This window comes from Trematomus bernacchii, unplaced genomic scaffold, assembly GCF_902827165.1.
Source record: "Trematomus bernacchii unplaced genomic scaffold, fTreBer1.1, whole genome shotgun sequence".
Classification (NCBI taxonomy): domain Eukaryota; kingdom Metazoa; phylum Chordata; class Actinopteri; order Perciformes; family Nototheniidae; genus Trematomus; species Trematomus bernacchii.
Window position 1 is genome coordinate 2,719,870 of NW_022988043.1, and position 140,691 is coordinate 2,860,560.

At 41.7% G+C, this 140,691-nt stretch overlaps 2 protein-coding genes across 2 annotated transcripts; one reads left to right on the plus strand and one right to left on the minus strand.

Annotated features, from left to right (window-relative positions):
* The first annotated feature begins 11,306 nt into the window (after nucleotides 1-11,306).
* Nucleotides 11,307-20,382, plus strand: rflna (refilin A). Its single transcript, XM_034118308.1, has 4 exons — nucleotides 11,307-11,579; nucleotides 11,696-12,023; nucleotides 16,702-16,811; nucleotides 17,320-20,382. Exons 2-4 carry the CDS (start codon nucleotides 11,805-11,807, stop codon nucleotides 17,651-17,653), a joined length of 663 nt encoding a protein of 220 aa, XP_033974199.1. The 5' UTR covers nucleotides 11,307-11,579; nucleotides 11,696-11,804; the 3' UTR covers nucleotides 17,654-20,382.
* Nucleotides 20,383-21,095: 713 nt separating this feature from the next.
* On the minus strand, nucleotides 21,096-120,464 carry ncor2 (nuclear receptor corepressor 2). Its single transcript, XM_034118309.1, is given in 48 exon segments — nucleotides 21,096-24,105; nucleotides 24,338-24,517; nucleotides 24,823-25,011; nucleotides 25,572-25,625; nucleotides 25,718-25,860; nucleotides 26,360-26,491; nucleotides 27,385-27,557; nucleotides 28,224-28,354; nucleotides 30,355-30,559; nucleotides 30,561-30,846; nucleotides 30,963-31,149; nucleotides 31,486-31,734; nucleotides 31,826-31,978; nucleotides 34,368-34,619; nucleotides 35,908-36,111; nucleotides 36,209-36,554; nucleotides 36,642-36,841; nucleotides 37,510-37,602; nucleotides 37,745-37,894; nucleotides 38,697-38,847; nucleotides 42,824-42,927; nucleotides 43,761-43,871; nucleotides 44,002-44,101; nucleotides 44,264-44,400; nucleotides 46,151-46,315; nucleotides 46,652-46,699; nucleotides 48,450-48,708; nucleotides 49,135-49,255; nucleotides 50,697-51,117; nucleotides 51,783-51,921; nucleotides 52,074-52,216; nucleotides 60,251-60,313; nucleotides 61,521-61,681; nucleotides 64,120-64,295; nucleotides 66,166-66,264; nucleotides 66,355-66,409; nucleotides 67,095-67,273; nucleotides 68,986-69,079; nucleotides 69,482-69,654; nucleotides 70,735-70,801; nucleotides 73,535-73,587; nucleotides 74,952-75,008; nucleotides 81,549-81,662; nucleotides 85,183-85,365; nucleotides 90,628-90,805; nucleotides 96,406-96,521; nucleotides 97,332-97,527; nucleotides 120,233-120,464. Coding segments are annotated over 47 exon segments (7,290 nt in total). The 5' UTR covers nucleotides 97,437-97,527; nucleotides 120,233-120,464; the 3' UTR covers nucleotides 21,096-23,914.
* Between the last annotated feature and the right edge of the window lie 20,227 nt (nucleotides 120,465-140,691).

The window sequence follows — 140,691 nt, forward strand, 5'->3', positions numbered from 1 at the left end:
TGAGCACACTCGCTGCCAAAACCTGTCTGAAGCTCAAGTTTAAACCCTCATATCCTGCGCACAAAAATGAGCCTCAGTAGCATCTCCCTTCATCACAATTGGATAATATTCTGAAACTAAATGCAGTGGTTTGTCTAGACGGGACAGCAGAGGATCAAGTTTCAACCAGGTTTAATACAATTTCCAGAATATTCTTTTTAAGTTACCAGATGTTTTTACTGTGGTGTGTGTGTACTAGATATAAGTTCCAGGAAGGAGCAAATATAGCGCACTTGTCAGCAGTGGTGTAAAGTAATTTAATCAAGTACATTGCTAAAGTACAATTTCACTACATTTGGTTGATAAATGTAGTAACTAATTACTTTACATATTCAAGTTAAGGATACAAATCCTTTCAGTGACTTTTTTGTAGTCGATACTTGCTGACCTAACTCCACCTATCTGGTTTCACAAACAGATTAAAGATAACCAGTGGCGGCTCCAGAGTATTTGTGTTGGGTAATCTATGGTAGGGCTAACCCATACAGTGGTGGGGCTCAAGTCAGTATTTGCAATGTAATTACATACACGCTATATCGCCCCCCTTGACAGTGAAACGCCACGCGTGAGGTTTAGATTATTTCCCTGTCTCAATCCAAATTGAACTGTATGAAATAAAAAGGCACATTTGTCTTGTAGTAAATAAAAAGGGCGACCTGGAGCCAATCCTGCAATTTCCCCACAGGTGAAAGAGTTGACATGCTGAAAACCCAACCCCTGTGCAGGGGGGTCTGGGGGGATTCTCCCCCAGGAGATTTTTTGAAATACTAACATAAAATACACATTCTGGTACTCTCTTGAGAAGAAAATAAATAAATCTATTACTACACGACATATTTAAAAAAATGAATGCCATTTTTGTTTTTTGTTACTTTGTTCTGAAAGCTGAACCTGCTGCTCCTCACAGAGAGAAGAGGAAAGAGGCTGTCTGAATTATGTGAAGTATGGCTGTAGCCTACCTCAGCCATATCCTGGAGCCGCCCCTGAAGATAACATGAGTCACGCTACATGTGATACTGAGCTCAAGTCAGTAGTTGTGACCTGCAGCACATGACTGACCTGCAGTTAAGAAAAAACACCCGGGAATTTAGCAGCCACGCTGTCAAAGTGTCCTTTCCTCCCAGCAAAGTATCCCTTACAGAGATCACAAAGCCTCCATGTGCAGTTACTGTTAGTGTGGGATCATCAGTCAGGAGAAATTGTGAGATGCTGAAATGATGTTGGTAAAAAGTCAACATCAAAACAGTTGTTTCCTCATCCTTAAATAGCAACATTTTTATAAAGTTTCTCTGTTGTTAAACGCACTGCTGTAAATTAATTTAACACATTATTGTACTAATGTAAAACATTCAGCAGGATTAGCAATACATTTTCAGCCTTGTTAAATGCAAAAATAAATCATATTTTTGATGAGATTGCATTTATCCGAATCTTCTGATTCTGAGATTGCATCAATTGAAATAACAAATGAACCAATATCACCCTACTGCCACACCACTGTCAGCAATAAGCCCAGTGGTAAAGAGGTGCATATCATTATGTCCTATGTGTAAAAACTTCAATTGTATTCAGTCTAACAAGTTGTGACAAGAGCGTTTGGTGTGGCACTGCAACTACGCCCACACTGTTTTTCCCGGTTTGTTGCCTTTCTAATGTGTGTGCGTGTGCGTGTGTGTGTGTGAGTGTGTGTACAAGTTGAGACATGGGCATCTAAACACAGCCTGTTTACCCACAGCTGTGTTGAGCAACACTTCAGAGATGTGTGTGCGTGTGTGTGTGTGTGTGTGTGTGTGTGTGTGTGTGTGTGTGTGTGTGTGTGTGTGTGTGTGTGTGTGTGTGTGTGTGTGTGTGTGTGTGTGTGTGTGTGTGTGTGTGTGTGTTGCGTAGAGTATCCTCCCAGAGGCCCGGGGCCAGACAGCGGCTGCAGAAAACAAGAGCCTCTGTCAGCGTGTGTCACGGCAGACAAGTCTGATTCACAAGTCTACCATCATCAAGAGCCTTAAGGCACTTTCAGTGATGATCAATTCTCTAATTATTTTACAGTCAGTCTCAAAAGATTTCCATCAACGACATTAAGTGATTCCGGATGAGATAGTGAAAATGACCGTTAAGCTCTCCAGCAGGGTGAAGAGGTTTTCACTTTAGATCCCTGAGCTAAAAAAGTGATGGGAAAAAATGTGAGGAATTTGCTTTCCTTTCATGTTGTTACTTGGTGGGGCTTTTTACCAGACACCTCCAGTCCTACTTGCAACTGTAAAGCAGGGTTTTAGAAACGGTCTCTGCACCCTTCCACTGTCAGATTACAAACAAGAGGTATGAAGTTTGACAAGTGGAAACCACAGAAGGACATACGGACGTTAACTTGTCTCCTAATATGGCCACCCACTTCACATGACATGACTGGGCAGAGAGCAAGGAAGGAAGCGTCGATCAGTGGAAAGAGGTCAAGCTCCGAGCGTTCAAAGGTCAGCACTTCATTGAAGAGGCAATGTCAGACTGAAGATGGAAAAAAAAAAGTGTAGGGGGCATGGACAGACAGAAAAAAGTGTGAGTAATTGAATGAGAGACAGGGTGAAACTGAGTGACTGTGTGATAAAGAAAGAAACTGAGACAGAAGAGAAAGTATGACACTGAAGGGTGACAACTCAACAAAAAGAAAATCTCAATATCTCTTTTTGTGTGAGGAAATATAGTCCTACTGTACCATGGCTATTGTTCATTGTTTTTATCTGTTTACAATGCCAATACATGCCAGCGTTTTCAGAAATGTAGACCACATTTCCCATAAATCCAGCTTCCTGAGTTTCTATGCAACATCAAGAGTGAACCTCCCCACACAAAAGGCTTCCTCAACGTCTCACCCAAGATACTCAGCAAGTTGGAAACACATGTGCGGAGTTGACAGTGCAGAAAGAAACACATGGACGGCAGTTTGTAGCCGTGGAAACCAGCCGAGCCAGGAAGTGCGTGGTCGTCGCAGGGTGCAGATCTCCTGACCTCTGGGGAGTGGGACGCTCCTGGAAACCAGCACTTGTTCATGCAGCACCTCCTCTCACTGGGTTTGTCTTTCAACACGCTGCACAGAGAAAGAGAAATCAGGATCAGAAGGCATGATAATGTTGATTGCTTCTGACAGAGGCACTGAGAATGATTATAGATCTACATAGCTGCATGCAGCATGTTGTACCCAGTGAGTGAGGAGAATTTGGCAATACCTTTACTCATACTGTTTTAGTTATTCCACCTTGTGTAAGCTGCATCTCTTTTAAAACTAAAGTAAACATCCAAACAGGATTTATTTGTATCCAAGCTTTATTTAGCCTTTAAAGCTGGTATATAAACAATTAATTCAAGGCCTATAATGGAAAAGTAAGCATAAATAAGAGCATGTCATTGTCATTTGATGTATTTATATAAATGTAACTCCTCTTGTGATTGAAGTGTTCACTTAGTTTATACCCCCGTCAACAGTTGTTACTTTTACTGAACAGCTCTCACTGCGGCTACACATTGCAATTACGACATAATGCTAAATGCTTAAGAAACGTTTAGCAGTACAACAAGTGAAGACGTGTGCACTAAGCAAGCAATCGGATTTAGAAATGTCTAATTCAACGCAACCTTGAATTACATTGGCTTTGCTTAGCCACTACTAGACAATATAACTCGTTTTAAATGCCTATATTACAGTTCAAACCAGCCTGTTCATAATTTGTACATTAAATAAACTGTTGATATTGTCTTTATTACACACTTCAAAATGGTATGCATGCAGTATTCAATTATGGTATAGAGTATTTATATATTTAATAAAAAGGTTTACCTTTCAAAAAGGGCATTACATCAATTTAACCTACACATGATTTGTATATGTGTACAATCACTTAATAAATAGATATTCACATTATTAAAATAACTGCTTATAAAGCTTTAGTAAATTATGCATGGACATTTTCTACACACTTTATTGAAATTATAATCAAACATAATATCATGATGATGATTCATATTATTATTATTGTTATTATCATTATTGCTGTAAATATTATTTGTTATTATTATTACAATATTATTATATAATATTATCATCAACTTTTGAATAAATGACTTTTGGACATACACATTAATAAATCATCAGTTAAAGTATAATCACCTTAAGTCTGTCTGTCAACCTAAACTGGAGCACACACACACACACACACACACACACACACACACACACACACACACACACACACACACACACACACACACACACACACACACACACACACACACACACACACACACACACACACACACACACACACACACACACACACACACACACACACACACACACACACACACACACACACACACACACACACACACACACACACACACACACACACACACACTGAAGCTGGGGGAATTCCTTAAATAACATTCAGGCCAAAGCAGACATGGGTGGTCCACGCTTGTCATTACACCCCTGCAGGCATGAAGGCAAACACAAAGCACCATGGGAAACACAACCTTAGTCGATGGCAGAGAGCTGCTCTCCATCAGAATTCATGACTGTGAGTGAAACACAAATCACTTTGAGATGCAGGTTTGGTGAATCAACCAGCCAAAGATGTTAATAATCCCACAGGGAAGAGGAGACTCCACAGAGAGGAAGTTAGATGGTGAAACAAATATTGTTGAGAATAAATCCCTTTGACTCTGAAGAGGAAGTCACAGCTTGTTTGTTTTTCCTACAACGTGGACTGAATCACTTTGGTGTAATGACAGGGTAATACATATCATGTTACTGTGGTGAGCTGCCGTCACGTTGACATTGATCTCAAATTTGATTTTGTGCCTTGAACTACCTGTGTAGCTTTAACACTCCAACCCAAACCACAAACCTGAGCAAACACTCTGAGCAAACAGGCAGGGCTGTTGGGAGTGGGACTTGTTTATGCTTTAAAGGCAGGGAGAGCAGGGCAAAGGGCACGGCCTTTTGTCTCTACGTAAAGAGATGAATGCCTCTCAATGGAGATGAATGGGACAAGAAACATAAACAGCTCTTATCTCTTGGTCCTCTACCCCTGCCGTGACCCTTTCTTGTCTTCATTGACTCGCTCACATGGCTGTGTTTGCTCCCCTGCTGAGCCTGGCTCTCCCTTTGACCACCTTGTTTAGTCAATAAATAACGCAGAGAATCGACACGAAACACAAAGCACAGATTGTACCTCTGTCCACATTTCATTTTTCTCAGGGTGGATACTGTTGACACTCCCACTCCCTGGTATTTGTCTGACAGATCTGTGAGTCATATGCACCAAATGTACCCAAACCAACAACCCACTATTGACTGTCTGCACTCTGCACACAAAGTCCCTTTTTTGGTGACGCTTCATGCGTTTTTCATTATCTCTGTATATTTACTTAAGCAGAATATAGATCCACATATATATATATATATATTTAGATCCATAAACTGAATGTGCATCACTGACTGTCGGTAGTCAGTCAGATAGCTGTTACACATTAAACAAAACCCATTTTCGTGTTTACCTATTGACTGTTCACACAAAGCTGTGAGGAAGTGAAAATGTGAGAGGAAGCGTGTGCAGGTGAATCACTGATTACAGCTGAGAGTGGATGAGCTGCTAGCATGCAAGGCCAACAGCTGTGGAGCCTCGGGGGGGATTCACAAAGTGTGCAGGCTGCACGGAGCTACACAACAACTGATCAGTGGCAATGAAACAGTGGAAAACATGCAAACAACAACTTTGTCACCTCAAGACTCTCACGCTTACTCTTACAAACTTGTACAAATTAAACTGGAACACAGTGAAATAAAATACTGCAAAACAGGCAGAGGAGAAATTATGACACTGACATGTTGGTAGTTTAAAGCCCTAGCTTTAAAAGGGAACATATCATACTCATTTGTGATCTCAGGTTCAAAACACATTCTTATTTGTCGTACTTTCCATCATTCTATACCTTTTACATTAAACACTCAGTTTAAGCGCCTGTCTCTTTAAGCCCCCCTCTTGAAAAAGCCTGGTCTCCTCTGATTGACTGGCAAGTCAAATTGAAAAGGTAGTTGTCAATTATGGGTGGACATACTTAGATGTGATGCAACATGTTCTAATGAGCCTGCATGTAAAGGCCCTGACACACCAGGCAGTCACCAGAGAACTCGCCGACATCCGACACCGACAGATCCATCGACGAGTTCTCCTGCGTATTGGCCGTGTGTCGCACTGAAATACACCGCTTTACTACAGCCGAGCACGTACGTAAATTTACGATGAGATGAAAAACCGGACTTGACCAAACAAATCACGGAGCTCTCAGCAGAGGACAGCCGGGGACGCTCCCGCCGATATCAGAGATGTCCCTGCTATGTGTGGGAGGTAAGAGAGGACATTTAAATCGTTTGTTTACGTCCCTCACTTCCGTTTCGCTTCTCATTTGCTAGCTGAACAGCTGATCAGAGTGGTTTCTTGGCCCGATAGCTTGTGTCCAACACCCGGCCGATTCAACATGTTGAATCGGCGGGGTGTCGATCGTGAAAGGCCAAATAAGGCGTGTCACGGCCGAGGGTTCGGGGGACACCAAATTGACTTTGGGCGACAAGGAACCCGTTTTCGCCCAACAACGCAAGACGGCCGATATCGGCCTGGTGTGTAGGGGCCTTACCCAAACACGTGTGGGTTGTTGTATGTGCACAGTAATGTGCTTAGAATTTCAGTTTTTCATTGAATAGAACAACTGGATTGACATAAAACTAAATGTTTTTACTTTATACTTAGAAATACTTTATCAGTTAAACATATTGCATTTTTTTTTTAAAGTTTTTACAAATGATCACTCCCAAGCTTTTGCTTTTTACTTAAGCAATGTTAGGCTTGACCCAAGGTAAGGAGCCAAGTAAATAATCTAATGAGCATGGTGACTAAATGTACTTGACTTTATAAGAGTAATAATCAGCATTTTATCCCAGTGATTATTTTAAGGCAGCCATTTAGAAATGTTTTTAGGTCTAACATGGTCTGGTGAAGCTGGGATTGGGGTGGGCTTTGGACCATCTATCTTCATAGTAAAATAGATTGTGAGGGAAGGGAGGAAAAACGTCTTGGTGGTGATAGAGGGGGAGCTGCAGGGTGAGGACTGTCTTCTTCAGCCAGGCAAGGGTCTCCACACATTAAAACCAGATGCAACCAGGCTCCAAAGACGTGAGGTGCATTATGGATTGAACTCTAGGATCCAAATGGTATATTTAGAAATATGCCAGGCTCATCCGTCATAGAGTCAAAGTAATTTTAAAAACAGGCCAAGAGGAACTGACCAGAGGTGTTTGGGGTCTCGTGTGAACGCTGAACAAGAGACTAGTGTTTACGTGTACATTGTGTGAAAAGCAAACTGGAGAAAGGTCACCTATCTGTGAGATGGAGACGGTTCCTGGCTGGGAGTCTGAAGAAGAGCGTTGTGTGTGGAAACCACAGTGACGTCCCAGCGGCTCAAAACAAGCTCACTGCCAGGGCTGGCCTCTCTGTGGTTTGTTTACATTGAGAGCTATTCCAGACGGCTCATGCACACGCCAACGTGCACGACACACTGCACACCTCCAGAAAATATGTGTACCTCACACTGAAAAAACACACTTGAAAAATTGCTCCTAAGGTGAGTGTATTTCTATTTCTTACTGTGTGCCTTTTTGTTTCACTTGCTCTCTTGCATGCAAACAAACACATACACACACACACAAAAACACACACACACACACACACCTGTATTATCCCCCCTCCCCTCTTTTCCAGACCCACTCCGCACAGCTGGCTTGGCAACGTTTTCTGAATGCAATGAAACTGAGCCAGAGAGTTCTGCAGATCAGGAATGTGTGTGTCTTTATTTCTCTGGGTATGTGTGTGAATTTCTTCCATGCACACAAACATGTTTGTGTCCTCAGGTTTTGTGTGTGTGCAACAGGATGTGTGTGATTGCTCTATGAGGGGGGAAGGATGATGGAGCACTACAAAATGAATCATCAGCAGACGGCTTGGCTGTCCTCCCCCCTCTGTGTCTGCCTCAAAGCCTCATGGGATCTCAAAGCTCTCAGGAACCGAATCCTGATTGCAGAACTCTTCAATCAACCCCCACATAATAGGGATGGCTACTTCAACAAATGGTAAAGATGTCTGTTCAATAACATCCCAGGTATTGCATCTACAAAGGACAGTTCATAGGTTTGATATACAGTGTCATTGAAACTTTACTTGAATGAGAATGATAAAACAGGTATGCAGACAGCCATCGCAGTTTGCTAAAAATAATAATGAATCTCCTGGAACCTGTGATGGATTACAGCACATGGAGAAAACATTAAGCTAGTCTGGGCAAAATAAGACTGTTTCGTTTGTTGGTTTAAACTGTGACCAGCTGAGAGCTAAATTGACTATGCTGCTAATTGAGTGAAACCAAGGTGATGCGCACTGACACATAGAACATTTAAACCAGACGATAGACGTAAAATATGTCCCAGGTGAATATTTGTTTCAAACGTTTTCTTTCTAGGTGTGATATGAAGTTGTCCCATGTGGGAATGTCAACATGAAAAAGAGTCTTTGTGTTGGAAGATAATTGTAGTCCAGCACATGCTTTGAAAAGAAGGTTAAAACGTGTTTTTTGAAACACGTTTTGAAAAGGTGAGCAGTTTTCTTAAATGGAAAGACATTGGTGTTGGGTAACAACATAACAGGCATCTACATCTAACACTGTTCCTAAACAATATATGTGATCATCCAAGTTACAAACAGATGTGTAGCCTGTTTTGAGGTATCTAGACATGCCCTTAGTTTTGATATATCTACATATGGTTGAATGTAATTTGAGTTTGTGGTCGTCATAACATCAATCTAGATTTTTACTTAAGCACAGTGGTGCAACAACAGAAGGCTAACAAACTCACAACGACAACAAGTTTAGTAAATACTGTATAATAATGGCTACACTAGTTTAGCATGCTAATATTTACAATTTAGCCTGATAGACAAATGTCCCTTTTGCAGGTATTTGGTCATTAACCGTTAACCTATACGTATGTATCAAATACCAAATCTAAATGTCAGAATAGCCACTTAAATCATGTTGAGAACTCCCTTGGTTCCCTCCTCAATGAGGCTGCAGTTGAGCAACTCTTCCCATCGGCATGCTCACAGACATGCCTACAACCACAAACACGCTCATCATCTGTGTCCCACTATTTTATGGCTAATCTGTACCAGATCTCAACACTAATCCCTTGATTGCCCTGAGGATCAACATGACGGGCCCTTAAAGATGGACATGATGACACAAAAACACACCTGACACGGGAAATGCCAGTAAAACTCCCAGCGCCGCTCCACAGCTTCCTGCCGCGGCTTTGAAACAATAACACAGAGGAGGGAAAACAATTCTCTGCAAACAAGATTACAGCTGCACAAGCTTAACGGCCATGCAATTAAATATATCTTCCAGACAACAAAGGCAAACACAGAGTTATCTTAGTTTTTATACGAACTGAAAAAACATCACGCATGATTTCCTGGCAATCTGTGGTAATCACCATGGAGAGCTGGTGGACCATCAAAGATACAATCAACCACTTAAGACACACAGTCTGCTCTGTGCTGCTCTGCACTGGCTCTTATTTATGCTCTGATTTCCCTTTTGGCAGGGCTGCTGTTGGTAAGAGTAACCGTATGAACAGAGAGCACAGACATTATGTGGAGAGAGCCATCAGCAAGGATTCAATCTCTCCTCTGCATGCTGTTCACTCAGGTCTTGTGTGTGTGTGTGTGTGTGTGTGTGTGTGTGTGTGTGTGTGTGTGTGTGTGTGTGTGTGTGTGTGTGTGTGTGTGAATGCACACAGCGTTCCCACCCAACTCCACCCAGTCCTGAAATACACCAGGCAAGATGGTTACAGACACATATACACCCAGGCCTTATGAAAAATAACTTCAGTGATCCTTTAATAATCCTTTGACAAGATATTTTCTGGAACAAAACAAACTGCTCCACAAAGGCAGCCGACTGATCATTTCTGGAAATAGCTAAAACTATACAAGGATTGACATCAGGGGAGTTTCTCAGGATAACAACGCTTAAATAACTTTGTGATCATTTCGGATAACTTTAGCTGAACAACATTCAAATTGGAAAAGGTTAAGGGTTTTACTCATTGCAGATACCCAGCTAATTTGTTCTGCTATGTTGGCAATGAGATGAGCTCCAGGCTTTAAAAAAAAAAGTAATGGGTAAGCTTAAAAAATATGCGAATGTGCAGTTACGCAGATGATATACTTTCTTGTTTAGCTGTGGAGTTCATCTCTCAGACTTGATAAGCATTGAGCTGTTTCAGATTGTTCAACTCAGGAAGACTAGTTGCTATTCGCATGAGTGTCATTCATTTTGTCAAAAAAGAATTTACCTTTTTTAACATTTCACAATGTGTATAGTCTAATACAAATTAACCCAGTATACACAAATGTTGGACAACCCCTTCCCATTTCTTTTGTTTAAAAGGCTGTAAACAGAAAGTATGACTCGTAGGTAACGTGAGATAAAAGGCAATATTTACTGGCAGAAAATTAGATTATATTGACATAGAATTTACCAATATTGTCCCATAAATACACAAAAAGAGGAATAGAGGTGCCACTAATCAGAAACGTAATGCTAATTATGAATAGTAATAGTTATTGGTTATTGGAAGTATTCAACAGTGATTACTAATTTCTACCGATTAACAAATAGGTAGAGTTCTCTGATGAAGTGACATATTATCAAATATAAATATCTAAATGTGGATAGTTTCTCATTATAAATGCTAATCAATGTAATTTAGTGATGTATAATTAATACTGCTTATTGTGAGAAATGCAAGATGAAATGCTTACTAACTGGTTTATAAGAAACCTTTATATAAACCTGTTATTATGTAGCCAACTAGAAAATCACTACAGTTGTGCCAATGACTTACTACTTATGAATAACTAACTGTTAATTATAGTTATCAAGATAAACCAAACCCTAGCTCCAGAAGGGATTGGTATAACTTGCTCAAAGGCACTTCGATTATAACCACACTCAGTCAGTCACCGTGCAGCAGGAGAAGGGAGGACGTGCTCGCCCCTGTCGGTTGTTCATGGAAGTGATCCAGATCATGAGGGCTGGACTGGATCCAGGTGCAAAAAAAGCCTGGCAGGATCATTAAGAAGGAGCTCTCCGCTGCAGAGCGCACACACACATGCGCACACACACACTCACTCACACACTCTCACACACACTCAGCAGAGCAGAGGAGCTCTCATCCTGATCGGTGCCAGACGCACGGTCGACTTTTTGTTTTTGCGCGAGATTTATTACGTTTTTGTTCAGTTGTGATATATATAAATAGTGTAAACTACACTTTGGTGTGAAGGTTGAAGTTAGTATTTAAGATTGTGGTTGGTTTTTCCCGCAAATTGGAATATATTTCGGAATTAAAAGTGGACAGACTACTTCACGACGCGCAGGTACAGTAACGTTTTGGAGAAATAAGGGCTGGATCCATATCACTGTGGGGAGTTTTTTTTCCTAGTGTATGGGCTTTGATTAAATCCATATTTCCCCCCTTTTACTCCGGTTGCAGGAGTCCTCCTAAAAGAAGTGCACCCAGGATTGTCTTTCCGAGGCAGGAGCGCTCAACTTGTCAGTGCAACTTGGTCCGGGGTGTTTTTTTGACTTGAGTCGTCCCAGAAATGGTGGGGCACCTACATTTACAAGCGATGGATGATAGCCTGAAAGGAAAGAACCGGGAAGGGCTGCTCGACAGTCCGGATTCGGGGTTGCCCCCCAGCCCCAGTCCGCCCTTCTGCTCCCTCTCCCCGGGTCTGATCGACTCGCGCTCCGGCAGCTGCACGACGCCCGTCGAAAGCCATCATGGATATTACAAAAAGGAAAGCAGAGAAGGCAAACTGGTAAGAAACATATCGCTGTAGTTACTGTGTTATTTGCAGCAATTTTGTAATCTGAAAGCTGTGATCTGGGTCTGTTTTGTGTCTTCATTGACTCACTGAATTAAAGGATAAAAGACCTAATGGATAAATAATGACGCTGCTGCGAGAGAAACTGAATTTCTGAGAGCTTTTTAGTTTTTGGCAAGAAACAGATTTCACTTCAGTCCTTTACTCACATAACATCTGGAAGCTCTCTTTCTCTCTCTTTCTCTCTCTTTCTCTCTCCGTCTCTCTCTCTTTCTCTCTCTCGCTCTCTCTCTCTCTCTCTGTCAGAAATTCCTCAGTTGCAAACTTCTGATCTTGTACTTGTGCTGAAGGTGTCACTGCCCCTCAATAAGCCAGTCAAAAATGGGCCCTTACTACAAGGTGTCATTAGGGGTCTGTGTGGGAGTTCATTATAGGCCCACTTGGGTTTCCAATCTGGGGTCCAGGGACTCCCGGGGGTCCTTGCCAGGATTTCAGGGGCTCCCGGTGTGATGACAGAAAGCTTTATCACTTTAATTGCTTCACTCATCTCAGTGAAGGTGTGTGGCCTACACTAAAACCATGACTCGTGAAATCAGGTTTCTGTCTCTCGCCTTACATGACAAGACAGTAAAAATGTTATTATGCGAATGCTCTGTGACGGATTTACATCGGGACTGTCTATTTCTACTATAAGGTCCTTTAAAACTGACAGCCATGTGCATGCTAAAACAGAATAATCTAAATGAAACACATACAAAGTCAGAAACTAGCTTTATAAAACGTTTCAATAACCACAAGAACTTTTAATTGAAACCACTTAAAATAAACAGAAATTGGCAAATTGGTTGATTATTGGATACGTTCTGCCCAACCGAGTGATTTAGAGAAGCTAAGTCCAATAGAAACTTCTACAAATGTGTTAGAAAATAATGTAGAATAATGTCTTTAAATGTTTAGTTTAGTTTGGTCAGAACAAAACCCAGAGATATTCATTTTAATGTGATATAATACAGAGAAAGGCATGAAATATCGATATTTAAGAGGCCTAAAGCAGCTTTTTATGCCATTTCTGTGTGGATAATAAAATAGTGGGCGATTATTTTCTGTCAAACTAATCTTTGCAGCACTGCTCGCAAATGTTTTCACATGTTGCATATGTTTTTGATTGCCTGGCTATTTTAACAAGAGAAGGATATTCCATTCAACGGTTTTTACAGTCCTTTCCCTCGTACACATTATGATCCTTCTTATTTCTATACTTATTTATCATGTCTGGTTGAATGACACAACCCAAGTTGGGAGCCATTAGAAAACTTCAGTTTTGCACTTTAGAAATGTGAGTCTAGTCTAACCCATAGTTACCTGAGTGTTAAGTGTCATGCTCAGTCTGTGAACACCAACATCAGTCACAAAATGAAAAGCTGAAAACAGGAGTTCAAGTTGAAGGAAGCACAAAGGATTATCTAAAGTTGATCAGAGCTGCACATATAAGTCGACTAAATGAGTAGTCGAACGGTAGAAAAGTAATCGGCAAATGTTTTTATTGTTACTAAACATATCTTTGGGTTTTGGATTGACAAATCAAACATTTAAAGACTGAGAAACTGGAATGGATATGTTTCAGTATTCTCCGACCAAGCAATGAATCCAAAAAGCTAGAAAACTATTAGCATTTTAATGAAAACAATGTAGTTGCAGTAGATTATTTTGGATTCATCTGGAAAATGAATAATAACTTTTTATGTGTGTGGATTCATTGGACCTGTTTGATGCCTCAGTCTCAGCTCAAATCTCACCATGGACATCAGCAAGTCCATGTATAAAGCTGAAATATTTAGAAAAACGTATTACTTAACAGTCAACCATTATTAACGTCTTGAACTCACAAGTTGTGCACTTTTTTGTTTCAGTTATTATCTGAAAAACACAAAGAGCTTTGGAGCCATAGGGAATCTATTTTCTGTTTATAATGACATCTGATCGGGAAACTGCAAATACTGGTCTTTACATGGAACCATCAAACAGTAACCCTGAGGCAACATTAGTACTTATTCATCTGAGGACAGACATGTCACTACACATAATAGATTATGTTCCATGGAAAGATTTAAAATAATTAAAATGGCTACTAATGACTCAGTGGTTTTCTGTGACACATGACAAGGTTGATTTGATTGAAAATGATTTCCAGGTCACTCCCATTCTCAAACGTTTTCAGAACATGTCTGCACAGGTCGGGGTGGCTTTTAAAGAGTCTGAGGGAGGCCTCAGAAATGCAGCGCTGCATCCTGGGAGTTGCGTGACATTGGTTTGCTGAAGCCTGAAACAGAGAAAGAGAAAGATCCTCTAATCCTCTGGAGGTTCAGATTAGCAGGACTTCTCTGCTTTGTGTTTTTCTTCTAAAGATCCGTCCTGATAGAGGCTGCTTGTGTTGCTAATCCCATCAGTGTAGCTGTGTATGGAAACAACCAACACTCTTCATCAGACATTATACAAGTTGTCAAGTTACATGACTGTGAGGACATGAGGATGCATACATTTGTTTCTCTTTTCCAAATCTATTTATGTGTTGTTTTTGTACGCCACCTACCAACAATCCTCCAGTTCTATTCTGGGGTGCAGGGTCTTGTTAGAGCGGCTGCAGGCCATTGCGTAAGAGCTGGATGACCTCTCACTTCTAAATGAAACGTGAAGCACCCCTGTTTTCAAATGTATACAGATGTGGGATACATATTTGTATACTGTGTCTTTACGAAGGTCTTAACTAACAAAAGGGACTAGAGGCATGCAACAAATGAGTGTGGCCATGTTATCTGTCGTGTGTCAGACCTGCAGAAGGTTGTGTTCATGTCCTCAAGGATTCAAGGATACCGGTCAAGTGTCGGTGGATTAAAATCGAGGACGGACAGGAGACATATCTCATGACAATTTTCTAAATCTGCCTCGCTGTGTGGTACCGATGCTCTTACATTAACGTCCTTGCAAACACCAGGATGCAAAGTCAGATCACTTCCCCAAACAGCAGGCAGTTGGAGAAGTGTGTTTGAGTTGGCGTTTCTCTCTGCAGATCTGCATTGTGCATTGTACATTGTGTGGGTGGCTCAGCTGCACAGTGTTTTTCCTGGGCAGAAATGTGCTTCCAGTGGGGTTTATGCTCTGCGAGCATTCTGGGGGATCCACTGTCTGGAGGTGACCTCTCCTCTATTCACCAATGTTTGCTTTGCAGAAGTTGCCAGAACACACTGTGGTGAAATACTTGGGATGCTCTCCATGCCGGAGCAGTGGAGGTAAAGACAATCCCAAGTCCTACCATTTTTTTAGGCCATGAAGTACCAGCAGCAGAAAGAGAAGAGGCCGCAGATTAACTTTTTTTCAGTCTGGTGGTAAAACTAGCAGCTGTGCAAGTCCAGCTCCAGCGCTCAGATAGTGTGTGGGTGATGATGGTAGGTAAGAGGAGCCTCTCTCAGCGATGTGCCGTGCCCTTGGCCTGTTCTCGCTCGTCCCCTGCAGAGGCATGTACGCTCTGCTGTGGCCAAACCACAGCATGTGACAGCCTCTCGTGTGCAACGTGAGAGGTGTCGGAGTTGTGGTTGGGGTGCCATTTGATTCAGATTGGTCAGAGACACACATGCAAAGAAAACGGTCAGTGTGTGACAGTATCTGTGATTGTGATTGGTGCAGATCTGTTTGTCCCCCTGTGGCCCCAGAGGGGACACTCAGGGGTAAAAGGTCAGTGCTAAAACAGACCTTGTTCATACTGTACAGTTAGTTGAGTACAGTGTATCTGTATCCCATCTGGTGTGGCACACTGTGCAAAGCAGACACTCTGAATGTATCCCATGACCTGAATGAGTAGTATGATTGTAACAGGAGCTTAGGTATGTTTGTTGTACTCATTATTGGTTTATTGGATTTTTAGAAGATTATTCTTATTCATACGGGAAAGCATTATCCCCATTTAAGGGTTAAGGGGTTTAAGGGTTTTAAAACAATATGCTAAATACAAATAGTGTGGATAATTTGCGATATTGGCCATTTAAGATGTACATGAGTATTAGAGGGTCTCCATCACACACATGCATGCTTGCTAATGTGAACCCATTTTCTTCAGGCTGGCCAGACTAAATGAGAATCTTTAATATCATCCCCTTACTTCTGAGAGCATCATCTCCACCAGAGTCATTTTAGTTTTGCATTCTGTAACATCTGAAGGCCTCAACATCTGTTAGCCTATTTTCAGTCCAAACACACACACACACACACAGACACTCACACAGTCTATGTCAGAGCCACACGTCTCTAGACAGCCAGAAAAAAAACGTTTTTACCTCCAACACTTCATTGGGCCGGACCCACACAGTGTAATTATCTGATTAAAATGGAAGTGTTGCCCAAACTGCTGTGCTTCTTGTCTAATTATTGTTGTAGTATTAGCTGTTCCACGGACACGGCGAGTTCTCATGAGGGCGTATCAAGGAGCATGTTTTCCTGGAGAGGGTGGGGACTGAAGTGGTTTTAATTTGGGTTTCTGGCTCGGCTGAAACCCCCAACCACGCTGGCATTTTTTTAACAAGAATTCCTCGAATGGACACGTTGGCAGGCTTGTTACCAACAGTTCAGCAGTTCATGGATGTGTTTGTGCGATTGTGACTCTTGTGTTTCCTCTGCCCAGCTGCCCTACCTGCTGCTGAACTCCACGGGCACAGACCCAAAGACCCGCATGCATCCTGTGTTCTTCGGAGAAAGCATCGAGGTCAACCCCAAACCGGAGCAGGAAATCAAGTAAGGGAACTTTGAAGCATAACGACAGAGGTTGATATTTGGAGCCTAATTGTCTTATTTTTGATAAATAACACATTCACACAAATATATACCTTTATTTATTCAAAGATATGTAATATTACATCTCTGTGACTTTTTTAAAACTTTGCCAATATTGCTCTCAAAATCACGTGCAAAACGTGCATTTTAGTATACTTATCTTACTGAAATAGTATTAGCATAACATACATTTTGTACCCTTGATGTTATTCTCATGTTGTCATAATATTGTAAGAAAAAAAGGGTCTTACTCTTTTCTACGCTTTTTCTATTTTTCGCTTGTGTTTTTATAACTTCCTATACACTTCATATTTTTACCCATATTTTTTTATTCTTGTATTAATCTGGCACAAGAATTTTCTTCGGGATTATTAAAGTAACATTTGATCTTCTCTCTTAACAACACTGCCACCTAGCGGTCAACTTTAGCTGCCTATCTAAAAACGTGTCCCCCTCTTTTTCCTTACAGATGCAACTCCGAGGTCAAGTACGACTCGGACAAGCACTACCAGGACCAGGTGTACTGCACCCCGGTTCCCACGCCAACCTCCTTCAGCGAGACGGTGGTGGCAGTGAGGAACTGCACCTGGAGGAGCTACAAGTCCCAAGTTTACCTGGAGCCGCGGCAGAAACCCATCAGCTACCGAAGCACCACCATCATCTACCCGAAGCACGCCAAGAACACTTACCGCACCACGCTCAACTACAACGCCACGGGGTCCCGCCGCTGGTTCGTCTCCACGGTGAAGCTGGAGTCCAGTGAGGATACTAGTCCCTGCATCATCTACACAGAGGACCTGTAGGGCCCACAATGCACTGGGAGAGGGCTACCTGGTGATTGTATCATTTGTTTTTGAGGACAAGGAACTTGGGGAGGCCTATATTGAAAGGGAAATACTTCAAGTAATACCTGAAAAACCCTGCTGTGTTCATCTTTACTCGCCATGGAGGAGACTGTTTATCGACATTTCACCTGAGTTTTTTTAGACTTTCTACTGATGCAGTCTTTAAAAAGAGTCTGTCCTATGGCAGTTTATCAATGGTTAATGTCTTATTTAATACAAGAGCTGACAAATTGGCGGCCTTTCCGGTTGGATGTAACCTCAGTGAAGGTGACGGACTGTGTTAGTAGAGAAAAGTCGAGATGTGGTGGATTTCAGCTCCGAGCCAACCGAGACACGCCAATGCAAAGCTTTCTAATATGGCTTTATTGCACTTGTTTTCTATATCAAAGTCCTCCCAGTGGACTTGAATTGCGGGGGTGGGGGGATTTCAGCATGTGAAAAAAATTGGACCAAAGTTTATCTCTTTGTATGACCTCCACACTCTGAGACAAAACGCTTGCTTTTGTTGTACAGCGTAAATTAACACACATTAAAACAGCAGCCTGTCTAGATTAATTAATAATTGAATTAAACTCAACTGCACATTGCAAAGTCTTGTTAAGTTCCCAGAGCTGACTGTATAATTCAAACTAAAGTCTAATTAAAAGACAGCACAATAACATCTGATGCCTTGAGAATATTTGAAAAAAGGGAGATATTTAAATCCTCTGAAAACTTGGTTTCAGATCTTTGTAACTTCACAGCCACGGTGGATCACTTATTGTCATAGATTAAACATCTGTTAAACGTAATGTTTGTTAACATTTGATTTGAACACTTTAATTAAGATAGTGAAAGGGTGAAGGGTTTTGGTAAAGAGGTTCTTGTTAGCTGGTTCAGCTGCAGATCAAAAATCAATGAAGTTTGGAATTAAAGAAGCAGCGTTAGACATTATTTATTAAAAGTTGAACACTTAAAAACTCAGTGAATCTGCTTCATCAGGAACACACATGATCAATGGTTACAAGGTTATTGAGAACATACAGGTGTATTTCAATGCCAAAGACTGTGCATGTTTTTTAGTTGTTTCAGTCAGTGTAACTGCTTTGGTTTCAGATGGTTTGAATATTTAAAACACTTCTCTGTCACAACACAAAAACAAGAACTATTTCCAGCTGTAATTGACTGCTTTTAATGCTTCAAGGGTTCAGCTTCAAAAAAGACAAACACAATTGTGATTATTTGGCACCAGCTATTTGTAAATACATCAGTTTATGAAAAGTTGTTAGTGATTTACTTAATTATTTTTGCATAATTAAAACTTAAGGAGTGTCTTAGCTTTTAAGTCATTTTCCAGAAATCATCTGGAAATGTCACTGTAGGGTCATACAATAATACATTGTTAATGTAGGTGATACTCTTTTATTTATCAGTGTAAACATGGATAAATATGTGTTTTCAGTGTCATGAAATATCCAACTATGCAAACCTAGCTAATGGTATTAGGCGTTTTAGACATTGTTAACAGCACGTCAAGTAATTTTAGCCATGTTGTTATTTATAAAAAATGATTTAAATATTTCAGGATAGATGTTATCTTTTATCTTGGTCATATTTAAGCAAGCTTTGTCAGTGAGCTAACGTTATGTAGCCTACAGCAGCTACAGCTGACAGTCACTGGGCGAACATATCTATTAACCCATTTCTACTTAAAAACGACTTTATTGTCAAAGAACCCTTCATAATTTAGTGATGTTTACATCTACACCTAGTCCGAACTTCCTTTGTAGGGTTGAATTTACAAATAGCTGGTGCAGACGAGCGTTTAATGCTGTTTTACAGATATCAACACATTGTCATATTGAAACCACATCAGATCATCCTGTTGAAGATGTAAAATATAAGTTTATTGAGCATTTTTTGTGACTTTTTTGTGTCTGTCTTATATATATATTTAGATTATTGAACAAGGACAATATTGAAACATCAGACTTTACCTCAAATTTTCCTAGGTATCCATTTTACTTCATTGCAAATGTGTTTTTCCGAATTTCAGTTGAGGTATTGATCGCAGTCTTGGTTATGTTATTGTTTGAACAACCCTCTAGGAAAGTGTAAGGGTAGGAGATACATGGAGGCTTTATGGGGAGGGGGTGCATCAGTACTGTGAGATGGGTACTGGGTTTTAATGAGGGAACAGTAAGTAATAAGCAAAGAGGGGAACATCAGATCTGCTCTTTCAAAAGGAAAACTGTAGATGAGATGATAAAATATTCTGAAGATGGCTTTTTAAACTAAACAGTAAAGTTATTGAAAGATGACGGAGAGTTTTGCTATGTGTAGATGGTCTGTGAAATGTCAGAAAGTCGGTGGGTGTCAAGTTTAATACGTTGGTGTTTTTATGTGAGATACTTGTGTTTCCTAACACTTGATTTTGTTACTGTACATTTTTTTCCTGTTGTATATGTGGCATCAAGGCACTTCATATTTCTCTTTATATTTTTGTACGTCAATCGATCGTTCTAGTTCTGATTAAAGAAAATTATTTAAAAAGATGTATATCCTAAATGAATAAACATTGCGATTCCTAAAACCTACTTCTGTTGTGTTGAATACATTTGTTGCTAAACAGTACATTGTATTTGCCTGCTTAGCAATGCTGTGATGTCGTCCATCTCGGGGTGGAAGAAATAAATGGTGTGAATGAGTTCATTATTCAGTCATTAAGCTTTTTCTCTTCTTTACATCACAGAGAAGTCCCCACAACATGGTGTTTCCTCTCATGTCCAAACACAAGGTAGGAAGGTAGGAATCACTTACCTAAGAGATGCTTTACTTTCGGAGGTCTTTACTCAGGACAAAGCACTGCTGCAGAAATAAAAAAGCTGATTATTAGCAAACAAAGACACTTTTTGTTTTGAGGTAACACAACTTCAATGGTTTAGACTGAATATAAGGACGCTGTTCGATGATGTAAATTGGGAAAAGAAGGCTGATTACATCTTATTACACCTTCACTGATGAGATACATTAAAATGGCAGAATTAAGATGGATAAGGAATGTATTTTGTCCTTTTAATATTACTCAATTCATACAAACGTATCAGTGTTTAAGTTCAGAATTCTGTGTCAAACACATTCAACATATAACCGTTACAAAAAACTATGCTTGTGCTGCCCCCTTGTGGTACCTGACCTGTCCTGCAGGGCTAAGACAGACAGACAAACAAATCAAAAACAATAAACAGCAGCAAGTCTAAATATCGACATCGTAAAGGACACGAACCACAAGAATACTCAATATAAAATGTTTATTTAGACTGTTCCACAATATATGACTAAGTGGACAAAGTAAAAGTGTGACTCTGCAGAAATCCAATAGAAAACACAGAGCATTAAATAACATGACGCCGAGACCATGAATGGCAATAAGCTTTTTATTTAAACATTAAGGCAGTGTCTTTTTTGTTTTTCATTTTTACACTGCTATCCACAAAGCTTGCTGGTGGGCATGTAGAATTTAACCATGTGAATATTTATTTTATTTTTTTATTTTTTGTAATACCAACCTTGAAGCAAGCCACATAAATATTTACATCTCTTCAGTTTTATATACAATCCTTGCTATTATACAGTGGGTTATAATAAAAAAAAATCATTATGCACAGAATGGTTGAACAATGTACTGTTTATGTCGATCCCCCCCAACCCCCCCTTGACAGTCCAGGGAACACATCATGAATTGAACTCCGTCTCTTCACGTTTTGAATGATTACTTGAGATTTGTGACGTGACGGAAATTGATACAAACTGTAAGAACAATGAACCAAATGGATGCATGTTAAAATTTGTTTCAGTATACTTTTAAAAACAATGTTTTAGTCCGACATCAGTTTAGGGAACAGCTGGATATGGCTTAGTCTGTTTACCGTCACATTCTTCAATTTCATCAGTGGATATATACGAGCAGAAACCAATGTACAAAGCCTGGCTGTTTTTCTGCCATGCCTGCTGAAATTTAAAACCCTCCTTCAGTCTTGATAGAAAATGAAAACAGGCCGAAAAGATGGCTGAGCTTTCTGCAGGTGTGGCAGGTGGGATGAAGGAGGAAGAGGAGGTAGTCCTTTAACAGTCCTGTTTGTGAGAATCAACGGTGACCAAATGAGCGAGAGATGGAGAGGTAAATCTTCCTAAACCCACTGACCGAGCTCACTGTCATCGCCGCAGTTTTTCAGTCAGAGGACAGAGTTCGTCCCTGGTTGCGCAAAGTCACAAGCCGAAAACATTTCACACATCATTTGCACAGAGGGCGACCTTTACAATGCTGCAGTAAACTGTGACAACATGTCAACTCGTGTTACATAAAACAACCAGAATGCTTTTGAATGCCTCCCCCCCACTTCTTCTGAACAGTACAAACACAGCAGATGCAATGAAGTACACTTGAAGCATGACATGGCCCGGTTAGCTGTGACACAGCATCAGTTTGAAGATGAATCCAATAAGTGAAACAGTTAAAAGCTAAGGCTGTGATGGATTTTGAAGTAAAGAAAAAATGCACACAAAAAGTTTTTTTTTTTTCGTTTTTTTTTTTTAAAAGAGGACATTTTTCCTTTTGCGGTTTTGCTTTATCATAATTCCCTGCTTGGACAGTATTAACTGTCATGGGGGGTTAAAAGAAAAATTGTGCGTCACTTGGTAACTTCAGTACTGTATATGTAAAATAAATGGCACTTAACACTAGGAATATCTCATAACTGTACAAAATCTGCCAGGGTGAGGAGTCGGGTCTCAGCTCCCCCTCTAGGCAGTAAAAGGTCAGAGGTCAGACCGTCACAACAGCTCCTAGACAGGATGGCAGCAGGCCAGCTGAAGCTGACACCGCCATGGACCAAGGGTTGTAGAAAGATGGCTTTTTCACCTCTCTTTAATGCAGGCAAACTCCAAAGTGATGCTGAGGAGCTCGCCTTTAAGCAGCTTTAAGGTCGGTCTGCACCTGCTCGCAGCGGCTTAGTCCTCGTTCACTAAAATGTGATTGTCGCTTTGAGTGTGGGAGCGATAAAGAATATCGGTAGCAAGACCAAAATAAACAGATTAAAGGATACAGTGGGATTTATACGCTGTTCTTGAGTCCATTTTGCACCTGTCCCAGGAAACAGAATCTTAAAAATGCCATTGTGAACAGACTGACTACTAAGTGCTTAATATCCAAAAAACTTTCAACAAACACAGACATGATTAATATAAAAACAGTGAGAAAGTGTCACTTGTTTCAGTGCCATCCGTCTGGCAAATCATCTCTCCCCTAGCCTGAGATCAACAGGCCTTTGCTGTTCCTCAGGATCCCCCCCCCCCCCCCCAATATATGACGACATCAGCAATGAACAGCATGTTTACCCTGTAAACCAATGATATGACCCTCCCCGCATAACAATCTCTGTCCCCCCCCCCCCCCGGCCCCAAAAAAGATACATCATTGCAGATAATAGACAACAAAATGACACCATCAAAAGTTCACCATCAAAATGTACTAAAGGTCTCAGCTCACGTTCCAAACACAGGACTGGACTGACTGAATTTAAAGAAGCAAAAGAAAGAACCGAAACAAGAAAAACGAGATGTTGATTCTCCTCCCGTCGCCTCGCACGTGTTCTTGTAGTGGCAGCACAGGCCGCCTGCACCGTGAGAACTCCAGAGGGTCCTCAATGCGGGGGCCGCTGCTCTCAGGTCAGATCTGCGCCACAGGGGCCGTCGACAGACCAACAACACGACCCCGGGGTCTCTTCCACACAAGTGTCAGCACATCCGAGCGGAACACCCAGAAGGTGCAGGTTCATGTGTCTATATCGATAAGGCCAGTGAGGAAAAGTAGTAAAGTAAAGTCAAAACAAAAAAGAGAAAACAAAAAATAAGTGATTTGTCCTTTAGGGTAGTCCTGGAGTGAATGCATAACACGTAAGTGCAAACCCACACACACATAAACACACACACACACACACACACACACACACACAAACACACGGAGCAGCAGTGTCTCGGCTCATCGCTGCTTTGCATCTCGTTGTGTGTTAGGAGAAGGACATGATCCGACGGAGGAGGAGGAAATGCAGAGTGGAATGGTGTTGGTAGGTTTGCAGGTGTGTGTGGGTGTGTGTGTGTGTGTGTGTGTGTGTGTGTGTGTGTGTGTGTCTGCAGCAGCAGAGCGTTGGTTGACTGTTAGAAGATTCTTGTGGTTCGCGGTCACTCGCTGTCAGACAGGGTCTCGTACTGAGACATGAGCAGAGGCTTGGGCTCCTCCTCCCAGGAGCGGCCCTGTCCAGGCCCCGGTACCGGGCCCCCCAGCTGACCAGAGGAGGGGGAGGGGGCGGACACTGTCCCGCTGGGGAAACGCATTATCAACGGATTACAGGGGAAGGGAGTTGGAGTCGAACCTGCAAAAGGCAGAAGGACAGAATTGTTATGCTGAGTTAAGCACACTTTCCTCTTTCCAAGCAACCTTACAACATATAACTGAGGTTAGAATAGTTTACAATGTTTTCTTAGTTTTCATTTTGAAATCTAAAACCTCAATTTTAGATTTGACTTTTCAAGTGTTACAAAAATAACCTTGCAAATATTTGTCAATGAGTTAATAGTGAGTCTTCAGAGGGGGGGGTTTGCTACCTGTGGATGAAGGCCGATCCTCCCACACGCGGTTGGTTAGAGGAGTCCTTCGGTTGCAGTCTCCCTCAGAGTGGACTGAGGACACGGAGGAGGGTCTCTCCCCCCCCGACAGACCCGGTCCTGGAGATTTAGCCTTGCGCCCATTAGAGCGCCCGCTGCCCTTTGAGGACTTTCCACCACCTGCACACAAAGATCACAACAGCTTGAACCCTCAGTGTTACAATCCAGTGCAAACTATTTCTGTTTTGAGCTATGTTATGTTGCTTTAAGAGAAAAGACACAGTTGCGATGCGGTCCTTTAACAGCCAATAGGTCACTGACTAAAGATCTCAGCTTGGTTGTAAGAAACTAAAATATGTGATACAAAGCTGGGGCAAACACAGAAACAATTGAAAGCCTTCAATTGCACCTTGGAGAACAACACATGCAAGAATATATTGGCGTGAAGGAGACATTAAAATACAAAATGTCTGAGGGGGTTGCACCTTGTGAGAAGAAGTCTTCACCACGTCCGTCGGCTGCAGGCACCCCCCCCGAGCCCATCAGGTTGGAGGGAGAGCGTTCCTCAGGCTGATCGTCATATTTGCCCATTAAGGCCTTTCTTATAATGGCCTCCAGGCCTATGGAGTTACCGGGTTGCTCTGAAGCTGGATGGGGGCGGGGAGCCACAGGTCCTGTGGAGGAGGAAGTGTTACACAGGTTAGAGGGAGAGAGGGACTGAAGCACAGAGTGGTAACTGCTCAGGCGTCGGTGCAGGGGTATAAACCAAGGGGTGAATGTCTCTCGGAAGTCTTGCAAGTATCAGATGTCACAAGTGCCCAGGCAATGAACTCATCTGTGTCATCTGATAACGCAGGTCAAGTTCATTTCCTGTGTAAACGCCACCTTTCACACAACCTTAGAACCTCAAATTATTTCTGTACAAAAGCTCTACTGTAAACACAAGCAGTCGGGTAGGTTATTAAGCTAAACAATGTTCAGGATAAGGGCGGGGATGTGGAAAACTGCTACCTTTTTGGGGTAATTTAGCTTGCTCCTTGTGTTAAAAGTACTTTTGCAGTAGTAAGCAGTTTTTCTTTCAAGCAAGTAAAGCTCTGCAACTAAACAACTCATGCGGTAAAGTCCAGGTTGTTAGGCTACAGATTATGCTGCATACATCCACTGTTGTGCGTCATAAAAGGCAATTCTCTCACTATAAATCAATATAATAGTAGATGAGGTTTAAAAACATTACCTGCATTTGTTGACGCTGGCATATTGAAGATTTCTGTTCCTGGTTGACCAGCATCTGAAAGTGCCAACAGGTTTTTTTAATTAAAAGTCCATTATTTGTTCATATTTTGAATTGTGCACTGTTGCCTGTGCCGAGGTCAGACTTACTGAAATCACCGTCATTTCCCACCACCGTCATCTTCTTAATCATCTCCTGTTTCTTTGACCTCACAATATCCGAGGTGCTCTCGGTCAACTTGCTGAAGAAAGCCGGAGGCTGCGAGGTGTTCGGAGGGGAGCGGGAGCCCATTCTACAAGAGAGGAGAGACACAATGAGATAAAGATTTGATGCTTTGGGATTGTCGAGGCTTCCTTCATTGAAAAAAAAAAGCAGCGATGGAACTAAACAGGAAACTTCCTCAGTTTCAAGCCCCTCCCATAAGCTTTCCAAGAGAGGCTTAGCAAAACAAAACACGATAAATAGAGCCCTTTAAAAAAAAAAAATGAAATCAGCATCCTTCTCTGAAAGCCCATTAGGTCCATCTTTAACCTCAATGCAACATAGAGACATCTGAGCGATATGACTGAATTGAAAAAGGTAGTGATGTCCATGTATAAAAGCTTGCATGTTGTTGAAATAGATGTTCCCTGTCTTGTAGCATTAAAAAACTATTCGAACACTTATCTATGTAAAGATCCTACATTTCAGCCCTGCTAATCGAAATACCATACAAGCTAAGTCCATTATAAACTGAACATGTTGAAAGATAGTTTTGTAGCCGTTTGTGTGTAAATCCACAGCGCTGTTACCCTTGCTCCCCCTGCTCGCTGGAGTACGACGCCCCTCCCTGGACTTCAGGTTCAGAGCTGGCTCCAGCAGGAGACACCGGCTCGATGCCATCGTTACAAACACTGATGGGGGAAGTCTTGGGCTGAGGAGACCTGCAGAGAAAACAAAAACAGATACATTACATTAAGGATTACAATAAGACAAACAGATGAATCAGTTGTTTCAACAATGGACATTCAGGTTCATGTTCTGCTAAAATCTTAATATTTGAAACACTTCTGCATAAACAGTCTTGACCTTGAGCAGGCGTGCTACTCTAATAGTGAGCATTGTTTAATGGAAGGATTGTAAATAGCATTTGTTCTTGCCAAGATGCATGTTTCAGAAGTAGTGAGCAAAGACACATGCATTATTCTGCACGAGTTGTGTGAGAGTTTGTAAAAAGGCTTTTCCCTTTTTGTTCTCCTTCTTAAAGGTAGGGTAGGTAAGTTTGAGAAACCGGCTCGAGATCGCTAGAATTTGAAAATACACAACCGGAGAAAATCTGCCACTTCCTTATAGAGCCCCTCCTCCAACACACACGAACGCGCACATGACCAATGAGGGCACGAGATAAGTGTGTGCACAGATGGAAGGCTGACAGGCAGGTAGGCCATCCAGTTATTTTAGCCGGGCCGGCTAAAATGATTGGTCGTACTTTTTACAGTATCACAGCTTCCACAGATGACATTTTTTTATGGATTTTTGTCAAAGCACTTAAGATATTCATTGCTATCGGGATGTTAAGAGCATTCCATGGAATATAACAAAAAGTGTATCTCGAGCCGGTTTCTCAAACTGGAACTTACTTACCCTACCTTTAATTCACCATGGAAGCAAGTTTTCATCAAGAATTCAAGGTAACACAGGGCGACTATTTGATATACAAAGTGTTATATTCGAGGGAAGTAATCAGATAAGGAACATGTAGAAGAATTGCCCATCCCATACATTTAACAGTTATTTCTATTGTTCCAAAATGATTATGTTTCGCATTGATTCCTACCTGTCTCTGTTGCGTTCTCCACAGTGGGCCTCTTGATATCGGGACCCTTGGGCCGACTCTTGTGAGGTGGGGGGGAGCTGGGAGGCACTGGGGGGGCGGGTGAGGTCCAGGACAGGAGAGCCGTGGTAGCTCTGCTGCTGGCTCTGCCTGGTGTAGTCTTTAGTTATCACCTCCTGTTGGAGTCAACACATCCACATCACAAATGGGACAACGTTGGATTGCATCATTGCTTTAGTGAAGTACAAATAGCAATACCAGTGTAGAAATACTCTGTTATAGGTTAAAACAATGTTGGCATCAAATACACTACTTTACAAACAGTAATAGTACTAATTCCGCAGAATTACCCACTCTGCGTAATACAAAAAAAACTATAATTGGATTTCATTTTGGAACCCTCATTCCTCATTTTGGCTTGTGAATTTCACTGAGATCAATAAAGCTTTCTCTTCACCTTTAATACAATTATTAACCTATTTGTTGATTATATTTTTGAATTATTAATCTGAATAAGAATTTTCAAAGTGATTTAAGCTATAAAATAAATGTAGTAGAGTGAGTACAATATTTCCCAGTTGTATTGTAGTGAAGAACCATCAAGTAGCAAGGAACTAAAAACTGTTAAATAAACTAAAAGTTCCTCAAAATTGTACTTTTCAAGGTTCTTGAGAAAATATAATGGCCACCACCGTCTTTCACACATTAAGCATCATAAGGACTTGAAACTACCATCACGTTTCAACACGTCAAGCCACTTACGAAACCTGCTACATACATATTAGGATCTAAATATTGTTATTGTGTATTTTGTGCCATTTGTATTGCAGTGGGGAACTTACACTGATGTGCTGTGCCAGGGTGACCACCCGCTGGCTGCCTTTAACACTGGGGGAGGAGGGCTGCTGGCCCGGAGACAGTCTCTCCTCAGACGGGGGACGGTACAGACCGTGTGTCTCCATATTCTGTTGAGCTGTTGAACAGACACCCATACACCAATGCAGACACACGCACACACACACACACCAGAAATCACATTCAGACATTGGTAAAAGTTAGTTTTCTCTTGAATCCGTGGTGACACAATTCAAGTTCTTGAGCCAATGAGAAACATGCTTGATTCAAAAAGTGTTTGTCCACACATTAGGATTAAATGGTGGGTTGTGCAATTAAACATTTCATGTAGCATCTGCACACGATAGCTCTAAGGGACAAGCTTTCACAGAAACATACTATATGACAATGTGTGTGACAAGCTACTTCAGATATTTGAAATATTCAAAAATGAACTCTTTGCATGCAGACCAAAAAAAGACTAGCTTTGACCAGAAATGATGCTAAAATAGACTGGTTTTGCATCAGTGACTCGTAAATGAAGAAGTCGATTTATAATAGTTCCTCAATCAAGATAAGTTTAAAAAAAAAAAAGGTCACGCCTTAGAGACCAGAAGAATATAAATATATGTACTGTATCCTAAGATAAAATAAACTATACATACTAACTTAACTCAAGATACACCCATTCATGTTTACCCATACATATGTGAAATTGCTGTTGAACCTGTGTGCCTATTTCAAGACTATTCTTTCTTCCTTGTTTTCTTACACAACTCTTGCACTACAGTATTCATCTCAGGAGAGGATGATGTAAGTGGAGCAGAGCAGACTGTATGGGCCCCAGGCGAGTCCCCTAAAGGGACAGCATGATGTGGTTTCTGTTGTTAGCTAGCAATGACAAAAAGACTCCGAGTTCATTTCAACTAAAAGCTTTAAGTAATCTGCATTTCCCTCGGGCCCTGTCTACTAGTTTTTGAATAGAGGGCCACATTAATAAGTCTGTGCGGCAGTCTTGTCTGTTTTCAAAGGTATGCTTCCCATCAGCATGCAGTCTCACTTTCCCTACAGGCCCGTCATACACATTTCTTTATAACATAAAATAATCACATTCCACATGACGGACAAACTCCCAGAGGTTTGATTGAGAGAGATGTGTTGAGTGTGTGGCATGTGTGAAAAACAAAAAGCATAAATTACAGTGAACCATAAAAAGGAACATGCTGAGATTTGGGGGGCAGAAGCTGCAGTACCCCCCTTCCCTTGGATGGCTGAAAGACTTTTCCACGTCCCTCCCCTTTCCCATCCTCTTCATCACCGCCGCGCTGGGACCCCAGGGAGAGTCAGTTTGGTGGTTGGTAAGGCTTCAACGCTTCTAATGTACGGGACTGTCACTATGATTCTCTTTTTCAATTTAGTCACCTGGGTTACATGTGGTCATTGTCCAAAGTAGTGCCCAGCGAAATGTATTTCATATAGAAGTATCTACAGGACAGAGGTGCAGTAGTGAAGTACAGACACTGCATGTATAAAGTGTTTGAATTACAGGCAGTCTCATTTAACATGGGATATAAAAGCCTCCTGCCGTGAAATGCCTTTTTAAGTGCCTTAAATATTTTGGTCATGCCCACTTGAATGTGGTGAAATATTCAGTTTAAAGTAAGCAGCCGAATGGGAGGGAGGAGGGGCGCCACATGTTAAATTCGAGTCACATCCTGTGACAAAGACATCCTGTACGAAAAGAAAATGAAAATAAGCAGCAAAGGATGTTCTGCTTCAATGTCCCAACATCTTTCTTAAAATTAAACCTTAAAGGACACCTAGGATCTTCTTCATGGAAAATTAAACATGTTGTGATGTTAGTCATTATTAAATAATCAATAAACTGCCTTTATTAAATCTCAGCCCGTCAGGTCCAATTAGGACAGGCTTATTTTCCAGAGGGCACCCTCGGTGGCCTTTAAGTTTGTGAAGAAGAACTAATAAAAAAAAAGCCAAAAAGTATAGCATTGAAGGAAAAATAATGTAAATGAATTGGGCTGATTTGATAATGCCGACCACCACAGCGTGCAATAGGCCACAGACTGACGGGGGAGGGTCTGGGTGATGAGGGGGACCCTGGGATCCAGAGCGTCTTACCATCAGTGGCGCTGCTGGCAACAAGGGAGCCCGTCTCTGCCATCCCCGTTTCACAAGAAATTTGACGCATAATAACCGCGTTTATGAAGTTGGCTGCAGTCATGGTGGTCTTACCGAGTGCTCGGAGCTCTTGTTCCTGAATGGACATCGCTTTGTTTTGAGTCTTTTCCCTACTAGGTGTACCACTTTCTCCGCGGCCGGGGGGGGTTATCCGACTGGTGAGGCAGCAGGTGCTGGGGCCGGCCTGAAGGCGAGCTGTAGGACCCGGGGTACATCCCTCCTGGGCTGGACAGTTTGGGGTCAGATTTACTGGAGGGCCCGTGCTGGTCCTGCATGTGCTTGGGTAGACCACCCCTGTTTTTGCCTCCATCGCGACTCTGCTCTTTGGCTACACCCGAGTCCATGGCAGGTTGGTAGGCCTCAGGGGGGACACCTGTCCTCTGGAGGTGGCCAGGGTAACCTTGGTAGCGGGCCGACCCGGAGGACATGGACCTGGCAGGCCACAAAAAAACATGCTTAGTAAACAAGAAAATCAAAATCCTTTTTAAAAGAGAAATTAGCTCAGGCAAATATCAGTATTTTGTCAGCAGAACTGAAATGTAGTTTACCGAAACACAGAGGAGCCGGAGTGGTCGCTGACAGAAAGACTCTTGCCCCCGGTGTTGTGCAGGACGCTCGGCCTCTGCTGCACGTTGTCCTGGGTGCGAGGGGACACGGGGGAGTGCTGGTGGCTGTACGGTTGGGAGGAGGGTCTCACACTGCAGCTGCTACTGCTGGCCAAGCTGTGCTCTGTACCTGAGGGGAACAAACACATTCATTTTCATTTACCAATGCATCTTTCCCTTATTCCCAACACTTATGTTCATTTGAACTTAGCCCCCGTTTAGTTTAATTCATCAAGAACTCTCAAATGTTGTATTCTTTGTTCACTATTGGGGCATGCAAGAAAAGACAAGATTCCTTCATAATTCAAGGTAACATAAGGGTAAGTTATTGATATACAAATGGTCATTTTGCAAGTAAAGTCATCCTTCTACAGTTTGATTAATGTCCATAATAAAAACTTAATTGATTTGTATTCATATTAATGTAATGTTATCTTTCTTTGTAAGCATAAAAATAAAAGCACACCTGGTCTCCAGATGGGCGCGTGCTCCACATTCCCCATAGACCCGCCCTTCTCTCGGTCCCGGTCTCTGTCCCTTTCTCTCTCCCGGTCCCTTTCCCTCTCTCGGTCTCTCTCCCGCTCTCTTTCCCGATCTCTCTCTCGGTCGCGTTCCCGGTCCCTCTCTCTCTCCCTCTCTCTGTCACGCTCACGGTCTCTCTCGCGCTCCCGCTCTGAAGATGCGCCTTGCATCTTGTTCATGTGCACGGAGCCAACTGTACAGAAAAAGGGAAAACAAATTATTGTAAAAACAACACAACTGCAACACATTTATCAGAGACAGCTTTGTTGTGAACAGAATCGTACCAGGTGAGATGGGGGAGGTGGTGTAAGGCCTGCCAGGGAAGGAGGCTGCTCCCCCGGGGATGTAGGTGATGCGATCCATTGGGCCGCCGGCGGCCCCTGCAGAGGGAGGGACCAGGACAGGTAAGTGTGGCACCTGAGAAAGATCGATGATTCCTAGGGGACACACATTTAAGAAAGTTATAGAAGGATCTGGATGTGTTGTGGTAACGGATAAATAAAGTTCCCATATTGATCCACATCACAATATTTTATTTCAATTGGTTGGAGGTTTTTCTTATATTATGAGGGAAACAAAAATATGGTTTGAGTTTAACACCAAAAAGATTGATAATAATGGATTGACTAGAAGGCGAGACTCTTGTCCTCTTCTTTACTGAGCATTTCAAGTCTCTGATGAATGATGCAAGTCATGTTCCTATAAATACTTGCTATTGTTGTCCATGTTATTTGTATATATTAATCTTTCAATTAAATTGTTTACTTATTAAAAGGACAAATGGATGATAACTGCTGTTGCAAGTTGATTTATTTGGCGCTTAGCCCGATAAATATGGGCTCAGAACAGTCTCATAATACACACATGCACACAGAAGGATTCACACTTGTATTTCATGATCCGCAAAAGGATTCACACTTGTATTTCCGGATCCACACTTGTGTTTTTCAATGCACACACAAATGTGTTCCGTTTCATATACATTTTATATATGTATTTTTGATCCTCACATATTTGTTTTCCGTTTAAATCCCCTGAACCTACAAACACAAACCGCTTTCTGTGCATGGATCGCTGTGCATTCGTGTGTGGCTTTTTTGAGACTCCCCTGACGGTCACCCGATTCGTACTTGTAATTTTTTCTATCTATCGCCAATCAGATGTCTCCTCAATTCTAAGCCAATCACATGAGCGCGCCCCCACGAGGGTATGATTTCTTGCGTTCATGACACTTCATATACGCATTTTGCGCTGTCCGGAGCAGGGTTTCCGCAGACAGAATTGAATTTTGCCGGACAAATTTGAAACTTACCGGTCATGTTTCAATAATAATAAGAATAATAATAAGAATTGTGTAGCAGAGTTTCCGTTAGCAGGTAATTACCGGACTATGACCGGATATGGCTAATAACACGGGAGTAAGGATCATCTCTTTTTTTCCTCTCTCCCTCCCTCTCTCCTGACAGCCCGTCAGTTTCTCATGCTGCTTGCTAAAACTTCACTCACACTTATGTCCATATCGATCAGATCCAGCTCTCCTGATCGGCCTTTATAGAGAGCACCGATCAAACTATTAAGAGTGAATATCGGCCGATAATGACCGGCGGGGCTCCCCCCATTGACAGTTCACTGTTTAGCACTGGCTTCGTAGTGCACTGATCGATTAGGCTAAGCTAACCTGTAGCTGCTCCCTCCACACTCACAACAACTTCATACAGACATAAATAAAGCAGCTGTATTCGCCATACAGGAAACACACATTTAAAACGGTTTTGCCTGCCGTTTTTATGTACACAAGCATTCATTAATGGTTCGGAAAGTGGCACTGTACCTTAACAATATAAAGGCTTGTATCTGCGTGCATTTCCTGTTCGGAAAGTGGCAATGTACTGAGAGTGGAAGTGTCCTGAGATTAGCGCCTGCAGGCAGGCTCCATGGACCTGTCAGCTCCGGACAGCGCAAAATGAAGCGCTACGTCATGAACGCAAGAAATCTACCCCCGTGGGGGCGCGCTCATGTGATTGGCTTAGAATTGAGGAGACATCTGATTGGCTATAGATAGAAAAAATTACAAGTACGAATTGAGTCTCAAAAAAGCCACACACGAATGCACAGCGATCCATGCACAGAAAGCGGTTTGTGTTTGTAGGTGCAGCGGTTTTAAACGGAAAACAAATATGTGAGGATCAAAAATACATATGTAAAACTTTTTTCTGTATTTGGATTTTATTTACATGTATATGAAACGGAACACATTTGTGTGTGCATTGAAAAACATAAGTGTGAATCCTTCTGTGTGCATGTGTGTATTATGAGACTGTTCTGAGCCCATAGATAAATGACTCAGTGAACACTGACGACAACCAACTGTCCCATAATTCACAATGCTCCCTCCTCCAGCATCTTTTAAGTGTTCCCCACAATTGCTTACCAGAAAAAGGCCACCAAAGCTTGGCATAGAACTTGCAGCTAAATAAGAATAGATAAGGTATAAGATGGATATAATACAAAATATATAATAGATATAGAAGTGTGATCTAAAAAAGCAATCTAGTAATCCATTATCCACCAGAATTGCAGAGGTAGATACTTGGTCATGTGGGCCATTCATGTTTCATCCTTTATATTTCATCTTACAGGTGATTCTGTTATTTCAATTATTCAGGCAACATGCTGTTTCTTAACAATGGTTTCAGCTCCCAGCAAACTCCATCTTTATGTTTGTGCTGGGATAGTCTTAAGTTCAACTAAAACAAATAGATTTTGAGAGTGAAGACAACCTAAGACTCAAATGTCAGTAGGTGTTGTCACGTCAGTTATCCTTACCACGTGGGGCTTGAGAGTAGGGCATCTGAAGGGGCTGGTCTCGAGGGGTGAGGCCCCTCAGCAGGTCAGAGCGCTGGGCGGCCATGGCAGCCGCTGCAGGCCACTGGTGCATCTGCTGCGAGGTGATGTAGTCGTTGAGCAGCGTCTGGCGGTTCTCCAGGGCCGTTGTGTCGGGAAAGCCACGGATGAGGTAGGGGTAGGGGTGAGGGTACGCTGGGTTGGGCGCTAGGTGGCGAGGCAAGTAGTAGGCCGCTGTGTATGAAGAGTTAAAAAAAAAAGTCTGTCAGGAAATGTCTGTCATTTGAAATCCAAATGATTACAGGCCATACAGCTATATCCACTTATTTGTATTGAATAGATGTTTTCTCATGAGTGTGTGGCCGTGTACAGACTAGGCCTAAGTAATACCTTTCTTTGTCTACTTTCAAATGTCAGACTGGGAACATTTTTGCAAGAATCTGTTATTTATTTTCCTTTTTTTGACTACGTGGCACGTGCTGTACAACGGTACTCTGACTGCAACAGCACATAGGTCTCAATTAAAGGAGAGATGTTTTTTTATAAACAGGGACAGACAGGGACAAGAAAGCTCAAACTTGTTATAGCAGAAGCCTGATCAGAGGCCTGTACTACGAAGCCGGTTCAACATAACCTGGATATGTTTGAGTTACCCGGCTTACCTAATCCAAAACAAACGCGCTCTCGCTAAACAGTCCTACGACACTGGTTATCAACTTGTTAACTCAAGCCAGCTTTGCCCCATCTAGTTATGTGCGCGTTCACATAAAAGGGGCGGGGTTAGCAACATTTGACCAATCACAAACATGGAGAAGTGCATTGACAGCGCAGCGTCATACTTCCTGAAGAAAAGTGAACTTTAATATTAGTCAAATATGAAGAAGTTAAACTTTAAACATCCATGACTTAAACACTTTATCCAGGATAAAAGCCACATAGCTGCACCTGCAAGGTGAATATAGCTGGTAACAGAAAAAGTGTTTGAATGCATACATTAACAGGTTTATGATATCACTGCCCCGTCCAAGATACGAGTGGATCTGACTTTAATTACATTTGACTCGAGTGTTTCGTCAACTTAATGTGTTGCTTAAAATAATACTTCTGCATACAGTATGTGACACTGTGAGTGTTGCACGGCCAGATACGGCTCAAGAAGCTGACTCAAATAAGGAAATATATGATACATTATGATGTGATATGATATGAATGATAATGGCACACACATCGACGTCTGCACTCAGTGCCGCGGACTGTACGTAATGTTACTCTGATCCGGTTATTATGTTAACTTGTGGCAGATATTTAAGTAAGCTTTCTTAACTCTAATGTTATAATAGTCAGATTGCTCTGAAGATGGGAGGTGATATTCTATTAATTTTCACGTTCACACAGTCAGTTGATTTTTGCCGGCCGTCTTTCCTGCAATGGCAGTTTTTCTGTATTTCCTTTCTCTTGTAATATGACTAGTACAGGCCTCTGGTCACAAGAACATTGTTTTCCATCTAAGTTGTGTCTGTACCTGGGTCAATGGGGATGCCCCGGGGCAGCGATGCAGGGTCGAAGGCTATGGGGATTTGACGGTACACGTCTGCAGCACCTAGACCCTGCAGCAGGCGCTCGTAGGTCTGCTGATCTGGAACACCTTGGAGCGGTGATTTGGTGGCATTCATCTCTCTGGGGGTCGGTGTGGATTTGCGCTCCTGCGTCGGATTCTTACTTGAACCTTAAAGAAAAACAAGGAAAAATAATTAAATCTACAGCTTTGGTGAGGTGAAGGGTGACCTATGTTATTCCAAAGTATTGTGTTGACTTAGACCCACCATCATGTTGCCTTTGGCTTGCCTCCCTGGACAGAGGGGAGCCACGGTGCGAAGGCCCGGGGTAAGGGGCCCTTAAGGCGGCTTTGTCCTCGTAGCCCCCTGGACTATGATGGGACTTGCCTCCCTGCTCTGACCCCAGGGTAAGGGGAGAAGAGCGAGCGATACTGCTAGCTGTACTGACAACGGCGCTGGGCCGGCCTTTTGGCGCCTCTTCGTAGCGGCCCCTTTCAGCCCGCATCTCCAGGTGTGAGGCTGGGTTGTGGTAGGAACGTGGTGAACTGGCTATGATGGAGCGGACATCGTGACGCTTCCCTGAACCGGATGGCTCCTGCTTCATGGGTGTTCCCTGAACCCAACAGGAAATGATCAGTAAAGCATAGAGGATGCCAAACATTAAGGAAAGCCTCTGCATGAGTTATCATAGTGTTTGTACCTGTGCTATGATGCCCTCCTTGCCAGGCTCCCTGGGAATGAGGTGGATGGAGCGCCCTGCCTCCTTCACTGTCGGCACCATGGAGCCCTTCATTGGGTCCGAAAGAGACCCGGGCCCGCGGGGTGGGGAGTTCTCTCTCTTCATCTGCTTAGCTTCTCTCCTCAGGTAGCCATCCTGAGAGTCTAGATGACGAGGTATACCTTAAAAAGATTTTTTTTTAAATCATGTCAATATTTTGTTTTTCTTCAAGCAAGAGTGGGCAGCATTTTCTTTTCTTTTTTGGAAGAGTGGAGTAGAGAAAGACATGAAAGACACGAGAGACATGAAGAAAGATTTTGATTGGGTTATATCAGCTCAGTTGAACCAGCAGGGGTCCTGAGAGCATCTACTTCTATCTCTTGGCAAGATGAGACAAGATGGTTATCCCACTTTACTGGTATCAGATAAACATGAATATCAACATGAAAGTACTCCTGCCAGCGGGTGAGTTCTGGTAAGCTGGCACAATCTGCTTCTTGAAAGCAAACGAGAAAAAAGGCTATCTTTCATTGAAGCTCTGCTGACTGAGCACTGGGAGGGCAGTCTGATGAAGTGGGAGCAAAATAAGCTAGTATGTTCAGGGAAAACACAAATAATGCACACAAAGAAAACAATTCAATCTGCTTTAACATTTGGATAGACTTTTCTCAACCCTTTTGTGTTATTTTGAAAAACAATATTTAGTTGGCGATTACATTTAGACTAGATGATGATTTCTAACAAAAACACAGAGAGGAATTAACTTGAAGAAAAAAAGTCTCCGATCATAAGAAAAAAATATATATATATGGAGGGAGGCAATATGTTTTATATTGAGGAGTCTTCTTACCTTGTGAGATTGAGCCACGGATGTGATGAGCATCTTTGTAATGTTGGTGGTGTGGACTGTCCCTGTCATGAGGCATGGCTCGACCAATCAGACCTGAGCAGGATGAGGAATAGTGAGATGTTAGACTATGGTCAATTAATTCATCAATAATGAGAGTTGTCATTAAACGAAGGGTAGAACCATGGTTTTACTTTCTCTCTGTGGGAGTGACAGAGTGATAAGGTTGGTCTCTCACCTTCACAGGTGGCAGCAGACAGTGAATCCCTCATAGGCAGTCCTCTGGAGATGCCTCCCTCCATAATGTCATAAGGACGCTTCAGACCCAGAAGTTCTGCAGATTGCCCGGGGCCTCTGCCTTCATCTTTAATGCTCTGAGAAGGTGGGCCTGCAAAAGACAGAGATGCAAATAGAATTTGTTTAATGATACCTCTTAGTTAAGGGATAGTACTCACTCAATGACTCAAAGCAGGTTTCCTACACTTTAAAGAATGTTTAAGACTTTTTAAAGCCCACTCAGTATTGAACTTTAGACTAACTTCACAATTATGTGTTTTCTCATACTGATATTCTGCACAAACTGTGCTGCTGTATTTGCTGTAAAGTGTCTTTACTGTAGGGTATTTTTATTATATGTACAGCACTTTGGCTCGACCAAAAATCGTTTAAAAATGTGCTATATAAATAAAACTTGATTTGATTTGAATTATGAAAATCAATTATCTTATAGTTTAAAATCATGTACAAAATACACTGTGACTGGTATGTATTGCCTGGAACCGGTTTCAGCAATGCAGCAAAATATTGTGTGAATAGCCAATTGAATTGTATTTTCACTTCCTCATGTGGAGTGCTGGAAGCATTCTGTCTTCATGTATGCTGTAGAATGCAATTTATTTGAATGTTATTTCAAACATAGATGTTGAGATGTTAAATTGAAAAGTAAGGACATTCTTTTTAAGACTTTTGAAAGATTGATTTAAAACATTTTAACACAAATTCAAGCTTTTTGATAAATAAATAACAGATTATACGGATCCCCTTGATCCCTGCCGAGGTTCAGTTATGATTCAAAGTTAAGGTCAAGTTAGAACTCTGTGATTTGTTGGGCTTGTACCTGATCTTATACAAAATGAAAGTAATGCTTGGCCATGGCATAAAACATACTGCAGCCAAGTTGATGTACTCACGGTCATATGTGAGAATGTGTCCACTGATACCCTCGTAAACCACATGGCCTTTAGATATCGCCTCATCCCGTTCCCTCTCAGCTCGGCAGGCGCTGTCCTCACTGATCAGACGGGTAATGGTTCCCTTATACAGCACATCAGCCGGTGTCCCCTGTTAAGAAAAGAGGACGGCCCTGACAATTAGCCATTTACAGACCTATTTCTGTTGGAACCACCTTTAAAAGTCACACACAATCAAGTCTTATTTTCTGCAAATGCACTTGAACTTGCCTCCTCTGGCAGCATCATGCACAGGCTGGCTGCTAGCAAAGCAAACTCCACAAAATAAATGGTATGAGAACAGTCACTGTTGTATAGCTATTTAATAAAATAAAGATGATATTTCTGTCATAAAGGCCCCTAATAAAATGAGTTAAGATAACAGCTGGAAATAGCTTTGAATAAGTCACAGTGCAGTTTAAATCAACAACACTATTATGGTCTGGATGACCAATGTAGGTGACAGGCAATTATATTTGTTTTCCTTCTTTCAGGAATGTAGACTCGGATGCAATTGGAGCCGACTGTAATGCATCCTGTGTTGCAAAACATGTATTCTGTTTCTTGAATTGTTTGTGCCCCAGAAAGAGTGATGGTACAATGGTGAGAGATTACAGTGATCCAAATAAATAAATAAACAAAAACAAACAGCTGTGAAAAACAAAGTAGTACTCTATGAAGAAGCGGAGGTGTAACAATATACGACAGGAGGCTTTGTTAAAACCTTGAGTCACATCACTCGTACCCCGAGTATGAGTCACATGTCTAAACTGTTAGAGAGCGGTGGGCGGTGAGTGGGAGACACAGTGTGCCTGAGAGACACAGTGTGCCTGAGATCACATTTCTTGTCTTTTGGTTGCAGCTTTTCCAAGAAGACACAGCTGAAGGTTGAAGGCCAGGCCAGTATGGTTATGTTTACAGGATCAGGTAGCACGGACCAGAGCAGTCCTCATGTACTCCCAAAGAAAGTGCAACTTATCTGAGTTATAATCTAGCTGCAAGCTAAACCAAGAAATGAGCTGTCCCTCGACAACGGTAACGATCATGCTTTATCGCTTTCACCTTCTCCATACTAATCCATCATGGTGGATAACAGGCCCCTCAACACTTGTTTTCCCTTGTAGGCCAGTTGGATGTGATATTACAGTGTGCATATCAATGACTTCAGACAAGAGTCTAGAGAAAATAGATACATTAAATAGGGAACAGACGCAGTACAGTGTGTACCAGATGCTAGGGTGTAGGGTTGCAACGGGTCAGAAAATGTTAGCTACATTTCCAGCACAATTAATTAGGAAAATCTCATGATTAAACAGGTTGTTTATTACGGGATTATATGCACTGCGCTCAGCTCTCCCATCACATATAAACATAATTTGCCAGCATCCCATTTAATAGGAATTCAATACATTACAACCCATTGCATTGCACAGTTCATTCTCCCATGTGCAGCTCAAACTAATGCACAGTCTGACCATGCAAGTGTTGATTGGATTATTCAATTGAATATATGGTAATGATTTGTATGATATGACCCACAGTGTTTAATTTGGTAACATCTTCTGCTAGTTTTTTCTAGCTAGCTGTTACCATACAGTGTTTCCCACAGAATTTGATTCTATTTGTGGGGGCACCGCACCCCCCCCTCCCCCCCGGCAAGAAAAGCCAAAGGCCCCTTAACCTATTTGGGTCCACCACCCCCTCAAATAACAAAATACATGCGAGTTCTTGGCTACTGTAGCAGACAACGTTCTTGTTGCTCTGTGTTGCGTTGTTAATGAGTGAGACATACCGGAGTTGAGGATCTGTGGGGTTTATTCTCCCAAAAATATAATGTACAATTTAGGCATTTAGCAGACGCCTTATTCCAAAGCGACTTACAATGACCAATTACAGGGACATTCTCCCTGGAGTAACTGAGGGCTAAGTGCCTTACTCAAGGGCACACTAGTGGTTGTGTTCCAGGCGGGATTTGAACTCGCAACCTTCCGATCATCAGCCCACCTCGCTATCCATTAGACCAAAAAAAAAAAAAAAAAATGCAAAACATTTTTTTTTATGAGATCTATTTGTGGTGGACGATATTTACTTGTGGCGGCCCACCACAAATGAATCAATGTATGGGAAACACTGCCATATAACAGCTATACCATATCGTTTTAAAACTATAACCATTTATTCTTTGTTGAAAAACCTGATTGATAATGGGTTGTTATTTTAAATCTCTGTTTGCAGATCACAACTTGCCATACCACATTTTAAAATAACATGTTTAGTACCTTGCTTAAAAGGCTAGCCAGCTAACTCACCACAGTTCACACTGTATTTGTTTGACAAATCCATCCATTCCTTTTTCAAACACATGGATTATCTCTGCTAATGAAATGTTTAAGGATTAGTTTCTATCTGCATGTGACATGTTTACTACAGCCTGCCTCTAACGAATAACCCTGATATTCACTTCCTGTTAATTTCAATACATTCCTGTTAATTCTAATGGAACGTTTCTTTCTTGCATATTCCTGGAATTTTGCAACCTTGCCAGGGTCATTTCTGCACTGTGGTTCTTATGATAAAAGAGAGAGCAGCTGCTGCTGAGTCATAAGTACACAAATCAAAGCCCAGTAACACAAAGGTGATTGTTTAACAGGTAAGGTTTTAAACGGTGTGGGCAGGGTTCAAGTGACAGAATAGATTTGTTCATGACGAGTTTTAACTATCAGAAAAAGGTGTGGAAGTGAACAACTACGACTGTGGGTTGTCTATGTACCAGCCGTTTAAGCTGCTACTATCATGAACCCTAACACAGTTTAATAGAGTCAGTTTCAGTTCACTATTTACAGCCATCAGCCTTCAGAGATAGAAATACATTTGACCAGAGAAGAAACACTTGGCAATATCATATCATTTGTAATATAACCAAAAGTATCTCCTAAACCTACATAATAGCTCAATTACAGCTGCTCATTTAACAAAACTGACCTATTTCAATCAATTTCAGAGGTTATTTAGGGGTTATTCAAACAAAAGGGGAAGAGAAACGTTTTCTGTCGTAATGCACTACTCAAATGTGAACACTGTCAGCAGAATACTCTTAACAAATGACATTCAAGGATTGCCACACACAACAGAGAGACAAAGAACTTCACATTTGGGAGATTCTGTTACAGTGAGAGTAAAAACCAAGTGTGAGGTATTATGTTTGGATCATGGTTCCCATCATCAAACTAGCAGCCGAGGAATATCTTGAAGGGAAACGTCAAGGACAAACTAACCAAAAAGTACAAAAATGTACTTCTTTACTAGGATTTCATTGAGAGAAACAACTAGACTGGCATATATCCTCACACCTGTTTTGTACTAGGGCTGTACCAACTTTCATTTTGTTCTACATACAAAGCCTTTATTGAGGTTTTTAGATAATGCTTTAACTGTCTGTTATCATGTTTTACACACCATTGCCCTAATGGTTTATCCCTTTCTTGTGCAGCAAGTTTGAGAGAAAACTGCTTTAACACTGCATTGAAAATTTTGTTTTTGTAAGGCTGGATCACAGATTAGTGTAGAATGATGGTGACAACACAGCCCCTAGTTGACCCCCCCCCCCCCCCCCCCCCCACACACACACACACACACACCACAACAGACTATATCACCCCTTGCTGATAAATACCAACAAACTATGTGCTATATGTGCAATATATAAAAGCCGTTAATAACTGTGTAATATATACCTTGCTGCTAAATCCTTAGAACTGTTACAAGGTGTGTATTTTGTAGATTGTGTAACTTGCTGCTGTTAAATACCAACCACCTATGTGCAATATGTGCTAGATGTGCAATATATATAGATGCCGTTAATAACTGTGTAATATATACCTGCTGCTAAATCCTAAGAACTGTTACAGGATGTGTATTTTTTTTAATTATGTAACTTTTTATTTTTTATTATATATTTTATTATATCATAACTTTTGTTAATGCTTAACATGTGGCTCTTTTTCCTGCTGTAACAAATGTCCCCTCCGTGGGACTAATAAAGGTATTCTGATTCTGACAATGAGTACATCTTTTTTCATCAAGCTCACCTGAGTAATGGATCCCCCTCGGTAGGAGATTGGGGAATCCTGATGCATTCTGGTCCCTGGGATGCCCTTAGTGATACTACCACCCTGAACTGCTGGAATAGAACCTGTGAAGAGAGCAAGTCAAAACAAATCATCATTAAAATAAGTTAAAGTGGAGTACAATGTAAACAATTATTGGGAATAGAAGTTGCAAAATGTTCTGCATGTTTGGCCAAAAGCATGCGATCATTGCTGGAATCAAAGCAAATACAACAGCTTGTATCAATCACGTTTCGCAATCTTAAATGAATTTAGAGTATTATTAATGATTCAAATGTTTTGTCCAAACACTATCTATGTATGTAAGAGTGAAAGCGTGGCTAAATTAACTTCTCCAAATGTATCTGGGAAAACTGTGTTGAAGCACCACTGACAGGAATTAAAGCTTTGTATATTCTCTAGTTAGCATTTACTAGTTCTGAACACATGAATCTGGGCAGTTTCTCCCATTCTTCACATCCTCTCAAGCTCTTGCAGATTAGATGAGCTTCACTAAACTCAACTCCCGATTTTCAAGTGAGATTTAACTTCAGCCTGGGCCAGTCAAGTACATTCAGGGACTCTCCCAAAGTCCCTCCCAGTGTGGTCCATGCTGTGTGTGTGCCTCAGGTCACTGTCATGCCGAGGAGGTTAATCTTTTCAGCATGACAGTGCTGAACTAAACATGTGGGAAAACTCATGATTTGACTTTGTTATTCCAGGGCGTATGGCATCTTCCTTGATAGCAAAGATGTAATCCGTTTCAAATAAATCTTTTATGAAGTGATATTTTCCAAGATTCTTTGATAATCTTTACCCACTAAACAGGAAAAGGACAAATGCAGGAGCAACGCCTCAATACCAGTTTACTGTATATAGAAATCAAATAGAACAAGATAAGACAAGGTGAGCCACCCACCACGTCCAGAGGCACCATCGTGAGGCGACCCCTGGGTTGACATGTTGTCAGCTTGAGAGGAAGAGCTGCGAGGAGACAACTGTTCCTGCTTTATCACGGGGAAAGGACCGCCTGGATAGAGAAAGAGTTGGAAACAAGGGACAGTAATGAGGAGACATGTCTATGCTCATCACAAAGTTGATGGCAACTTGCAGGAAATACAAATTAAAATTAATTGTTCCCACTGCACAATTTTACTCACCCACTTTCCTCTGATCCATCCAAGACAACCCCATCTGTGTGGGGGTCATCTTCCCGTGGTCCAGCCCATGAGCAGGGCTGTGCAGCTGCACTGGAGTGCCCTGGAAGACAAGGATTTGGTCATAATGGTGTTTTATTTGTATTGTCTTTTGTATTTTCCATGCCTGTATATTGATTTAAGATTACATGTTTTTTAAGGTAATTGCTGTTTGCCAACTATGACTTTTTCTAAAAGCCTTAGATTAATTTGTGTTGTGCTATACCTGTGTGATGGAGCCTCCTGGCTTGGAGGAGGAAATAAGAGGAGGGGGATCAGGCATCGTGAGGGGTCTCATTGCTGCTAGCCTTCCACTGTCCTGTGGCAGATTAGGCAGTGAGGGGTGGCCTGTTTGCTGGAACGCTGGAGGACAGAAGTGATTATGAGATTTGATTTTAGTTTTGGCAGAGAGAAGTGGAGGCTTTGTTCAAAGTAAAAAAAAATGTTTGTATCAAAGCTGAAGTCTTAATCAATCAACCCCTGTTTTTCGCCTGATAAAATGTTAAAGAAAGTTTTTTAAAGAAAATGTTATGTGAAATAAATTTGACTAAAATTACATTTTCGCTCGACTAGATTGACTGAAAGTTCAATATAATCGGATAACTAAAATAGCAAATTTTTGACAAGATAAAATATGAAACATTTTGACTTAAAGGTAGGTTAGGTAAAAATGGAGAAACCAGCTCGAGTGCGCTAGAATTTGAAACTACGCAGCCGAAAATAATCTGCCCCTTCCTTCAGACTTCCTTACAGAGCCCCTCCTCCAACACATACAAACGCGCACATGACCAATGAGGGCACGAGATAAGTTTGTCCACGAGATGGAAGGCTGACAGGCAGGTAGGCCATCCAGTTATTTTAATTGGTCGTGCTTTTTACAGTACTACGGCTTCCACAGATGAAATGTTGTTATGTATTTATTGTCAAAGCATTTAATGTATTCATTGCTATCGGGAAGTTAAGAGCATTCCATGAAATATAACAAAAAGTGTTTCTGAAGTGAATCTGAACTTGTCCCTACTAAAAATAAAAATAAACAAAAATTCACTTGTTGTAGACTTAATAATAAAAGACGAAGACGAAGACGCAATCTTAGGCCCAGGCCCCACGGGAACGAAAACGGGTTGTATCCGCATATTTCTCTTGCGTATAGCCCTTTAAGCTCGACGACGCCGTAACGGAACGATAGAAACGGACCCTGCAAACGACAACGGGTCCAAAGGTGGATAGATCTGGGAACGGAGCGCTCTGGGGGGTCCAACGGGGCCGTGTGGTAGCCTATACGGTCATCCGTTTCTGATAATGACGACGCAATAGCCCCGCCTCTCCCCGCCTCTGCTGCTCACCCCCGCAAAAGTACACTGCACACTGAATTCAGATTATTTATCTTTATCTCGATATGGACATAAACGCGAGTGAAGTCTAATCTGACAGGACGGAGACACGCAGCTCCTCCCGCTGTGATGCAGCGGGAGCAAAACACACACTTCAAGTCAGATCACCACCCTTAGCTATTTTAATTACCTCTCAAACTACCTAAACTAGTTATAAATATGTTTATTTTTACTGTCGGGTCACTCATTACAGGATCAGCTGCTGCATGAGACAGACACTGACGCTGTGAGAAGAGAGGAAAAAGAGACAGGCTCTGTGTATTTTATTATCATATATCATTATATCGTCGTTATTCATTTGTTTTAAAGCTCAATAAATAACAAAGAAGACCTTTGACCGGCAATTTTATAATTTTGTCCGGAAGATTTAAACTTTAACACACGTTGACCGGTGAAAAACTCTGCCCGGTTCCCTCGGCCCCCACCGCGCAGAATAAACAGAAGTGCAGCCATGACAACCATTCTTCTTCGCTGCTTTTGTGGAGGAAGTTACAGCTCCACGTACAGGCTCGGCATATGTACTGCAGCCTTTCCAGCGGTTGGATCTAAACGGAGCTGTCTCGTGTGGGAAGACACAATCCGGTGTATATTGCGTGTGGACGGAAGCTTTTTGGCGATTGCGTTTGCGTTAATCCTATGCGTTTTGCCGTATGCGTTCCCGTGGAGCCTGGGCCTTAAATAGCTGGAAAAACAAACTGGGGACAGATTAGAGGACTCACAGTTGAAGTGGAGCAGGTGCTGGTCGTGACTGATCTTGACCATGTCTCGTGGGGACATGGGATAGGGGGAGAGAACCGGACGACCCATGTTGGAGGTCCTCAGGTCGTCGGGGCCCATCGCCTGCTTCTTAACTTCACCGTGCGGAGAGAAAGACCGGGATTTTTCTGAAAGAACAACACACAAAGTCAGAACTAAAAGCAACAACATTCAGATAGACCTCCCCTAATCTAATAAGCCGTCCTTCAGCCGCCACTCACTGATGTCAACAACAACAATTGTCATCAACACCAATGTCATTGTTGTCTGTGAGCAAAGAAAACCCCTCAAGCCTCATCCCAGCCAGGGTGATATCAACACTGAATTAACACGCCAGCATACACATCAAGCGTCTGCTTAATTTATTGTACACACAGTAAATCTAACAGAGGAGGTGATCACCCTGCAGTGTGGTTAAGGTGTTATTAAATAAAAGGGAATGGTGTGGCAAGGGGTGAACCTACTTAATCCCTGCAGGAGGGTCAGTAACCACCTCTCGTTGCCTTCCAGCTCTGAAGGGACACAAACACACCACAGATCATCGCACCTCACAGATTGTTCTCTCTCACACAGAAACATGTGCTAACTACATTTGTGACCTGCTCTATCGAAATCAGTCGCATTGACCCGAAGACACATTTTGACTTGGATACACTGTTGGAAAGAGGAGATTCCTAGCTTTCTAATGATATCAAGATTGTTTTTGTACTCCAAATATTAAGCAAAATATGTCACATTATATAATGACTGTCACCGAGTCATCATTTTGAGAAAAAGGCCTTCAAAGTTTCCTCTTCTCTGGAATCCATCGATCTGATTGATTATTAGCGGAGCAAATGATCAAAATAGTCCGGAGGGAAAATATTTCCGTTTGGATTACTGGTCTGGGGGAAGCTCGCGAGTGTGTGTGTATGTGTGTGTGTGTGTTTGTGTATTTTTGCGTTTGTGTATATTGTGTTTGTTTCCCGGGGAAAACACTCAGGAGAAACACCGGCTGTTGTTATGCTTGCTGTGACGTTAAGTTACTCCGTTCTCCACTTGTAAATATGCCGTTACAAGCTTCATAGTTGTATTTATCATCTAAATTTGCCGAAACAAGTTTAATATTCTGAAAGCCAAGACTTTGTTTAATTGAAATCAGATGAAAACAAACTGTAACGGACCCTGCCGTGTTATCTATGATTACTATATGCCTTACATTCATAATTTCAGCCGGAGGGAGGGGGGGCTGCGCTACGGAAGAGCAGATTGCGAGCGAGAGGTGCCGGTCATCTTCCCTTCACAAGCTTCACAAATGTATTTATCGTGTGATTTTGGAAATAAAAGTTTCATATTCTGAAAGCCAAGACTTTGTTTATTTAAAATCAAACAAAACACCCGAACCCCGAAAAAATAGTTTTTTACGCAAATCCACGTTTATTTTGAAATGAGCCGTTGCGACTTCCGACTGATTTCGATAGAGCGGGTCACATTTACACTTTACTGCTATTTCAATATGGTGACTTTAGTCTGAGCTATCAGCCAAATGAGACTAAAAAGTAACTATAATGTAGTTTGTAAATATGTCTACACCTGCCTCTGTGTAAGGCACCCTACAAACAGCTTTTTATGCCCGTTTCCTTTCCAAAAATGCATGAGAAAAGGGTTGCTGTAGTTCACAGCTGCTGTGCCAAGATGGTTATAAAAGACCTGTCTTTGCCGGGACTGTTGCTAAAAGTCTTACACTGTGCTCTCAGAGATTCACATTCCACACGCTCACAGTAAGTGCACTAAACTAGACTATATTCCCTTCTGGGTCAATAGCAATACCAGATCATTTATCAGTTTCCTCTCCACGAGTGTCCCAGAAAAACTTGAATACCCTAAACACTAGAGACCACAGCCTTGAAGGTTATAACTTGTAGCAAGGACCAACTAAGTAAAACTAGATCAAATGCTCCTAAAACCGTATAATATGCAGCACATTCAATAACCTCCATTTTCTTTTTAACATTTCATGGGCCGCATTTAGAGTGCTAATGTTGAATCCATGTATCCTTTGAGACAACTTTAGCAATGTATCATGTTATAAACACACATACAGCCCAAAAACAAGGAATATTAGGGATCACAGATAATGAAATGATGGCTTGGGAAAAAGACAAATGCTGGAAATTGTGTGAGGTGTTCCTACATTTGTAACTTAAGCAGCTTAGAAAACAACATATATGAAAAACCATCTGACTGTGACTGGTATTTCTGTTATGCCGGAGGTGTGCGTACCATCCTTGTCGCTGGTGGAGGGGCTGCGGGGGCGCATGCGAGGACTGATGCTGTGAAGAGCCTCTCTGTCTCTCTCCGACTGCATGGTGTACGGCTGCTGTTTGCCGGGCTGGCCTGAGAGCTGCTGCTGCATTTTGACCTCCTGAGAGGACTCCCCGTGAGCCATGGTGATCTGCTGCTGGTACAATGCCAGGGCGTGGGGGGGCAGCAGTGACTTGCCACCACTCCGCTGAATGGCCTGCAAGGCGGCTTCTGGCAACTACACACAGGATGAGAGGGAAAGAAAAAAGGTTACAATCACACATAACAGAAGCCCACGCCTACCTGGCATTTGACATATGGTTAGCCACATACAGTATGTGATAAACATGATAGCTAATGAACATCTCTTGTTTCTTGGTAAGCTAAAGTTTCCCTAATGGGTGGGATCTCATTTCTTCCCCACAAAGTAATCTACCCATCAGCTTCCATCTGGCTGGCTTATTTTATACAAATATGACTAAACAATTCCACGTTCAACACCATTATCTCTGAGAGCAGAGAGACAGGGATAGCATTGATACTACTGCAATCAAAAAAGTGGGTGTGTGTCAAATCAGATTTGTTACAAAACTCCCTTATGTATGAGGGGGAACATTTTAAATAAATACACAATGAGATCCACAAAGTTTAACTAGTGACTCACAATGGGTGGTATAGCAGCAGCCCTCTGTTTGAGCTGTTTCAGGTCCAAGGGCTTCTGCAGAGGGGACGATATCACTCCATCATGAGAGTAGTTCAGTAGACTTGGCCGTGGAGAAGTGATTCTGCACAACAACAAAAAACAGGAATAAGTCACTCTTATTGGCTGTGCCCACTTTAGCACAAATACATCAACCGTCAATCTAGGCAAGGCAAGGCAATTTTATTTATATAGCACTTTTCAGCACGTGGCGATTCAAAGTGCTTTACAGATTAAAAGCAAAAGACATTTAAGAACAAATACAGCATAAATACATTATTAAAAAGGCATTTAAAAACAGGCATAAAAAGCAAAGATAATGAAATTAAATAAATAAATAAACACAGCAGGTACAGAATACATGACTAAAAAGGCATACTGTAGTGTGAGTTTGGGCAGCTCAATTAAAAGCAAAAAATAAAGACTGTCGTGCCTTTTTTATTTCCTGATTATAGAAACCGAGTTTCTCTTTATATATTTCCAAGTGAACCTGGAGATTTGTTTTTCTCCACCTGTGTTCAGCTTCGTTCAGCTTCTAGAAAATTAACTCAAAACATGGCAGAGGTTCTGATTGCGTTCAAATCCATTCACAGGCACAAAAGTAAGTGTCTAAAGAAGGTGTATTTATAATATATATATATATAAGTATTTAAATGATGGCACAATAAAATAAAAGGAATACATAGGGTGTGTGTGTGTGTGTGTGTGTGTGTGTGTGTGTTATATGTACTATGTGTGCTGTCAGAGAGGCTAGAACCGAATTGCAAGGAAAAATCCATATCCATGTCTCGCACATCTGTCGAAAGCACACAGTATACTCTGAATCACAGACACACACTTTGATGCACAACAACACAAAAGTGTACACACACACACAAAACACACACACTCAGTCCCTTTGTTTGCTTTGGCAGAGAGGGCAGCTTTTCCCCCGGCTCTGCCAGTACATGCAGTCTGCTGTCATGGAAAAAATTGAACAAATACCGTGCAAACAAAACTAATCACTCCTCCCACGCACTTTGACACCCATTTCTTGTGGCCTCATTCACAGACACAATGATATATATGTGTGGGTGTGTGTGGGTGTGTGTGTGTGTGTGTGTGTGTGTGTGTGTGTGTATATATATATATATATATATATATTTAAACAAGGTAAATATATATTCTCATTCAGACAAAGTACAAATAAAATCTCTGGTTGATAGAAAAGAGCAACCTGTGGTGTACACACAAGTGGCTTGCCAAATATGGCTTCCCTGCTGTACAGTGTAGCTAGGCAACTAATAACAGTTCAAAATCCTTGCTGCTTTTTTCTGATGTGGTACAACAGAGAAGTAGGACACCTAGTAAACCGCTGCTGAAAAACCAGAAGCCATTTGAAACCGCCAATCTTAAGCATGCCCAAAGATGTCATTGATAAAAACAAAAACAGGAAAATTATTCCTTTTTCTTTTTTAAACAATGGGCAATTATTTGTAATTGGAAACAATCTATGTTCCACTTCATCTCTTGTTGCAAGCTCTTACCTATTCTTGTCTGGGTTGTCAGTCTCCTCCACTTCATCAGCGCTGCAAGTGGCACTAGAGTCACTGTCCGCATGGGAACCCATTTTAGGCCCATGGTCCTTTTTGGAGCTCTTAGAGGAGCTCTTTCCTTCCTCTGTCTCTGCAGTAGGAGGTTTTTGATCTATGGCATCGCTGGGTGGCGTTGGCTCTTTGTTGGTCTCCCCTGTCTCAGTCTTTATCTCTTGCTTGATGGCTGATTCTGCATCTTCCTTGACCGGAGGTTTCTCATCCCCTGCCTGGCCCATGTCGGACCCGGACGCCTCCTTGTCCTCTGCGTTGGAGCTGGACTTCGACCTGCTCGAGCCTTCCTCTTTAGCCTTGCTGTCCTCTGATGAGTGTGGCGAGGGCAAGCTCTCCGTGTCAGAGCTGTTGTTAGCACCACCTGGCAGAGGACAAAAGGAAACACAGATTATAAGACAAGAACGGGCAAATCATGTTATATCCCCTTGTTCTTATTTCATGTATTTTTCCCCATCTCTTTGTGCTAAAACAGATTCTTCACTGTGCCAGTCTTCTACCTAATCAGGTTTCACTGTACAATAAGGAGCAACACAAAACCAATTGGGATGATGGGTGAAATCCCCCAGGGCTTCAGTGCTCTATTGTGGAAGTGCAGTGTACACAGTCTTCCCTTATCAACAAACTACAGCATATGCTTCAATGCTTGTCATTGCAGAATGTAAATCTTTACTTTTTAACAGTATGCTTCTTACATTACATACTCTGGCTGGCCATTATATTAGGTATACCTTTACGACTAAATGCAATCTGATACAACAGCCCAGCCAAAGATTCTGCCTTTACAAAGATAATAATGTTACGGTTTTTTATAGGATGATTTTTTTTCAGGCTGTTTGCAGTGGGGTTGAACTTGTGCCTTTCATATGTTGCCCATTCCATTTAAAAGTATGACTGAACATATTATATTATATAACCTAACAGCCTTACTCATGTAAAACTAATATGTAATAAGTAAAAATTCATGATGCACACAAATTATAAACCTTTCTTTTGGTAATTAGCAAATAGATCTTTGGGGTGGCGTACCTTCTCCATCTTCAGGGGCCTCCTCTTCATTGCCACTGGCACCTGAGCCCTCCATCTCCTCCTCCTCTGCTGTGTACGGGGCACTGGTCTCCTCATTCTGCAGGGCTTTGCCCCTACGGCGGGCCTTTCGCTCTTTCTCCTGGGTGAAAACAAACACACACTAAATACAAACAGCCGGGTGGATGTAAAAGGAAACCAGAAACCATCTTTACAGCTTGGTTGTGCACAAAAAAGCATGAATGACGTACTTGTGAAGCAAACATGGCCCACAAAAAATGTCCTGGTACTCACCGATTTCATTTTATGCTGCTGCAGAATCTCATCCAGTTTCTGCCTCTTCTTGTAGTTAAAGTAGAAGTTCTTGCACTGTGACACGGTTTTTGACCCCACCATCTTGGCGATGGCGGACCAATTCCTACCATACTGGAGAAGGCCTGGAATCAACAGATGGACATGCAGAGGATTAGGATAGGGCGGGAACAAAGACAGACAACATGGCTGACATATGGCCTAGCACCACTCGGTCTCAAATCCATAATCTGAGCAAAGTACATTTGTTGTTAAGATTGTAAATGCAGCGGTTATTTGGTTAATACCATTATCTATATCAATCATCACAATCTCTATAACTGCATAGTGTGGAAGTCTCTCATGGTAAATCCAAAGCTATAAACACCTGTCTCTATAAACAGGGTATATGCAGGTATCCTGAAGTCAAATGTAATACCTTTTAAGACCTTTTTTAAGACCCTTTGCATACATTTTAAGATCTCATCGCCACTTCGAGTTTGAACCGGTTACATTGGCGACACACTTTACCTCACATTTACTATATACAGTATTGATTGTCCTTCCTCCTTATCTTCCAACCATTTGGACGCAAACTTGCATTTCCCCATAACGATGTTGTTTAACAACCGGCGTAAACGGACCTTCGCGCACTATCAAGCAGTGAGCGTGTGATGTCCTGTTCAGATGGGGTCAAATCCAACGGGATGCCATAAATAAACTACACAGAATCACACTACACACCTACGCAATGATTACATTCAGGCGAACTTTAGAATACAACCTCTTTGGACAATTGATATACTTATTGAAAACAAGCTACAAAATGTAATACCTTGGAAAATGCCGTTTAATACTTTTGAATACTTTTTAATAGCCTTAATTTTCGCTAAATTGATTTATCAACTTTTAATATTAAGACCCCGCGGACACCCTGAGAAAGCTGTCAAAACTGAAGCACAGCCTGGGAATTCAGTTCATAATCTAACAGACACAGCAACAAATACACAGAACAATATTGGATTATTTCACAGATTTACGTTCAAATCTATGACAATAGGTGATTGTTGGTAAACTTCTGTTATCAGGGATTAATTGTGAATATCCTCACACGAGCGACAAAGCTGAGAGAACGTTCCCATCAGCCCAACATGGTCTTGCAGGTCTCCCTTGAAAAAGAGATCTATGATCTCAGTGGGACCAATCTGGTTAAATAAAGGTTTGAAATTAAATTAAATGAAAGGGATCTTTTACATGTAAATGTCTGTCTGTACATACAGGGTTCTTACACCTTTTCCAAAGTCAAATTCAAGCACTTTTCAAGCATTTTCAAGGTGCATTTTCAAGCTTTTCAAGCATCTTACAGCTGTTGTAAATTACATATTTATATACACATACTTAAACTCAAATGATTATTTCCCTACCTCACATTAAATCAGATGTTCTTTATGCTATAAACAACCAAATGTGTGTTTCATAATAGCATTCTACATGAGGATGAAAAATTTAAATTTTTAGTAAGTTTAATATTTCAAAATGAGTGACCCATCTGTACGTAGACTGGGCATCTCATATAACCTGGCTGAGCCAATATAAAACAATCAGCCAAATAACTTTTCAATACATTATTGATTACTATTTTTGAGGTACTTTTAGGTTGGCAGTAAACATAATTCAGAGGTAAATGGTGTACTTTTACTCCACTACATGTATTTAATACCTTTAGTTACTTTACAGATGTGGATGAATGATGTGAAATATAATCAAGTGTTAAATCAGACTTTAGTTCCACCTGGAGTAAATTCACAAGCTACTCTGTAGTATACACAGTCATTCAAACTAGCTGCAACTTTACCAGCTTTGATAACACTTTCATGATCAATCATTATAAAACATATCATATACAATTATTAGGGATGCTCCGATCGCCAATTTTGGGGCCGATTGCCGGAATCAGTATCGGCCGATACCGATCGCCGATCCGATCGAGTGGGCGGGGCCTATGGGGATCTTCCATTTAAAGTGATGTTTAAAACTCAGTTAATGGGGCTCATTCACTGGCGCTTCCACAAGCCAACCAACCAACATAATTATTACATTCAAATTAAGTACATTATTCAAGAGCACATTAACTTGGGATAATAACACGGGAGAAATTAGCGGAAGCGCTCTCTTTTCCTCTCTCCCCCTCTCTCTCCCTCTCTCTCTCTCCTGACAGCCCGTCAGTATCTCCTGCAGCTCACTGATCCAGTAATGAGCGACCCGACAGTGAAGAATAAATATATGTATAACTAGTTTAGCTTGTTCCAGAGGTAGATCAAATAGCTAAGTGTGTTAGGTCTAACTCTTAATGTGTGTTCTGCTCCGCTCACCGGTCCGTCACAGCGGGTGGAGCTGCAGGATTTCTGCTTCACACACACGTTGCATACCGCTATTTTATTGTCATTTTCGGACACTTAAAATACTGCCAGACTAGTGAAGCCATTTTGGCGAGCTTGTTTTGCCGCGCACAGAGAAAAGTGTCATGTATTTTATATGCAACGATAGCCTAATCTAAAATGCTCTACTCTGGCGTACCTTTCGTGTGGTGTGTGGCTCGTCAGCGCAGACTCTCGCATCGTTATTGTTGCACACTTTGCAGGAGGCTACTCTTGGGCTTCGCTTGACCCTCGTCTTAGCCATGGGCTTGTATTTGTCTTCTGCTAGCCAACGCTCGTTGAAACGGCAACCTCCTGGCATACTGTCATCAGAATGCCCAGGTCACACACGTAACAAAAACACTTGCCGGTCACGCGCATTGCGCGGGAAGGCCGGAGCGGAGCTGTTTTATGTAAAAGCGAAGCAATTAAGCGCGCTCCGACTTCTTTATTTTCTTTTAATCTAAAAAGCGAAGTAAAGCATTTACAATTTCAAGCACTTTATCCCAAATTCAAGCACCATTCCCAAAATTCAAGCACTTTTCAAACCTTGAAAACACCTCGTACAATTTCAAGCATTTTCAAGGATTTCCAGCACCCGTACGCACCCTGTACATAGGTCTGTTACCTGTCAGTTTTTACAAAATATGATTGCCTTTATGGAGTGATACAATTGTATTCATTTTAATTGAGTAGCTGGCTATTATGTGGAAAAGTTTAAAAACTGATTTTAAAACATCCCTGAATTATCTTATAAGAAGGAACATAACCACAAAATATTGCTACTCAATTTCCTGTTACCCTTTATGCATGCAGGCTAACCTAATGATTTATGATTATCTTATTAAATAATGTTACAAAAAAACTTAAGATAATATCGTGAATCAATTTTGCTGAGCTAATAGTGACATTACATTTTCATGTTGTCCCATGCACACACACAGTCCCTGCGGCAGCGTGGCCTGACGCCATCTGCCTCCTAAGTAGAGACAGAGTGGAGGAATATGAGAGGGAAGAGGTGGTGCGTTGGCTGAAACGTCAGTCATACCAATGACATCATCAACTCTCCCAACTGGGGTCACTCGGTGTCACATTCTGACTGACTTTGATGCGACCCAGTTCCAAGAAACCCTGGTCCTTTACTCAGTCAACCACATGATTGTGCCTTACACAAGAGTCTACAGGCACCCGCTGGGCCACCGCGTTGATAGATTGACCTGTCATGCAACACACACGTACACACAACTGTTCAGTGCATGTGTGCTAAAAGAAGAGATGTAGAGAGTGTGTAAACGAGAGTGAGTGAGAAAGACAGATCGTGTAGAATTTGCTCTGGTGTCCCCCCCACCAGATTCTGCTGTTAGCTAAAGGCAGCTCATTAACAGTGTGTGTTGTAAGAGGCTTAGCTTACACCACCCACTTGTTTCCTGTGCCAGCCTGACAGGTCCTGGCAACAGGACAGCCTCTCAAAGGGTTGTGAGGAGGGGGGTGGGGGGGGTGTTATTAAGAGGCAAAGAGCCAACACCTCCTGGGATAACCTTGGACATGGGTTCAGAGGTCTCTGCATCTCATCGCTTAATGGAGGCAGTAGGACAACAAGCAATTTCCAGCCAAAGGAGAGGAAAGGACATCTGTTTACAGCCCTGTCATATCAGCTCTCAGATAAATCAGAAAAGACTGATACCAACGCTCTGCTGAGTAATACCATAAATAAGTAATAGCTGCAATAAAAGCTACCACACGAGTTGTTTAAGGGTCTAAAATCCCTGGTATTATTCACAATTATATGTATTAATTCGTACCGGGATACTAAGATACCAATGTGCATATAAACAAATTGCCCAACATATGATACGTTTCCTCTGTCCCTTATCAACTGATGCAAACATGAAAACACTTTTGCCTAAAGGGCTTGCATCGTGCAGCAGATGTGAGAAGAAAAATAATATTCACAGTCATGCTGAGAATGTATTAACGGCAGTATAAAAAGAACTACCATAACAAGTTAGGGTGATCTTCAAGTCTGAGCTGCTGGTGTCTAAAAGCCGCTGCGCACCTACAACCTGTCAAGTGTTAAAGTGGAAGAGGTTTTTCAGCTGAAATATTCATCGCTGCCACTAAAAGGCATGGCTAGGAAAGCTTCTCCAAGGAAGAAAAAGAAAAGCGGCCAACCTGACTCGCTCCAAGAGGACTGAGACACATGACCGACACTTATTAACCTTTTACAGCCGTCTCACGAGAGGGGAGACCGCCCTACAAGTCAGACACCCTCTGGAGTACTCACAAAACATACACAAGCACACGAACAAAGACACAAACAGTAACGTGATCTCACACACACACACACTCACACACACATTAGGACAAGTAAGACAAACACTTTGCTGCACCCACTGAACATGAAGCAATTTCCTGAAAGCCAAAGGTCACTTTGTTACGACCTCTAGCTACATCCAGTTTGTTCCATCAGAGGCAAGCACCTAAAGCACAATCTTAAGCAGCTCTGGTTGACTCGGGCCTTAGTTGCTGGAGCAACACACACACATGGAACAAACATCCAATCAGCAGCAGCGATACTAAAGCAGGTGGTATCCTCACAGCCAATCAGGATACTGTATTCCCATTAGCTCCTCCCAGAGAAAGTCCAATCAACACCTGGTGCAGCCAGAAAGTGGTTGTTCCTGTCTGTCACCTGCCTGTCACTCCAGCCGTTGTCCCGCGGTCCTGCAGTGGATAACAGTATCAGACGGTCTGATCTCTGGAGGGCCCGTTGGGAAGCTCTTCGGGGCTGGGCCTTCCAATCCAGAGCAGAGGAGATGAAAACAGCTCAGACTCGGAGCTCTTCCTGCCAGCTGGCCTGATACTTTAGCCGGTGTAAGGTTGACATGCTCCTAAACAGCACATGCTCCTGGCCTTTCCCCTTCTTTTCCTCTCACTCTTGCCTCCACGAGCTTCGGTGAGTGCTGGTCTGTTCTTCTCCGCCGTGTCTCTCCCCAATGGCGGTCGTCTGGGAAGACTTCCACAGGAAAGTGGGACTGTGGGGCGGTGCTATGTGCTCAGCCTCTCTCTCCCCTCATCTGATCTCTCCTCTATCTCTCTTTTTTTTCTCTCCCTCCCTCTCCCGGTCGGTCCGTCCCTCCCCCTACCTCAGTCTGCCAGCAGGCACCGCCGCACGCACACTCACACAAACGCATGAGTGAGTACACACACTCACTCGAACCCTTTCTCTCTCTCCCTCTCTCTCCCTCTCTTGTTAATACTCTCGCACACAGACGCAAACACACACTCAGGCAGTCCAAGAGTAAACAGAGAGCAGAGAGAGAGAGCAGAGAGAGCAGAGAGAGCAGAGAGAGAGAGAGCAGAGAGAGCAGAGAGAGAGCTGAGCCAGAGAGACAATGGAGAAAAGGAAAGGATACAGAAGTGGAGAGTAAGCAAAGAGAGCAGAGGGGGAGGTTGATGTTGATACCATGAGAAAGCATAAAGGCTTTCACATTTTTCCTGACTGACCTGCTTTTCATCTTGAATGTGACCTCTCTCCAGTCTATAACAACACAGAGTGAGTTGAGAGACAAAGTGAGTGGGGGAATGAGGCGCTTGCCAAATCTTCCACAGCTCTTGCCAATCTGGACCGTTGCCATCTCCCATCCGAGAGAGACGGACAGAACGAGCGGCGGAGATAGAGCAACCGTGGAGGAGGAGAAAAATAATATGCCATTCTCTACCTGCTCCTTTAAATGGGTTCTTCCAGCAAAGCAGAGGCCATTATCCAGCTGCCTGCACCCAAGCAAAGCCTGCCAGATTAGTGCACTTACATAAACGGCAGCCAAGGAGAGAACACACACACACACACACACACACACACACACACACACACACACACACACACACACACACACACACACACACACACACACACACACACACACACACACACACACACACACACACACACACACACACACACACACACACACACACACACACACACACACACACACACACACACACACACACACACACACACACACACACACACACACACACACACACACACACACACACACACACACACACACACACACACACACACACACACACACACACACACACACACACACACACACACACACACACACACACACACACACACAGAAGAAGAAGTGCTGGGTCTGAGAGAGGCTTTACTAGGCTGAATTCTGGCAGACGCTTGTATGAGGTAGCAGTCTTTATGAGCATTGAAGACAAGAGGGATCTATCCATGAGTGTGGCCATGCCATCCTCGAAGGCAGGGCTTGCTGGCGCTGCCATGCTGGAATGCCAATGTCCTGCCAGGCACTATAAATGCCATTATTCAGATCTGTGTAGCTCGAGGGGATAAACACATTAGCATCAGGACACCTAAGTCTCTTTAAAACATATACATGTCAAGCACCTTCAAGGGAGAGCACCTTGACAATCTTATTTAATACTATAAGGAAATGGGAGGGGTGTGGTTGTGATCTTGGAGTGTCAGAGTTCTTGGAAGGGGAATCCCTTTTGGCAGGTGTGGGGGTTGATGTTAGAACTGAGAAAAACGGCAAGAGCAGCTCCTCCTCTTCGGCCCTCAAGTCTGTAGCTCTGTGGTTGTGGTTACATAAGCCCTTCACAGAAGCCCAGCTACCACCAAGCTGCCAGGCTAATCCTCTGGGATGGAGAGCCCCACTAATCCCACTGCAGGAGAATGGAACTGAAGACATTAACCAGGATTACTACACAGGACTGTGTTCAAGCCAGGCCAGCTATCACAAAATAACCCCTCAACACACAAACATGCACGCAAACCCTAAATTGTAGCAGACACACACACAGCTTGAGACGGATGCGATAACTGATGACCAAATGTGGTTTCGATTTCACACTCAAGCTGCTGATCGCTCCTTGCAAGAGGCACTTCATCTACTGTTGATTACAAGGGAGGACAGATTAAGTTAGCAAGAAGCAGAACTGACAGTCACACAAAGCAAGATGACACATCATCTTCAAATGGCCACAAAGCAGCCGCCTTGGCATGAAATTGAGTTGAGTCAAGCACAGAAGGCAAAAACAATGATGGTACAAAGATCTGACATTAAACAATCATCTAGGAAAATATGCATTTAAATACACAGCTGAGCGGACAACTCCCCTTACATGTTCAGGTAAACTATTAAAATATCCACACAGAAGAAAACCAGATTGGACCATATCCAAAGAGTAATACACATTACAAACGACTGAAGGTAAGCAGATCATTATATCAGTAACAGACTCCTGGACTGCCCGCACAAACAGTCAAACACACTCACACAGAGCACCAGTGCTAGGAAAATGGGCAGAATGTCAGTGACCTCTGTGAATAAGCCACAGACCTCTTGGTAATCTTCAGTCAGAGACAATAAACAGGCTGTGTTAATGACTGCTGCATTTGCAGGGGCTAGCTGATAAGAGGCAGACTTTACAGCCTGCTTGATAAAAAGATACGTTGCATTGACCCAGAGAGAAGGGGAAGCGGCTCCAAAGAGCAAGAGACTCAGAACAGGCACTCTGACATATACACGCCAAGACACAACCCAGCAGCACGTGGCAGCGGCTGCCTCACTAACAGGAAGTCACAGCCACATCTCTTCTCTACACTTTCAAAAAAATGAAACCGTACTTGAGCCGCTGCTAGTGTTCCTCATTATAATACACATCAACTGGAATTAAGTTGTACTTAACAGGGCTAAGAAAGGTTTACTGTATTACCTTTTTTGGCAGTTTCCATTTCTTCTTCAGTCCAGCGAGAGCTCTCATTCATTTCCAGATTGGCTGTTAAAAAAAATAGAGAACCACCGAGTTAGAGAAGGCGGGACAATGGTGGGGGGGGGGGGGTTAGGGCTGTGGGCAGTTGTCACAAAGTCAGTTAGGGAGTGACTGACAAGGGTAAAGGAAAGAGAAAGACAAATTAGAGAAGACAGAATAAGAGGGTGGGGGGCAGGGTAGTTTGTACTGCCTGCCAGTGAAGCACTGCAGCGTGGGTCGCTAGGGAGTGTTTGTTTTAGATGGAGGAAGCAGGAAATCCAAGGAGAGCTGTCAGTTAATGATTATAGACATAACAACTGGCTTCTTTCCCTGCACAGGCCGACCCTGGCCCTGCCTGGCAGACAGCGGAGCGCGAGCCAGGGCTTCTGTGTCCTCTAGCTGGACCTGTAAAGGGCACAGGATGGCTAGCACTGCTGCCAGCAAGGGAACACACAGTGGCAGAGGTGGGGGGGGTTGCTGATGAGAGCCCCTAGTGCCTGAATCACCTGGGGATTCCCTGTGACTAAACCTGTGCTGCAGCATTGATACACAAACGCTGAAGCATCAAAATTCCCTGATTGCCTGCAGCAAGAGTGTTAGCGTGTGCACGGCTGACTTACCATCTGCGAGGTAACAAAGAGCTAAGCGGGGGGACACTGCTGACACACTGAATACTTTGTCTTTCCCAAACAGATGGGATTTAATCTCTTGTAGGCACACATTTTCAAAGTTTTTTCTTATAATTTCTTATTATGCAATTATGAGTGGCACTTAAGCAAAAAAAGTAAGTGCAACACTGAATGTGAATAAGTGAAAAGGGACAAAAGGAACAACAGTGCACTCTTGTGGTGTGGGACAGGAAGCAACTAGATCAAAGGTGACAAAGTTAATCTTGAGTGACGCTAGTGAAATGAGCTGTAAACCTTAGCTGTTAGTAACATGATTGTATCCCTCATTATTGCTTCTTGCTATCTTAATGTTTTAAACAAGTTAGCTATCAATTAAGTTTCCCTAATGAGAAGGAAAAAAGGTTTCTAGGCATCTCTGTGTTTAAGAGGAATATTACAATGGTTTGATTGCAAATTGACACAATTAATTTCATAATGTTTCCCCCTATCACCTTCACCTCTATATTTACAGTATGTTTGGTGCCTGCAGCTGCATGCTAAATGGTTCAAATAAAACTGAACAGAGAAGAAAATTGGGACTCATTTGCAATGCTGCAGAGACTGACCCAGCTCACTGTTGAGTGGCGGTGTGGTCGTCTCCTCCACTTCGCTGGTCATGGAGCGGGTGATGCGGCCCTTGCGGCGCCCCTGGCTGTTGGCTGTGCGTCGACCCTTGACAGCCACAGTCGGCTCTTTGTCCTCTGCATCTTCTCCAGAGGTGTCGTCCCTGTGTTTGAGAAATGTCAACACAGGGTCACAAGAGAAAACATGTGCTGTTTGAAAGTGTTCACAACATGGTGGGTCACTGATATAGTTGTCCCCTTATAGAGTGCCACAGTGACGCGTCCTAAAACCCGGAAGTAAGCTTCTTCCGGTTCCCTCGACAAAAAAGCAATTCCATAGGATTTTAGAAAATAGCTCGAAATAAGGTCTTTGGTTGACACAGACGGATCACGTTTTGTTCAGTCGGATAATCTCCACATGTCTACCCTACTTTTATAATTTTCTAATCATAAATCTATCAATCATAATTCTATCGATTACATTTATTATCGAAGAAGCTTACTTCCGGGTTTTAGGACGCGTCACTGTGGCACTCTATATTACAAAGCAATAACATAATTACCACAGAACTGAATGTTTTAATCCAATGAGGATGTTTTTCACCACTGAAGATTAGACAAAGGCAAAAAGCCCTTAACAAACGAGAAGTGAATATGTGTTGCAGTAAAGACAAGGTTAAATACCACCAAGGAAAATGCCAAGTGTCTGCTGATTACAATGTGTCACAACTGTCACTTACTGCACAGAAAGAAACACATTAATGACAATTTGATGTCCAATGTAATGTATGAAAAAAGCTTTGATTCCTGAGTAAACTGATGTCAATGTACACACCATCATTAAATTGAATCGGAGAGTTGACACTTGAACATTTAATTTCAGACCCAATGTGCTGAAGAACAGCCCTAGCAACACAACATGTGCCACAACAATAGTACTTGCAGGCTACAAAATACATTGTAGTTTGAAAAAGAAAAAAAGGTGTGGAGAGACGCACATACGTCCATCAACATCTTGTCCCTTTAGAGGTTTGGTCTCTACTTGGTGACGAGTTCATTCTGAAGACTGAAACAAAAACTTTTGTCTCTAAATGTGTATACAGACACTGATTTCCCTTCCTATTTTTTCTAAGATAATTTATCGAGTGTCAGCACAATGGCATGCCAGGAGACAGCCACTGAGTTTGAACTTACTGCACCTCCATTCATCTTCCCCCAGCTCCATTAATCTTCCTGAGGGGAGCCGGTGGCACTCTAAATATAGGCGAGCCAGCTGTGCCAGGGACAGCAGGGGCTGCTGGGAGTCACAGAGTCCCCTGGCCCTGCCACAGAGCAGGGAGGCAGAAGGCAATGCTTCATCATCATCCTCTAGTCGGACACAACTGCTAATATATATGACCTGCTATTACATGAAACTACTTTAGTGTACAGCCTCAGCTGACATCATAATATAATGCATTAATACAGATATAGAGTGTTGTATTCATCGATTACTCTACAGGCAACAGAAAGCAGTGATATTCCATCTGTTGTTTTGCATCCTTTGCTGGCGCTGTGCCTGAACCCCCCCTCTACCACCGCTGCAACCTTGCCACTCTTTACACACTGACAATTGACATTTACAGTGAGGTTAATCATACTGCTTATTTTCCCAAATTGAAAAAAAAAAAACAGTCTTACAAAATAAGCACAGAATTTTTTTAAATGGCACTTGGCATCCTATTGGGAAGGGAGAAATATAAACAGGAAAACAGCTGTTTTAATAAGGAGAACGAATGGACGCTTGAACTCGCTGTAGGTGGAATGTCTGGCTGGAGGAGGGAGGGAGATTGGGCTCAAGGGTTACAGATTGATTGGATTTCCAGATCTTCCCCCCTTAACCAAAATGTACTCCCACTCGATTTGCTGGAGCCTGACCTGGAAAAATTCTAAAATTGTGTGTTGGAGGAGTGAAAAGTGAGAAGATTGCGAAAATGTTTTCACTGGGCCACTCTGTCAGAGAGCATTTTTATTGAATGGGAAAAAAACCTTTTTACAAATGCAACGCATGAAGAGGTGCTGTTTGTGAGAATGCTAATGTCCGAATCATTCAGAACTGACATCAAACGGGATTCTGAAAAGGCTCTCAAGTAAGGGCCGTGTTAAATCGTGTTTACATTCAGCTGGTGCAAAAATGAAAGCAAACAAATATTTGTGGGTAAGGAAGAATATGCATTAATAGAAGACCCCAACGAAATGATTGACCAGAGAGGAGGACGTTTTAGCATTTCTGTCACTAAGGGTTTATGTCAAAATGGTTCAAAGAACGGAAAGAGACTCTTGTTGTTTATGACAAAATTGCAAACAGGCTACATGATCGCAGTTAAATCTGCTCCATGCCCTGCATCCTGCACACTCTACTAAGCAAACAACCCTGGCCTAAAACAAAAGGTAAGGCATAACTAGTAAGTGAGACTCGGACATCCTCCTGTTCTGTGCTACATATGTGAAAGGGACACTTGGGAAATGTCCAATCCTAATTATACATGCTTCATATTCATCTTTAGACAGTGTTTAGAATTAAGTGTTTGATGCAAATATGATTTAAAAAAAAGTGACTCACTTCATTCCATCCTCCTTGTCTTCAGCTTCATTTTTTTCTTCATCCCTCTCCCCCTCCTTCTCTTTCTCCTCCTTCTCCTTCTCCTTTTCTTCCTGGATGCCCCGGTGCACTTGTTGTTGCTGTTGTTGCTGTTGTTGCAGCTGCTGCTGCTGCTGCTGCTGCTGCTGCTGGCCGTGCTGCGTCGAGGGAGAAGGAAACAACGAGGAACTCAGTTACATAGGTAATCCCAGGTAACTGGACACACACACACACACACACACACACACACACACACACACACACACACACACTTACCAGCAAACTCCCTGACCTCTCCTGACACATGCACTTTAAAGTTAGGACGCATTCACTTGAAAAATGGCAGTGTCACTTGCATCCCTTTTTGTTCCATGTAACTGTTGTTATTATAGAAAGTGACAGTTTCATTTCATATGCCCACATTCATTTTCTGAGTGAGAATGCACTTCCTGTGGCAGGTCTTATATCGCAAACATTATTCAGATAAATGTGCTTTTAAAAACACACAGCCGCAGACGGTGTGATGTCTGGCAGCTTTTCTGGTGAGATAACGCAACAAACCGCACTATTGCATTAGCAAAATCATCAAACATAAAAAAAAAAAAGACATTGACAGGGACTCCTTTTTTTTGTTTCACAGACTTGCTTGACATTTCGACGACTTTGAAACACTTGATTTAACTGAAATGTAGATAATGATTTATAACAATCCTATTCATTTTCTGCATCGACAAAACAAAACAGGATACGAAAGTTCAGAAGATACGCTCTTTAAGCACCCAGAACCACTTCCTCACCAACTTCCTGTCTGTCTAGGCTTTTAAGGTTAGAGTTCAGATTAGTACAGGCATGCAATCTGAGCAAAAAAACACTGCACATTTTCACCAAGCACACATACTTAAACTCATCAGAACTTCTACTCTATTTGATGTGTTTGCAGTTGCTGCCTGTGGGTACAGAAATGATAAAGAAGACAACTGAGCATCAACTCCACTACAGCACTGTGGGGAAAAAACTAAGTAGGCTAGAAACATGAACATTTGCATTAAGCTCTCACTTATCCCCTCTGTCTCTCCACTACCCAAACATAATCTTTATTAGCAGCTGCACACATCTCACTCTGACATATAGCACGGCACATTCTGTCACTCTGCAGCTACCTCTCTGTGTGACTGCCAGCTATTAGTGCTAGCTGCTATTCAAGAGATGTGGAGCAAACCGCTGGGTAATGAGCGAGGTTTCTTTAGGAAAGCTGAGAAGACACCATCCATGTACCCACAGGAAAAGGTCGCAAGTAAATTAATGTACTTCTTTCTTAGGGCCCACCACCATGAAGTTGAACTGCTAGCATGTGACGCTAAGTAATATCAGGGAGCTCATTAGCCATAGAAACGATCTGAATGTGTGGAAATGCCGACATGATGATGTTCAGCAAAGTGTGGCATTTGATCAGCACAACTGTGTGACATTTGGGGTTTTCGGAACTCTTCATCATTCTCTCACGGTTTAGAGACCTCCTCTGTTCTGTAAAGACTAGTGAGATTAAGTGCACACAGGACAGATTTGCAGCACTACCATATCCAATTTCAGTAGCTTTCAAAGAGTTCAATTCTGTTTGCATTTCGTTTTTGCGTGGCAGATACCTGAAGTTCAACTCTGTTGCATGCTCTGGGAAAACATGGTCAACTCTAAATAGAAAAACATATCTGTGCTGACCAACTGGATACAATCAGAGGCAAGTCTTTCTTAAGTTACATCCATTGTATACAAGAACAATATGGGAAAAGTGAGTAGTGGTTGTTCCTGCCAAACGTGTTGGACAACAGAGAATAACATTAGACCTGGAGTGTAATGACTGAATGGAAAACAAATGTTTTCGCCAACTAGCAAATGGTATTGGTTAGCTAAGTGACTGCAGCTGACTTCTTTGTTGCCTAGCAACAGAAAAAACGAGACACTGAAAAATCTAAATATCTTTTAAATAAAACAAATCTGGTTGTTCAGTATAAGTTTGAAAGGTAAGAATACCTGGCTTCTTCCTCGGCGTCTGTAGTTCCTCCGCACTATGTTCTTATAGTTCTCATTCTTTTTGGTCAGGTAGTAAAAGAGCACACACTCCGCCACCGTCTGAAACATGAAAACAAATGTTTTTCAGTCATAACCTGAGAGGACTTGAACACTTCCAAAAAACAGACAAAAAGGAAAATGAACAAATACCTTTCTCTCCAGAAAAGATGCAATCAGACCAAAGTTTTTAGGATGCTGGATGAACCTGCGGGAACATAACAAAGACACTGAGGCAACCTGCTAATTAAATGATTCAAAATCATTGGCAGAAGCACTCTAAAATAAGGGAATAACACACAGAGAATAACAGAGGAGGTGACGTACACACTGACGCAGAAAAGAAAATCTAAATTAAGACTTCAAAACAAAAACATTGATCTCAGCGGAACTCTACCTCTACAAAGGATGTAATACTTGTAAAAAATGTCATACAATAAGATATTCAATGACTAGTGATTACATGTCTTATTGTATGTTTTGGATCAAATTTGATAGAAAGAAGAAATGGAAGCTCTTTGTTTTGCATGTGGGTGAACTTTAAAATCACTGCTTTCAGTGTGTGGGTTTGCTGCGATTTGGCAGTTTGCAACGCCTCCTTTCGATTTTTAGGAAAGGTGACGATTGAGTTCCTCACCAACAACTTACTGACTTTTACCTTTATCAGTTACACATATTTCACATACAGTACAAGACACACTTAATCTTGTTGTAAAAATAAGATCCTGAGCACAAAATGAAAAATGAGCCAAGAGATTATATTGGATTTGAAAAGCCTGAAATAAACTGTATGTTCTTACATTTTATTCTTAGTGCCAAATGCCCCAAAAGTACCGTCCGACACTATTTCAGGCGCATATTTCACCAACTAGGGAATGAAGTGTTGTGCTTACTTCTCTCTGAAAGTGTCCTTCTCCTGCTCGCTCCACATGTTCATAACCTGCCGGTCCTTGTACACCTTCATGGGGTCATCCATCAATCCGTTCATGTTGATGAACTTGATGCGCTGCTGCTCGGCATCAAACAGCATGGGGGGGATCACCGCCAGCTGCCGCATCTGCTTCTCAGTGTTCTGACATACACACAAATGCTGAAGTGAGTGGGTTGGTCTCCAGAGGGAAACTGACTGACAACATGGTGCTTATATTGACGTGCGCTATGGGAAACGTGCCCTTTCTTCAAGTTTTCAGAGGACAGGAGAGGAAGTTTAGGGTGTCGTGTTGGCTCAGCAGCTAATGGCATTTTCCAGGTCAAATGTAACGTGTCACTTTTCTATCGTTTTTCCGTTTACAATAAGATAATGTCTAAGTAAAGGAGGAAAGGGGGGTTGAGAAAAGATGCTGTGTTATCTCGAGTTGGTTTGAAGGTATAAAAGCGTTTCTCGAGATGAGACAAGAGAACCCAATTGGACACACCACTAAGCCTAATGGCAGGCTGACATGAGAGGAACCAGTGTAATGTGTGACTTCTGGATGTCACGGCACTGAGAGCTTAGAGCACAGTCATCCACCACTTATGCATAACATAGAGATCGGTTTCAGACATTGTATGGGACACATTCAACATCTGACTTCTGCATAGACTTTCAAAATCTATGATAAGAAATACATATAATAGGTGGGGTCAGTCAGTGTCTTTATGCAAAATAGAGATAAAGATACACTGTATATTGTTTGTAAAAATAATGTTGAGCCATTAGATGAATATGACTACAATATTTTATTATATATTATATTTCAACTGGACATTAAATGTATGAACTATGAGCTTTTGAAATGTAAATAAAACATTTAAATGAATTTGGCTGGTATGTTTGTATCAAGTCAAGCCCATTTTATTAATATAATTTGCCAGGGGGCTCAAACTGTACCTGAAATTGCCGTCTTAGACAAGATTGACACTATTGATCTTGAAACTTTTTTTAGAGCAGCTAAATGTTGTTTGAGAATGATCATACAATTATTATACAGTTGACAAGAATAGGGACCATTATTACTGTTGCATCAACAGCTGACACCATGTGTGGAGTATGCATGTTGTAAAAGGAGGAAAGAGAAATGAGGGAAGAATCTAAAAAAGTAGACACAGGCAGTAAAAAAAGACCACAAAATATCAAAGTTTTGGCAGCATTTCAATTGAAAGCAGCTGCGCTTGCCTCTGGGCTGTGGTGGCCTTAAAGAGCTAGTATTGAGCTTTGGCTAGAGCTGCTTTTCTACCTACCAGAAATATTCCATTGACATACTTTAGCATCTGTCTAACAGTTGTATTACAGTGTATGCCAATATCGAGTGGCCTATGCCCCTGAAACAAAACCATGTTGCATTTATTTCAGAAGGCTTGAGTAACATTTCTGCAGGCTATATCTTTGGGATGCTGTTTTTTATTAAATTGTACGGCAAGTGAAAATAGATAATAATTCATAAATATGATAAAATAGTGGTAATGTGTATTTGTTTTTGTATGTTTAAGATAAACTTCATGTGGGCCTACTTGATTTCACCTAATCGTCATGCTTTACAGTTAAATATACAATTAATCATAGTGTCTTTGCCTCAATTACAAAAAACTGGCTCCTTCAATTACATTTAAATAAACATATATGTATATTAACAGTATATCAATAATTCCTAGTAGAATTGCCAGCAGTTAGTTGTGACAGTAAACACAACCACACAACCAGATTTCTGGCTACCATAGAAACGTGAACTTCAGAGTGTGAAAACACCCTAAGTGTTGTGAAAGAGGAAGTGGAGGGGGACAACCCTCTTTAACAGAAGAGCTAACCTCATGCTCTGATATTCCATCGATGATCTCGGAGACCTCATGCTCACTGCGAGCTGCAGACGAGGCCAGCCCACCTCCTCTCTGCCCAACACGGCTGCAGAAGGAAAAACACAGAAGCCGTGTCACTCAAAACTACCCACAAGCCCCTGTAACTGAGCCACGGAACCACACAATGAAACAAAGCAAGTGTTTATAATGAGAGCGGTATCTAGCCACCAAATCAGAGTACTTAAGTCATTTCCAGAAATCAAATGTATTTCCCACTGTTGAACCATCACATGTCGAACGTTGTGGAAGTGGTAATGTAATGAAAAACAAAGAAATGGCGTGAACACTGCAGGGCTCCAAATAACTCTGATGAAGAGCAGTTGTGCTCAAAACATGCAATACATAAGTGAACATGTGAGCCCTGCAGTGTAGAGCTATTTATTTATGTTCCCTTGGTTTGGCAGTGAGTGTACATTATGTTTTGAATAAAGTAATCGTATAACCTCACCTCTGCATGCGCTCCTGTAGCTCTCTCTGCTTGCGGATCTCTGGGAACTGTTTCTCGTAGTACTCGCGCACCTTGCCCTCCTTGGCTCGGCGCCGCGGGTTGCTTTCAATGCGATCCACCTTCTTCTCCCAGGCTTCCATCAGCTGGTCATAGCGCTGGCAAAATTTCTGTTCCTAAAGCACCAAAGAAAGAAGATATCAGACCATTGCAGATCAGCTTAAACATCTAAACTATTTTCCTCTGTCTTCCCTTTGATCTTAAAACATGAAATGAATGCACCATTACATCAAATGAATAACAATGAAAGAGTGTTTAGCAGTTACTGATAAAGCAAGATATCCCCCAAAGCGCATAGTGATATTTTAGATAATCTGATATCTTTCAATAATTATTTTTCACTGATCTCCTTTTTTGTTGACACACCGTGAAGCTCTACAAATTCAGAGTGGGCTTTGTGTTATGTTGGTATATTTTGGGGAGTCTGGCGTTGAGCCACGGCGCTGGCAGACAGCAGACCAATGTTTTCCCAGCTTCCTCGTAGGCTGGCTATAAAGCAGACCATTAAACCCGGAGGAGACACGACCCTCAGAGGGCTCATAAAGCACAAGGGGACTCTGCCCATGAGGAGCTCCCTCCCCCACTTATAGACACAAGAGAAGACTGGAAACTCGCCCACAACTCAGGCTTTGATACAGGTGCTGCATTTTAACTGTCCTTTATGTCCTCGTATAAACTTGAAAAACATAATAACTGTAGAACTGCAAAACAGTTATTGCTGGGTTGGAGGTGGTTGGAAAACAATTCCCTACTTGTAGATAGCTGCACATTTTTATAGTAAAACTTGATTTGCAATAACTATTTTCTTTCAAAGCAGTTCATTTTTAAGATGCCTGACTAGCATCACCCCATTGATCTCTGCTTTATTTATAGTCATGCTCTCTGGCTCAGTCTCCCTCGATCACTGGCAGGCAACAGCGCATGCTAATGCTGTACAATGCTCATTATAAGTGGCTGGCAGGGAATGCAACAGATTTGAGTCGGGTTTTTTTTTTTTCTGATGACCGTGTGAGAGAATTTCTTTTGTTTTTCAAAAGCAATGGCTTCCCTTGGGCACAGTGAGAGGACTGACATCCTCTTTGTTTTTTCTTAAAATGGACACTCACTTCAAGGAGCATTTGGCCCAGTTTCACACTAGTCATCCGTCATGGGCCAAGTCCCAACAGAGAGTCAAACATTTTGAGTTCTTTACTTACCCACTGCTTACGAGCATGATTTCTCCTCTTGAAGTACAAGATGAGCTTCTTCCTCATCGCCTGGTTTCTAAGAGGGTTGAAAAGAGGCATGGAGAAAAAGAGAGGGGTGGATGGATGGAAAGGAAAAGAACCAGGTGAGGACATTCATAAAAACGATCAATAACAGTAGTAAGTATATGATGTTCTCAACATTCTCTGTGACACTTTTTTCTACCTTCTGTGCTTTCTCCGCCTCAATGTTATGCCCAATAAACAAACAAAAACCCCACACACACAGACGCTCACACAAACACAAACAATGTCTGTCCTTGTATGCCACCGCTTGATAAACCCAAACTTGCTTCTAGGTGGAAAGGACAGCGAGGTGAGCCAAACTTATAAAACTTGTCTGGGCAGGGAACAGCCAGCCACATTGCCTCAAATAAAGGTCAGGGCCAGTAATCTCCTTAGGCAGCGACTCAGTTTGTCTCTTTCTGTGCGGCAAGACAGAATTGTATTCCTGACACTTAATCTGTCAGTTGTAAGGTCACGTTCCCCACTGATTAATGTAATCATATTCAACATTAGTCACTTCAGCTGAGCTGCTGGGTCCTTCGGGTCACAGGCGAGGACGGGAAAAAAGTGGGTTTCAGATGGTATAATAGTTTTGTAAACATTTTGAAAGATAGCATGGTAAGATTCAGGATCCAAAGTAAGTTTAACTTGGCTTGCCACATGTTTCTAACACAAATGTTCTATTTTCTGTGACCTAGAAAGGGTTTTTAAATGTGCAGGACCGCTTACTATTAATTATTCTAGTATCATTTGCATCTTCATAATAGAGGATACATTGAGTGTTTGCTTCTGGCCTGTGGCCCACCATTACGTTTCAGATTTGGCTCTCCAGGGGGAAAAAGTTTGGGTACTCCTGGTGTAGAAGGATAAACACACAGGATGACCCATTCTCCATTTCCCAAACATGTTATCTGCAATAACAAACCCCAATTCAACGTAAACAGTCCTAACCTCCAACCTACATAAACACTCCCACACAAACAAACACACACACACATTGAGTCAACCCATTGCAGCAGAAAAGATAAATACTGCCAGATCCAGCTAGGTACTGTGGATGTCAACCCTTACTGTGGCATATTATGGGTGAGAATAAACTTAGTATGGCAAAAACCAGGCTGATGGATTAAGCTTTTCAAGACAAAGATGGCATTGTGCTCTGGACACCAGATGGCAAAGGGAAAGATTAGTAACCCTGAACTCTACGAAAAGGTTTGCTTTGTCCTGCTCTAAGCCCGTGCCACTTCTGAGATATCAGAGAACACTGTAATTTGGTATAATATCCCTGGAAGATTAATACATGGACCAGTGACAGATGTTCCCCAGTGGCACATGCACATCAAAAAACAATCTGTATATTTTTTTCTTGATAGCATATGCAAATGATATGTATACAGTGTAATGGTTTATTAACAGCTGAGTGTCAGAGGGGGTGCGTGCAGGAGATGCTGAGAGCCCAGCGGAGAAATTGGTACTCATCTATCCCAGCAGGGATGAGTGCCAAGGTTATCAAAACGGTGTGCGAAACAAAGAAGTCAATTGTGCTTGCTCAAAGCGACGCAGTGGTATTTAATAACACACAAACACACACAGGGAGAGAGGAGAGTTTCCAGTTAATTGCTTTGAGGCAATAATACTGATCAAACGGTGCAGGGATCAAACGTAGTGATGACAGAGCAGTGTGTGGCTAAGAGGTCAGACACATCTTGTGGTATGCTGCTGTGCCAAAACCACAGTGCCAACGGTGGAGACGAGATATTATAACCCTCGTTCAGCCCTTTGATGTGCCTCAGTGAATTATGCTTCTTAAAAAAAGACGGAGCCTAATTGAGAGACATGGCAGAGCCACGCAACGTTTTGTACTCTTCTGACTTTATATATGCTGTAATTGAAAGGCATACTGTTTTTGCTTGGTCATTTCTTTGTTTGACTAATAAACATTTTCTTTCAGTAGGAATGATCTGCTAAATAGTTTTTGGCAAGAATGCATAATCAGAATTAAAAAAAACAGTGCAAGCCCTTTTCCATAACGTTGTGGCATTATCGTTTCACAGTACATTTAGCACAGTAGATGCCCCGGTATGCACTTTGATTCCAGTAAGTCCAAAGTTTACATAATGACACATTTCTGAAATGCCATTCTTTGCAGTCCAAGGGGGAAGGGGAGTTGAGGTGGAGACAAGTGGCAAGTCTCTCTCACAGAAGCATTATACAACCGCTACAGAGAACCAATAGTAGTTTTTGAATTTACAGCGAATTTATAAATGCAAGGATTGGTTTTGGATGGGTTCAGAGTTTGATTAAATTGAAAACAAACAGAAATCCTCTGTAATTACAACCAATAATAGCTCACGTGTGGTACAGGGCCTGTCTCATTACCCAGGAAATTAAAGTTGTTGCGTGAATCAGCTAATTTTCAAGAGCATCAGGACGGCAGTGGGAAGCTGCCTGTGCACTGCGGGCAAACGGTTTGACACAAAACGGTGTCCTTCGGGCACGATTAACAGGCTAACAGGGGTAAACTGACAAGCATGCCACGGCTGACAATAACTGGAGCGCTGCTAAAAGTTGCACTCCTGAGTATCTGTTCCTTGTATGCAAATAGTCGACGTAAACAGTTGTTTGGGTCACACGGCATACCGAGAGGATGTTGCTTACTGAACTTAATGACACGTACACAACAGCCCTAATCACTGGATATTCAATATTTCTTCACGTGTGTAGGCATTGGCAGTGACAGACTTACATTTTGATGTTCTCATGGTACTGCTTGGTATCAGAAGGCTGATTGTACAGAGGCTGCAACACAAGAAAGAATAAAACAGATCAGACCATCAGCCAATTTCAGTTGTGTTACCAGATAATAAATGAACAGACGGTAAAATGATGGCATACATCCTCTGCAATATGATTCTGACCTTGCCCAAGAATATGAATGTTTGCAAAAAATGCTTCACAAATGTCTTGAGTGACTCAAAGTTGTATCTGCCTGAAGCTTAATAACCCTTTCAAATGAAATTCAATTACAATACTCAAAATGAATGTCCTCCAGGATACAGAGCCTGTTTTTGTGTAGCATCTTACATGCTCTCAAACAGTAATTAGTTTCAGAGAACAATCTGATGAAAACCCAATGTTTGTGTGTTTGAGATTAGGATGGATGGACAGATATGTAATATAGTATGTGCGAGCAAGTGGATGACTAAAACCAAGTAGTACAAACTAGGGATGCCAGCGATTATTCGTTACAGTCTCCATAATCGAAGATTATTTTTAAAATTCGATTTTATTTATATATCTTTTTATTAATATTTATGTTTTTCTTTTTTTTCCTGGTTTGGTTTCAACCAAAATATAGACTAATGCTAATAATAGTAATAGTATTAATAATTGTAAATGACCATTGATCACACCACCAGTTTGTTTTACTGTAAACTTGGAGGAAGCCAGCAGCGCAGAGTGCAGACTGCTGCTGTAGCCTGCTACACACCGACCCCGCCCCCCCCCACCTCCCCTCTCCGTCACACGTGCGATTGATTTATTGGCGACAGAACAGTGAGAACACAACTAAAGATGAACAGAGTGGCACGTCCACAGAAGAGTTCCTCGTGGAACTACTTCGAACTGACAAGTGCAAATGAAGTCCAATGCAAGCTCTGCATCCTTTTTTTTTTTTTTCTCCCGTGGGGGTGGGGGGGGGGGGGGGGGGTGGGGGGGGGGGGGGAGGCGGGATGTCGGTGTCGAATAATCGATTAATATTCGCCAGGGCTGTCCGATTTTCGATTTTGATCATGGTCAGTTTCTGGCATCCCTAGTACAAACAAGTAGTTTGGGAATTTGTTTTTAGAGTAATAGTCTCAATTTTGCAAAGTTAATTAAAAAGCGGTCATCGGGGTTACTTGAATGTTCTCTGTGGGTTAGGGTCAAAGCAACATTTAACAGAGCACTCGTAGTAATTGTGTTCCATTGCTTAAGTACTGTAATCATTTTATTTTACTTTATACCCCTTCCCCAAAGCCTTGCATCTAAGAACTTATTCCTGGTTTCTACAAAACATCCTTGCCCTCCTATCTCTCTAGCCTCTCAAGTGTCAACATTGCAAAAACATGAGGGCAGGAAGAAAGATAAATACAAACGACATTAAATCTCCGGTCTCCACTCACCAGTTCTACCCTGGGTCCCAGTCCCTCCAGTACCCTGTGAGCCTCTTCTGCCTTTTTCTGGTAAGGGAACACAAACATAAGTAGTACATTAGCCGGCCGCCTGCAACTCTGCCATCACCACGGCAACGCTGTGATCACCGAGGCTACACCGCTGCTCCCTGGATGGACGAATGGCTGGATGTAAGGATGGACGGAGAGATGGATGCACCGGCTATAATTAGAGCTTTTAACTCAAGCTAAGTTTCTTGCCTCAGCACCCTTTTTTCCTCTCCCAGAAAAAAAAATATATATTACTCACTTCCCCTGAGCAGAACAGAGGAAGGGAGAAATAGCAGGCAGGCAGAAAAGCAAGTGGGAGTGGAATAGAAAGTGAGTGGGAGAGGTAGAGCAAAAAGAAACAGGAAAAGGAGGGAGGGCTAAGGGGCTTTGGTGCTCATCTCATAAGAGAGATCTGATGAAAGACAGGGAAAGATCTCACCTTCAGCTCACTACCTACAACAATCTGCCTCTTAAAACAAAAACTCCTGGCAGGGAACATAAAGCACGAGACGAGAGGCGTTGGGGCATGAAGCCGGGCAGCAGAAAAACTCCCATCTGTGTCTTTGGATGACCTCTCTGCAGCTCTGCACCTCCATACGTTTATATTTAGCTCCAGCAGACAAATGTGTGAGCAGTGTCCCAGACTACCCCTCGCAATGTTCGCTCAACTCTTTTCCTCATTCCACTCGGTACTCCCTCCTCGCTTCATAGATCAAACTGACCCTCCTTGGTGACACGCCACATGCTCTGTTGCTTTCCATCTCACTTCATTTCCTTCAGTGGCCGCGCGGTGAGACTAGCACGACTGACACATTTCTCAGACAGGATGGAAGTACAGTGAGGGAGGGTTGGATGGAGAGGAGGATGTTAGAGGTGATAACAGAGACAGAAGCAGCCTGTGTGTATGTGCATGTCAACCTTTACTCTCCCCCACCCACAATGTCATGCTGCTTCCTTGTCCCTTTCACTCCGTCTTCACTGCCGCGGTGCCACAGGAGGTGTTTGGGATCTACTTCTAAGTTTATACAATACTCACGCTAACGGACTTGGATGTAAGAGGAGCTCACGCATACAGCTTAACTTGACTCAACTTCTAACTCAATAACCTTCGAGTGAAGCCAAATGACGTGGCTCCAGTTTGAAAAGTTTAACAAAAACATCGAAAACATTTTACAGGTGCTGGAGGAAAAATCAAACTGAGGCATGAATCAGAGCACTGTATTTGCAGGCATTGTGAAATCCTCAGTCCTTCAACAGTGCCTGAAAGAGATCCCTGTTAGATCAAAAATGTTGCACAATTAAAAAAGCTGGGAGTTTTTAATACAGTGTGCAGATCTTTGTCTGATTCTTGCTTCAGTTTCAAACCCTGTGCATTTTCGAGGCAAAATGAAGCACTGAGGATTTATATTTGCACGTACTGTATTGACATTCAAATGAAAATACAGTAACATGATGCTATTATCCTTCCTTAACTTATTTTGCATTCATTTCCTCTTCCCTGCTGCTTCCTCACCAGTGAGTAGGTGTAACAGCCTGCACAGTATTGCTTCAGAGAGCTTGCTCACTACAAGAACACTTAATGAACAGCAATTATTAAAACCAGCCTTCCGTCCTCGGGGAGTCGGGAGGCTCAAGGATTTCTCGTCTTTCCTTGGCTGTAATATTGAAAGCAGATATGAAAACAACACTGCATGATACTGACCTCTAAAAGAGAGGGGGGGGGCAGATGAGGTGCATCTATAGTATTACCTTTAACCTGTACGAGTGTGCATAATTACAAAGACAGAGCTTGCATCACACACACAACCTTCGCACAAGACCAAAGCAAGGAGAGGATGGCTCTATTACTTCAATTATGCCCCCCTGTGGTGACAGACAGTAGTGCTACTCTGGCAGTGCCATTATGAACTGTAAAGCTTAGCAAAAGCACTATTGTACATGACGCCTGCAGCCAACAAGACATTTTCCTCAGCGGATCATATGATCTCTGAAAATGTTGGAGAAAACTCAGGGCAGAACTTTGCTTATTCAACTACAATTACAGCATTACAAAACGTCCGTACCGCCCATGAAGCGAATGCAGGGGAGAAAACAAAATAGAAAAAAGGGAAAGTGCTACAGGGCCATGCAAATAGACATGAGGATTTAGCAGAGCTCCACAGAATTATGATAATGCAGTCTCAGAGGGGGCTGTCTTCTCTTGTGATTATATCCATGACAGCTATGTCCCAAATGACAATGGGCTGTCGCTAGAAATGCGACTGTAACCCTGCCTGAGAACGCTGGTGACACTGAGCCCAGAGGGGACAGATGACACCGGAGTGACACCAACTCAAAAAGCCATACTCAGGTTGGAGTAATTACAGCCAGGTGCTATAACACGGATAGATCAAGTTATATAAAAGTACTGTAAATGTGCACAAAAAGAAACACACAAGATTTGACATATAACATTAAGCTTTAAAGTAACAACATTATAGGATTTACACCTTGTGCACCTTGGGTAGATAGATGTCTGAAACTAAAAAGGGATGCTCATCAATTAAATTGATTTTTTTTCAAAATGTGGAACAAATTCTTCTTCTAAGAAATGTCAGGATGCACAGCACGTAATTTGGGAAGGTCTCTGTCTGGGCGAATCGTGGGTTTGTTTGTGAAAACGCACAGATTTTGCTGATGTTTATTATTTGGGTTTTGGATCTCGCAAATGGAGACGCATTTTTGCGAGTGTAAAGAAAAGTGTGTCATGTGTCAAAGAGGGATTGGCATGTCATGATATTAGTTAAGAATACATTCTTAAAGAGCAACTTGCAGGTTAGAACCCCCAGTGAATAAATGTGTAGGAAAATGATGTATACACTAGATTTTCTAAATAATATACATAAATATACACTACAGTGACATCTGGCGTCGTTTTTGTAAGACAGTTTTACTTCCGCATAAAAAAAGACCACCCGCGTGTGACGGTACATGAGGGAGAGCGGCCGGTCTAACGTATTAATAAACATGGATCACAATGCTAGTTTTGACACAGAAGAGGTTGAAAATGTATATTCGTATGCATATGACGGACCACGACCTTATAATTATGAGCCTGCTAGGCGTCCAAGAGACCAGGAGCAGCCAAGGATTAGAAGAAATAACGGCCATCGGAGAGAAATTGAGCTGTGGTGTGAGGAGAACCAGTGGAGTTCTCCCCACACCACAGCTGTCTTGTGAGTGACCGGCGTTATAGCTACAGTTAATGTTAGCTAACGTCAGTCACATCACAACATTGTAAAGTTAGCTATCATATATCAGGCTATATGAAACTAATGCGCAAGTATCAGCCGTATCTCGCGTTACCTAATACAACTCCACACTACGTCTTACGGTGCTGTGTACCGGAGGGGAGAGAGAGAGGAGCGAAGGGGGGGAGAGAGAGAGAGGAGCGAAGGGGGGGAGAGAGAGAGAGAGGAGCGAAGGGGGGGAGAGAGAGAGAGAGCAGCGAAGGGGGGGAGAGAGAGAGAGGAGCGAAGGGGGGGAGAGAGAGAGAGGAGCGAAGGGGGGGAGAGAGAGAGAGGAGCGAAGGGGGGGAGAGAGAGAGAGCAGCGAAGGGGGGGGAGAGAGATGTAATACGGTTTCCTGATAAACGTTTTGTTTGATTTCAAACCTTTATTTAACCAGATTAAATAATAATAGGCCTCAGCTGTGGAGAGTATGTGCTGCAGGGAGGTGGATGCACCTCGCACAACGCACCCAGGAACGAAAGCTAGCTCCGGTCCTTTTCCTGTTAGGGAAACTGTGGACTCGATGTCCTGACAGGCTGGAGTTTGTGCAACCTGCACAAATTCCAGCTCACCATGATTAAAAATGGTGAAATGCAATTTAAAATTACCGAAAAAAATACCAGCTCACTAAATCACAACCGCTCAAACCAACTACCAACTACTACCGCGGATTGGGCAGACAAGGAGTCCGAGAAAGTTGCTCCCCCATGTGACACGTTTGACGTTAAAAAAAACAGTAGCGTTTTAGTAGCAGAGCTCAAAACGGCTCCTTTCCCCTCTGAATTCCTGCCCTTATGTCTCCTAAAACATATCCTAAAACATATCCTGCATTAACTTTTTTAATTTTAAGGCAAGGTTAAGCATAAATCTAGTAACATAAAATGCTACATTGACTAAAAGAATGAATACAAGTGGATTAGTGAATGCTATTGTGTTCGTGTAGCACTGTGCTTAGCCTGGGTGAAACTAGAAAAAAGCTGAACAAACTGGGGGGGGGGGGGGGGGAGAGAGGGAGAGAGAGAGAGAGAGAGAGAGAGAGAGAGAGAGAGAGAGAGAGAGAGAGAGAGAGAGAGAGAGAAATAGAGAAGAGAGAAAGAGAGAAAGAGAGAAAGAGAGAGAGAGAGAGAGAGAGAGAGAGGTCAGGAGGGCAGGCAGTAGGCCAGAGTACATCCTGCCAGTTAGGGGGAAGTGGAAAGTGTAACAGAGGTCAAGCTACATTGTGGCGTAAGCCATGAGTCATTGTAATGACTTGAGTAATGTACAATGTCCTGCTGTTGAATTGAAGTGCTGTGGTATAGCTGAGCCTGAAGGCAGTAGTGTTGAAAGTCATGAGGACACTCCCTGCGCTGCGGTATCTCCTTTACAGAGGTCTTCTCAGGGCATAATGCTGTTTATCTGGGGACATCTGTGCAGCTGTTAAGGATTTAGTCTCTTGCTCAATGACACTTAAGCAGGGTGACTGTTTGCTTGCCAACAGACAAACTAGGTTCTCAATTTTTAGCATATTTTCTCTACACACCACACTTCTGTGGGGAAAAAAAGAGTGCCTTGAATGTGTAACCCCTAGATTCCACCGGGTCCGTCTGCGTCGCGTTACGGCTGCGCCGCGGTTTTGGTCCGGCCTCCTCCGGCGTCATACCCTACCAGGCGCATTTCAAAAGCATTTCAGAAGCGGAGCGTCTTGCCTGCCGGCTCGCAGTTTTTGTTGATTTGGGCATATTTCCTGGACAGGCTACTTTGTACAGACAAAGTTAATAATAACTGTAATATTCCAGTTATAAACAACATGAATCAAAGATGTGTTGCTGTATTTTAGTGGTAAAAAAATGCATTCATCATCATAATTATTCTATATATATATAATTTACACAGTGCCTGTAAACCGGAGGAGAACGCTGGCATTTCTCCTCCTACTTGAAAGACTACGGAGGGATAGGGTCTGCAAAATTAGTTTGTGTGTGTGTATATATATATATATGCTATATATATATGCTCTGAACGCTCCATTTCCTGCCTACCCGACCTTACGGCTGCGCCGCGTCAAAAATAGGATTCATCATAATTTTAGAGGAGCCCTGCGCCGAGCCGCTTCTGGGACGCTTCTGAGCCGTAACGCGCCGCGTGTGGTGGAATAGCACCCATTGACTAGAGTGGCCGCGATCGCTGTGAGCACCGTGGCGCAGCCGTAACGCGCCCGTAACGCGCCCGTAACGCGCCCGTAACGCACCGCAGACGGACCCGGTGGAATCTAGGGGTAAGAGAAGCTGTTCAAAACTTTCAAGAGTTATTTCCTTTGAACTGTGAAGTTGTAACATTACTCCTCGTTTCCCATAGGAAGATTGTTAAAAAAAACGCTGAGTGGAGTTCCCTGCTTTAAATGCTAATTCCTTTCAAAAGGAGACTTTTCACCACTAGGGGGACTGAGAGCACTGAGAATCACTTCATTATAAAAAGTGATCTGTACATAGCATTGCTGCAAATAATGCTGTTGTCAGTAGGACTCAGTCTGCACTTACAAATGATCTCTTGTTTTTCTTTTTTGAAAGAATAATTAAGTTGCTTTACTTGTATAGGTTCTAAAAGACAAAGATGTTTGACACCATGTATGTGTGTTTTTGTGTATACACATGTGATTCATCATGCCAGCTGTGTTGACCTTTAGTAGCTTATTCTGTTAGACAAGAGTCCTGCCTTCCCTGACAGTACAGAGGGGGAGGCTGAGGGAGGAGATGAATCCTCTGTGACACTCTGCTTTTGTTGACAGGGGCTTTTGAGGATTAACAAGGTAAACGTAAATGACAGAACACCAAGAAAAAAACATCCTCTGCAGGAAGACATCAATCTCTCCAGAGCTCAGTTTTTGGCTCAGAATTACATACACCACAAGAGTAATCCAACTGTTGTCACTATTGTCCAAGAAATGCAATGAAAGAAGTGTACGGTTTTACTCACGGTAAAATATCTCTGGTTTATTAAAAGCTGCATTTACCATCCTAATGTACAACTACTAGCATCTCTTTTCTTAAATTTACATCCAATAAATAGCAGGCAACAGAGAAAATTCAGACGACGTCACAGCCTGACTTAGTTTAAATGTTATCTTGCATCATCTAAGTGGAGCAACACTGAAACCAAGCACCTAGCTCTCTCAGTCTGACATTCTCTTGTGGCAATACACTGCATATGTGATGCAAGTGAAACCACATTGAAATGCAAGGGCATTCGGTCTGAAGTGGTGGGCCACAGATTGAGTGTGAGGTGTGTTTGCATGCGTGTGTTTTGTACTGACCCTGTTCTCATCGTAGATGATCTGCACCAGGCTGCGGTGCTTGGCCTCGCTGGGTGGCGGTGAGACCGTCCGCTCTGGCTCGTGTGGCTTTGCAGCCTCCTCCTCCAGCTGGTGCTGTAACACACACACACACACAAACATAGACGACAGTTAACACTTAACAAATCCAAAAAGGGCCCCCATCTTCCAGGAAGACCTGTGGCTCACTAGTTCCTGTTGTGAGGTTAAAGAGTGCGTGTTACATCAACCGTCCCCACCCCCAGCAGGGATGAGACTAACTGTTCTATTAGCCGTAATAGCTATTAACTCCCGAGGGCATAGTTAATCAAAGAGTTACTACAACAGCCGGTAAACAAAGCCAAGGCCCGCTGTGTGGCTGGAACATCCAAAGAGAAATAATGAAGGGAGGGGGACAGAGAGGGAGAAAGTTCAAGAGAAGTAAGGGAGGGAAATGTAGGGAATAAACACCAGACAAATACTGGAAAACAGCAGTGTTGCTCTAATTTACAAACCAGCCTGGCATGCGGACAAACGTTATTTGGAGATTGTAGCCCAGAAACAGTTAATTTGAGTAATTACTGTCTACTGTGAACAAAGCAAAGAGACACTCAGCAAGTAAGAATTAGTTTGGCAGAGCAAGCTGAGAGGAAGTAAAAGAGAAAATCTGGCAGGAGGAGATGCCTTTATGTTCAACTGCCAATCATGTAGAGTTCAGTCATGGCTTCTTTGTCCATCAATCTTCTCTTAAAGGTGTACAGATAGAAGAGAGGAATCGCCATGTTTGAATCTCAAAGCACATTAACACACATCTTTGATAGCAGATTGATGAGGAATTGAAAAGCGTTGATGCAAGTGTCAAAACAACCGAGAAGCAGAGGGGCACTGCTATTAAAAAATACATTTTATCCAGATGTTGAAATGGTGTTAACGGACTAGTCAAGATCATTAAAACTCTCCACTTAAGCACCACCTCAAAAATGAGTTTATGGAGGTAGGCACTTCCTTTGCCTGTGATAATGACAAATATTTAAACATTGTATTTTCAAATGCAACATGGAAATCAGCCGTTTCAAAACATGCTGCCGTTTGTAGCAAAAATGTGAATGTTTAACTTTTAACATGACTTATTTAAGCACTGCTACCGATCATAATAATATGATCAACTTCATGTTTTTGAAAACCACTAGTAAATAAAACAATTTGAATAAGAGGAAGACCAAATTGACCTTTATTAAGTATATTTCTGTCCTGATCTTAAAAAAGAAAAACACAATCATTGAGAATTTAGCATAACTTTGAAAGCTACCACAAAACTACCAGCAAGAAAAAGCAGACAATAATTTGCGACATTGCGAAAAAACAATCTTTGTCATCTCAATTTGATAGAATATGTTTGTAGAAGGTCTCGAAGTTGCGTAGGAGGCAGAAGCTGAGTGTATTCAGCTGTAACTAGCTGCCTGGAGGCCGAGGCCGAGTGTCGCAGAGTGGCGTGCATATAGCTGATTTACAGTTAAGTCAGCCCCTCCCTCTCATCTCCTGTCAGGGGCTTCAGAAGGGGGGAAGGCGGCCTCCAGAGGAACCACATGAGAGCAGAGCAAGATGGATCATCATGTGCCACAAGAGGCCGGGATAAGCATCTGGTGAGGGGAAATGCAGACATTCCCATTGAGACCCCCCTTCCCTCTCCCAACCCACCGCGGAGTAAAATAAAATAAACCAGCCATCATGATTGGCTGACATGACACAGGCTGACAGTAACCTAAGCCCTAACCCCCGCCCTTTCACTAACACAACTCTTTAAATAAAGTTTTACCCTGCGACTTAATTTGTCCAGATGTTTTAATGCTGGAAGTGGGCCGGACTGTAAAAAAAACATTGTGTTAGTATTGAGCAGGGGGGGGGGGGGGGGGGGGGTTTGATTAATGCTTGTAAGCAGCAGAGCTTAGCCTTGCAATAGTTTACAAATTCAACCCGAAGGTTGGAATCAGATACTTCGATTTATTTTGGTTACTAATGCATCTTGGAAAAGTACCCAGATTAATGATATACTAAGTATTCTTCAATGACAAGAAGCAATGTACAAAACAAATTACTGGACAAAAACAATAACCACTTTTGTCTTGTTATTATGTTATTTCTCCAACAAATTGTTAGGTACTTAGAGGAAAAATAACCACTCAAGTGTGTTTTTCTGAAGTTCAACATGGTCAGGCTTTTGTATTTAAACCAATAGTTTTATAAAGAAATGAGAGGGAGGGGAGATGACAATAGCATCATTTAATGATTAAGAATGATATCACTTGTATACTGCGAGATCACTCTGAGAACAAGACACGTAGCTGCCATTTTTACATCAACCTAAAGCTATTTTTGAATGTTTTTTCTAATATTGAGTATGATAAACACAGTGCATGGTGGAGGAGGAAGCCAGGAGGAAAAGAGGAGCTCCAGCGTACAGATTCTCTACTAAACATGGCAGACGGCCAAAGGGAGACAGCAGGGATATGAGTGGTTTGGCAGTCACAAAACCGCAGCCATAATCTTCCTCCTCCAATGGGGAAGCTGTTATTTATAGCCTTATATATTGTAACCTACTTTTTCTCCTAAATAAAAAGCTGAAGAGAAAGGGAATGCAGCTGCTTGGGGGAGTGCGTGAACAGAATTGTGGAACATTGAACAAGAAACCGCTACAGATTTGGAACGAAGCGATTACAACACAGAAAAGAGTGTTTTAGACTTTATTGCACTGGTGCCAACTCGAGCCTGGCAGGGAAAGTCACTTTGGAAAACCACACGTGAACATTTAAAACAAGCCACACAATGCCTGTGAGAAAACTCAACAAAGATGCCAGCACTGGCGAAAGCATCTACAAGCATGACGGATAAAAGGTACCTCATTGTGCTTTTAGGCATGCCTGCCTAGTCAAAATGTGAGCAGAATGCACATAAGAGACATCACAAAGTGGCGTCTACTCAAATGTCTTCAATGTCACAAAGAGTTTTCTACACAGAGGCTTCACTTGGGCCGTCCGTATGTTAACGGTATATTAGCGACGGTATATTAGCGACGGTATATTAGCGGCGGCATACCCCACAGGTATGTTTGGCGAACCATTACAGCTTCTTTTTTTTATAATAATAAGTCAGAGAAACCAAGGCTGCCCCAACACATTATGTTGTTGGTTTTCCTCATTAATGTTACAATATTTAACCTCGACACATTCCTTATTAAATTCATGATCTAGCCTGCAAGACCGTGTGCAAACCGTTCATGACTACTGTGAACACTGCATCAAAGTGTGTGTACTGTACAGTCTATGCCACTACTCCTAAAAACACAAGCACTGTCCTGTGTCTGTCTTGCCATCGGCAGATAAGTGTTAAAGGGGCAAGCCCAAAATGTAGCCGGTAAAACAAGTACAATTTAGGGAAGAAATATACATTTGTCATTTAAATCAATTCCAACGCAAAATGCATGTACAGCTGGCCAACACAGAACTCCTCCACAGAGATACACAAATCCAACTTTAAATGAGGGAAATAAGCAAGGAACACTTGAGATTCTGCAATCCCTCAACAGAGCATATCAATAAAAGACAATATAATGTACGAGCAGATCCATAGGGGTGCTAACCTCTTTCTTGCGAAGCTTGCAGATCTGCTGCTCCACCATGGTGATCTCCCTGTCCACGCGGTCCATATTCTGGATCAGCTCCTCCTTGGAGAACCGAGCTGGCACCAGATCCAAGTCGGGGTCCATATGGACCGGGCTCACAGGGGAGATCGGCTCCAGCTTCCCCATGGAACTCCCACGGTCCTACAGACGCACAGGGGTAAAGGGGACATGATTAGATGTAATAAAATGGATAACATTATGATCCATTTTACACTAAAAAAATGCATCAACCAAACAAAATGAACATGTGTTATTAAAATCAGAAGGGAATGAGGCAAAGGGCAATATGTTCCACGTGGTATGCTATACAATGTTTATTAAAAAACGGATTCTAATTAACTTGTTCATTGCACCCTCCTCTCCTGTCAAATACTTCCCTGTTTATCTCTGATTAAAAAGGCCTAGAGGTTACACTACAAAAATAATAAACACAGTATGTGTATTCCTTGGTAAGGTAACAGACGGCAGTAATTAATTCTACTAGTAAAGTCGTAGTAGTGCCTCAGTGTCACTAGACTAAGGCCCCGCTCACACGGGACCGTTTGCGTTTATGCACAGTATGCGTATTCAAAAAAGTCTTCCGTTCACATGCATTTGTTTCATTTAACGTGTCTGTTCAAACGAGGCCGCTGGAAACGCTGTAGTACATATGCTGGGACTGTAAGTGGCGCTGTAACTTCCGCCAAAATACACCAAAAGCCGCGAAGAAGAGCAACCCGAGCAGCCCCGCTGCAATGTTGCCATGGCTACCCTTCTGTTTAAGCCCCGAAACTGAAACTGAAACTGAAAGAAACCGAATCTGTGGATATTGCATCCCGCCAAGAAGCACGTCTCCGTGGAGAGGACGGCTCAGAAAGAGAGAGATATTCTCTACAAACACCGGGTGAGATCCTCCTTTGTCAATATAATGGATCAATGCATGAAATCTGACTCTGTTTATTTTGTTTAAGGAGTATATTGGGCGTTAACAATTCTGGTTTGCCTTTTATAATATTATTTCATTCAAGAACCCCTTGTGCGTTTAATTAACACAGCTATTTTTGATAGTTGCTACAGCAGTAAGCAGGAGAGGTGGGGAGAGGCGGGGCTATCGCTATTTTTTCAGGAAATATTCGTATAGAGGTGATTACACGGACTCGGTTGACCCCCCAGAGCGTTTCGTTTGCAAATCTATCCACCTTGGGACCCGTTATTGTTTGTGGGGTCAGTTTCTATCGGCCTCGTGTAAATAATAGGGCTATACGCACGCGAAACTATGCAGATACAAGCAGTTTTCTCCTCGTGTAAACGGCGCCTTAACTAATGGATTATGCTCAAGAGCACTGGCAGCTGGCTCTTTTTAAGAGACTTTGTTTAAAATGTGAAATTTGAGGACGTAGGCAAGACTAAAGAATAGTACAGCCATGTCTGGCATAAAAATGTAAAGGTTTGTCGGTCACACAATACACTGCCTTGCTTTTAAACAGAGTAGCGATTTATCAAACCACTGATCCTCCAAGTACTCCAACGTTAAGTACGTTATCTGAGAATACAATCCTAATATCTAAATATCAAAACAATTCAAACTACTTTTTCCAAACTATTTTGAATGCATGTTGTGCTTTAAATCATCTTGGAACGCATTGGATGTACAGACAAATATAATCCACTTTTCTGCATGGTCACATTAGAAAAAAAAAAAAGAGAATAGCTTCTGGCATGGCTCAGTTTTTTATAAAATGACGTCCTTGAATGCAAATAACACCACCTTCCCCCTGCTGTGTCACAGTTCAGCAGGACAGAGTGTTCTCTCAGGGGAAAGAATGGTGGTGATGTTTAACCAAATATCCCTTTATTATTTGTTTGCCTCGAAATCACGATCCATAGGATTTCATGGGCGTCATATGTTTATATGAAATGTAATTATTTCACTAATTCATTAGTTGCCACAGTTTTCTATTGGCAGCGACATCAGTGTTGTTTTTAATTTACTGTTGCTATTTTGTTCTACTGCAAACTCAAGGAAAGTTTAGTGCGTGCTAATGTTTAGAGGGTGTGTTTAACCACGAGGGATTTGATGGTACGTAGTAGTCTGCATTAAGGCTGTTTCGTTTTCCCTCTGGTCTTGTGCCCTACACTGTCCTCTGTACTTGTCAACAGTACAGCAGCACATCAACAGCTACTACACCTGTGACATAGTGTGAAAAGGTCACAGGCCAATCGCTAAGCCCTTGGCCAGGCACAGCTTACATCTTTTAATGCCCTCGGCGACCCTGGTCACATTTAGAACATTGCTCTGAATGATGTCTCGGGCTGTGCATGCATCAGGGTTTTTTTTAAATTACCCCTGGGTGTTGTAGCATGTCTGTGTAAATGTGTTCTGTTTCATAAGCACTAAGTCACGTAGTCTTAAGTGGATGCATTCCAGTCCCCACTTAAATAAAGCCGTAGACATCCTATTTTAATGCTAAGAGGTGCATCTAAGTTCACAATGGTCTCTCTCTTCTGACATCAGTCCCACTCTTATGCAGTACACAACAGCTGGTGCACAAAACCACTCAAACTGAGGTGACTGAGGTAAGATTTGCTAAGGTTTAATGCTGAATATTATCATAAAATGCAATTCATATTAAACTGGGAAGTAAAACTGAAATTAAGAGTGAAACGTGTGTCAGTGGGGATCTATGGTCTAAACAAGATTACTTACTTGAGATTAACCCGTGTAAGTAGAATTGACGGCCTTGATGAAAATGTAAATATTTGTTTTTGCAGACTGATGTTGCTGCTACCTTTTTAAAGAAAAAAAATGTTTAATGTAGTTATTTGAGCCAATGACTGATTGTCAATTCTATGTCAAGTTGACAGATATGGATTACTGCTGTGCATTGGGTTTTGTCTTTTTTTTTGCAACAAGAAGAGTCTTTGAGAGTTGTTTGGTGGCATATGACATGTCACTGCTGTCCTATGCTTTGCTTAACATAGACTCAAAGAAAAACACTACTTGAGATTTTTGTTCAAGCCAAAGCGAGTTGGTTGCTGGCATGTTTCGTCCCTGATCACTCAACATCTAGTGCCAATAAAGGTCATTGATTCAGATACAGAGCTGATTATATTAAGACTGAAAATGACAGCCGTCACAGAGTAATCTCTGGCTGTCAATGTGAGCAGCGACTTTAGTCTCAAGTGTAGGTCCATAGATTTCCATTTTATCACTGAATAAAACAATTGTCTTTGGAATATTTATTTGTCATGTGCTTTTGTTTCACTGGTTCATGCTTTTTCTGAACCATAACATAAAATGTGTACGTGTATAAAGAATCAAAAAACATATTGCCAACGTCAATACACCCTGTCGACCAATCAGAAAAATAATTTTCAGCCCCCTGCGGTAAGACTTATATATGCTTACACTAGTCTGATGTTTTCACTGTAAGACTCAAGTTAAAGTATGTGTCCAGGTCGTTGTTCAGTTATACAATCCTGCCGCAGAGCGTCCCTCCTGCCGGGCTGCTGACAGCGCTTTCAGCAAAACACTCAGTCACGCTGGACAGCAGTAGAGGAGGTTGTACATAAGTCTGGTTCAAAAGTAGTTTATCCGGCTTCATTGACAGTCAGCACTGCTCTCCGCTTTCCATTACCCATCTCCACTTTCATCACAGTTAGTTTTGTGGTTTGTTTGTTTAGAGACAAGGCTCGGTTTGTAAAGTTTAAAGTGCTACTCTTCTCCTGCTCTGTGAAATGAAAAAGTGCAGTTAATCGATTGCGAGTTGACTCAGGGTCATCTCGGCCAATGACTCGATTGATCAACTGATAGAGGGAAGTCCTTTACACCAATGCCGATAAGCTAATACTGACTATATGTCAGCCCTGCCTTTTTATTTGGCTGGGCTTTAATCTTGAGGGAGGGCCAGATATCTTACATAGGGACATTCAGACACAGGGTGTATTACTAGTCTACTTTGCTCACTCATTGAGCAATTTATCGTACCTTAAGGAAACTGTCGCGTGCATGGACAATGTTTACGAGCGCCTGTGTAAACAAGTCTTGAATTCTAACCTGATCTTACTCTCTGTATAACCAACATATCTGGATAACTGTACAATGGTGTACTCGAACAAAATGCTGTTCTTCCCTGATTCACCTTCCAAGTGAGTCATGATACAAGCATCAGCTTTGTTTTAAACAACTGGCCTACTCCCTCTTTTATTGTTGGTCTTTGTCTTACTCCTCCCTTTCCCTTTTCACCTCTTTCTGCGCCTCTCTACACTCGCCCTTTGCCTTATATTCAGCTGGATCTTTCCTTCCATCTCCACTATCATTTGGTAGATTTGTTCCGTGCGGTGATTGCCTCTGACATGACTTATGTAATGGGTTTACGGCTCTCTCTGCTCTGAGGGGAATTACTGGCATTCCTGCTAGCTTAAGGGTCGATGTTTTTGTTCCTGTACCCTCTGTTGTTGGTGTATCTATTTACCATTCCTTGGCTGTCTGCCTCCCCTGGCAGTTGGAAGCACTCTGTGTAATGTCAGGAACGCCTCCCCACCAGCAGCTCTACACTGCAAGCAAGCCTTTTTGATGTGCAGTTTCACACAGTTTCATCCTCGGTCGTTTGAAATCTAGGTCAGCTCAATTACTTATTAATTACTTATTATTCTCCTCACTGCGGCTCACAGAGCTTCAGCTCCTGCAATGCAGAACCTGATTCTAGGACTTCTGCTGGGTTAAATCCAATAAAAGCCTGTGTGGCCTTTCAGGAGAATAGGAGGACTGATCAGAGAACAAAATATATTTTTATAATTAAGTTTGAATATTTTTGAGATAAAAAAAGGGGTAACCATGTATAAGTCATATACATTTTAATCTTTCAAAATCTTCTTGTAGATGTCCAACTTCTAAAAGCCCAAACAATGGTGTCCTAGAATATTGGTACATACTGACAAAAGTATTTCTTTCTATTCCATTTTGTTCTACTAATAATAGGCAACAAATGACATGGAAATCCATTAAGAGACTTAGGAGGCAAATTTGGCTTGACGGATTGATGCAATTCCTGGCTAAAGAGAAACTGTTGATAAGATTTGGGGCTCATTCATAATATTTATAGGAGTAGGATTTGCCTAATGCCTTACAGTGCTTATTTTTTTTCTCTTTAGACTTTAGGGTGATTATTAAGATCCGATTTTGTTCCTCGTCAGCAGGTACGATCATTTGTGAATGCCTTTATGTTTAAATACAATAAACATGTCTGTAAAACAAAAAGTATCAATTCAAATGCTGACACACCCAGTCCTCTATTATCACATTAACCATACATACAATTTCCAAGTCCAGCCAAGTACTTCATGTTCTTCAGAGTCACCATCGAGCTCTGATATACTGCGAACTGTCAATATTATACAGTGTATGTTATAGTGCCTACTGACCTTTGACATATCCTCAGCCCCTCCCATGGGTAATTGTGGGCGATGGGATGAAGGCCTCATCAGAGACTCCGGTCCCATCTCCAAGCGAGGTCGTTTGATCTCTGCATACTCCACCTCTGATTGGTTGCTAGGCTCTGGCAGGTAAATGTGCTCATAGCGAATATGCTGCTCTTGTCCTCTGCAAAATACAAACGTAGGAGATCAGAGAAAAGCATTTAAAGCAACTGAAAGACTAAGATGAACAGTAAGCTCGAGGCAGCCATTATTGAAAGAAAAAGTGATTTGTCTCTAATGTAACAGCTGATAAAAGAAATACAAGTTAGAAATACCTAATGTAAGAAGTGTATTTTCTTCGATTGATGTTTCAAATCAGGTTTTTAGCCACACTAGCATTTTGATGGCAATCTGAATTGCAAAAAGACATTTGTGAAAAATGAACCCTTATGAGTATGAGACCATTTGAACCATTAGTGTTTCACCTGCATCAGTGCACCTCGGGAAACATTGACTGACTACATTCCCATTAGTCTTGGATGTATTATGAAGTTAATTCCAACATGATAATACGTCTAATGTTAGCATACAAAAGTCAGCATAGGGTTTTAGTCAATTTAAACTGATGAAGTCCCAAAGAGGAACAAACAGAAGGACTGTATGTGAAGTTTGACTATCCAATACAAGACCAAACCTCAGCATTGGAACAAATAAAGCCTTCCAAAGTAAAAGCTGGATGCCAATAAACAAAGCAAGTCAAATCAATGGAAAAAAGATACAAATAAACTTTCAAATAATATGTCAAGTCAAAAAGGAGCTGACAGAAGGCAACGATAAGTGAGACAATACTGATCTTCTCAGCGAAAGGCAAGGCTTGGAGCATTTTTTGTTTTAACATGTTGGCATAACCTAATCCCATTAATACAGGTTAACAACACAAAGAACATTTGTATAAAAGCCCAAGATGACAGATACAGGTGGAGATCAGGCAACACTTGGTCTTTACGATTGTTTTCAAGGCACAAACCATCGCCAGCTGGCTTGATTTGGTTCAAAATGTATCATAATAAAGTAATCACTGAAGACTATTTTATTCAAGTAAGCAGGAACATGTAATTGTCCACTCAGTACAGGAAAGTGGAGAGAAAGGGAAGCTAGGAAATGGTGACTCACTGTAACACTACCATCTAATGGTTTTACATGTAGCAGCATATGGTGGAGTATGGGGTTTAGCAGGAATTGCTTAGCAGTATAAACATGGTCATACATGCACACAAAGCCAAAGAAAAGTGCTTTGTTGAGACAGTAGGAGCTATGGCACTCCCTATACTGTACCCCAAAACTAGAAGTGATCTGGATGGCTAGGAATGCTAACAATTACATTACCAGCCGCAGGAGGAGGGGAACGCACCATACTGTAACGTGATCTACTCATGATGTGCTGCATGTGTGGGGCTAGTATAAACCACATTCTGCATGTGTTCGTCATTGGAGGGCGGTGGATAGCATCACGCTAAAGTGCACCAGTAAAAATGGATCCGTGGTGTGCAATCAAATGACAGCTTCTGAATGTTAACTGCACTTAGAAGATTTTATTAGCCCACTTGGCGCTCTGTTCTTTCTTAGGAAACAGTTTTTCAAGTCTGCCCTGGAGGCAGATGCCAGAAAGTCCGTGACTTTGCTGCCAGTGTCAAAATGGAAGTGGCTTCTGAAAAGAAGAGGGGAAACACAACCATAATTGCTGGTCCAGGCCCACAATGGCCCAGTGTGTGGTTTCTTTATGTGCCAAAGAGCATGGGGCCTGTCTCTGCTGAGTTGGGTGCTGGTGGTGGTTTGGTGAAACGATCGCCAACATCCACTAAGAGATTTATATAAGAGAGATATGTCATGCTGTTGTTATGTAATATGATGGGCTAAATATGCATGTTAAAGGTGTCATGGGGTGCTGAGGAAACAAACTCATTGATCAGAGTGATTGCCTTAATAGTACCTCACAAAAATAGGGTGCCAAAATGAATACCCAGATGGCGTGTGACTACTCCCCCCCCGGACACATTTTTCTCACTCATTCAGTCACACACTTCCTCATCTCCATAGAGGGCTGGCACTTACATAATCACATCATCAAGCTGTAGCCCCCCCTGCACTCATCTTCCCCTCCATCCCCCTCTTTCTTTCTCCCTCTCCCTCTTGTGAGCGTGCAGAATAATCTGATCCCTGGGGAGGATTTGTCTGGAGGATGAGAGAAAGAGATGTGTGTAGAGGTGGTGGGTGTGTGTGTGTGTGTGTGTGTGTGTGTGTGTGTGTGTGGGTGTGGGTGTGTGGGGGACAAGGACAGGGGCAACGCAACAGCTCCATTACTTTCTTAGTAGTTTGGAACAGAGATCATGTGTGCTGATAGCAGCCTGTTATTGTGAAAGCACTATGGCGTTTGCGTGGCTTCCAATGTCTTGGCTGTTCCCCGGAGGAATAGCTCCACAGCTGTGCACGGCGCAGGGATGGCGAGCAGAGAGAGGAGCCACCACAGCTGGGATGAATGAAACGGAGAAAGCGCAGAAAAGAGGAGGGACTATGTGTGGCAAAAACTTAAGCTCTCAACTTTTCTCTTCATGTAACTGAACAAAAACTCTTAGTACTCACACAGCAGGGGACGGGGATATTCTCAAATGCTTAATGATGGATACAAATAAAGGTTACTTTCTTTCTAGAAAGATGCATATGTTGGAAAAATCATCAATTCCTAGATGGTTAATCTAATTTTGAGTAATTCAACATTGATTCCTTTTAATTTTTATCAGAATTCAAAAGGCTCTTCTTTAGAAAATACTATTGCAAACCATTGTTGATCATTATTGGCAACAAAATGTCCAGCTATGTCAGTAAACTCGACAAGGATTAATACAATCAACAACACGACAAATAAATGAAGTAAAGGGGAAACCTATTTGTGCAAATATTTTTAAGAACACACAGACTAAGGTCTGAATACTATTTTTGATACCCATTTACTACATTCAAGTGCACAGATACATAACATAATAACAGCTATTGGACAAACTCATTTAGCATTTTTGCACCAGTTTTGTTTACACTGTTCTCTCGGTTCCAGGCAGACATTAAGTGGTTTCTCTGTGTTGTTATTCTTGCCATAAAATGTATTCACTCCCTTTCTCAAGTAGCCTCAGACAGATGGGAAGAGGCGGAGTGACTGAGATATTGCCTGAAGTAAAGAGGAGGATGAAACAAACAACTAGCACAGCGGCTCACCAATGATTATACTGTGGAGGCTTTCCGACCTGTAATTAGGGTACATTTGAGCATTAACTCAATAGTACATTATCACCTCGTCTTCACTCCAGTACAATTCAAGAGGAGAAGATTGCTACATAGATCTATCATACTAAGAAAGTAATAATGCCATCCTTTTAGGAAAATGCAGCTTCTAAGGGCCATGTTGGTGCTTATGTTCTCTGTGGAACACAATGGAAACAAGCCTGGGCTTGCTACAAATGGAGACATGGTTTGCAGAATGACTGAGATGTATTGAAGGACAAGCACACATCTGAGAAGAGGATATATTGAAGTATTGCCAAGGTAAGAATAACTTGATTCAGACTCCGAATGAAAACATAGAATAAATGCCTCAGACTGGACTGTAAGCCCTCTAAAGTAAAGCTGAAAGCCTGATATACTCCACTGAAAGACTTCCTGTCCACAGAGCCTGCCAGCAAGACCAGCAGTTTATTTCTCATCTTCTGAAAAACAGCCTCACTTCTCCACTATCTCACATGGCATCTGTGTTGCACAGACAGCATCATGTACACTGAGAGCGACTGCCAAAGCACCAGGGATTGACCGAAGGGTGTCAGGAAATCAGGAGCTGGTGTGTCACAGGGTGGTGTTTATTTCTCTATCAAACCATTACCCAGTGTCCCCACATTGTGGGTTAGGCTAAGATAACCGTTAAACAGGAACAACACACAGCTCTGGCATATACATGTTGAAAACCCTAATCCCATCTGATTGATACTTAAAGACGCCAACACAGTGTGTGACCGAGTCATTCTACCATCTGCTGTCTGCTGTTACTACTCTGAGGCTAGGGGAACGCAAATTATTTTACATGATAAGAACGACAGCCCCACATTTCACAAAAAACATACTGTTAATGTCACTTATACCTACAGTATAGCAAGATAGCTGTTTTCTAGGGGAAATCAACCCTTTAAAATGGAATGTTGTACTACTAGCCTGTTTCAACACATGCAAGAAAACCGACCATGACAATCAACTGAAGAGAAAAACATTCTTGCGACTTATCCTCTGTGCATCATGCAAAATTCATGGCATGCACATCAATTATTCACAAGTACTCATCCTCAGAAAAGCATGGCTACATAAATAATAAACAACTTTGGTAGGAACAAGACCTAAGTCTCCAGAGGGAAAGTCCTATACATACAATGCTTTGCCTGACTAACTGTTGGTCTATTGAAGATGGCAAAACTCTGCAAGCTCCATTGCCCCCGCACAGCTGTTTAACACAACATTGCATAGGAACGGCTTGTGGATGCCAATTACATTACATTACATTACATTACATGTTAGACGCTTTTATCCAAAGCGACTTACATACTCAATACTGTGGGCAATCCCCACAGGAGCAATTTGGGGTGAAGTGTCTTGCCCAGGGACACAACGACATGCTGACTGCAGTGGGGTTTGAACCTGTGCTCCCCTGATCCGAACACCAACGCACTAGTCCGCTGCGCCACAGCCTACCCGCAATACACAAGGATTACACTGGGGGAGGGTTAACAGGCAGAGGCTTTAGTAGAATAATACTGCATAAAAATGCAGCCTGCAGGACGCTTCCTTTGTCCTTCAGTCATCATGACTACACAAGGACAACCACAGTGAAGGGAGAACATTGCCATTTTTATGTGAATAGTATGTAGAACTAACGTTGACTGACAGATAACACCACAATATACATCTAACATAAAAAAAAAAATATATGAAACTAAATATGTCATGTAATATATATAAGGCTGGAGTGTATTTTTATTGTTTTCTTTCTTTCAGTTTTCCATGTTTTTTCAAAAGATATATATATATATATATATATATATATATATATATATATATATATATATATATATATATATTAAACAGTACTACAATTACACCAATTGCTATCTATGTTCTAGGCTGATCTTAATTGTACCTGCTGATTTCGATGTTGGTTCTTTCTAAGTATTATAACAGCATACACACATTATTGACATTTTCTTTAACCAAATATTAAATATCTTGTCCATACATATTAGAGAAAAATTATAGAAAACTCTATACCATGTATGTAGGCCTGAAATAGAGAGTCAACGATTTATTATTTATAATTATCTAACACTATTATTATTTTTATATAATCTATATCTATATAATCTATTCATGAATCAGTATCAATTTCCAAGAGTGTGAAGGTGTTTGTTTTGTATAATACTAGCTCCCACACTGAGCAGCGTCCTGCTGGCTGCTCACTACTGACAGCGCACGGAGCGAGAGGAGAGGGAGAGACCGCTGCCATTACTCTGTTCAGCATGCATAGGAATGAATAACAATAGAATAAATAAAGTGTTTGTCTATGTAACTTGTTCCAAACGCACAAAATACAGTGTAATTAAAAGGCACAAGGAATCAAAACGATCTGCAAACTTAAAAAATGGCAATTAGATGTTCATTAGTGAGGATAGATCTTATATATGAGCCTGGTGCACTGACCTCTCATTCCCGGGCTGAAACTCAGAGAGTAAGGAGGGCCGGCGGCGATGGGGCTGGGACAGGTGGGAGCTGTAGTCCCTGGCATGATGAGAGTGGTAGTCAACTAGTCCCACTTCCTGCAAGACAAACAACAACAAGTTGTCAGCATGGATCATCCTTCTGAATGATGCAAAGAGCAAAGTGAATAAAAACATTTTGATTTCATGTAATTTCACCCTGCCTTTTTTCTTCTGTAATATCCAACAATTTTCTCTCCAGCGCTCATTAATCGCTCTCCTTCCATTTGTTTCACACACAAGTGGGGTAACCCATGCCGCTACTGTAACATTTCCCCTCTGCCAGTCAGGGATTGTGGGACACAGCCCGTCAACCCTCATCTCACCCTGAATGTGTTGACAAGAGGGAGTGCTAGGATTAACTACAGGTGCAGCTGTGGACTTCCCGGGGGGTAGGCCGGGGCTTCTCCCGCCAAAGAAGAACAAAAAAGGCCTTGCAAACACTGGAGGTCACTGAGTGAACTTGTACATCAGACAGCCGCCTGTTCTTTGAAGCACAGACAGCTTTGCCCCCAATACATAGAAGAACATAATCTTGATAATTAGGACATTTCTATGGAAATAATGGGGAAAGTCTTAATGTGTCTCCATGATGTCAACATGAACTGTCAACTTGTACATCTAATGAGGGAACAGCTCTGTGTGCATAACATTGCAACCTGGGAAAGTTTTTGTTGGAAAAACACCAGTGGGGACCCCTAGGGTCAGGCCTCTTTCCAGTGGTTCAGAGTAATGCCCTGTTTACTAAATATTCAAGCAGGCAGAACCAGAATGACAGATCCAGTCAAATCTTTCAAAGGGTTTCGGGAAAAAGAAAGTTGATGCAGTTCATGTGGAGCCCTGAAACGCATTGTGTGCCAGACCGCTTACCGTGTGTGCCCGTTGCAGCTGTAGTGGTAGACTGGCAGGGTTTGGGAGGTGCCGTGTGTCCACAGTCCTCCGGCCCGGCGGCCCAGACTGGGGATGAGAGGACATGCTGGCACAGCCGCTTCCTCTACAGGCAGGAAGTGGGTATGGCTGCAGAGCGGATGCTGTGCATTATTAGCTGTTTCTCTTAGCCAGCAACCTGCGGAGAAAGAGAAAATTGGCATGAGACTTTATTTGTACTTGAGCAACCCTGGTGGCATGATTTTGGCCACATTCCTAAGTGAAAAGAACAATGCATAAAACATTGTGCAATATGTGTGACGGTTGCTCGTGAACAATTTGATGTTTTCTGGCTCGCACCTCTGAAGTAGCTAGAGGTGAAAGTGTGTGTCTGTCTGCTCCGGATATCAGAATGTCATCACCTCCCTGACACAGATGCTCCCCCCTTCCATTGCTCCTAGTAAAGTAGTGAGAGTCCCTGCACCTGCTAGACTGAACCCCCCCTTCACTGCTTACTGAATAGCTCACTGTCCTCACACACTGAGGACTCACAGACAGACATGTCAAGCAGCCAGCCCGTAAACCAAGAATACTGAATTTAATGGGGCTTTACATGAAACATAAATAACTCCATGCCAGACGGATATGTAGTCCATGAATGTCAGGCACTAGATTTTAACTCCAGATGACATTATGCAAACTATATCGACCTCATTTACAAGGGAGCAACATATTGACCAAGAATGAAAACAAGTCAAAACTGGCACAAACCTGATGTAACACACTGAATGTTTACTTTCTCTGTAAAAGCTAAGGGAATTATGTTTATGGTTTACATATATAGGAAATAAGAAAGGAAGTAAAGTAAGAGTGAAAATAATGAGGCAAAAAACTAAGGGCCATAATCCTTTTACAGTGACCATGCAGATTACATCACACACAACAAAGGGAAATCTATCACAATAGCTTATGGCCTTATTAGATCATATTTAAGGTTCTGAAGTTCAACAAAAATGTAATGTTGACACAAGGATGAGCTCTGGTCAGCTTTTTATAGCACCATTCTCAGACACTTAAAAAGCCTGTGCTAGTAGTAGTAGTAGTAGTAGTAGTACTAGTAATAGACATGTGTCCCTGTGACTCCTGCCAACAAAGAAATTAGGACTCCTGCCATTTCTAGGAGCCTCTGACTGATGACGCCTCTCTCATAGATCACATTTCAGTGTGTACAAGCCACACAACAGGCACTTTGGCAGAAATATGGGCTCACAACATGGCAATGACTGAAATCTTTACAAGCAGTGCTTCAGGTGTACTGCTAAGCCACCACCACTGCGACCACATCCATAAAAAAAAGTAGGGATGGGAATTTGAAAGCAAATGTATATTCGAATATTCGACCCCCAAAAAAACGGTTAACCGATTAACCGAAATGTACATATCCTATAAAAAAAAAAATGAAAAATGTGGAAAAATGTTTTACAAAAAAATAAATAAAACATGTTCAAATAAGTATAGAAACCAAGTCGAATTTGTCAAATGTATTGAAGTGGTGATCACAGTTTGAACAGTTGACAGCTATAGGCCTACAGCTTTCATGCTTAAAACATAACTTGGTTTTTAAATTAAAGAGGGATCATACACGAACAACATAACGGGTTAGGGTAACGTAACCCTATTACAACAGAGATCAACCTATAACAGGGCCTATGCACAAAATGCAGCTATTCAATACTCATTCTTGTTTAAGAATATGAGCATGTCTACATGCTCAGGGGAGAGGCGGGTGCGGAGGCGATTCACAATCAGGCCAGCTGTAGAGAAGACCCTCTCAGCTGGAATTTGGGCATACGATGAGGTTTGAGTCTGCGTGATCTGCGTGTAGGGAGGGGCAGCAGCCATATCATTAGCTAGAACTAGCTAGATCTGATGGATTTGGACATAAACGCGAGTGAAGTATAACCGGACGCGAGAGAGAGATCAGCACCTGCAGCTCTGCCCGCTGTGAGGGACCGGTGAGCGGAGCAAAACACACCTTTAGACCTAACACATTTAGCTATGGCACTGTCGTATACATTGAATTATTCCATTTGATAATATGTAATCAACTTAGGCACCCCTCCCAAAAAAAAAAAAAGGGTATTATGTATGCTAGCAGCAACACACGGAGTTAACTCAATTACACAAACATCACATGGGTTAATGATTAGAGGTAACTGAGTTATTTATTTTGTTAAAGTTTCAGCTATTCTGTTTACAATTCTTTATTTAATACGATTTAATACGATTTGTTCAAACATTGTTGTTTCTTTTGATGTGAAATATTATGTATTTAATTTAAATAAAAAGCAATGTTAGTTTTGTTCACAATTTGTTTAGTTAGTTTACCTTGTTTTTTTCTCCAAAAGAACCGATAAAAGTACCGTTAAAAGACCGGATCGATAAGCGGTATCGATAAAAGTAGTAGTACCGTTAAAACCTTAACGATACCCATCCCTATTCATAACTCATATTCGAATACCTGAATAATTTCGAATATTCGATTAATCGTTCCCATCCCTAAAAAAAAGTAGAACCATTTTGGTTTGACACAAAATGTAATTTCCCACCTCTATCAGTTTGTTTTGTATAAAGAATAATAACAGTAACAAAGCCAATATTACTTAACCATCATTACAAGGAGTGTTGATAACATTTGAGATGTGATTATTTGATATTCAATCTGTAAATGTAAGATTGCTATAAAATAAATTGTCAACACATTTATTGAAAAATCCAAATAAAAGACCTGTCATAGTTGCGGTGTAGGACTGACACAACACTGCTGTTTGTCTGTTTGGAATCTGTGGTAGTGTTTATATAAATGTCAGTGCTGTCACAACCACATGAACATATTTGGAGACAAAGTGAGTTATTGTGGGAAATTACAATTTATGTAACAATTGGTTGAACTTAAATACATTGGTAACCGACAAACTGTAATACTAGCTCACTAGTGCTAACCGCAGGTCAGCTAATACCAGGCCCCTGAAGGTACCATCCTAGATGTAGAGTAATCACTTCTGCAACAAATAGTAAACAAGCATTACTGGATCTATGAACACCACAAGGTTCAGGCCTACATTGTTGGTATAAAAGAACCTATGGTAGAGTGCCAGCGTGCCAGTCTCTGTTGTCTGACTCTTCATAGCTGTACAAAGAGAGGCCTTCTCTATCCTTGCTTCCTGCCCCACTGTCACAAATACAAAGTGTCACTTGATTTCAGTTACGCAGAAGGCTCTTTTACGAGAGGCTGAACACGGCTCTGGCGTTAAGGAACAGAGGCGCTCTGTAAACATCCTCAGAGAGGACAGGAGATAGAAAACACTGCTAAAGTTCTCATATTGGCTCAATAATTTTCATCTGTGTAGGGTAGTTGAAAACTGTGGCTTCAAATATTTTCAAAGAACTGGTGTATACTTGTCTTTATGAGAGACAGACCTAGATAAACCGACCACACAAAGGGAAGTGCTAACGTGATTGAGTAGACTAGTGAAGTTCTAGATGAACAAAACTCATGATATTGACATAGCATGCATATATGCACAACATGGCAGACAAAAAGGCCAGGGAGACAAAGAGAGGGGGAAATGAGCCATCCTCATTGGAAGCCTCTGTTTGATGACTGTCCAGTCCAGAGAGACTCCCCTGAGAACAAGTCAGAATGCAGTCACAAGATCTGCAGACAACATAAAAAACCTGAATCAAGATGAGAGGGCTAACACAATGAGAGAGCTTTGACATAAACTCTGAGGCGAATGGGGCCTTTCCAAGCGAGAGGCTAAACACATGCACTGGCACTGCTACAGACACCCACAGGCAAGTCCATGGCTCACTGCCAACACTGCGAATGAACCCGGTCACCTCCCTCTTTCTCAATCTAGCGTGCTTTCCTTTTCCCCTCTTTTTTGCACAGTGGAGTGGGCCTCAGCCTTCAGCGGTGCAAGCCAATATTTCATCCTCTTACCCCCCACCCTTCCTCTCCATTTTAGGAATGGCTGTGGAAATACTAGCACACAGACGGCTTCAAGCCTGCCAAAGAGAGCAGGGCGCTGACTTCAAACAACAGATTAATTCTACTGACCTCGACAATTTTAGTCCACGGACATAAACAGTTCATCAAATCTCTTGTCTGACTCGGTAGCTTGATAGTTGAGCTCTAAAAAGAAAGTACAAAGGATTGAACAACTCATAACATATTATAGATAAGAGCCTTGATAGCATGGCTTGGATCCAGATAGAACAAGGGTGTGATCAGCCCATTATCGCAACAACAATAATGTACTTTTATTGACATGCCAGTAATATATTATGCCAGTATTTCTAGATGAAAAATAGCACACTAGCGCATTAAGCTGTCAGTAAGGGATTCTACCAATACTGTTACAGATGATGGCTGCAGTCCAATATATGGATCTGTTGTGAAAAGGCAGATGAGTGCACTGTAATGGGCACAAGGCTGGGTCTGGGAACAACATCAGAAGTCTATAAAGCAGTGCCCTAGAGAGCTCGGGGGGGGGGGGGGGGGGGGGGGGGCTGCTAGGACTCTCAGCCTAGGAATGTGGCACCCTGTCAGGTCTCATACGGATTTATCTCCCTGGAGCCTCATTACAAAAGGCCCTGGAGGCTCTCGCTTGCTTACACTTTTCCCTCACTCGCCCTCAACATCAATCTAGAGCGGCTCACAACCACTGTAAATGTAATGTAAATGTACACAAAACACTTTCTGAAGGATTTTCATATACTTTACTTGAGGCATGGGTGGTCAAGTTCCCATGTGAAGTCCCACCTAAGATCCTTTAATTCTACCAAGGACTAAGTCCTTCATTCAGAATACCTACAATACTATGTGTACAACACATATCCTGTACCTTCAATGAAAACATACATGTACATCTTCAGTTGATTCACCTTGGTAGTTCGCCAAAATCTGTTTCTGAATAAAATGGGACTTACAATGATCAGATTCAAATATTCTGCTTTATTGTCATGCACAGTAGCTCCAGTGTAGATATGGCAATGACAATCTTAAGTCCTTGGCTCCGCCAACAATGCAACATAATAATATATATATACCCACACATGAGATAAAACATTAAAAGTCTACGTATATACAGAAAATAGCCAGGTAAAATGACTGCTTTTTTTAAAAAGGAGTGTGGTGGCCTAGAGAGCACAGCAAATGTTTAAGATCTAAACCATTTTGACCAAAAAGAAACTGATGGTGTTAGCAAGGCAAAATGAATCAAGTCTGGCGCCTTTGAGGAAAGCATATACATTTTACGTTAATAACTTATTAGAATTGCCCATTCCCCAGTTGATTATAATGTTTAAAGTCCATAAGGACAGCACACTTTCCTTCAAAACTCATATCAGTAATGGCATTCGGTCTGCTTATTTCCACATAGGTAACATCAAGCTAACAGCACCACCATTGTTGTTCACACCCTGGTCACTTCACACATCGACTACTGCAACTCTCTTCTCTTTGGTCTCCCTCTCAAGTCCATCCACAAACTTCAACTGGTCCAGAACTCTGCTGCCCCCATCATCAATCTTTCATATTGAATATAATCACTATAAGTTAAAAAACTTCTATTTGCATTTATTGGGGACATGGAAACTTATGAGACTTTGTATTTCTAGTGAGAAACTGGTGTTTGACCAACATTGATACAGTCAGCACCTAGCAGTCTTTAAAACTACATATTGAGGAACTTCTGCATTGGCTTTCACATCATCTGCAGCGAGTACTAAAGCATTCCTCACAGCTTTTACTTTCCTCCTCGTCCACACTCATTTAGCATGGAAACAAAGCTCTTGCTATTAATCCCCTGAAGCTTCAGTATTTAGATCCCAAGAGGTTTTTTAATGTCAGGGCGAAGAAACAAGGTCAATCTGAATGGTAAGCACCGTTTCTCAAGAATGACGCCTCTTAAATCCCGTAAGCCTTTTTCCAATTGACCTCACACATTTTTGGTTGAATCAATAATCTATATACTTCTCTACAACACTGTGATTACCAAGTGTAGCAGGTAAAGCATGTTACTCATTTGCATTTGCCTTTCTCAATAATGTTTTGTCTGACTGCTTTCTGTGCAATATAAATCCCATTGTACTTGAACTGGTCTGTTCCTATGTGTCGACAACAGCATGAAAATAAAAAAACTATGCATCAAACTGAAGTGAAGAGGAAGAAGTCGCAGTGCTACAGACATCAAGAGAAATGAGTGATTGCAAACAACTAAATACAAACCCTAATACAAGTCCCTTATCACAGCCAAGCAGTAACATCCAAGACAATGCTGACAAGGTGCAATCAACACTTTACTGGTAGACACTGTCACACTAAGATGAAAATGAAAATGGGCAAGACAACACAACATCAATGTAGTCCACTTCTGACCTCAAACATAGCAGAAAAGAAGAACAATGGCTTAAATGTGTATGCTAAATACGTCATCATATCTAACTTTGCAAACCTAGAAATGTAATATTGCTAGCAGAATCAGAAAACCTTTAATTTCCAAATAATAAGGTCCTCCCACCATTACTTGGAAAGCAACAAAGCAAGAGTTACTTACAGGGAAGTCAACTCTAACGTCAGGTGAGAGGCTATAAAGGCCATCAGGCGATATAATTGTTGCCAGAGTGTGCCAGTTTGATATAAAGTGAAACTCCTGGCAGGCATGTGGCTGGAGTAATGCTACAAGCTCCAAACAGAAAGAACATCCTGACACTGAGCTCATCTTGCCTTACCTCCACTCAACTTTCAGACAGGAAACCAGCGGTCACAACACACAGCAAATAATGACACATGTGAGAAAAGTGTCAACACCAACAGTCAACTTTGACACGGCTGTCATTTGTGCTATGGAAAGAGGTGCAATCATCTCCCTAAACCACAGCCTGTCACACCTTTCATTTGAAATGGGACCGAACGGCACACTTCCTATCATGTTAACGGCAGTTTGTTTACCACCAACAGAACACCTGCAGCTCTGAGCAAGGGGTGAAAAACAATGGAAGTGATTGTGAAACCAAAAAAGGAAGTTGATATGTAAACAATGGTAAAATGCAGCACATAAAACCTCCATTTGGACTAGCTTTGGCTTTAACATCAGACATGATAAGAGTTTAATTGTAACTGAAGTGAAGACAACATTTTCAAAACATAACTGCATATAATTAATGTATAGAACAATCACTAAACGTAGACCAAATGGGCCCAATAAATATATTCCCACTGCTTTGTCTCATTATTTTATGCAACAAAAGATACATAATTTGAGCTTTTGTCTAAAACCTTCCACATAATTTCTAATAGACTAAAGAGATTGTATATTAGAACAATTAGGTGTCGAAATAATGCCACTTTTGTTGTCTTAAAGGTCACCTATAATGTCTTTAATACATGAATATGTGTCCCCTCTGTGTTAAGAGATTCATAAAGTTTCAAGAAAGAGATTCGCTCACTTTTTGTCCTGATCCATTTATATAAAAACCTGTCTGAAAATGAGCTGATCAGATTTTGGCCACTTTGTGATGTCACAATGTTTTTTGGGTTGTGTAACCAGTAGCCAATAACAAACCAAGGTAAAGCATGCCCACCTTATCACCTGAATCTCCTCCTAGAGCACCATTTTCATTTTTGTCAACAAAACATCTCGCAGAGGGGCGTGGGGAGTGGCAGATTCCTTTAAACATAACATACAACATTTATGATGCTGTGGTACCATTTTTACATTGTAGTTTAGAGGTGTGGAAATCACTTTAGCGCTCAAAATTGCAGTTATTTCTTCCTTCTCAACCAAGAGAATGCAACCTTAGAACTTGGTTGAACCTTACGTCTTTTAGGTAAGTATTTATGTATCACAGTTGTGAGGTTGCAGTTTAACAAAACTAAGCCAGAGAGAAAAAAAACTGCCTTTTGGCCTGTTTTACAGTATTAGCTGCAAGTGCAACCTTTATACCACATACGTTTTCTACCCCTAAACATTGATGACTCCAATCACCGTACACCAGGCAGTGTTTCCCCTACCATTGTCTTGGAGGGGCGCTGCGCCCCGCCAACGGAGCCCCCCCCTGAAATTGAAGGTGTTTTTTATTTATTTTTTAAATTGTATATATATATGCACCAAATTGCAACAAATCTCTATCTACTGTCACTTTTCACATTGAACATGTGCTCTTTTATTAAATAAACTAAACGCTTTCATTTTAAGTTATGAGTTTAGTGTTTTTGACCCTTAAAAAACACTGATGCATTAATCAATAACAATAATCCACAGCTCCTCTCTCTGCTCCAGAGGATTTAAAAAATATATATCCCAATGCCCCCCCCCCCCTGCTCAGGCAGCACCCCCCTCAAAAGCAGTAAACCTAGGGGAAACACTGCCACGTATCATTGTACAAACTAGGGCTGTCCCGAATACCATTTTTCGGGCTCCGGATATTCGGTAGTAATCAGCAGCGAATATTCGGCGCGCACGTGCACGTTTTTATCATATATAACGTTAGTGTTTAAACTGCGGATAAAGCACCTTCATCCTGGCAACTGGACAACAACTAAGCTAAGCTACTACTTACAGCATTCAGGTGACCTCACAGTTGTTGTGCCCAGAGTTTCCGTTCCATTTTTTCAACATGTCCGTTAAAGTTTAAATCTTCCGGACAAAATGAGAAAAGTGCCGGTCAAATGTCTTCTTTGTTATTTATTGAGCTTTAAAACAAATTGATATGATTCGATATTAAACAAACTAATTATAGTAGAACTACATTATTCAAAAGTGTACAGTAATTTATAATAACACGCGAATAAACGGAGCGCTCTCTCCCTCTCCTGACAGCCCGTCAGTATCTCATGCAGCTCGCTGATCCAGTAATGAGTGACCCGACAGTAAAAATAAACATATCTATAACTAGTTTAGGTAGTTTGAGAGGTAATTAAAATAGCTAAGTGTGATCTTCTAACCTGAAGTGTGTGTTTTGCTCCGCTCACCGCTGTAGGGGATTATGCAGAGCTGCGTGTCGACTCGTCAGCAGCAGCTGATCTCTGATCTCTCTCTCCTGTCAGATTAGACTTCACTCGCGTTTGTGTCCATATCGATCATATCTAGCTATTGAAAGCGATGTCAAGCTGAGATTGTATACATTTCCGCATTTTAACAGTGCAATTAAAAAGTATAAATATAGTATAAGAATGTGGCAATTCGCCTTTATTGATAGCATACATTTAGGAAAAAATAAATAAAAAACGAATATCCGAATAACGAAATTGAAAACCGAATAGTAGGCCAACGACCGAATATTCGAATATTCGGGTACAGCCCTAGTACAAACTGAAGCTCGTCTTATTAAATTAGTTAAGGGTGATTGGAACTGAGAAAGAGAGCTTATGCGACGGGTTTCCATTCGCTGCTCTGCCGCCCTCTGCTCTGGTGCTGAATGATAGTGTTTTTATGACTTGGATTTAATAACTGAGCTGTGAAAACACTTTTTTTTTATTCCTTTGTGTGGAAATGTGTTACTTTCACATCATAGCGGATGACAAAGTATTCGAGTTGATTATTAGAGCAACAATGAGATGGTAAAATATTAATTATTTAATTGTAAGTCAGGTGTATTGTATAAAAGACTTCAGTGGAGCAATAGAATTCTTACATTTACCCCACAGTAACAAATATATAATAATTTTGAAGTAGGTATAAGTATTGATGTATATCCTTATACCCCTGGTATCCAGTGGATACGTCACTCCAGGAGTGGAGTGCACCAGCTGGGCGTAAGACTGGTCGTAACTCTACGTCCGACGTAGAACCGAAGGTTAAGACCAAACTAAAGTTATGACTAGTGCACCACTTAGACTTAAGCCCTGTAGGCGTTGCGCCTGGGTGTAACTTTTACGCCTAGTATGGAGCAGGCGTAAATCGGAAAGACAGACTAGTATCCATAGTAACGTAAAACAGGCAAGAAGGAAAATAACGATGGCAATGCGTCTTGTTTACATGTTTAACAACGAAAGGGCATTAAGACGAGCGAGTCATCCGTGATCGAACAAACCCACTGGACATCTATTCGGACAGTGAGCTGATAGAGGTTTCGTTTCGGCAGACATGCCCTTTTTGAATTAATCGAGGATATCTCCCCTCAACTACAGCATGGATCAGACAGAAACGCTACGCTCTCCCCAACCTTGCAGGTGCTGATTGCACTCAGATGTTATGCTAACGGGCTGTTTGAATGGAGAAGTTCGAGTGTTCAATTATGTAGACGTGTGTTGCTTGGCAACAATTACTGTTTTGCGTGTGTATTCACGTGGACGCGCATTTTAAGACTAGGCGCCAGAGTTCCCGTTAGCCGGTAATTACCGGACAATGACCGGTAAAATATGCTGAAGTCCGGCAAATCTAAATCTCTCCGGTCAAAATGTCCGGTCAAAATAATTTTCCCTTAGCGCAATACCGCATCAGTTGCGCCACTTATGTGACAGACAAGAATAGTATGTGACAGACAAAAGAGTATGTGACAGACAAAAATTGTCAATTCTAATGTCTAACACTTAATGTGGAGAAAGAGATGTCCTGTATGGGTTGATTGTGCGTTGATCTGTTGGTAATGCCTCGGGGTTCCGGTGGGCATGTAAACAAATGCATAATGCTGCGCTATACTTTGTGGCCTCATCCGGTTGCATAGCGACGCTTATTGTTTAGGTGTCTTTTAACAAGCAGGTAGTCATATCATTAGCTAGAACTAGCTAGATCTGATCGATATGGACATAAATGCGAGTAAAGTCTAATCTGACAGGAGAGAGAGATCGGCTGCTGCTGACGAGTCGACACGCAGCTCTGCATGATCCCCTGCAGCGGCGAGCAGAGCAAAACACACTTCAGGTTAGAAAATCACACGTAGCTATTTTAATTACCTCTCAAACTACCTAAACTAGTTATAGATATGTTTAGTTTTACTGTCGGGTCACTCATTACTGGATCCGCGAGCTGCATGATACTGACGGGCTGTCAGGAGAAGGAGAGAGCGCTCCGTTTATTATTCCCGCGTTTTTGTAAATTACTGTACACTTTTGAATAATGTAGTTAATCTACTATAATTAGTTTGTTTAATGTCGAATCATATCAATTTGTTTTAAAGCTCAATAAATAACAAAGAAGACCTTTAACCGGCACTTATCTAATTTTGTCCGGAAGATTTCAACTTTAACGGACATGTTGACCGGCAAAAAAATATTCTAACGGGAACTCTGCTAGGCGCAGCTACAACTGTGACTAGTCAGACTTGGTGCACTCGGTGTAAATTCGAATCACTAAGTCGGACGTAGCTAAGCCCGACGTTAGAATTAAGACCTACTTTTTTACGCCCAGCTGGTGCACTCCAGAAGACAAGCCTAAGGAAATATTCCTGGCTGTAAATGATTAACTGATGAGTCATATCTATCTAAATATAAATGAAATGTTGTGCAGGCTAAATCACTTTGCGTGGGCTGTTTCTATTTTGGAACAGATTATATCAATCATTACCATTGTCTCAACAAAGAGACTGTAAAAGTGAGTGTCTGACAGGGGAGAGGAGACGGAGGAGGGGGGGGGGGCAGTGATTGGCTGGCCTGGGCCTCCAGATGTGATCATCCAGCTGTATCCAGGCTGGACAGCAGAGCAGCTATTGGATTTCCTGTCTGTTCCCCTGCTGCCGCCCGCCTCAGCGACACTGTGTGAAATTACATAAGGCTCTACCCTCCCCCACCCTGCTGGCCTGGAGTAAAACCGAGGCCTTCACACACTGAAATTCACAGTGTTTGTTCTAGACTCCCGACTTCAAAAACAGATTTTCTACCCACAGACTATTCCTCTGAGATTCTCCCACATACAAAACCCATTAGAGTCAATGCACAGAACAGGAGAGTTATGTTTTTGTTTGGATGGAAGATTAGTTGGCTTTTGATGAAAACATTGTACAACCATTGCCTTAACAATGCAAGAGATCTTCCTTCTGGGTCTGGGTATTTTGCTATTGCTGATTTAAAAACTGTAGTTAAACCTATGCAGCCAAACATATTATATATAGTTGCAAGTGTTTGTCAGGATAAACAGATAATGTTGTATATCTCTGGTATCTTAACTGTAATTTGACTAACACTGCTTAAACTCTCACTATTAATGTTCATCGAAAAAATTCAAATTGACAATTTAATTTAGTCCATTTTACTTTGCAAAAACGTCACGTCGTTATTGCTCTCCTTTAAGAAAATAAACAAGTTTTGATCACAATAAACGGTATGTCATTGTATAATGCAGTACAAAACATATATATATTACATTTCTTAAAGGAGAGGTGTCATGGCCATTTCCACTGATCATAATTCCATTGTTGAGGTCTACTAGAATAGATTTATATTGTGCATTTTTCCAAACTCACATTGGTTTCTCATACAGCATCTCTGTAAACTACGTGTATTCACTGAATTTCACTATCTGCCTTTAACGGCTCGTTGTAGCTCCAATAGCTCCAGCCCCCACCCTCCCTGTGAGCACAGTGTGCTCTGATTGGTCGGGACGTTGTGAATCGCGCTGAGCTCCGTGGAGGTGTTGTTTCCTTGTTTAGGATACATAGCGAAACACATCCAAATTCATCCTGAGCACACACAAACTCACATCCGAAGTAAAAACAATAAGTGTGGCTTGATATTGAGTAAGAAAAAGGTTGATAAACGCTGTGAGAATGGGTCTGCAGAGAGAATTTTGCCGCGATCCCAACTGTCTGTTATCAGCCTGCAGCCAGGGAGGAGAAATCAGCTGAGCTGCCTGCTCCCTGCACACAGATGTGTGTGTGAGGAAGTGCGTGGATCGGTCAATTTGGACCAATCAGCGGGGGCTTAACGTAACGGCTCCGCGGACGTAACGTAACGGCTCTTCGGGATTGGTCCATTTCGTTCCGGGTACCGCTTGACATCATGCCGTACCCGGAACGAAATGGAAGACTCAAATGGGCAGTGACGTATCTCCAACGAGGCGTTTTGGGGAGGTATTTTCTGTGTTAGAGTTTTACTCGCTACAGGGTGTACTTTGAGGGTTTTGACTCTGCACACCGTTTACATGCATAAAAACCTTCATAACACACAAGGGGACGGGTAATAACCGGAAAAGCATGACACCTCTCCTTTAAGTAGCAGGCAGGCAGCTTTATAGCTATATGAATGTATGTAGCAGCTACAAGAACCAAATATTTGAAAAAACATGCCTAGTGACAGAACCTTTTCCTACATGAAGCTTTCCAAGAGCCCTGTAACACACCGACATAAAACACACTGACATAAACTGTGTGAATGTCAATGTCAAAGATGATATGCAAAATAAGACAGTTGGGGTGCATGTATATTCTGTTCATGTGTAAAAGAAAGACAATGAACCCAGAAATCCTTCCCAGAGGCAAAGAAATAAGGTGAGACTGCACTAAAGGGGAAGAAAACCTTGGCTGAAAAGTGAGTAATGGCTTTCTCACACCAATTGACTCCTCCTCTGACTTAATGTGGTCTATTAGACCGTCACAATAGTTTGATGAAAGTCTGGCATACATTTGACCAGGCCGAGTTAAACCTAAAAGCAGATACTTTCCAAACTGAAATCACAGTGTGAAAATCATCTGCTAAATGTAATCTCGGAAGAACCCCAGAACCTTTACTAGAATATTTAGATGTACCTTTTTATGTTGCCTGTTGAGTTAAATATGGTTCACAAGGCAAGGAACTGTGTCCGTTGCAATTGTACACTAACTGGCTGTTGCTATTCAGACATACATAGAGATGAACTAGATGAGTTTGTGATATTTTGTAAAAAAGTTTTCTATAAAAGACAATTCATAATCAAAGTATCAAAAAGCGTATGCAATTGAATTAGTGTTTGTCCTAAATAATGCCAGCACTTCAGTAGCCCCGCCTGATTGACAACTTGGATCAGACCATCTTTTGTGAGTGGTTTATTATTAAATTACCTTTTATTGATTCATCACAAAATGAAATATAGATTGGGGTTGAACGATTCCTGCGACTACTTGTTAATAATGATATGCAAACACTCCTCAGCTCAACAGCACACAATGTGACAGCTTTGCTCTGATGTATGAGGTGTCCACTCACAAATCTCTCTGTATTCTCCGCTGGCTTTGTTCCTAAAGCCCACCTGACATTCAGCTATCCATACTGAGGAGCAGGAAATACAACCGAGGCGTGCATTTGTCTGCTGTGCTGACCTACTTCCTCCCAACTGCTACTTAATTATTCAAGAGCTTTGAAATGTTCTTCTGTATGGCAACATGCAACCCGAGTGCCTGTGTTTGCCCCTCATGACAGAAGCCTCACAGAGCTTCTATTTATGCATGAGGGTTCAAGTGTGTATGTGTGTGTACAGTGTGAGAGTGAGCGTGCACTTCCAAACACTGATAGCTATACATGCTGGTTCTATTTACACACTAAACATACCAAACAAAACATGGCGGCTAGATTTCATACACGAGGTTTGAATTGTGAACAGAGAGATTTAGTGTGGAAAGTACCCAAACATTACAAAACACAGACTAGACATCACACACGCAGCTTGAGGTTTTGATGCATTCTGGGATGTAATTGATTTGAAACTACACTGTCATGGATCAAGCTCACGTGTCTTGACTTGTCAATTCATTTCCCCCAAACTAGAACTTCATAACCCGTAATTACACTCCTATCGGGACTTCATACCTTTCACTGTAACATTTCACTAGTATTTACTCTGTAAGATCATCAACCTTGAGGTGTGTGCCCTTGATAAAAATGCTTTTTCTAAAATTCAAAAAACCTCTAAACTGTAACCCAGTTTCCTGGTAGAGAAGTCAAGGCTAATCAGAGATAAAAACAAGGAGAGATAAATGTAGCGCTACCCACAGCTTGAAGCCTACACCAGAGTTCCCGTTAGCCGGTAATTACCGGACAATGACCGGTAAAATATGCTGAAGTCCGGCAAATCTAAATCTCTCCGGTCAAAATGTCCGGTCAAAATAATTTTCCCTTAGCGCAATACCGCATCAGTTGCGCCACTTATGTGACAGACAAGAATAGTATGTGACAGACAAAAGAGTATGTGACAGACAAAAATTGTCAATTCTAATGTCTAACACTTAATGTGGAGAAAGAGATGTCCTGTATGGGTTGATTGTGCGTTGATCTGTTGGTAATGCCTCGGGGTTCCGGTGGGCATGTAAACAAATGCATAATGCTGCGCTATACTTTGTGGCCTCATCCGGTTGCATAGCGACGCTTATTGTTTAGGTGTCTTTTAACAAGCAGGTAGTCATATCATTAGCTAGAACTAGCTAGATCTGATCGATATGGACATAAATGCGAGTAAAGTCTAATCTGACAGGAGAGAGAGATCGGCTGCTGCTGACGAGTCGACACGCAGCTCTGCATGATCCCCTGCAGCGGCGAGCAGAGCAAAACACACTTCAGGTTAGAAAATCACACGTAGCTATTTTAATTACCTCTCAAACTACCTAAACTAGTTATAGATATGTTTAGTTTTACTGTCGGGTCACTCATTACTGGATCCGCGAGCTGCATGATACTGACGGGCTGTCAGGAGAAGGAGAGAGCGCTCCGTTTATTATTCCCGCGTTTTTGTAAATTACTGTACACTTTTGAATAATGTAGTTAATCTACTATAATTAGTTTGTTTAATGTCGAATCATATCAATTTGTTTTAAAGCTCAATAAATAACAAAGAAGACCTTTAACCGGCACTTATCTAATTTTGTCCGGAAGATTTCAACTTTAACGGACATGTTGACCGGCAAAAAAATATTCTAACGGGAACTCTGGCCTACACATAAACAAGAGGCATGTCCCGTAACATGCTGTCATCTGCGTTGCGTAACAGAGTCAAGTGAATCACTTACAACAGAGCCATTACTAATCTCTGCTAATCCCATGCCTGCATCTCTTTTAGTATGTTTACATATGGGTGACTGTTTTTAATAGAACCAAAAATACGACATGGCTTTAACTTTGAATGAATATCTATTTAAAAGAACATGCAAGTCATATTATATAATGGTCTTTGGCCTCCAGACACAGTATTTATACTATTCAATTATTTCATTGTTGTTATCAATGAATGATTATCACAGAAAATACTGAGTGACAATTTTTTCACATCAATTCATTAAAGTTAGCTCAGCAATTGACAGTAATTTGCAAAAATGCCTTTGAAGCACGTCAATAAAAAGGAACGACTTCAGGCTTCAAGAACATGTTTTAACACATATTCAGAGCACTAAAGACACAGAGCATTACCACACGTTGAGAGCACAGACAGAATAGTGTGTTCAAACATCAAGGCATTGTGTGTGTGTGTGTGTGTGTGTGTGTGTGTGTGTGTGTGTGTGTGTGTGTGTGTGTGTGTGTGTGTGTTCACCAACACATCCAATCACATGTGGAAGTGTTGTGCAATGTCAAAAGGGAATTTTAGTTGCTTGATTTTTCATGATGATTGGTGTCTCCACGGAGATGAATGCAAAAGGGTTAAACCAGTTCTGTTCATTATAGGTGGCATGTCAAGACCTATATAAAATCCTGTAAAAGAGGAAACAACTTTGAATCTAAATCTCAACCTAACTTAATTCTGTACAATTGTAGTCACAGTTAACTGCAGCTTTACAACAGGGCTGACAACTCATTTAGACAGAAGGACAATGGAGGGCCGTGACAAAACAAAATAATGTTTACAGAACACCGATACCAATCATTAATCATAACTTTCTGTACGTTTTAGACCAGCTGGTATTGTTTAGATAATCTAAATATGTAACAAACTCTCATAAAAACGTTCTGTCTGCGGTCAAGGATGTTTTCATTATTTAGAAAATTGGTAACAAAGGCTTGAAAGTGGATTTCATGAAGGAAAGTGTCGCTATTAGTACAAGTCTCTATGCTCTTTTGACACTTGCAAATTTAAAATAGCTGGCTCTTAAAATATTGCAGGTATTCTTTGCATTTGATAATTGCAAGCAGCATCACAAATTCCTGGAGGGACAGATACATCGTGGGGCCCGTTTGAGCGCTACAGAGTGACAGCCCCAGAATCTGTCTGACCTTTAGAGCCCTTTAACCCCCAGGCTAGCAGCTCCAACACTTCCAACACACTCCCTTTGATGACAGCATCCTAAAAGTGAAAGTCGGATGGCATAAGACAGTGGTTCTCAAACTTTTTTCAATAATGTACCCCCTTTGAAAAAATAATTCAGCCAAGTACCCCCTGATCAGCGCAAAATCAATTTGTTAAGGAAAAAATGCCTATATAAAGAGGTACAGTACAGTGCTGCACCATCAGTGTCTGATTTATTCAAACAACAACATTGTAACTGAGAAACACTTAAATGCTACATTTCGAATGTTTACAATCCATCACTAAATTCATGGCAAACCAATTTTAACATCATGCAATAACACTAAGACGACATTAGTTGCATTGAACTGATCTTTTAAATAAGTTGTACTTACAATATAGTGAGAAACATGGGCTTGTGCTTCACTGAGGATCTTTGTCATTCTGACAGGAAGGCAAACTGCAGTTATTACACTTAGCGTTTGGAAATATGTGTAACTCTGTTAATATAAAACCCACACTGCTCAAACTTCGTTACTTTTCCTAAAATTGGTATATTTATTTATTTAGGGGCGTGGGGAATGAAGAGAAAAAAATATATGAGCATTTTATGAGCATGGGATTTTGACCCCTCATATGCATAATGCTGCGCTATACTTTGCGGCCACACGCCGTTGCCATGCAACGCTTATTGTTTAGGTGTCCTTTGATAAGCAGGCAGTCATATCATTAGCTAGAACTAGCTAGATCTGATAGATTTGGACATAAACACGAGTGAAGTATAACCGGACGCGAGAGAGAGATCAGAGATCAGATTAGCTGCTGCTGACGGAGAACACGCAGCTCTGCATGATCACAGCTCCGCCACGGACCGTTGAGTGGAGCAAAATTAAATACACTAAGAGTTAGACCTAACACGCTAGTTTCTACTCTGGAACTAGCTATACTAGTTATAAATATGTGTATTCTTTACTGTCGGGTCACTTATTACAGGTTCAGCGAGCTGCACGAGACTGACGGGCTGTCAGGAGAGGGAGAAGAAAAGAGAGCACCCCGTTTATTTTTCCCATTTTATTATCCAGAATTACTGTAAACCTTTGAATAAAGTAGTTAATCTACTATTAGTAGTTTGTTTAAATGCATTACTTATGGTGTTTTTTCATTAGCATAAAATAAATCTCACGTACCCCCTGCAGTACTCCAACGTACCCCTAGGGGTCCGCGTACCCCCATTTGAGAACCACTGGCATAAGAGGTGGCACGTCACCACAACCATTTTTTCTTCCATTTGGCAATCAGGGCTAATGGTACTGCTCTTCCACTGGAACTGAGGTGGCACTGTGTCCAGTTCAATGGCACTTTGATTGTGGGTAATTTGGGGCACCGCACTGCAACAGACCGGCTGTGGATGATCATAACAGCATAACGTTCTCCACACACGGAACCCACCAGATGCAGCCCACTAGTGAGCAAGAGGAGCTAGACAGCTGCTGTTACTCATTCAGTGAGCAGAGAGGAAACTGGGCAGGAGGAGGGAATGCGGCTGGGAGGCACTTTCATGGTGACTGCCTCATATTCGGTTTGGAGTGTTAACTTAAAAGGTTCATAAAGTCCACCACAGCATGACCAGAGTTGTGTCATATTTCTGTATAATCGTTTTTTCATGTGCTGTGATTTCAGTCAATATACATTTCATTTCAATATGCAGTGTGAAATGCTTGGTGGTGCAACAATTACATCATAGCAGATTCATGCCTAGGTTTGCTTCAATTGATGAATCTCACATGTACACTCAGACGGAGAGTATTAGCATGTGGAAATTACAAGGTTGAGGAGGATGCCCTCTGTCAACATCCAAAATTTAGGTTGAGATGTCAACAAAGGCTATATCAGTAATAAATCATAAATACATGTATTTCCTAATGTTTTGTACCAGAAAGCTGGTACCTATCATGATAAAACAGTGTCATATTATTGATGAATTATTGTGGCATAATGCTGTGTAGAACACCAGGTGAGTATGACAGTAGCTGGTAGCTACAGCAGTGGCATACCAATGAATCATAGTGTGTGCCAATGCAGCTTTAGCCACATTCCTTTTAGTTGTGTTTTTATAATGGCATTTACAAAAGATGTGCTCAACATTTCTTGGCACAATTATCATCAACTATTCCAATAAATCATTCTTCAAAAATGCAAAAAGATTCATTGATAATGAAAATGATAATTACCTGCAGCCCTTAAAGCTTACTTAATAAACATTATTAACCAGTTATGGGATTAATAATTGGAAAAATGGGTTAATACAAATTTGAAAATGGAGGACGTTGAATTACTACCTTTGACATTGTTTATGGAAATGATAACAATGGCTCATGTTTCTTCCCACAGGAATTCACTGTGAGGATTCATCTTTCACAGACAATAAATGAGTCCACTTGCGTAACTGTGTTATGTTTCATAATACGAGCAGAAATTGAACTAGCACTGAAACGGTCTCCCTGAGGCATCACGCTGAGCACGGGATTATTTTTGCCCCCATTACCCTTTGGATAAGGGAGAGATATCTCCTCACTAGGGTTTAACTCTTAACAATCCAAACTGCTAAACTGACACAAAACTCAAGTCAGCAATGTCACACCATTATACATTTTTGTCAGACTTTACGCTCTCTAGGCTACACACCATATACCCACACCGTCCCAAGGCATCATGACATAATACCTGAATACTGTATGTTGTACTACAAACTACACAACAAATTACCCAGTCTGTCAAGTACCCAAACACAAAAGATTTGTCCGATTCTTCGGTCAGATTTTCAGATTTTTTCACCTATTAAGGCAAACATTTTCTATGCAGTCTCTGCTAAGACAGCAGTAAATACTTATGCATTTCAGAAGCCTGGCTTTTAAGAAATAAACTTCATATTTAACATCACCCCAATAAGTACACACTTACAAAATGAAATAAAGGCTCTAAGGTTTGTACTCGACCTACACAAATACATATAAACAAGAAACAGTATCAACACAAATGTAAGGGTAATATCTCAAATCAATGTTTGGATAAAGATGTAAACATTCAGAAGGGTAAATATCAAAACACCCATCAAATTGATAACTGTCCCTTTTCCTCAGTGTAGTTAGTGATGAGGTGGTTTCTAATGTGAACAGCTAACATTACCAGTTTTGTGGAGCCCAGAACTTCCACCTTTTCTTCTCCGTGTTTACATCAGAAATATATTAGCTGTAATCCCTATGTTTATAATAACAATGATGAATCTACAGAGTTAGCACCAGAACCTGCAGCTTTAACATCTTCTTTGCTATTTTTAGCTAATTGTTTAGCCTGTTTTAACTGCTTTTGTAAATCCCTCTCACCGCTGTTAGGGTGTTGATTTCAGCGGCAGCAGGCAAGAAAAAGCTGTGAAAACTAGCTAGTAAACAAGCATTCGAGCATTTAGCAGCTCAACAGTCAAATATATCTCTCCAGGGTTGTGTTCCTGTAGAGACCAGGAACACAGCCAACATATTGAATATTTGACAGACAGCCTCTAGTTTTCCAGAAACACAATTTCAAAGGATTGCTAATGTTGCACCATTACTACTAGATGTAACCAGGTTCGCCATACCACCTTAAAAGGTCTGCTGCCTCTTAGTGGCAAAAACAGTAGTTATTATAGGTTTAATTCCCATTAACTCTTTCACTAAACAAAGATTAAATGAGCACAAAGCCTATGCTAAACTTAGGTTGTTGATGTAAACTACTAAAAGTACAAATCATTTGTACTTAATGCGCACCCCTTATACCAAATGTCCACAAGGTAAAGGGAACTTGGTTGGTATATGCCTACTCCTTGTGATACTAGAATGGCTTAAATGCACGGTCTAAATGTCATGGTGTGCTGTGTACATATGACAAGTTGCTTGGATTCTCCATTATAATGTTATTGACTAAGGCTTCAGGAATGTTTAACTGTTTCACAATAAAAAACCGTATACTAGTTGGCTAGAGTGTTGTGTTGCAGCAACATAAAGCAGTTATGGTTTCAAGGTTTCTTAGTTTTATCATACATCAGACGTGGACTGCTTCTCCTGAAACAAAGACCACGTCCCCTAACATCAGAAAATGTTTAATATCTTTCAGATTTTAAGAAGGTATGATATGTCCTAGTCTGACATTAAAACCATCTTCACCGCTTAAAAGTCTTTAACAAAAATAAGCTTTGAAGAACTAGACAACAAGGCACAGATCAAACTACACCATGTCAAAGCTGGGCACTATACATATAAAACTCCCTAGTGTTGTGTCTATTGTAACTATTATAGAACAGTGTTATTTCCCACAAAAAATAAGTGAAGGGTTATGGCTCAATGTACGAATGTGGCTACAATGTATGAGTATAGTGTTTTCCTAATATGAATGTGGATGTTGGTGTAATTTGTAATGTAGGTACATACAAATCAAGTCTTTGTTTACTAAATCCACATTTGGCTGTGTCCCAATTTATATGCTGTCACCTAGAGCTATAATAGAGCAAATAAATGTTCTCAAACTGTTGAGTGACAGCTAACAAGTTAAATGCATATCTGATTGGAGGTGGTGGAGATTATTGGGCAGCTGACAAAAACAGACATCCGCTTGTTTCCACAACAACACACATGTTAACTCTGTTTATGTTAATGATCACCTCACTCAGGGGGAGGTACCTTTGCATTTCACAAGAGGGTTTGGTTGTTCTATGAAATATGTCAACAACGTGACAGTTCTTAGAAGTATGATAACATTATGCTCAGTTATAAAATCAGACTGCCTCTTACAACAACACTTGTTTACAGGTGGATAACTATCATTAGCTAAAATGTATGGATATTTACAGAAGCTGGATCAAAATAAAGGTAGAAATCATATTGGTAGAAAAAAAAGATTCAACTCAAAGCCAGCAAAACCTTACTGTCACAAAACAAACCAACCATTAACGCTAACTCACCTAACGCCCTTTTTAACGTGTGTCAGTGACATGAAATCATAGCTTATCACCCATCTGACAACAAAGCAAAGCGTTACCAGGCTAACGTTAGATAAGCTATCAGCAGAGCGCACTAAGTCAACTTCATGTAAAACCAATGTTTACAAACCGGGCGCTTCTATTAGCGTGCCAACTTAGCATGCTAGCTCAGTTAGCCTGATACCACAGTATAACAAAAACTTTACATTATTGACACTTAGTAGGCAATTAACATAACGTATCACGAGAACATTGGTAGTGTTGTGCGCTGGGAAGTGTGCTTAACGTTCTACACAGTAACGAAGCTTATTCAGTTGAAATGAAAATGCCGTTAGCTATTCGGCTGTTGTGACAGCTAGCTTATACAGCTAACATCGTTAGCTATTAGCTAACGTAGCCTAGCCATGTAGCACGTGTTCATGATTTATATCAAATAATCAACTAACTGACAATAGCCAGCAAACTATGAGCACTGTGGTGTGGTGAGTAACCGGCTGGATAAACTGTTCCTGGAAAAATGACTACATTTTCCAAAGGTTCGACGTTACGTTAAGCTTTAAGGTAACGGATAGCCTGGAAAAGGTCAATACTGCTATGTATGTTTCTCATCCAAAGAATAGCCGTACCCCGTCGTCCAACAACAGAACACACAGACCCCCCCCTCCCTCCCCAAACCAACCGACAGCCAGCAATGGAAGCTAACTAACCTTAGCGGCGGGGCAGGAGAAACCATTCGGCGGTGTTATCGCACAGTAGCTAATGTCCCAATCCTTCCTCAGTCGGTCCAAATTCCCCCTAAGAGGTCCTCGCTTCGATTGGGTGTCTCGCCCCTGAATTAATCCACATGAAAGAGTGTAGTTTTCGTTTTCATTTGTTCCGCTGGCGGTTTTCAGCTATGCCGTGCCTGTTCCTGCACAACACAGTGGTGTAGCACTAGCCTCTAAGCCGCTGCTGCTGACACCACAGCGGGGCTGAACCGCCTCTCTCTCTCTCCATAGGTCCGCATGCTCTCTCGCCCCTCCTCTTTACTCAAGCACTGCACTTTCTCGATGCCCACAACAAATTCAGAGATACAGCAGTGTAGTATTAAAGTCAGCGATCATCATAATGCACTACACACACACGCAGTGTTTATTGGGCTTCCACTGCTTTCTACAAATAATTTAGCATGTCTCCTATGCATTTCAGCACAGTAGATGTGCATGTATTCGGAAGCGTTTAGCCTATATAATTGACATGTTATTTCCTTTATACTTTTCCTTAAGTGTATGTGTATGATATGATACTGTACAAATCATACATGTTCCAATTGCTGATTTAGACACACATATATATATATATATATATATATATATATATATATATATATATATATATATATATATATTTATATTTATATTTATCTGTCTATCTGTCTCTCTGTCTGTCTGTCTGTCTGTCTATCTATCTAGGCCTATCTATCTATCTATCTATCTATCTATCTATCTATCTATCTATCTATCTATCTATCTATCTATCTATCTATCTATCTATCTATCTATCTATCTATTTCTATCTATCTATCTATCCATCCATCCATTTATGTAGTAGTTCAATAGGATCAATACATCCTTGCTGCTTAAACGTATTGTTTTATTGTCCCTATCACATTACTATGAGGACATTATTAATGTTTCTCCCTCCCTGGTCCAGTCTGAACTTCCAACAGGGGTCAGTTGAAGCGTTTACACTCCAGGAAGTCAACATCTGTGCTGCTTGATGCCCATGGTGAAGTACAAGCTGTGAATACAGTGACTTAACATTGAAGGATAGTATTTGGGAGATCACAACATCCCATGCTGTGTACATAGTTGATGACTTTGCTGAAGCTGCTGCCCTCTAAATGGTCTGAAACCTCTCGTTGGTTTCTAAAACCGCCACCCATACTGCAGCTATTTCAGTCACGGAAAATATTTAGTCGTCAGTGGGGCTTCAAAAAAGAAAGATGCTCCTATCCTGGTTTGGCAGGCTATGATAATTAGTTAAACTTTATTGAATAGAATATGCTTTTGATTTGTTATGTCACATTTGGAAAAGGCGTTAGTAACAAAAATGTGCCATATAACTATCTGGCACACTTCAAGCAGGCTATATCTTGACCTAAATTTCAGCAGCAGCCTTTCCTATGATGTCAGATGGGATTGTTTTTCTTCCCCGTGTTTTTCTTTCTGCTCTGTGGTTTGGGAGACCCCCTCTAACCATCAGTATAACCACCATCTCTTCATCCAGCCGTCACAGAGCAGGAAATAGAGCTGTTTATTTCAGCTGGGCTTTCTGGGCCCAGGCGCATGTCGGGATAATCTATCCCCCATCTCTGCAACGCCCAATTTGTCAGCTCACTGATAAAGCACAAATGTTTCTCACTTGCCAACAGCTGGGTTTCATCTGCAGCCAGATCCCCAATGGAGCATCAAACAAAGCCCAAATGGCCAGGTGAACTCTCTTGAGATAGTAAAATACATGATATCTACATAAAAGGAACACTTTTGATTGCAAAATAAATCTGGATTCCAGATCAGGGTAGGAAACACCTGAAGTAATATTATTCAAAAAGAGCTTGAGATGATTTTTTAGTAGATCCAGAGCCCACATTAAAGGTGCCATTGGGAGTGACTGCATTATTAGCGAAGCAGACTTCGGAGATGTTAAAGCCTGTCAGATGATAGATGTACTGAAGACAGTCATTACAGCTCTGAAATAAAAGATGAACAACAGAGAATCCTTTAGAAACAGAGAGGAGGCTGGAGGGAAAATCCTCATCAAAACAACACTCTTAAAAGACGAGCTGCCATCCGCAGTCTACCAGATTAATGGAGCTCTCCTTTGTGAATGATTAGTTTTGATTGCAAATCCAAACACTCTTTCGCTGTTGCAATCTTCTGAAACAGTGGATGCTTAAGCACATTATTACACACTGCCTTCCTTAGTTCTTTATTTTCTTCGGGGTAGTGATTATGGCGCGTTAATTAGATTCAAGCACAATTTAATGGGAAACATAAAATCATAAAAATTCAACTGAAATCATACTGTATGTTGTACATTTATAATGTGATTTTTAGATGAAGGCGGTGGATATTATTTAGCATGTCTTGCTATTTATAACAATGGTATAATTAAGTGTCAAGTTCTTCCTTGGCTATGATCATTTTTAGCTAAGACATCATTCATCCTGCCATCACTGGCATTTATTATAGTCATGACACGGCATGAATAAAACCGCCTTGGAAGAAATGATCTTTCTCTGTAGATATAAAAGACAGAGGGAGAGACAGAAAGCGAGAGAGGACTGTTTTTTTATCTGGTTAACTGTGTCATTATTTTCCTATCATTCACAAATCAGTCAAGGTTTACAATGAAAAGGGCAGAATTTATTCACATCCACAAGACTTCACCTAACTGCCTCCTCCTTCTCCTCCCCGCCACAACAAAGACGGCAGTGAGGGCAGAAATGGCAGCGTCTCAGTGAAGAGTCAACCGCCTGCATTGTTGGAATTCCGGCTCAACTTCCTGAGTCTCTCCACACCTGGCCGACCGCCAGCACACGCTTTTCTCTCATATTTTCCTTTCCTTCCCTTTATCAAGATCATATGTAGACTAAATGTTCCTGTTGAGACATAATATGAGTCTTTTCCAACCTCACCCACATGTAATGCCATGTTATGCTCCGTGTCTTTGTTTAGTTTTTTCTCCACTTACATTACATTTCAATAAGCTGACGCAATTAAGGGTTGAGTATCTTGTCTTAGGACACTTCAACATATGGAACGCAGGGGCTGGGGATTAAACCACCAACCCTTCAATTGGTAGACAACTATTTTTCTAATTTTGTTGATATTGTTTTTAATCATTAACGTGTCAAATAAACATTACATTACATGTCATTTGTTAGACGCTTTTATCCAAAGCGACTTACATACTCAATACTGTGGACAATCCCCACAGGAGCAATTTGGGGTGAAGTGTCTTGCCCAGGGACACAACGACATGCTGACTGCAGTGGGACTCAAACTTGCTATCCCCTGATTTGAAGACCAGCACACTAGCCACTGAGCCACAGCCTCCCTAAACAGCTGTACATAGAATAGATAGAAGATCGAATTGGAGGGATGAAACCCTCTTTAATGGTCACACATGCAGAGCACACAGCACACACAGTGAAATTTGTCCTCTGCATTTAACCCATCCTAGTCCTAGGAGTCTAGTACTAGGAGCAGTGAACTCACACAGAAAAACAACAGTACAATATAGCCACGTATATACATACAAAAAGAAAATGCAGTTGCAGTTCCTTCTGCTAAGTCACTATTCTTTTCGTATTCTTCGTCTCAGGTTTGATTCCTGAATAATGACCATTTCTCCTACTTTTTATCAAGCTTTGTTTCCTGCAATCTCAAACATGAGTCATGTTTTCCATTGAATAGATACTCCACTATCTTTACTCTTTGTTTTAGACTAATAGGTTTCTCCTTTCACCATTTCCTTTTGATAGCCGCTCTGTGCCTTTCTTACATCTTAGCAAACACTAAGCAGCAAGAATAAGTGCTTCTGAAGTCATTTCCAAATATGTTTATCACACTCTCTTCAATGCACGTCAATGTGACGTACATTATAGCCTCTGATTATGTGTTCTGTTTTCATTTGTCAAATTGTGTCTGAATTTCTTCGTTATCACTGCCTTCCGTGGGCTCGACAGACACATCTACACTTGTCCCATGTCCAAGTGAACCCCTGTAATGAAACTGGCAGTGGCATAGCACCGCTACAGCTTAGCTCAGTCAACCATCTGTCAGGTTGCATGGATCCATGTGGAGTAAACTACAGTGGACCTTGTATGGACACGTTCTAGCATGATTGTCATGACATCAATGTTAACCATGAAATGCACAAAAAAAACTATTCCTGTCCCTTTCTAATGGAAAAAGCACGCAAGGAGAGTATGATTCACCGCCTTCCATGTCTAATTCAGGTTCCACTACATTAAGCAAATTAGATACAGAGACATCATACAGCATATATTATGCATGTACATCCGTATTCACACATGGAAGCTATTTTGGCACCTGCCTGGACATTTTCACTCTCATAGTAACCCACAGTATCCACAGACAGCAGTGCTAACTAGGATGCCGTTGACAGATGAAATCAGGTCATTGTGTTCTTGACTTTTTTCAGTGTGTTGGTCTGAGTTGTGTGATAAACCCTGGCCATTGCAACCTGATTATACTTGTTTATCTTTTTCAAGCAGAATGTCTGCCAACCAATAATACAGAATCATATGACTTAATTGTCATATCCATTCTAAATTGGTTTGCATCACAGCAGCTACATTTGCAACAACAAGGACCAATATGTGAGACAAGAAACAAGGAAACAGACATTTAACAAAACCTTACAATCACTGGAGAGAATATGTTCAAGACCCTTTAATATACAATTGATCTTGGATTAGACTCTGTATTTAATTTTAGGATTGGCTGGTGCCCAAGAGAGAGCTTCATTCTAACATTATTAAATGTTGGGACTGATTTGATTGTAACAGTTCATATTTGCTGTTCAGGACACAGTTGGGATCAGAGTCAATGTTGTGGGCAAGCCTCAATATGGTACTAGGTTGTTTCATAGAGTTGAAAAAACAAAATGTGTTTACTTATATATCCAATGTGGTGTTTCCAGATCCACCACCAAAATGACACAATCTCTGGAAGTAAAAATGACATTAGATCACACAGTGGAGATAAGAGTTCAATTAGTTATTTTTCAGCAAGCACACATAAGAAATTCCTTTTTTCTACCCTAAAGGACAAAGCCGGTTTTGGCTGCATTTTTCTCTATAAGTGGCTGAGCCGTAAGCCCAGAGGTGAATTTCTGCTGCTTAGCCAACTCAAATACGACTCTGCAGGAAGTGCTGAGCTGGATGAACTTGCACTGCAGTGTCTAATGTTAAAAGCCAAGCCAGTGCTGAGTCCTCCGCCACTTCAGAGCAAAACACTATCTATGCAGCCCTTTGTCCATGGCGTGATAGAGGGCTGTATAGGTTCCCAGGCTGATCACATCTTCACTTCCACATAAACTAGACGTAGGCAGGGAATAATTCTTGAGGAGATGTGTGGGAGGGAGATGTGTTTTCCAGGAAAAAGGACAGGGGTGTATATGGGTTGCCATAGCAGTACATATGTGAGGAAGAAGAAGAATAGCCGCGTTTTCAGTGGGAGGACTGAAAGGGGAGGGGTTCAGAAGAGTGCAGCACTCTCATAAATAAAGCTAATGAAATGGCAGTTGAGTCTGGAGAGAGGTGGAATGGCTGGTTGGGTCTTACCCACTGTCTGATTTATCCTCAGTGTCCCTGTGAGCACAGCGGGGAGATCCATTACCTCACCTCATCAATAACATCCTATGGACAGGGAAAAAGGCCCGCTTTCTACACCGACACCCACCCCAGGGACCGGCTCAGAGGGCTCCCTCAGTGGGGGGAGAGGAAGCTGGACTAATGTAGTCACACAGAGCAAAAATGTCTCCGTTGGGGGATGGGTTGCTTTAGGGTAGCTGCGCAGGGGGTAGCTCAATGTACAGCACAGAACACACTCAGCACATTGCAGCAATCACATGCATATGCATCTTGTAAGCCATGCAAATTGATGTGTTTTCCTACTTCCGCATGTACACAGTGTCTCTTTCTGTGGGTGGATAGTGGAAAGATAAGTGCACATTCTCCGAATCAGTCGACGAAGGGAACTATCATCAAAAAGAGTGTCAACACACAGACTCGTAAATGGTTGATAAGCGTCATCTGATTCATGAGCAACGATAAAGCAAAAGAGCACTAGTCTAGGCATGCCTGAAATTATATAAACAGAGCAGCTATTTTAAATGATCCCAGAGGGCAGGATATGAAGGTGCGGGAAATTGTTCTTTACAGTAATGTAACAGAGAGCAGTGGAGTTGAAACAAGGCGTGTGATAGAGATAATAGGGCCTTGGTAGTATTTTACACCAGAAATGAGGGGAAATGTCAACAGAGCTTATGGTAGTGTGAGCTGATAACAGTACAGAGATAAGAATAGAGTGCAATAGCAGATACTGTGATTGAAGTGATATCTGACACACTCACTCTCTCTCTCTGTGTGTGTGTGTGTGTGTGTGTGTGTGTGTGTGTGTGTGTGTGTGTGTGTGTGTGTGTGTGTGTGTGTGTGTGTGTGTGTGTGTGTGTGTGTGTGTGTGTGTGTGTGTGTGTGTGTGTGTGTGTGTGTGTGTGTTGGAGAATGATCTCTCATGTGCTTTTTGGCTGTAAGATCACAAGGTAGTGGCTGAGTCTGTCAGGGCTGAGTAAGACACCCCGAGGGAAGGGCTTTCCAGCTGCACAGCTCAAAGGAGGAAGCTCCACACTCACAAATGTCACAGAAAGACACAGAATAAAATCATTGTCAATCTCTCCCCGTCTATGAGTTCATATTTCCCCAAAACTGGTGCCAGCTATGCAAATGTGAGGCTTTGATCATGCATTTGAGGTTTTCACTGCTTGTATCAAATCCAAAATTCAAATGTTCCCTTAGTGAAATGCTGGTGGACAATAGAGTCATTTTATTTATAGAAAGTGAAGTGAAGTTGACTGTATTTCTCCTAAAAAATAAGCCTCTCTGCTGCGTCTTATAAGTCTATCTTCTCTGTTTGTTGTGAGGCAACATAGTGAGCCTTAGCGGGGGCATTCCGAGTTTATTTCCCCACTCAGTACTCAGCAGTGCCTTTCAACAAAAAGACAATCTGATTCAATCTCACTGTCAAAAAAGCAATATCATTCTACAGGCATGAAGATGGAGCCGTCCTGTGAATGGGACTCAGATCATGACAGGACGATAAGTTATTTTTAAAGCAGTTCCTCTGATAGAAAGATTTAGTAGTTCCCCTCTCAGCTGTAGGTGCTACATAGTGTTGTACTCAGATAAGTCCGTTATAAAGTTTTTATGCCACATAACCAACAAGAGACAAAGAACCCCAAAATCAGATGCATGATGTTGATGATGAATTGCCATCGAACATTTAAAATATGCTATTGTTTTCAAACAAATTTCAAATATATTTTTACAGATATCTATGTTTTGAATTTATCATGCATGCAATGGTATGGTGTGAGCTGGATTCAACTTGTTTTGTTCTATATGAATGACAGCAAAGTTTATCTTGAATACAAAATATTTTATCACTTATACACGTCAGTGAAATAGAATCACATTAGTAAAGTAAAACACAATAACAAATGTCTTGAAATTAAGACTTAGCAATATATCATATAGATTTACTGAGTTTCTGGTCTCTTTGGGCAGCGGAAACAAGGTGTAAACACAACACTGGTTTATTGTTGACTTGTATTCTAAATTCATATGATGAACTTGAGCATAAAGTTGCATGTTTTTGCAAAGATATGTAGTAATATCAACATTCAATTGCAACCAAAAGTATTCTGTTAGCTCTGTTTTTGGTCACAACCAGCTATCAAGTAATTGTATCTATTTGTATTGTAATAACACTAAGCGTCTATAGCCATGCTAGTGGCTCTGTTACTAAAGCACAGTCGTGCCTTGTGCTAATATGTTCACAATGACAAAGCTAACATGCTGATATTTAGCAGGTATAATGTTTGCCATTTCCACCCTTTTTGTGTGTTAGCAGGCTAGGCTTTGGTAATTAACATTAAACACAAAGTACAGATAAGGCTGATAAGAAATGTTTGTAGGTATTTTTAGTCATTACAAAAGTATTTGGATCACACTTGATAACACTTCGCACATGTTCTCAAGCATGCAGAATATCAAATACAGACATGCATTCTAAAAACTCACCATGTGACGTCCAACATTTCCTCCCAGCTGTTTGCAAATCTTTTTTTCAGGTAGTAGTCAGTGGGCACATGACTAAATGTGCTATTGTTTAATTCTGTGTGCTTTGTGTGAGTGCGGAAGAGCAAGATTTGTATGTTATCTCAGCACAGGAATTAATGCACGCTTTAGCCAAAATGTCAATCCATTCACTCTTCATGTCTCCTCATATCTCTCTGATAAAGCATAAACACACATGCATGATTCAGCCCTAAGGACTGTTCACTAATTAAAGGTGTATTAATTGTCAATCTATAACACAGTGTTTCCAAATCATTAGTCATTACAAAAGTATTTGGATCACCACAGTTAGTACAATGTACTCTGAGTGGGAGATTCATGTCTATCCCTCATTCCATGGCAATTAACAGATTTCACCAAATAAACTAAAATATCAACCTGAACTTTCAGAGGAGTATCAAAGTAATTAAGATTCATTCTAGGAATAAAATGTCGTCATGTCCATTATTTATGGTTAGTAGACACTTTGGACAAAATATATATTGCATACTTTAAATGTACACCTAATTGACTTACTGCAATTAATTTCAGTAGCCCCCCAAAAGGTTTGTGTTGCTGTGTATTTGTCCTTGAAGAAGAGGGAGATATCTTATTCAGCAGCTTCTCTCTGGCTCTGCTGACACCAAGGTCAAAATGTACACAGCTCTGCTCGGGCAGGAGGGGAAAAAGTCCATCAAGCAGGCAGTGAACCAAGCGCCTGCATCCTGGAAAGCGTTGATGCAGGAAAACAGGGTCCTCTGAGAATAGAGGCCGCTCAGTAAGCATCTACTACACTCCCTGAGCCATCACAGCATATGTTCCTTTTACCACCTGACCTGGCCTAATGTCCTTCAGCACAGAGGCAGCACTTGAGGTTTGTTTTCAGACATGTTGCTCTTGTGAATGCTCATAAAAATGGAGGATGTGGAGCAGATTTATGGTAAATAAACCACCAGAGCTATCAGGTTGCGTTGAGGTGACTTTAATCAAATCTTTGTTTATGACTGTATGTTAATTCCTGTGTAAAACAGTGTGTTCTTCAGGGTGACGTCACCCATCAAAGGCTGGTGTCCATTGTGGTTGACGACAAAAGGAGAAGAGTAAAGGCAGTGGAAAGAGCTGAATGGTCATCAGAAGAGAGTAAGAGAAGAAGAATTTAGCCTTCGACTGCCAAAGCTTGTGAGTCATATCCGATCTGAGAGATTCTTGTCAGATGTGGGAAAGTGGGAGGTGTGTGTGGGCTGCAGAAATATGATATAGAAGCGTCGATCCAGCCTGCCAGCGTTTCTCTTGAACACCCAGAATATAATCCATCCACCTTGGAAAGTCCTCAAGGCTTTTCACACTAAGAATGTAATATGTTAGCAACAGACTTGAATGGGGTCTTTGTGTGTTATGTCGGTAAGAGAAAAAGAGGAGACTGTAGAGAAGGCAAACAATACTCTGTCGCCTATATGTTGAAAAGGGTGTGTGATATGCACGGTGTCTGTTTTTCATCTAAAATAACTCAGTGATATCATCCTCTGCCTGTGCTCTCTCTGCTGGTGTGCAACAACAGCCATAAGTGCTTCCCCTGGGGGGCTTTACAGTCATCTTTGTGATTATTTAAAACTATAACAAGGCCGGGTTTCACCAATATGGATTCATGTTTAAACCCCATCAAATAATGGTTTCTTAAAATCTTGTCATTTGGAGCTAGTTATAAATGAAGAAAGATTCAAATCTTAAAATGTCAGATTTAGTTTTCACTCTTAACCTAGATTAAATGTTAATTATATTCGTCAAAACATTGAAGTCCAATGTAAAATATGATCCAGTATTAACTTAAATTTGCAATTGAGAACATTCTAAACTGGCTGCCTTTTGAAATCGATTTAGCCAAATATCTATAATTTCTCTCTGGTTGATCCATTCAAATGCCTGCCAAACGCTACCAGGTATTTTTTGCTACGCTGTTATTTGGACATATCGATTTAGTAATTGAATTAAGTTGAGATTTACTTTAAAGAGGAAAAATGAAAGCTTCTCTCATGTAACGTCAGGCTAATTGACTGACTTTTAAGCTACTAAGGTAATGAAGCAAGTATCTCAATAGATGTTTCATTTTGCTCAACATCAATACGAGTTGTTAATAGTGAAACAGAGTTCTGCTTGATCTCAATTCAGTCATTGTTAGCCTTGTTTAGCTAAACTTTGATTAGAACTAATCTTAGAAATAAATCAATCTTTGTTGATACAACCCAGTTTGAATGCATAAACACCAAATAATCATGCCAATCTTTATCTCCCTGCAGTATCATCTGTGTGTTGTCATTATTTTTGCCAAAAACGTCCTCTCTATACCACCCCATTATATGTCAATGTTGAAAGGAACAGTCCTTATTTTGATCCCGGTGATGATTGGTGCCCAGCCAGGTGGCAATAATGTGCCCATTCTCCTGTGTTTCCTTCCAGGGTCAGGGGTGCTGGGTGATTAACACACAGGATGTGACCTTTAATCCACTAGCAGCTCCTCGCAGCATCTCCCCCCAGCCGGCATTCAGCTCTGATAATGGCAGGTTAATTAATGACGCTCTTTTGAGGTGGCGTCAGCACTAGAAGCTCCGAGAGCTGGTTAACACTTCACACATGTTCTCAAGCATGCAGAATATCAAATACAGACATGCATACTAAAAACTCACCATGTGACGTCCAACATTCTCCGAAGAGCTGTTTGCAAATCCTTTTTTCAGGTGGAAGTCAGTGGGCACATGACTAAATGTGCTATTGTTTAATTCTATGTGCTTTATGTGAGTGCGGAGGAGCAAGATGTATATGTTATCTCATGCATACCAGCACAGGCATGAATGCACGCTTTAGCAGGCAAAATGTCTCCTCATATCTCTCTGATAAAGCAAAGGCATTCACAAACACACATGCATGATTCAGCCCAAAGGATTGATCACTAATGAAAGGATTATTAATTGTCAATCGATAACATAGTGTTGCCAAACCAAACACAAACACAGATAGTGTTCTCTTTATGCTATACAAGTAAAAAGAAAACCCTAAGCCAAACTATGTTATGTTAGAGTAGGATGTTGGGAAGTCTTGGATTATATAGTTAATTATGTTTGGACACTTTTGATCACACACTGCAAAACCCTCCTGTTATGAGCCGACGAACAGACGATGCTAGTTTGTTATGTTTCCATGCAGTCAGGATGATTTTATTGCTCCTCTGTGAAAAGTGTCTATAACTTGGCACGGAAATGCATTTATTGCATACATTGTCTTTTGTTACCAATTCAAGACAATATTATTAACCACACAATAACTTATCACTAATAGATCTTTACAAATGTGAATAATCGCTGAATAGACAGACACAAATAAAGTCATGCTCTGTCGTGTTGGGCTTGTGCATGGTGATTTAAATTTCAATAACACAAGCTTTTGAAAACAAAGTAGCAGCCAATCCAGAATAAAGACCTCATGTATAAACTCCAAATAAATCAGAACAAATGAGATCACTTTGAAATAAATGTAATTTAGTTACGGTATAAACATTTCACAGATGAAAGTTTATTATACGATCATGTTACTGATGTCACTGCACAGCATTTGCAGCCATCCAGGTAAACGTTACTGCAGCTGAGGCAAAATATGAGTCACTCCTCTTCCTTCAGAGTCTGCTCACTTCACCTCCCCCCACAGTGAGTCCCCTTTCTGCCTCCAGTCTTTCCACTCAGTGGTTTTGGAGGAGCCGGTCTTTTGGCTGGTGTCCTCCCTCTGTAACTTCTTGGCTGGAGAGCTGCTCTCCTCTGAGACCAGGCCTGGTCCACAGCTGGTGTCTGTGTCTGAGGCTGAGGCCAGCGTGTGTCTACCAGCATGAGAGGAGACAGTCTGAAGGAGGCTGCCTGGACACACAGGTACATGATACCTAACATATCATATGAATGAGAAAGTGGTAACTACCTTGCATTCCATTGTACATATTTTTGGTCCAAGGTTATTCTCAGTGTGAGGGGAATACTCACAAGAAGTGACATTGAAAAGGTGTAGGGTTCATTTAAGTACTTCCTAAAATATGACCCCAGGGGAAAGAAACATAAAGTGGGTTCTTGACTCAACAAACAGACTTCTCTTTTCTAATTAGCAACTGTCTATACGAATTTAAATTGAGTTGAGGTTTGACAGGATATAAAACAATAAAACCTACTTTTTTTTTCATTAATTAAAGTTATTTACAGCTAATAACTATTCTATTTGTGCTTAATCCTCAAATTTTAGATAAATCAATGTATTATTTTGTATACAAAAGTTCAAAAAAATAATAAAATACGTACATCATTTCCCAAATACATGAAGTGATGATTTTGTACAATCAACATTACCAAACTGCAACCCCTGTGAGAGGAAACCCACAAAAACATAATGGTCAAGAAGCAAAATACATATAAAAAATCCCCCCCCCCCCGTAAAAATATATGCTCGAGTTTGAAAGCTTGCAACGCTGAAAGTAAGCAGATTTATAAGTCACCCCTCCCGTTTATTTATTTTCCCTTTACTTTTAGCCCTTTACAACATTTAAGGCTAGAGATGAGGCCACTGACCACATCGACTTATGACATTCCGTGTGTGTGTGTGTGTGTGTGTGTGTGTGTGTGTGCGTGCGTGCGTGCGTGCGTGCGTGCGTGCGTGCGTGCGTGCGTGCGTGCGTGCGTGCGTGCGTGTGTGTGTGTGTGTGTGTGTGCGTGTGTGTGTGTGTCTGTTTGTGTGATTGATGTGTCTTGTCCAGACTCAGGACAAGACACATAACTGGGAGTACCGACCCCCCATCCTCCCCCACTCGCTCAACAAAGCTCTCTAAAAATGTGTGTGAGAGGTTTGGGGGAGGTTCCCCTGAGAGGCAAATAGAATTAAGGAGCCAACTAGAGTCACCGAAAATATGCTATACTGTAGCTCCTCCACTGACAGCAGGAGCACACACCCAAACCAGAGCATTCCCTCTCACAGAAACCAGCATGTTTTTCTTTCTCATACCTGCACATTTCTACACTAGAAACCTATAGAGAAGAATGCATTTGCATCCGCATTTGACCACTAGTGTAAACTAAACACACTGAGAATGTTTCAATTGCATAATTATGCCTTCAATCACACATTCTCACACACATATTTCACACATGCAAAGAAACACCATCGGTACTTCCTCTAGCTTTAATCTCACACATTTATTCTGGTCAGTCTACTTGCAGGCAGGAATCCACCAGGACATCTCATGTTGCATATCAACACTTCCATTTGTGCAGCGTGAGGTTTAAGTAGGTTAGAGGCAGGCATGCACACTCCACTTTCGTCTCCAAGCCCTGCAGGCAGTAAATGATTCTGTCAGAGAGGCTGCTGCTCGTTATCGAAGAGCTCACAGGCTGGAAGTTGTGGGCACCGCAGCGGCTCCTGCACATTATAACAACACAGCCTCTGCCACACAGCAGCAATGGGTGATCGAGTATATTATGGATCAGCTATAATACCATGCATATAGGCTTAGTCTAGCCCAGAAAGGCCTCTGCAGTGACGTCATTGTGTATTGATTTCAATAAAACACACATACATTTACAATAGTAGTTAAATGTGTATAAGCTGCCGCAGGAAGGATATAATAGTCATCATAGCTTGTAATGATGGCCTAATTAGCAGCACAGTTATTAAACCAAAGCTATGTTAGCTGCTAGCCTAGCCTAAGTAACAGCAGTGCTTAAAGTGGACCTATCATGCTATATTTTAATAATATATTGTAGGGCCATACCTATATAAAGTATATTTATTTATACGTTTTCTTTTTCAAAATACCAAACAGATCATGCATTTTAGCCATGCCTCATTTCGCTCTATTTTGCTCTCCTCCACCCCTGTCTTTGCATGCGCTGCAGCTGACCACGCCCCCCTGCAAAGGAAGGGGCCGAGTTACGAGCGTCATGTTACCATGCTGTTACCATGCCACGGCAACCTCTCATTCCCCTGATAGGTGGAGAGTTGGCCATATAGGCGGAGCTCCTCCGTCCTGACGTCAGAGAAATGTTCAAATCTGGATCAGTCTGTATCAGATCCGTTGCAGCCCCGTTTTTAGAGATTTGGGTATGGAGGAAAAGAGAGAGGGTTGTGTTTTCTGACACCTGGTGAGTTCCCTGGAACACCGGGGACACATATTCATGTACAAAAGACATACAAAAGTGCATTTTGCATGATAGGTCCCCTTTAAGTAAAAGGCTATCATTTGCATGCTAACAAGCTCACGATAACAATGCTAACATGCTGCTGTTAGGCAGGTTGAAAAACATGATGATTAGCAATATACGCAAATAACATCTGAGGCTGTTATGAATGTCATGGAGTGCTGCAGTCCAAAAATAGGAAATTAGTTTGTATTTTAGCACTTCCTGTACTTTATTTAGAGTGAATGGACTTTTTGAAAATGTCTTTGAATACTATCTTGTTGGTATCTCACCCCTGCAGCACACATGGACGGAATTAAAAGGTTAAAAAAAAAGTTACCTTAATTCTTGAGGGAAAAAGAATATGCGTACCAAATTTCCGGTTAAACCATTATAATAAGACATTTAAAAAAAGGTCAACTTGACGTTGGAGCTGGTGAAAAAATCAGGGTATCACTAATGTTAGAGACTAGTTCATCCTCTGGGGACCAACACATTTGAACAACAGGTGTTGAACTGGTGTTGGATTATCTAAATGACAGGAAATGAGAAATAGAGAAAATGTCTGCCTCCACAGAGCTGTTCATGGGGTGCAGAGCGATCTGTTGATAGACACACTCAGAGTAATAACCCCTGTTCCTCTGCATTGCTTAGACTCAATGTTTTTATCTCACGAGTATTTGTAGGTGGAATATGTGTATTTCGTACCTCTGTGTACTGTTTGTTTAGCTAGGTGTTCTGCTTAATTGAGGCCCCTCACAAACCCTGTGACATTTACACTGTGTGCACTGTGAAGGGGTTGAGGTGAATTATGGAGCAAAGGTAGCTGACTATTCATACCTGGGATGTTTGACTGCACTTCCCTTCGGCATTCATGTGACATGGAATTTCGTTATCTCCCACCGAACAACCTCCTCATCCAACACACATGTTTCCTATCATGGTCGGGACATTCCAGGCGTCACCCAGCATTCCACAAAAAAAGATCTATCATGTACCAAGCATGTTAGAGAGATAAACCAGGCCGGCTTGTGTGCATGATATTAGTACAATGACGATAACAGCATTAAGTGCACTTGTTAGCAAGTCTTTAAAGAACACCTAATTCCCATGGACGCAATTTGAACTTTGTGCAAACTGTCACACCGGTGGGGAAAGTTGCTGACAAACAGTGTTTAAAAAAACAATGTTTGATTAATATTTGCATTAAATAGAAAAGTCAAGAAGATTTTAAATAAATGGATATCAAAAACCTGGTAAAGTGTAAAGTCAAAATATGGTGCCAACCCCTAAGTTACACTATGATAGGTTGGCTGTACTCTGAAATATCTCAACAATTTGTCATCATCTTACTGTGACATTTTGTACAGACATTCATTGTCCACAGAGGACGAATCATACAGGCTGTGATAGTTCCCTGACTTATCATAGAACTTATCTATCAGCTGTAAAATATTGGCACAGAACTTTGTAAATTAATTTATATTTCCCAGAGGATATATTCTAAGGACTGGTATCAAATCAGCAAATTAAATGATGCTAACATTATAACTAATTTAAAATGTTTAACACGACAAAGATTTCACATGCTTAACATAAACATGTTTGCAGGGTTTAGCTGAAGCACTTGTTGCATGGTGAAAATGCATGAGAAGGAAAGCAATTGCTCAACTTTGTCTCTACTCTGCACGTTCTTACCTGCTATGGGAACCTGCTTCTTTCGTATCAATCAATCAATCAATTAATCAATGTTTATTTATATAGCCCAATATCACAAATGTTACATTTGTCTCAGTGGACTTCACAGTTTGTACAGAATATCAGTATGACAATACGACACCCTCTGTCCTTGGACCCTCACATCGTACAAGGAAAAACTTCCAGAGAAAAACCCCACAGTTTAAAGGGGAAAATGGGAGAAACCTCAGGGAGAGCATCAGAGGAGGGATCCCTCTCCCAGGACGTGCAATATATGCCGTGTGTAAATCGAAGAGATAATACATTTACAACATAGGTAGTCCAAATGTTTGGAAATGCATGTGTCTATACAGTAATAAGAAGATGAATCCACGAGGATGTCAACAATCCTGTGGGAGCCATCAGGGAAGTAGTATGATGAGAGTCAGGCAGGACCGCAGAGACCGGTTCAGCCACGACTTGAAATCCAGGACTCAGGATGCAGGACTCAGGATCCAGGACTCAGGATACAGGACCACAGCAACAGGCACAGCCACGACTCAGGATCCAGGGCTCAGGATACAGGACCACAGCAACAGGCACAGCCATGACTCAGGATCCAGGGCTCAGGATGCAGGATCCAGGACTCAGGATGCAGGACTCAGGATACAGGACCACAGCAACAGGCACAGCCACGACTCAGGATCCAGGGCTCGCGATCCAGGACTCAGCACCACAGCACCAGGATCAGCCACGACTTGAAATCCAGGACTCAGGATGCAGGACTCAGGATCCAGGACTCAGGATCCAGGACCACAGCAACAGGCACAGCCACGACTCAGGATCCAGGGCTCAGGATGCAGGATCCAGGACTCAGGATGCAGGACTCAGGATACAGGACCACAGCAACAGGATCAGCCACGACTCAGGATCCAGGGCTCGCGATCCAGGACTCAGCACCACAGCACCAGGATCAGCCACGACTCAGGATCCCGGCGTAGATAGACACCAACAAGAAATGTGGGGGAAGCTGGGTTATTCGGAACATGAGAGTACACAGGTACAGACAGAGAGAAGGAAGTATGTCCCTTGCCACCAAGATTATAGTTTAAAAACAAAAACAAAAATAGATTTGCAAAACATGGTGGAAGAAGGGGTTGGTTTCTTATTTGCACAATACAACACAGGTTCCCATCTGGATTTGAAGTGGGCGTGTTGGGTTCATGCGTTGCGTCTTGCACCTATAGGTCACCCTGTATCTCCACTGACACCCCTATTGCTTCCCAACATTTTATGGTTATGACAACCTGCATCCATATTTGTATTTAACACACACCAAGTGTTCTGAGCAAATACTGCCTATCTCATGACAAAGCCAGAGGCAATGCCTGGTATGTAAACAATGACTTACCTTTAGTAACCCTCAACATACTGTATACACTACAGTGCCTGTAGTCAAATAGGCTAAAGTGATTCTGAAACACTTTCTAAGCTCCCTTAGGACATTATGCCAGGAGCAGAAAGCTGTTTACATAATGTACATAAGAGGAAAAGGAGGGGGGGGGGGGGTCTGCAGAGCCATCCGTGGGGGCGGATCAGGACAAGATCAATGGGAGTGACAGGGAGTGCAGGAGGCAGCAGGAGATTCAAAGTAGGCCAATAAATAACATCCTAGTGGGACAGCAACTGCCCCTTCTCACCCCGACCCCCCTGGCCCCGCAGACTGGGCCCCCTTGATTACTGGCCTCCGAGGGGGGGGGGGGGGGGGGGGGGGGGGGATGGAGGCCCTGGCTGCACAATACACCTCTCATACGGGGCCCTCACTCACCTCTTGCCTCCATTTGTTGGACATTCATCTTTCAGCATGTGTGTGAGTTTGTTTAGGGGGTGGGGGCTTAGTGGGAAGATGGAGGGGTGTGTGTGTGTGTGTGTGTGTGTGTGTGTGTGTGTGTGTGTGTGTGTGTGTGTGTGTGTGTGTGTGTGTGTGTGTGTGTGTGTGTGTGTGTGTGTGTGTGTGTGTGGTGATGTGGGGGGTCTTCCATGTTTTTTACATCTTCTCCCCTTGACACACACCCATCCCCCTGACCAGGATCTTTTTTCTCTGGTTTCACAGATTGAGTAAGAGGGTTTAAACTTTAGACATTTGGGTTTTTGCTTCATTGCAGCCACACAGATTGAAAAGAGTCTGGCTGCCATGCACCAGCAACAGCTCTGCCTCACACCTTTTAGACAGTTTCCGTTCTACACACACCCTACAAATAGCCTTGTGATGTTTGTCTGCAGAAATAACCCTATTGATTTTCCTTGTGCAATGCGTGAGATTTATCATTTTAAGCCATGACAGCAGTGCCGCCAAAAATAAATGGTTGGCAGTGTCGATATGTTGCCTGGTCAGTTTGTCCACTACTTTGTTTTGTCTTGAAATATTTATATAAAATGTTGACATTCATGGTCACCAGAGGTTAACTCCTTTTTACTTAGATACCCCGTTTTTTTCCTCTAGTGCCACAATCGGTTGACATTTTTTGTTTTTTGTGTGGAATATCTTGACAAATACTGGATGTGTTGCAATGAAATTTGTAAAAAATATGAATGTTCCCTAAGGCTTCAGGGCAGGCAGATTTCTGATAACGATCGCTTCTCTTTCAATTAAGCACTGCCATCAGGTCTACAGTTGAATCTGTCCTACACTGTGGTTTATCAACAATTACCTGCACTCCTATCACCCTCAGCTATTTGAGTGTTGACAAACGGAAATATTTAACCTGCCATAAACAAGCGTGTTAGCATTCTCCTTGAGCGGGTTAGCATGTTGATGTTAGCATATACCACAAAATGAAATCCTGTGTTTTGACAAAAGCAATCCTTGTGACAAAAGGAGTCACAGGAATTTAAAGATCAAATAATAGATGCTATAATGTTGCATTATGGGAAATATAGGATCTAGTATTTCTGATGCGTTACCTGTGGACTGAAAATCTTGGCCTCTTCTTCCTCTATTTTGACCATCATTGTTTTAAAATACATCTCACGTCACGACGAGTCCCTCAATGTTATAGAAATGCAATACTAAATTGTTTGAGTACGTTGTTATTTACTGTAGGTACATTTATAAGTGGCTTTTTGCCAAATTCCTATCATTGTTCAAACAAAGAAATACATTCAAAAAGACAAGATCTGACAGCCTCGGACTGCAACATGTCAGGTGTGCTGAAGAGGAGATCATGACTCATGCTCCGACACAGGATAGTGGATACAATTAATTACAGTGGATGACTGAATGTTAGCATGCACCTGGAAAAGAAAAACTATAACTCAGGGGTGCAGTTCAGTGTGTGTGTGTGTGTGTGTGTGTGGTGGGTGTGTGTGTGTGTGTGTGTGGTGTGTGTGTGGTGTGTGTGTGTGTGTGTGTGTGTGTGTGTGTGTGTGTGTGTGTGTGTGTGTGTGTGTGTGTGTGTGTGTCTGTGTGTGTGTGATGGGGGGTATGGAGGCAGTGCTCAGCAAAGGTTAGAGAGAAGACAGAGATTCCCTTTGTGGTTCACAGCCTCTCGCTTTTATGACTGTCATACCACAAGACATTTGCGTGGAAGATGAGAGCAGTCGAGCCTATAGTGAGCTGACAGGAGCAGGCAGAGGGGACAAGCGAGGGAAGAAAAGAGAAGCCCAGGGAGAGAGAGAGATATTCAGAGAGGAAGAGTGGGAGGTGGGAGCAGAGAGTGGCATACTTGTAGATCTCGGAGGTACGTTTTCAAAGTGCCGAATGACACTTCCTATCACTTTGTCGAGGGAAGTGGAGCGTGTCAGCTCCGGTGCTCTCTCACCCCATCTTGCATTCAGAGCAATTACCACTGGCACATAAGCACCCCTCCCTCACCACCATCATCCCCCTGCAATTCAGTGAAATCCAGCCTGCAGACCCGTGACTCATCATTTAGAGTAATACGTGTCCTGTACTCGCCTCAGGGGTCTCTAGGCTGGTAGGAGGCTTAAGGAGCACTGGGAGATGACTAAACAGAGCAACGTCTTTACAGAGGGGAGGACATCATATACAATTTCATATCATCTTTTATCCTCATTAGTATGGATCTGAAAGGCAGGATCTCAACATAACTCAAAGCTGCTGCAGCCATTTGTAACGTGGAAGATGTCTATTGCACCAAGCATTCCTCTGTTACACCTTGCTTACTATGGATACAGTGTAAATCCCAAGGTTCATTCCATTAAGGTATTATATCAATACTTTGGACAACTGTTCTTTATTGGCCTATATCACAAAGTCTGGCACGATACAATTTCAATTAATCGGCTCGCTAGACCCTCACAGAAAGGCAGACGTAGAAAGCCCTCAGCAGAAAGTCGACACATCTTCCATATCAGTCTGAAA

What these genes read in the sequence shown, in the direction of transcription:
- rflna (XM_034118308.1), top strand. Translation starts at nt 11,805, where the DNA reads ATGGTGGGGCACCTACATTTACAAGCGATGGATGATAGCCTGAAAGGA. An exon ending in AAAGCAGAGAAGGCAAACTG is followed by an intron (nt 12,024 to 16,701) that starts GTAAGAAACATA and finishes TCCTCTGCCCAG; the next exon opens with CTGCCCTACCTGCTGCTGAA. An exon ending in AAACCGGAGCAGGAAATCAA is followed by an intron (nt 16,812 to 17,319) that starts GTAAGGGAACTT and finishes TTTTCCTTACAG; the next exon opens with ATGCAACTCCGAGGTCAAGT.